General features: G+C 45.2%; 6 protein-coding genes and 1 long non-coding RNA gene across 16 annotated transcripts; 3 read left to right on the plus strand and 4 right to left on the minus strand.

The window, feature by feature from the left end:
- Positions 1-5335: 5335 nt before the first annotated feature.
- NDUFS8 (NADH:ubiquinone oxidoreductase core subunit S8) lies at positions 5336-17547 on the minus strand. 3 transcript variants are annotated; one of them, XM_072130433.1, is made up of 7 exons: positions 17396-17547; positions 15372-15425; positions 13362-13424; positions 10550-10639; positions 9912-10084; positions 8140-8268; positions 5336-6382 (listed from the first exon to the last, which is right to left on the minus strand). In XM_072130433.1, the coding sequence occupies exons 2-7, from the start codon at positions 15412-15414 to the stop codon at positions 6251-6253; spliced, it is 630 nt and encodes a 209-aa protein (XP_071986534.1). In that variant the 5' UTR covers positions 15415-15425; positions 17396-17547; the 3' UTR covers positions 5336-6250. The 3 variants fall into 3 exon arrangements, with proteins under 3 accessions (XP_071986534.1, XP_071986535.1, XP_071986536.1); XM_072130434.1 differs by lacking the exon at positions 17396-17547 and adding an exon at positions 17104-17335; XM_072130435.1 differs by lacking the exon at positions 17396-17547 and adding an exon at positions 16994-17016.
- A 5733-nt stretch (positions 17548-23280) lies between these two features.
- Positions 23281-45801, plus strand: UNC93B1 (unc-93 homolog B1, TLR signaling regulator). 2 transcript variants are annotated; one of them, XM_072130267.1, is made up of 13 exons: positions 23281-23396; positions 24091-24157; positions 24925-25029; positions 26951-27095; positions 28698-28851; positions 30326-30487; positions 33271-33400; positions 33480-33573; positions 35160-35287; positions 35794-35976; positions 38071-38344; positions 41433-41551; positions 43288-45801. In XM_072130267.1, the coding sequence occupies exons 3-13, from the start codon at positions 24940-24942 to the stop codon at positions 43594-43596; spliced, it is 1788 nt and encodes a 595-aa protein (XP_071986368.1). In that variant the 5' UTR covers positions 23281-23396; positions 24091-24157; positions 24925-24939; the 3' UTR covers positions 43597-45801. The 2 variants fall into 2 exon arrangements, with proteins under 2 accessions (XP_071986368.1, XP_071986369.1); XM_072130268.1 differs by lacking the exon at positions 23281-23396 and adding an exon at positions 23418-23542.
- A 2329-nt stretch (positions 45802-48130) lies between these two features.
- Positions 48131-71224, minus strand: ACY3 (aminoacylase 3). 5 transcript variants are annotated; one of them, XM_072130380.1, is made up of 7 exons: positions 71150-71224; positions 67571-67804; positions 62370-62565; positions 53424-53517; positions 51954-52061; positions 51142-51251; positions 48131-48512 (listed from the first exon to the last, which is right to left on the minus strand). In XM_072130380.1, the coding sequence occupies exons 1-7, from the start codon at positions 71179-71181 to the stop codon at positions 48303-48305; spliced, it is 984 nt and encodes a 327-aa protein (XP_071986481.1). In that variant the 5' UTR covers positions 71182-71224; the 3' UTR covers positions 48131-48302. The 5 variants fall into 5 exon arrangements, with proteins under 5 accessions (XP_071986481.1, XP_071986484.1, XP_071986480.1 ...); XM_072130383.1 differs by lacking the exon at positions 71150-71224 and adding an exon at positions 71060-71145; XM_072130379.1 differs by lacking the exon at positions 71150-71224 and adding an exon at positions 69028-70351.
- On the plus strand, positions 69849-76935 carry NUDT8 (nudix hydrolase 8). Of its 3 annotated transcripts, none has more exons than XM_072130395.1 (5): positions 69849-70161; positions 73853-74100; positions 74198-74330; positions 75432-75509; positions 76632-76935. In XM_072130395.1, exons 1-5 carry the CDS (start codon positions 69964-69966, stop codon positions 76851-76853), a joined length of 879 nt encoding a protein of 292 aa, XP_071986496.1. In that variant the 5' UTR covers positions 69849-69963; the 3' UTR covers positions 76854-76935. The 3 variants fall into 3 exon arrangements, with proteins under 3 accessions (XP_071986496.1, XP_071986497.1, XP_071986498.1); XM_072130396.1 differs by having other exon boundaries at positions 69851-70089; XM_072130397.1 differs by lacking the exon at positions 69849-70161 and adding an exon at positions 71314-71470.
- Positions 76936-76943: 8 nt separating this feature from the next.
- NDUFV1 (NADH:ubiquinone oxidoreductase core subunit V1) lies at positions 76944-86976 on the minus strand. Its single transcript, XM_072130338.1, has 11 exons — positions 86826-86976; positions 84892-85000; positions 84206-84285; positions 83957-84127; positions 83127-83310; positions 81729-81918; positions 80609-80821; positions 80370-80536; positions 80208-80289; positions 78111-78256; positions 76944-77139 (listed from the first exon to the last, which is right to left on the minus strand). The coding sequence occupies exons 2-11, from the start codon at positions 84985-84987 to the stop codon at positions 77056-77058; spliced, it is 1413 nt and encodes a 470-aa protein (XP_071986439.1). The 5' UTR covers positions 84988-85000; positions 86826-86976; the 3' UTR covers positions 76944-77055.
- A 9380-nt stretch (positions 86977-96356) lies between these two features.
- On the minus strand, positions 96357-105454 carry LOC140106177 (uncharacterized). Its single transcript, XR_011850713.1, has 3 exons — positions 105289-105454; positions 105075-105164; positions 96357-96458 (listed from the first exon to the last, which is right to left on the minus strand). It is a non-coding gene; the product is annotated as an uncharacterized lncRNA (long non-coding RNA).
- A 31-nt stretch (positions 105455-105485) lies between these two features.
- LOC140106127 (apelin receptor B-like) lies at positions 105486-107121 on the plus strand. The gene has a single exon (XM_072130377.1). The coding sequence runs from the start codon at positions 105767-105769 to the stop codon at positions 106925-106927; it is 1161 nt and encodes a 386-aa protein (XP_071986478.1). The 5' UTR covers positions 105486-105766; the 3' UTR covers positions 106928-107121.
- The last annotated feature ends 36060 nt before the right edge of the window (positions 107122-143181 follow it).

Below are 143181 nucleotides of genomic sequence, written 5' to 3' on the forward strand. Positions count from 1 at the left end.
CTGTAGAGCAACACGTGTGTGTTATTCTATTTAATAGCGTAATATGATTAAGCAACTACAGCACCAATTAAGTGCATTTAACTATTTTTAGCGTTACCGTATAGATATTCTATATATATATGTTTATATTTGGCGCAGGTATCTGAAATATAATTGTTTCTATTTTATTGTGGCTCCCTCTTGCTGTGGAAACCACTTGGTAGTTTTGGGTGCAGGCCACCTTACTAAAGATACCAGCGACATCAACCTTACTCATTTTAAGTTTCTAATCTAGTGCGCCAATCCAAAAAGATACATACTATTTATATATATCTTTGCTGTGTAAAGTACTGTATCGATTTCTGTTCCAATCCCTGGGTGTCCATTTTGGGGGAACTGTATACCCCAAATTTTTGTTGCTGAAGTTAATGGCAAGAAATTGGTGTGAAATCCACATAGTTGCTAGAGTGATTATTGCTCAAAGTGCAGGGTGTGGGAGCTGTATAGCCCAAATTTCAGTTCTTTTTGGGCATAATAAGACATAATATTTTCAGGGAAATTATAATGAATGATGCATGTGGCGTCTCTAATCTTCAAATTTAAATTAAAAATTTCAAACTTCAAATTCATTTACAAAATTCAAACTCTATCATTGTTCCACACTGTGGCCTACCAAGTTGTTGCCACCTCCAGAATTTGTCATTGTGCCACTCTCTGACCTCCTGCCACTGCCACCTCCACACTGTCATTGTGCCACTATGTGGCCTTCCAAGTTGCTGCCACCTCTAGAAAGTACCATTGTGCTACTCTCTGACCTCCTGCTGCTTCTGCCACCTCCACACTGTATCATTGGGCCACACTGTGGCCTACCATGTTGCTGCCACCTCCAGAATTTGTCATTGTGCCACACTGCGGCCTACTCATGCTGCTGCCAACTGACCGCTGTCTCCCTGGAACACGCTGTGATTTCCATAATGCTGTTTTCACCCTCCACCGCTCTATGACGTTGCCACTATGTTAGGTTTTCCCCTTCATTTCATCTGTCAGAAGGATGAAAAGCTTCAGGATTGATAGCCAAAAGCAGGAGTGGATACAGAACACACAGGACATGCAAGTATCCCATTTACTGCTCATCTCGGTTTTGGATCAAAGTTTTTGGCTTTAGCAATACTGATGGATCATGTCTGCACAGCGAAAGCTAGTGCCAACTGAGGTACTCAGGGAACATAAGTGAAATTGCCAGTCCTTACAATGTGTGGTGATGTAATGGTCTCTGATGTCCGAGGGATGTCCAAAGGAAGCAGTCATCCCTGTACATAGGGGGCAGTAGTACAGTAGTTATATCCCTGTACATAGGGGGCAGTAGTACAGTAGTTATATCCCTGTACATAGGGGGCAGTAGTACAGTAGTTATATCCCTGTACATAGGGGGCAGTAGTACAGTAGTTATATCCCTGTACATAGGGGGCAGTAGTATAGTAGTTATATCCCTGTACATAGGGGGCAGTAGTATAGTAGTTATATTCTTGTACATAGGGGACGGTTTTATAGTAGTTATATTCTTGTACATAGGGGACGGTATTATAGTAGTTATATTCTTGTACATAGGGGGCGGTATTATAGTAGTTATATTCTTGTACATAGGGGGCGGTATTATAGTAGTTATATTCTTGTACATCGGGGACAGTATTATAGTAGTTATATTCCTGTACATAGGGGGCAGTATTATAGTAGTTATATTCTTGTACATAGGGGGCAGTATTATAGTAGTTATATTCCTGTACATAGGGGGGCAGTATTATAGTAGTTATATTCTTGTACATCGGGGGCGGTATTATAGTAGTTATATTCTTGTACATAGGGGGCGGTATTATAGTAGTTATATTCTTGTACATAGGGGGCGGTATTATAGTAGTTATATTCTTGTACATAGGGGGCAGTATTATAGTAGTTATATTCTTGTACATAGGAGCAGTATTATAGTAGTTATATTCCTGTACATAGGGGGCAGTATTATAGTAGTTATATTCTTGTACATAGGGGGCAGTATTATAGTAGTTATATTCCTGTACATAGGGAGCAGTATTATAGTAGTTATATTCTTGTACATAGGGGGCAGTATTATAGTAGTTATATTCCTGTACATAGGGGGCAGTATTATAGTAGTTATATTCTTGTACATAGGGGGCAGTATTATAGTAGTTATATTCTTGTACATAGGGGGCAGTATTATAGTAGTTATATTCTTGTACATGGGGCATAAAAAGCCAAAAAAAGAGGGGATAGGGATCCCGCCAGTGGAGGTTGCTGATGGTCATTTCATTGAGAGGAGGCTGCCGCTGTACACTACGTATAGGTTGTATGAGTATGCTTCTGTGAGTATATATCGGTGTAGCATATAAATGTATTTCCAAGTATAATGGCCAAATTTACCAAGGACCCTGAGCCAGTTTTCTGTCCGACTTTGCACGTTCTTTTGTTAGCAATCTCCTCGCACAGGTATTTATACTCAAATTTCTGCACTGAAGGGGACGTTCCTACGCTCAGTCGGACTTTAACATGCAAAGTCTGACAGAATTGTGTCAATCTTTGTCTCATCAGACCAGAGAATCTTATTAAAAAGTAAAGCTTTACTCACCACCTCCGGCGCCCCAGGTGTCTTGCGCTGCGGTTTGGTTCCCAGGATACAGTGATGGGACATAGGGACAGATGGGCGAGCCAGGCAGACTTTGCCCAGGGAAAAAAAAACCCGGCATGGCTCAGACGGACACAGCCAGGGACCCTGGATGTGCTGGAGGAGACGACGAAATTTATCTATTTTTTTTTAGTTGACAACCCCTTTAATAGCTGTTACTAGATAAATATCCTGGTGCTCAGCTGAGTTTATACCTCTTAGTAGACTGTATCTAAAAGGGGTTGGACACTTAAAAAAAACACATGAGGTAATATGTGTAAGTAAGGGGCAGGATATGAGGTAAATTACCAATATACATCTAATAATAGTTCTGCTACACTTTCCTGATATGTAAAGTGACGCCTTTTACCTCATGATTTCCTGATATGTAAAGTGACGCCTTTTACCTCATGATTTCCTGATATGTAAAGTGACGCCTTTTACCTCATGATTTCCTGATATGTAAAGTGACGCCTTTTACCTCATGATTTCCTGATATGTAAAGTGACGCCTTTTACCTCATGATTTCCTGATATGTAAAGTGACGCCTCCTGTCATTTACCTCATCAGCCAGAGATTCCTGACCATAAAATGGCCGCAGATGGAGGGTCATGTGATTTTATTTGTCTATGAACAATCGCACCTGCCAGGACCTAAATTTTACATAGATGAATACTATCATAAGGTCCTGGCAGGGCGATTGTTCATGGACAGTTAGAGATCACATGACCCTCCTGCGGCCATTTTATAGTCAGGAATGTCTGGCCTACGAGGTAAAAGACAGGAGGCTTCACTATACAATATTATATAGCATAACAGAACTATTAATAGACGTACAGGCGGTCCCCTACTTAAGGACACCCGACTTACAGACGACCCCTAATAACAGACTGACCCCTCTGCCCACTGTGACCCCTCTGGATGTTACTATAGTCCCAGACTGCAATGATCAGCTGTAAGGTGTCTGTAATGAAGCTTTATTGATAATCCTTGGTCCCATTACAGCAAAAAAATTTTGAAACTCCAATTGTCACTGGGGCAAAAAATTTTTTGTCTGGATCTACAATTATAAAATATACAGTTCTGACTTGCGCAAAAATTCAACTTAAGAACAAACTTACGGAACCCATCATGCATGTAACCCGGAGAGGGCGAGAATATATATATATATATAAGCTAATATCCTGCCCCCCACACTTACATAAAACATGAGGTAACTGGCCAACCCCTTCAAATACACTCGTACTGTACTGACTGCTCACAATTGTGGAGATTCACCAAAAATGTGAGAGCAAAAAACTCAAGTTCCAAATTTCAACTAATCGGAGCTTAGCTTTTATATTCCCCACAGCAGTTTATAAAATGAAAGCCGTGCTCCGATAAGTTGTCACAAGTTTTTCTCTCAGACACTTCATAAATTTCTCCCAATGTGTTGGCCTTCAGGGCATTACATAGTATATGTCCATATAATTTTGGGTTATTGTCTGATGCTTTTTCCCTCTCCGGGATGACTCCCATGTAACTATTGTTATATTAAAATTTTACATTCTTAATGTTAAGATATTCATTTTCCATCCTGATAAACCAGGGACATTATTATAGATCCAGACCCTGTGATTGTGGTATCTTCTCATAGCTGTTATTCATTCATTCCAACATCAACTTTTATAATTCTTCTAATAAACCTCAAGGGCTCTAGTGGGTGTTGCAGATTCACAGGCTCTTACAATGAGCAGATCATGTCTCCACCTCCCTCTGTAATATAGGAGCAGGAGAAAGTACAGGGGGAGGGGGGCAGATCTGCTCTGCTCATTGTAACAATTTGTGAAACTACATCAGTGAAAGGCTCTGAAAACACCCCCAGGAGCCCTTCTGACTCATCGGCATAATTATAAAAGTTGATTTTTTGAAGGAAGGAGGCCATGGATAACACACATAAGTAGATTACCACAGTCACGGTGTCTGGATCTATGAGTTATGTCCCTTGTTTATCACGATGGATTGTGTTGGCAGCAATATGTTTTTTAATAGTGGTGCATTAAAGATTGACATTTTATATGTTCATTGGCTTATACAGGCGGTCCCCTACTTAAGGACACCCGACTTACAGACAACCCATAGTTACAGACAGACCCCTCTGACCTCCGGTGACCTCTCTGGATGCTTTACTATAGTCCCAGACTGCAATGATCAGCTGTAAGGTGTCTGTAATGAAGCTTTATTGATAATTCTTGGTCCAATTACACCAAAAATTTTGAAACTCCAATTGTCACTGGGGCAAAAGAAAAAAAATTGTCTAGAACTTCCATTATAAAATATACAGTTTCGACTTACATACAAATTCAACTTAAGAACAAACCTCCAGACCCTATCTTGTATGTAACCCGGGGACTGCCTGTATTTTGTTGTTCTATAGGTTTGCTATATTCCCATATTAGCCTATGCTGAGATAAGTATAGAGGGGTTAAAGTGAAATGCAAAATGGCCTTTTGCCGATGCGTCTCTCTTCCAGAGGTTGATCCATTGAGCTCTTTGTGCCATAACTGAAATATAGTATAGTATAGAGAGGGGCGCACTGTGTGGCCGGCTCCGCGCGCTGTGAGTTGCAGAACTAAGGGTGGACCATTAATACAAATTTCTGGACCACCCCTTTAAAACACACTTGCACAGCACATATCAAGGTTAAATTCAAACTAAATCAGATTTTATTAAGAAATAGGTTAAGTTAGCAGAGGCACAAATATGCAGTGCTGATGCCAGAAACCTACAAAGCTTTACTCCCAGAATTCCACAGATCCTATACATAACGGTACTGCGTTACAGCGTGTGGGTTATGACATCTTTAAGCCCATATTAAACGTTCAAGTCACACCATGTCATTTATACCAGCAGAATAATTTGCTTTGCATGTACTAAGGCTTCACAGCGCACACTAGGGGAACCACAACCCCTTTAAAAAAGACCATTTATGGCCTAACACATGTGGAGATGAACATAAATTCTGTAGGGGTCACTAGACAGATTCAGGGGGCACTTTGATTTTATTTTTCCCCTAACCCCCACGGTCACCGAAATATCAGTCCCGGTATCTGACCATTAAGATACTCTCTTCTGTCAGAGAGGAGGAGCTGGGAGGGGAGGAGATTATCATAACACATGCCCTCTTTCCCGCCCCAATTACTTCCTCTCTGACAGTAGTGAGGATTATAATGGTCAGATATCTCAACAACTGTGGGGGCTAGAAAGAAAATTCAAAGTGCGCCCGAATCGGTGTAGCAGCCCCTACATTAAGTGATGGCGAATGTCCTCTTTAAGAAGACCTCTTTTCAACTGGGATCACAAGAAATAGTTATAACAATGAAATAAGGAGGTAGAAGTAACTCGCTGGATAGTAGGAGGGGCTCACCAGCTTCTTTAAATATCAGAGAAAATTCTTAATGGGATCACCAGACGGCCAAGCCAAATCGCTGGAGGTCTTCTCGCCTTCCTCTGGACGGTGCTTTGTGAAGGGACTGAACTGTGGGGCATTTATGGACAGGAGGATTTCCCATGCAGAGAAAATGCTAGAAGTCAGCTTTGAGCCTCTGAAGCGAGTGCTTAGCGATAGAGAAAGTCAGCCTGGATATTGGCTCCAATCTCTACCTCCCACTTGTCCCCATTGTTTAAGAGCTTCTCTTTGTTGTACAGAAGTTCCTCGTGCGTTTCTGTGCTAAACTCAAAATTCGGACCCTGCAATGAAGAGATTCAATGAAACACGGAAATCAGTCACATCAACACAAACTATAACAAGAGGCGACTAACAAAAATATCCAGAAGCCCTCTAGTGGCCTCTCTACATGGTCAGGACACATACGTAAAGCCAAGTTCACACCTGTGCTCTGCAGGTTCAGTTTTAATTAGCAAAAGAACTATTTCAGCAGCCCAAAATTTTTTTTTACCCTCGATTAATTATGGATAAGAAGTGGAAGTCCATTAAAGTCTATGGGAATGGACGACCTTCTGTTCACCTTCAGGTTTTATTTTTCATTTCACCCTCCTTAAAAGGAACCTACCACCACGAATCTATCTATAAAGGTAGATCGGGTGGTAGGTGGATGATAGCCCTTTTTAGAGCTAATGCTCACGTCCCTGCTAGCGTTGCATAAACTTTATTGCCCTAATATGTAAATTTTCTTAAGCGGCTACTGGGGCGTGGAGTAGCCGGACGAGGCTACACGGTGCGGCTACTCCACGCCCCAGTAGTCGCTTTACCCCGCCTACCCTGTGATCTTCGGCGCGCAGCTCCAGGCAGCTGCGCGCCCTCGTCCGAGAAGCCGGAGTTCTGCGCATGCGCAGTAACTCCGGCCTCGTTCCCGATATCGCGCAGCCTATCCTCACGTCCCATACATCCACCTACCACCCGATCTACCTTTATAGGTAGATTCGTGGTGGTAGGTGCCCTTTAAATGGAGGAGTGAAAAGGGCCTGAGACCGCATGATTCTTGGAGGAGTAAAAAAAGGATTTTTTAGGATAAAACATATAATCTATGTAAAACAGAAACATGACCAACATGATTTATTGCATAACACAGTGGGGCTTATTCACTAAGGGTCCGTGGCCGCCCTTTCGTCGGATTTTTGGGATTTGCGCCGCTGTGACAAGTATTTAACAGGGGATTGTGTCGCACGCATGACGGAGTGTGCGCTGCTTTCATGCGACAGAAATCGGTGGGCGGGCCTCTGGACGATCCGACTGATTCAGACTGACCTAAGCGGGGAAACGACACAGTGCATTCCGGTCAGACAATGTGCCCCAGTTTACAAGGTTGATGAGAGGACAAAAGTCCATTGAATTCACCGTATAAATACTCAGTGTTGATCCAAAGAAAGGAATAAATCCCCTTAAGAATGGACACCAATAGTCCTCTATTTTGGAGAAACAAAATCCTGGATCGAACTTCCCAACTCCCATGGCTTGTAGCTTTTTGGGTTGGTAATACAGTCCCTTTAAAGGAAACCTATGATCAAAATCAGGCACCGTTCCTGTGGTAATCTTCTCATATCTGTTATACATGGCTTCCTTCTAAAATACAGTTTTATATTATTCTAATGACTCTGAAGGGCTCCTGGGGGTGTTACACAAGCCACTTCATGCTGCAGCTTCTTAGGCTGTTACACCATGTCACCCCCCATCCTCTGCCTGATGTAATCGGACTACAGCACAGGAAGTTTCAGCACACAGTGGGAGGGAAGTGTTCTGCACAGTGTAACAGCCTGTAAATCTGCAGCACTGAGGTAACACCCCCAGAGCCTTTGAGGCTCAATAGCATAATTAAAAAGTTGATTTTAGAAGGAAGGAGGCCAAATATAAGATTAAGTATAAATCCCAGTTTCCATGGTTTATCACGATGGATCCGGATGTTAGATTTCCTTTAAGTTCAACTTCTAAGCTCCAAACACCATGTTGTCTTTCATGCCCAAAATTCATGAAAATAAGTACTACCCACCTCCACTATGGCATCCACAGGACACGCCTCCTGACAGAACCCACAGTAGATACACTTGGTCATATCAATGTCATATCTTGTAGTCCGACGGCTTCCATCTGCACGAGGTTCAGCCTCGATAGTGATTGCCTTGAAGTATATATATTAAAAAAATGTTTACAGGTTGAAGAGGACAGGGATGAAGCTATATTGTATCATGTGAACCCCCCGTGGTCCAGACGACTGTCATATACTGGGCAGGGGGCTACCCACAAGGTGGTCATATATCTAAATTTGCATTTTACCACTTAAAGAGGACCGGTCAGGTCTATTTGGGACCCTAAACCAACTACAGATACTTATGGGCCTGTGGTTTAAAGAGGACTAAAGTAAGCAGGTCCTGGTGCTAGACCATTTTTAGCAGTGATAAACTGCTAGCTTTATCAGAACCCAGCAGACACTGCAGCACCATAGCCTCAGGACGCCGCACTGCGCTCAAAGCGGGGGAAGTCCCCGGACCACCCCTCCCACTTCATAGACGGGTGGTGACTGCCAGGCTTCATGCGGCAGACACCGCCTCCTAGTCCCCGCCACTTCAAGAATACGGTCGACCGCTTTGAGCGTGGTCCGGCATTCTGAGGCTATGGCGCTAACCCTAGAAGCTGCTTACTTTAGTAAGCAGCTCCTAGTGCGTTTTTTTTTTTTTTTTTATGGGTGACAAGGTCTCTCTAAGGTCCCAAATCGACCAATATGGGGTCTGTATGTGGACAAAATTCACAGCTTAACTGTACATGTACCGTACCACCGGCTTCACTTGCGAGGAGAGTAAAAAGTTTATTTTTTTTTTTTTAAATACTAGCAATTTTCCTTTAAAGGGAATCTACTTACAGAAGTAGATCCAGAAGTAGATTCCCCAGGGCAGTGTTTTCCCTAAACTGGTTTTTATATTTCCTTGTGTGATCAAAAAACACTATTTTATTAATATGCTAATGTGTTGCAGCGGCTACAGGGGTGTGTAATAGCCTCGCTGTGCTCCTAGGCTATAGCTCTCCAGAGACACCTACCTGCGCATCTGTGCCAACCATCAACCCAGCAGCACGGGCCCACACCCTAGTAGACAAAAGACTGCAGCCGGCCAAGCAAGAGCAGGTCCTATTCCTGCCCGTGATTGCGTACGACTATGTCCTCACAGGCCGCGAACAAATATTATGGGTCCGTTTGTGGTCCATTGTTACATATGATAGCGTGCAGGTAACCTTGAAGGGAACCCGACACCCAGTTTTCCCCGATTAAATTACAAGCCCCCTCACGCAGGAGAATGAAATGTCCTTTCAAGAGTTCTCTCTTATGTGAAATTTTATCTGTTTGTCTGAGAAATATGACTCGTCTCACCTAATTTTTTCATGAGATGAGGTTGCAGGGTTATTGTCACTTCAGAATCCCCCGTGTGTGGTTCCGCATTTCATATTAAAGTTAAGAATCTCATCTTAACATCAGGTCACATCCACATCAGCTTCAGGTTCTGTGAGCTACAGGACTGGACATACAGGCAGATTAAACAGCAGATAAAGATCCAGTTCCTGCCTATTTATGTCCAACTATGTGTCTTGCTGCCTGGTTCTGTAGCTCACCAAGCCTTAAGCCTGATGTGATGTTTAGTGGGGGGTAAAACCTGGAGATAGGTTCCCTTTAAGAAGAGAGGATGTAGAATGCCTGTAATGAGTCTTTGTTTCTCTGTTATTCAGAGTACAGATAGAACAGGTAAACTTGTCATCTCTGGATATGGTCTGTACCTGAGCAGGGCAGATGGCTTCACACAGCTTACACGCAATACATCGCTCCTCTCCAGATGGGTACCGGCGTAACGCATGCTCACCACGGAACCGCGGGCTCAACGGGCCCTTCTCAAAAGGGTAATTGATAGTGGCTGGCTCCCGAAACATGTAGCTCAAGGTCATCCCTAAGCCTGGAAGGAAAAGCAAGATCAGCACAAAAGTGGAGATCAGAATCGACTAGAGCAGTGGTGGCGAACCTATGGCACGGTTCCAGAGGTGGCACTCGGAGCCCTCTCTGTGGGCACACAGGCCATCACCAAGCACAAAGATCAACATTCATGAATACTACTGCAGTCACAGGCAGCCCAGAACTTGTCCTATTCAGCACTATTTTAAAGTGACTTGAAGTACAGGAGGAGCAAGGAGGAGTGGATAGAGCTGGATTATAATTGAAGCCCCTGCGATTTATCCTGTTAAAGGGACCTTAGAACGAAGCTACAATAATAATCCAAATTTCTCAATCTTGCTACTGTATTGGTGTATTCAGGATGCCAATATGTACGAAAATATGTGGCTTTCGGTTGTAGTTTGGGCACTCAGTCTCTAAAAGGTTCGCCATCACTGGACTAGAGTAATGTCGCTGCACCATGACCCACCTCTGATCAGCTCCGTCCACAGCAACGTTTGGGCCGCCCGGTCAGTCACAGACTTCAAGCTGGTTTCTTCTTCTCTGGCATTTACATACTCTATGAAGGAGAAGATAAAAAGACATAATTTACTGGCTTAAAGGACATCTATCACCAGATCAAGAATTGTAAACCAAGCACACTGACATACTGGTGTGTGCCCCCTCTGGCAAGATCAGCTCCTCTTTTAGCTTCTCATGCCATGGTTTTTACAAAAAAAAAAAAAAAAAAAAAAAGCTTTAGAAATTATGCAAATAAGGCTGAGGCGGTAATGGAGCCCCTCAGGCTCATTTGCATAATTGTTAAAGCCTTTTTTTTCCCTTAGAAACAAGGGCATGAAAAGCGAAGCACACCAGTATGTCAGTGTGCTTGGTTTACAATCCTTGATCTGGTGATAGAACATTGTTAATTAAACAGTTTCCTCCGACGCACTTTTCTGTTTTCATTGAGACATGGTGTTTGCTGCATATGACAGTAAACACCCATCGCTAACTGTAAGTGTTGATTGCCGCTGGCGGCATTTAAAAGCCGGCGTCGCTCCCCATGATGTCTTTATAAGGCCCATGGCTGCCTCCTTTCTGCGATTTGCACATTGCAATAGATAATGTGGAAAATTCACACACGCTGCTGTACTGTAGTATTGCAGGCTATGGTAGGATCAATCAGACAACCTAGGATTAAATGTACCCTTGAGGGCGTGAAAAAGAAAAAAATTCAAATCAATCAGAATGTCAGTTCTATCAAAATATAATAACGGTTATTCCCTGTATTTAACCCACGTTACTTTTTCGGCACTTTGCAACATAAAAAAAAAAAAATTGATCAAAAGGCCGTAACCTTTTCAAAATGAAAGCAATGAAAAAAAATCAGCTCGTCTAGCAAAAAATGACACCTTACACAATTCTACATACTGAAATATGAATAAAAGAATTATTCATTTTGCCATGTTGTGTCACCAATAACTTTTTCAGACCGTCACTTTTTGCAGGCTGTGATGTAGTTTACATGGATACCGGTTGTTGCACTGTATGAGTGGAGTTTCGGACATAATTATGGCAGCTTATGGGAATTTTGCACATGAACTGCTACAATGTGCCACCAGCAAATTGTAACAGATCTTAAGACATGACAAGTCCTTGAGTCAAGACGCATCGTTGCTCCCCGATTAAGTCATGGGGAGTGACTGTCACAGACAAGATCAGCGCCACAATCTGTGCCAGCTGGTGTCAACCAGTTTAATACAGTGTTCAAGACTTTCACCCATCAAACAGTTTAAGTGATAGAAGTGAGTGGAATTGCCAGCCAAAAGTTGTATATACAGACAGTAAACCTAATTTTAGTGACCAGTACCATGAAACTGCTAGAAGGGTAAAAAAAAATAAAAAAAAAAATAACAGGATGCATGAGACAGCCATATCTGAAGAGAGGAAGGAATATTTACCTAATATTGGAAATTTGGCATCAGCCTTATAGGGTTGCTTCTCTAGGTTTGAATTGATGGTCCAACATCTTTTTTCTTCTGCCATTTGCAGCATGTCATGACTAATGCAATTCTCAAGCGGTCACCTGAACCAGAGATTCTTACGTTCCGGTGAGCACATCCGGCAACCATGGAGATGCTGTTGAGAACTGCTCTGCAGCCTGCGACATCCTCCGGAATGGCGGTTTGGCAATGGGTCAGTAATGGTGTGAGGTGGCATTTCTTTGGAGGGGCGCATAGCCCTCCATGTGCTTGCCAGAGGTAGCCTGACTGCCATTAGGTACCGAGATGACATCCTCAGACTCCTTGTGAGACCATATGCTGGTGCGGTTGACCCTGGGTTCTTCCTAATGCAGGACAATACTAGACCAATGGCTGGAGTGAGGAGGTCTTGGACAGACCAGCACCCTCCCCAGACTTGAATCCAATCAAGCCCATCTGGGACATCATGTATCACTCCATCCACCAAAGCCACATTACACCACAGACTGTCCAGGAGTTGACTGATGTCAGTTCTGGTTGGAGACCCCTTTGGAGAACATCCACGCCTAATTGGAAGCATGTCCAGGCATTGTAGGGAGGTCACACACTACTGAGCCTCAGCAGGAACATGCCCAGGCATTGTAGGAAGGTCATAGAGGAACATAGAGGTCACACACGCTACTGAGCCACATCAGGAACATGCCGAGGCCTTGTAGGAAGGTCATATAGGCATGTGGAGGTCACACACTACTGAGCCTCATCAGGAGCATGCCAAGGCATTGTAGGGAGGTCATACAGGCACACAGAGGCCACACACACACAATACTGAGCCTCTACAGGAGCATACACAGGTGTTGTAGGAGGTCATACAGGCATGTGGAGGTCACACACACAATACCGAGTTCATCAAGAGCAAGCCGAGGCGTTGTAGGAGGTCATACAGGCACATAGAGGTCACACACACAATTATGAGCCTCATCAGAAGCATGCTAAGGCTTGTAGGGAGGTCTTACAGGCATGTGGAGGTCACACACACTACTGAGCCTCATTTCCTTGTCTTGAGACATTTCCATTGAAGTTGGATCAACCTAAAATTTGATTTTCCACCATGACTTTGAACTGCAGACTTCCACGGGATATTCATTTGGATTTTTTTTTTTTTTATTAATTTTTAGATTTCAACACATTCTGCTATGTAAAGAATAAAGAATTGCAGCTGGAATATTTCATTCACCGAGATTAAGGATGCGGTGTTCAGTGCCCCCTTTAAATTTTGTCTTTAGCAATGTATGTGTACAATAAATTATGTCAGTAACTTACTGAATGTGTGCATCTGTGGTGCCAGGCTAAAACTTCTGACCAGCGTTTGGGAACATGAGGGACCTGGAAAGAAAGCGGATATAAATCTTTAGAACCGATCGATGCAGCATGAGAAGCTATTAGACTTGGTTTACTAGGTTAGAAGGAATCTTGATACCCTTTAACCCTATATCCACTCCAATGGTCTTTATAACTCCCCTAAACTTCATAGTTACACAGCTACAAGGCATAACATTTCCTGGAGTCTGTAGTTTTCCAGGTTTCTGTGACAGTTCACAACAACATTACATATGTATCTCATGTAAAACATAAAGACAAGAAGCTATAAGGAATGGCCGTCTCTTTAAGGGACAATCACACAAAGTGACTGGCAGCTTGACGATTGTACTTGAGAGCCGCCATCTGGATTCATGGTGACGGGTCTCGGTGTTTATTATGATCTGCTCCACTTGTTGGGTGGCATGACCTGTGATGAAACATGGCAGCCATTTACAAGTTCAGCAGATAATTACTCCAAGCTGTGGCGGCGCCCCCTCTGTGTATTTATACTGTCTTGCTGGATTACCGTCCATTAGCCAATAATATGCTCCCGAGATGGTGTTACCTAATGTGCAGGGACATTACAAGTCTCCTCCATGACATGCACACAGCAAAATAAGTAGGTTGGTATTGTGCACCAGCTGCACAATACCAGTGTCACTATAGGAAACAAACCAACTAAAACTTACCGTATAGATTGTGCAAGGCCAGGCCACTCGTTTTACTGAACAGTGAAAGGGGTTGGATCTAAATTTTAAGGCAAAGAATCTAGGGAAGTAGAAGTTTCCATACTGGGCAGTGTCCTGGGCTCTCTAGACTGAATGACTCCTACAAGACCCACAGATGTAATGCAGGGTCTACTGCAGTGTTCCCCAACTACTGGGCCATGGCCCAATACTGGGCTGTAGAGCACTTGGTCCTGGGCCACGCCTGAGCTCTGTAAAAATTACAATACTCACCTTCGCAAAACCCCCACAGCAGCCTTCGCTTCCGTGTTAATACACGACTATAGTGCCGGCGCGCGTGATGATGTCACCGCATAGCGTCTGCTGACAATAGAGCCGCGCTTTAATGCCGAAGAGAAGGCAGCTGTGGAGATGGAGGAAGGCAAGTATTGGATTTTCGGGCTGGGAAAGGGAACATTGGAAGCAGGGATTCGGGCAGCTACAGTAGAAGGGACAATGGAAGCTAGGCACACAGGAAGTTACAGTGGGGTGTGCAAACATACAGCAGATCCACCGCTGTCATTTCCCTGGAGAAAGTTTATGCTCACAGCCAGTCCTTGCGCAAAAAAAATAAAAAATTTTGTGTTATAACTTACTCTTACTCCCTGACAAAATCCTGGGGTAGTCCCAGAGGCTGGACTTTGGTTTGGATGCATTTCAAAAAACAACATGTGGCTTGTCTGTGTTACTCACTCCTCAGATCTTAGCCCCCACCTTTGTGCTCCTGTACAGCTCCTCATCCAGGCTCCTTCTCAGAGGACACAGCTTGGCGAGTTGACATCAGTGGGGGAGGGACAGAGCTGTACAGGAGCACAAAGATGGAGGCAGCCTGCAGCTCAGCCAAGTCACATGTTTTTTTGAAATGCATCCAAACCAAAGCCCAGTCCCTGGGACTACCTCAGTATTTTGTCAAAATGCAAGAGTAAGTTATAACACACAATTATATTGTAATGCAAATGCTTAAAAAAGGCAGAGAGGCAGGTGTGCACTGCAGGTGTCATGGGCTTTTACAATCTGTCTTTAGTGAAAATTAGGTCCCTGGTGACAGGTTCCCTTTAAGTTTTCCCTGACTGCTCTCTTGCTATCCTATAGTGTTCTATAAGATCTCAGAAGTCTCCATCTCAGTTAATCCCATATAGTGTACTTGATTACACTGACAATTCAGTTAATAACACTTGTTCTTCTGCAGATAATTGCAAAGACAGAGCTGCCTGGTGCATAGTCTGCCCCATCTGACTTGACATACCTGCTCGCTTGGCAGCACAGTAGATGAGACGAGCTCCCAACATGCTCTCGGGTTCTACAAAAAATGGGAATGAATATAAATATTAAAAATCATTGTAATAGTCCCAAAACGTAGACCTTCTTGCTTGTAGTAAGAGTCAAGTTCACACTTCAGCTTTATCCATGTGTCCTGCAGACTGTATATGCATGAACTTTGCCCCAAGCACAGAAAATTGTAATGTTTTTGTAAAGACCCATCCGAATAATATTTAATAAAATTATTAAAAGGGGTTTTCCAGGCTTTAAATCAGATAATTGCCCTGCTCTGGATTGCTGGTTGCAGTCCCAAAACATCTATTTACAGCCCCAGTCGCTGGTGTTATCTCTTAGGACAGTCAGCAGTGACAGGAGGCTCAGCACTTTTGGTATAGACACAGGGGGCTGCAGCATGGAAATGGGGAGCCACAGCAGGTCACCTAGATTAAAATGGACACTCCAGTCACAGCTAATTCATTGAATAATACATGGTACAGGGCAGGACTCGTATTCCTAGAGTCCTGCTCCTTCCTTTAGGCCAGTGATGGCGAACCTTTTAGAGACCGAGTGCCCAAACTACAAACAAAGACCCGTTTATTTATCGCAAAGTGCCAACACAGAAATTTAATTTGTGATTTATATTCCCTTCTCTGTCACAGTTTTCATTGATACCAGCCCCCTGAGGACACCAATAAGCAGAAAATAGTCCCAGGTAGAGCTGTCACTTTAAAATAGCTCTGTGCACAGCAAGTCCTGGGCTGTCTGGGACTGCAGGAAGATACCTGGAGTCATCTCTGGTGATGGCCTGAGTGCCCACAGAAAGGGCTCCGAGTGCCACCTCTGGCACCAGTGCCATAGGTTAGCCATCACTGCTTTAGGCCCTACACAGCTATGACTAGAGTGTTCCTTTAAGACCCCAAACCAAATATTTACATACAAAAAGAACAGAAATTCACATGATGAGAGATGTACATTATTTGTGTTCCATCCAAGCATGAAGAATAATACCCAACTATATACACACACAATATGAATACATACATACAATTGTATTCTGTTATGTAATCATATAAGACCTCAGCTATATTTATCCTGTACTGTTAAAGGAAATATACCATCAACTTGATAAACCAAGGGCATTACTCATAGATCCAGGCACCAGGACTGTGGGAATCTTCTTATTTCAACTTTTATAATTATTTTTATTAATCCGAAGGAATCCTGGGGGTGTTACCAGATTCCTTCTGTGCTGTAGCTTCACAGGCTGTTACAATGAGAAGATTTTCCCTTCCCCTGTGTTTCCTGCTGCTGCTAGAATATACAGGCAGAGAGCAGGGGGAGACAGGTTCTAGTCATTGTAACAACCAGTAACTTTGCAGCACTGAGGGGCTCTGCCCACGCCCACCAGAGCCCTTGAGGCTCATTAGCATAATTATAAAAGTAGATTTTTGAGGGAAGGACAACATGGATAACAAATATAAGAAGATACCACAGTCCTGGAGCCTGGATGTAGGAGTAATATCCCTGGTTTATCAGGATGGGTGTATGATGGGGGAGTTACAGGGGCTTCAATGTATTATGGAGATATAGAATAGGGCTTGGCCTTACCGACTATGTTCTGCCCCACACGCCATTGTGCGCCTGGAGGGGGCACTATGGAGGGGACACTATGGAGGGCAGGTCAGAGGTCACACACAGGATTCTCATGTATAACATACCTAAACGCCAATACACTGACACTCACACGCTATCCCTGGTGCGCAGGCGCATTAGGCGAAATGGACCGACGACGCGTGCGCAGAAGGATCCCTAGCACGCAGAGCATGCGCAGTAGCGAGCCCCGTGCGTTCCACCGGGAACGTCTCACAAGTCATGACATTAAACTAGTGATAGGGGTGAGAGCAAATAGAATTCTGGGATATCCGCGGTAGCAGTGACCCATCCCGGCTCCCGCGCATCTCCGGTTGCGTGCGACCCCGTCTGTATCCCCAATAACGCTCCCTTACTCACTTGACAGCTGCCGCTGACCTTGCTGTAAGCGAGCGCCTGTGGCCGCTGGGAGTGCCGCTATTGGTAGAACCTACTGTCACTCAAACATTACTGCGGCTGTAATGGCTAACTCCCAGCTTCCCCATTGGCAATTTTTAACCCCGCCCTACTACAAGTGGGCAAGTGCAAAGTAGACACCGCCTCTAAAGATGAATGGACGAGATTTACTAACTCCTGGTTGGTCAGTAGAGCTGTCCGTCATAGATTTGTCCGTTCGTGACTGGTTACCTCGATAAAGGCGGGACACCGGAGGTATACATAATGGAAAGTCTGCATCGTGACCTCCACACACCAAGCATACTTCATAAATGTTCTGAATCATAATCGTAGTTGCAGTGATGACCCAGTAGACAGCGTGTGTTCACACATGGCGTTTGTGTTGTGTTGCTCTGATCTATTACCTCTGCTCTTACCTATTGAAGTAAGATTGTGTGTATTAAATATTTACTTTTACCCAGTCCTGTCGCGATCCAGCGACGGGTTCTCCGACGCTGGTTCGTGTCTTCCTGCAATTCACTAACGTAGTGAGCCCGATGTCCACCAGGTGTCGCTGTTGCGCTGAAGTCCGCCGAGGTCTGCCGGACTTCACCAAGCTAGGCTGGGTGCAGGTAAGTTCCTGTCAAACAACACATTTTTTTTTTTTTTTTTTTTTTAAATACGGCGGTTTTAACGAATCTGTTGGGTTTTCGGACGGCCACGCCCCCGATTTCCGTCGCGTGCATGCCGGGGCAATTCAGGGAAAAAACGGTAATATTCGGGAAACACGTCGGAAAAACACGATTAAATGACCCCCAATGTAAATGCAATCTTACTTCAAAAGGTGATTGCAACAGGAGTCTGTGCAACAAGCTTTGAAATGCAATGCAAATGCCACGTGTGAACGCAGCTTAATCATAATGATACCCCCAGTAGTCACAGTGATGTCACCAGCAGCCTGTAGTCACAGCGTTAGCCCCCAGTAATCAGTGATGTCACCAGCAGCCCGTAGTCGCAGTGCCTCCCTTAGTAGTCACAGCACTTGCCCCCAGTAATCCGTGATATCACCAGCGGGCTGTAGTTACAGTGATGCCCTCAGTAGTTTGAGGGCGCTTGGCCCCAGTAATTAGTTATGTCACAATGCTGCACCTGCAGCCTGTAGTCACAGTGCTGCCCCCAGTAGCCTGTTGTTACAGTGATGTCACCAGCAGTCTCAGTGCTGTCTTCATTACCCTGTATTAACAGTGATGTCACCAGCAGCCTGTAGTCACAGTGCTGCCCTCAATAGTCACAACGCTTGTCACCAGCAGCCTCTAGTCCCAGTGCTGCCCTCAGTAGTCACAGCACTTTCCCCCAGTAATCAGTGATGTCACCAGTAGCCTGTAGTCACAGTGCTGCCCTCCGTAGTCACAGCACTAGCCCCCAGTAATCAGTGATGTCACCAGTAGCCTGTAGTCACAGTGCTGCCCTCAGTAGTCAAAGCACTTTCCCCCAGTAATCAGTGATGTCACTAGCAGCCTGTAGTCACAGTGCTGCCCTCAGTAGTTACAGCGCTTGGCCCCAGTAATTAGTTATGTCACCAGAAGCCTTTAGTCACAATGCTGCCCCCTGCAGCCTGTAGTCACAGTGCTGCTCTTAGTAGTCACAGTGCTGCCCCCAGTAGCCTGTTGTTACAGTGATGTCACCAGCAGCCTGCAGTCTCAGTGCTGTCTTCAGTACCCTGTATTAACAGTGATGTCACCAGCAGCCTGTAGTCACAGTTATTATCACCAGGGAGGTAGAGCCAGACCCAAACTTCCAATGTAGTCCAGCGTCGGGCCCGGATCAGCTGAACCAGCAAAGTGTGATACGAACTCAAACTTTGCGTTCTGCTCCGCTCATTCCTACTCACTAAGGGTAATAATGTAGATTTCATACTTACGTATACAAACCAAATAGTTCTTAATTTTATGTCCAATTTAGTGAATGTACAAAGTTGGAGAATATTTCGGTTTTCGGCATTGAAAAATACACCCCCAACCCAAGAAGCACAGAAGCACAGACACCGAACATTGCATCTATGCTTGACGTCTACGCTGCAGGGACTTGCAGGAGCCTCGGCCCCCTACTTAAGGACACCCGACTTACAGACGACCCTTCGTTACAGACGGACCCCTCTGCCTCCTGTGACCTCTAGTGACCTCTCTGGATGTCACAGTGCTGCTCTCAGTAGTCACAGCGCTTGTCACCAGCAGCCTGTAGTCACAGTGATGTCACCAGCAGCCTGTAGTCACAGTGATGCCCCCAGTAGCCTGTTGTTACAGTGATGTTACCAGCAGCCTGCAGTCTCCCGGGGCAACTCAGGGAAAAACGGTGCAAATCGTTAAGGTTCAGAGTACAGCGAAGGTAAAAAACCAGGGAACATGGAGCAGAAACAGAGTTGGAGAATGAGCCAGGGTCACACACAGAAAGACAAATCAAGACAGGTACCATAGAGCGAGTCAGACAAACTAACAGACTTGCTCAAGCGCATGTAACAGGGCATGCCTGATACGTTGGAAAGCATAGCTGGGATACACCCTGCCGCTTTGAGAATAGGAGAGAGGCGCCGCCTGCGCCCTAAGGAAGCTAGAGCACGGCCGGGGGGAAGACAAGAGCTTACAGTCTATGAGGATGAGGGGGTGACACAAGACCTTACAGTCTATGAGGATGAGGGGGTGACACAAGAGCTTACAGTCTATGAGGATGAGGGGGTGACACAAGAGCTTACACTCTATGAGGATGAGGGGAGGACACAAGAGCTTACAGTCTATGAGGATGAGGGGGTGACACAAGAGCTTACAGTCTATGAGGATGAGGGGGTGACACAAGAGCTTACAGTCTATGAGGATGAGGGGGTGACACAAGAGCTTAAAGTCTATGAGGATGAGCAGGTGACACAAGAGCTTACAGTCTATGAGGATGAGGGGGTGACACAAGAGCTTACAGTCTATGAGGATGAGGTGGTGACACAAGAGCTTACAGTCTATGAGGATGAAGAGGTCACACAAGAGCTTAAAGTCTATGAGGATGAGGGGGTGACACGAGCTTACAGTCTATGAGGATGAGGGGGTGACACAAGAGCTTACAGTCTATGAGGATGAAGAGGTCACACAAGAGCTTAAAGTCTATGAGGATGAGGGGGTGACACAAGAGCTTACAGTCTATGAGAATGAGGGGGTAACACAAGAGCTTACAGTCTATGAGGATGAGGGGGTGACACAAGAGCTTACAGTCTATGAGGATGAGGGATGATACAAGAGCTTACAGTCTATGAGGATGAGGGGGTGACACAAGAGCTTACAGTCTATGAGGATGAGGGGGTGACACAAGAGCTTACAGTCTATGAGGATGAGGGATGACACAAGAGCTTACAGTCTATGATGATGAAGTGGTAACAAGAGCTTACAGTCTATGAGGATGAGGGGGTGACACAAGAGCTTACAGTCTATGAGGATGAAGTGGTAACACAAGAGCTTACAGTCTATGAGGATGAGGGATGACACAAGAGCTTACAGTCTATGAGGATGAGGGGGTGACAAGAGCTTACAGTCTATGAGGATGAGGGGGTGACACAAGAGCTTACAGTATGAGGATGAGGGGGTGACACAAGAGCTTACAGTATGAGGATGAAGGGGGAGACACAAGAGCTTACAGTCTATGAGGATGAGGGGGTGACAAGAGCTTACAGTCTATGAGGATGAGGGGGTGACACAAGAGCTTACAGTATGAGGATGAGGGGGTGACACAAGAGCTTACAGTATGAGGATGAAGGGGGTGACACAAGAGCTTACAGTCTATGAGGATGAGGGGTGACACAAGAGCTTACAGTCTATGAGGATGAGGGGGTGGCACAAGAGCTTACAGTCTATGAGGATGAGGGGTGGCACAAGAGCTTACAGTCTATGAGGATGAGGGGTGGCACAAGAGCTTACAGTCTATGAGGATGAGGGATGACACAAGAGTTTGCAGTCTATGAGGATGAGGGGTGGCACAAGAGCTTACAGTCTATGAGGATGAGGGGTGGCACAAGAGCTTACAGTCTATGAGGATGAGGGTTGACACAAGAGGTTACATTCTATGAGGATGAGGGGGACACAAGAGCTTACAGTCTATGAGGATGAGGGGGTGACACAAGAGCTTACAGTCTATGAGGATGAGAGGGTGACACAAGAGCTTACAGTCTATGAGGATGAGGGGGTGACACTAGAGCTTACAGTCTATGAGGATGAGGGGATGACACTAGAGCTTACAGTCTATGAGGATGAGGGGATGACACAAGAGCTTACAGTCTATGAGGATGAGGTGGTAACACAAGAGCTTACAGTCTATGAGGATGAGGGGGTGACACAAGAGCTTACAGTCTATGAGGATGAGGGGGTGACACAAGAGCTTACAGTCTATGAGGATGAGGGAGTGACACAAGAGCTTACAGTCTATGAGGATGAAGAGGTGACATAAGAGCTTACAGTCTATGAGGATGAGGGGGTGACACAAGAGCTTACAGTCTATGAGGATGAGGGGGTGACACAAGAGCTTACAGTCTATGAGGATGAGGGAGTGACACAAGAGCTTACAGTCTATGAGGATGAGGGGTGACACAAGAGCTTACAGTCTATGACAGTGATGGCAAAACTTTTATAGGCCGAGTGCCCAAACTACAACAAAGACCCGCTTATTTATCGCAAAGTGCCAACACAGAAATTTAATTTTGTGATTTTTACTCCCTTCTCTGTCACAGTTTTCATTGATACCAGCCCCTGAGGACACCAATAAAGCAGAAAATAGCCCCAGGTAGAGCTGTCACTTTAAAATAGCTCTGTGCACAGCAAGTCCTGGGCTGTCTGGGACTGCAGGAAGATACCTGGAGTCATCTCTGGTGATGGCCTGGGTGCCCACAGAAAGGGCTCCGAGTGCCACCTCTGGCACCAGTGCCATAGGTTAGCCATCACTGGTCTATGAGGATGAGGGGTGGCACAAGAGCTTACAGTCTATGAGGATGAGGGGGGGCACAAGAGCTTACAGTCTATGAGGATGAAGGGGGTGACACAAGAGCTTACGGTCTATGAGGATGAGGGGTGGCACAAGAGCTTACAGTCTATGAGGATGAGGGGGTGACACAAGAGCTTACAGTCTATGAGGATGAGGGGGTGACACAAGAGCTTACAGTCTATGAGGATGAGGGGGTGACACAAGAGCTTACAGTCTATGAGGATGAGGGGGTGACACAAGAGCTTACAGTCTATGAGGATGAGGGGGGGCACAAGAGCATACAGTCTATGAGGATGAAGGGGGTGACACAAGAGCTTACGGTCTATGAGGATGAGGGGTGGCACAAGAGCTTACAGTCTATGAGGATGAGGGATGACACAAGAGTTTGCAGTCTTTGAGGATGAGGGTTGACACAAGAGGTTACATTCTATGAGGATGAGGGGGACACAAGAGCTTACAGTCTATGAGGATGAGAGGGTGACACATGAGCTTACAGTCTATGAGGATGAGGGGATGACACTAGAGCTTACAGTCTGAGGATGAGGGGATGACACAAGAGCTTACAGTCTATGAGGATGAGAGGGTGACACAAGAGCTTACAGTCTATGAGGATGAGGGGGTGACACCAGAGCTTACAGTCTATGAGGATGAGGGGGTGACACAAGAGCTTACAGTCTATGAGGAAGAGGGGGTGACACAAGAGCTTACAGTCTATGAGGATGAGGGAGTGACACAATAATGAAAAATAATATAATAAGCATTATATAAATAAGTTCTTTACAGAAGAGGAACAGATACGAGGAAGTGAAAGCAGTGGTGTGACATGCAGGGCAGTCCTGTAAATATTCTCTTCCCCATCTGATAGTGTGGACAGGCCGTTCCCCTGTGTCGCTGCACCTCTCCCCTCCTCCAGCAGCGCACTCCCCCTGCATTGCCGCTTCCTCTTTCAGTACAAGAAGGAAGAGAAAAGAAACTGGTGAGTGAAAGACTATCCTGGGTATTGAAATGTGCTGATAATTGTAGTGATATGAAAGATGATGGTGGTGGTAGGTGCTGCTGGTCACTAAGCAGTCTTCATAGCTGCAGCTCGCAGGGGTCTTTTATGTGCATTAAGGATATTTAGTAAGTATTTTTGGGTTGTGTTGAATCTGACAATGATGTAAGTTAGTCTCAGGTTATATTTTTCTATGTTGTCGGAGCTTCAGACTTGCATAATTGTAAGGTCAGAACTGTTAGGGGCCAGGAGAGGGGATCACGTGTCCCAGAATTTAGGAGGAGTATTCAACCTACTTTTCTTCAAAGGAAATCTACCACCTCGACGAAGGATTGTAAACCAAGCACACTGGCATGCAGGTGCGTGCCCCCTCTGTGTCCGCTCTTCCCTGCATAATTTTAAAGCCTTTTTTTTATTAAAAGAAAGGTATAAGAAGCTAAAAGAAGAGCGGGTCCTACCAGAAGGGGCACACACCAGTATGTCAGTGTGCTTGGCTTACAATCTTTCATCCTGGTGGAAGGTGTCCTTAAGCACCTAAAGAATCTCCTTTAATTGATTACTATTTACAATCGTTACCGCTCCATCATTGTTGTGATGGACGTTAGTTCTTGTTAAGGGCTGACAATTTAGGTTTCCTTCATAAAATGGTACAATACACTTTACTGTTGTTTTTCAGTCCCTGTGTACAGCAAGCATTGGACTGTAAGTTGGAAGTCTTGGAACCTAAAACCTGGTTCTAACAGGTAAATCCCTCACTCTAGTTTTTGGAATTCTGGGAATACAAATTTTTTTGTCTCGACCTACAATTTTAAAATATACAGTTTCAACTTACATACAAATTCAACTTAAGAACAAACCTATGGACCCTATCTTGTATGTAACCTGGGGACTTCCTGTACTAGATCTAAACTGGATGAAGTTTCTTCTTGTCATCATCTTCTGATCCACTAGAAGGACTAGTTACACGGTCTTTAGTATGTAGATGCCTTATCCTAACTGTTGGTAGATTATTATGTGCAGAAACCTTTAAAGGGAACCTGTCACCAGATTTTCACAAATACAGCTAGTGGGAAGTTTCCATAGAGCCCTATTTACTAACTGGCAACCTTCTTGTTATCATAAATCATCTTTATAACCTTGCCTTGCATACAGCCTGAATCCTGCAATTTCTTCTCAGCATTCAGCAATATTGTCATGTGACCAGGGTGACATCATCTTTAGCCTCCTAACATTAGCAAACTGTATCCCATGCATATATCTGATCACATAAAATCACAGCAACCTCCATGTAGGATGTAGAAGTCCATGCAGGTCTGTGTATCTGCCCTGAGACCTCTTACACTAGATTAATTTTTTATAGAGAGGAGAAAGCTGCTTCCAAACACTACAGGCAGATCCAGGTCTCCTACCCAATGTAGACATAGACTTCTTTGGGTTGTACAAAAAAGAAACTGCAGTGTAGACTGATATTGCAATATGCACAGGTTTACTTTGCAATTTGTATTTTAAGGAACTTGCAGACATCATGGACCAATTTTATCATGATGCCTCCATCAATGGGGTGGCAGCTGATGTAGTAGTGGCACAAAATACTACTGATGACGCTAATGAACAGGTAAGTTGTATGTAAGTGCAATGTTAATTAAAGATGAGGTTTGCCATTTGTATTGCGCCAGGAGGTAGGTGAAGGTTCACCACCTCTTTGGACATATATGTGAACATACATACTGTACTGGTTGCTACACAGATTCAGGGGCACTTTTCTTACTAGCCGCCATGGGTGCTGAGATATCAGTCCAGGTATCTGAACATTATACTCCTCTCTACTGTCAGAGAGGAGGAGCTGGAGCAGAGATAGGGGCATGTGTTATGATAATCTTTTACTTGTCAGAGAAGATAAACATTAGACACGCCTCCTCCCAGAACCTCCTCTCTGACAGTAGAGAGGATGATAATGGTCAGATACTGTGACTGATATCTTAGCAACCTTGGGATCAAAAAAGAAAATTCAAAGTGCCCCCCCCAATCTGTGTAACAGCTCCTATATAACATTTTGCTCATCTTCATGTGTGTGAGGTGGTGAAATGTCCTCTTTAATGGGGTTTAGGACTGTGTGTGGGCCATTTCAACACATGAATGTACTTTCTTTTAAACCATTCTACTGTAGCGTTGGCAGCATGTATATAGGGTCGCTTTCCTTGTATTAGGTGAATCTAGGCCCCAGTCTGTTTTTGGTAGCCTCTAAGGTTTTTTTCCAGGATTACCCTGTATTTTGGTTTATCCATCTTCCCCTCAATTCAATGTTGTGTTCAGGGCGACGCGCACTGTTTTTGTCCTCCACATATAGCAATTTCCATTTAGGCCAAAAAGTTCGATCTTCTACTTATCTCTGCTATGACATGGGAAACTGGAAATGGGACTTATAGCAAGATTTATTTTTACCACAACTTTCCTCTTCTATGGAGGCCACATTTGTTGAGTACAGGATTAGTATAACTTTGTCCTTGTATCATGTACCCTATAAGGATTTAAAGGAGCAACATTTTTGAATATTTTTATATTTGCCATTACTCTGATTACTGTATATACTTGAGTACAAGCCGACCTGAGTGTAAGCCTAGGCCCCTAATTTTACCACCAAAAACTGGGAAAACCTATTGACTCGAGTATAACCCAACGGTGGGAAATGCATTGGTCACAACCTCCCAGTATATAGCCAGGAAGCCCCCAGTAGTATACAGCCTGCCCCCTGTAGTATATAGCCAGCCAGTCCCCTGTAGTGTATAGCCAACTCCCTTTAGTATATAGCCAGCCAGCCCCCTGTAGTGTATAGCCAACTGCCTTTAGTATATAGCCTGCCAGCCTCCTGTAGTATATAGCCTGCCAGCCCCCTGTAGTATATAGCCTGCCAGCCCCCTGTAGTATATAGTCACCCATTCCCCTGTAGTATATAGCCAGCCTCCTTTAGTATATAGCCAGCCCCTTTAGTATATAGCCAGCCAGCCCCAAGTTTGTCATGAACATAAAAAAATAAACTTACATACTCACCTTCTGGCGCCCCAGATGCTTGGCGCAGCTCCTCTTCTTTCTTAACTCTGCTGTACCAGCCATGCGCTCTGCAGGCCGGCACATCATGGTGCGCACCAGCCGTCAGAGCACATGGCCGCGCCTCTGCCAGCTAGTACAGCAGAGAGAAGAAAGAAGAGGAGCAGTACGGAGCATCGGGGATACCGGAAGGTGAGTATGTAAGTTTATTGTTTTATTGACTCGTGTATAATCGGAGGTGGGGTTTTTCAGCACATTTTTTTGTGCTGAAAAATTCGGCTTATAAACGAGTTTATACGATATGTATCTAGTAAGAAAATATATATGAGAGTTATGAATTGCATGTAGAACATTTCTAAAGGAGGAGATAAAGGTCGAGACTATAACTGACCAGAGTATTTCTCGTAGTGTCCAAGTCTCTGCTCATAACGCATAGATTTTATCTATGAGAATGTTATGATTGTTGTAATAACGTAGGCGTTGCTTTTTAGCCGTTGGAAGAGTTACTAGGTGACAATGCAGATTATGATGAAGAAGCGGAGGAGAAGAGGTACTACAGACGGAAGAGATTCCTTACAGTGAAAAGTGTTATATTTGCAAGTCTGGGAGCTGCTTTGACATACAGCGTTTATCTAGGTACGTAGAACACTTCCTACGATGTGAGAAGGAGATCCATCAGTCGTGGCCAGAAAAGTGGGACTAGATGTGACACGAAGGGATGGATTTTGAGGAATTCAGTCAGGTGTCTTAGCTGAAAAAAGAGGCATATCAACTAAATTCATGGTATTATATACAGGCAGTCCCCGGGTTACATACAAGATAGGGTCTGTAGGTTTGTTCTTAAGTTGAGTTTGTATGTAAGTCGGAACTGTATACTTTATCATTGTAATCCCAGGAAGAACTTTTTTGGTCTCTGTGACAATTGGATTTAAAAAATTTTGGGTTGTCATAAGAATCAATATTAACACTAAAGCTTCATTACAGACGCCTGTGATAACTGTTATAGCTGATTATTGTAGCCTAAGGCTAAAGTACAGTAAATTACTAATATCCAGTGGTCCGCTTGTAACTAGGGGTCGTATGTAAGTCGAGTGTTCTTAAGTAGGGGACCGCCTGTAATCCAAATCAGAACGATGATAACAACAAATGTATTAATACTAGTGCTTATAAATAGACAAAGAGACTATTTTAGGTGGGAAAGATTTGGCCACGACATGCTTATTAGATTATTATTAGTGCTATTAGAGCTTAAAGGGGACCTGTCACCTAAGGGCAATTTCAGTGGGACAGGTTCCCACTGAAACAGTATAATATAGCAACATCCACCACTGGGCCCTAGCCTTTTCTTGGGGCTTGGAGGCAGCCGGGGCCCAGAATACAAGAGTATATACAAGGCTAGAGCGGCCTTGGGCGCGCTGTGGTCACGGTGCTTGGTATGGGGACCGGAGGATGGGCCTACAGCCCAGGTAGTGTGTGCAAGAAATATGGCGGGAGAGGCTGATGTACTGGTTTCTCCCTGAGGCAACCCCTGAGTGTCTGTAGGATGAATCCCTGGGTGATGGATGGGGAAGCCTGTGGTGATGGAACAGCCGTATCCAGGGATCAGACGGAGGCAATGTTGTGCACCGTACCGTTCCGTAGTCATGAAAAGATAGGACACGTCCTATCTTCTCTCGTCAGACGACGCCGTGCCGTGTATTTCCGTGCCTTATGAGCCCGTATATACGTGACGTTTTTCATCCGTATGCAGCACGTATGTAACCCATATCTTATACGTCCCCATAGACTTCTATGGCATATGAAAACTGAAAAACTGGAGAAAATAGAACATGCTCTATATTTTTATAAGGCCAGAATACGGTGCGGTAGGGTACGGCGTTAACAACGGCAATATAAATGGTTGGACGTATTGTCCATTGAAATAAATGTGGCCGTATGTAACCCGTAAGCCTTTTTCATACGGTCGTGTGAATGCAGCCTAAATCAACCCTAAAACAACCCATTAATAAACTATTAATAAATGTGCCCCATTGTGCTTTGGTAGCAGCACCTCTCCAGGTATCTGATATTTGCTGCATCGGCCGGTCACTGACCATTAGGACCTAGAATTTTGTGACTTCTATATTTTGCTTGACTAGAAATATGAAGCTAGTATCTGCTTTCAGAAAAGTAAGCATTTTGGATAAGTCGGATTATGTGCTCACATCAGGTTATGATGCCGCCATTTCTTTATTTCAGGACTTCTTGAGATGCAGCTGATTTTACATTATGATGAAACTTACAGAGAAGTGAAATACGGCAATATGGGACTACAGGATATCGATAACAAGATGCTGATGGGTATAAACGTCACTCCAATTGTTGCCCTGCTCTATACGCCTGTACTCATCAGGTTTGTATGTACATGTGTGTTATATAGCATTCTGTGATACAAGGTACATGACTTATTGGGGGTCATTTACTAAGGGCCCGATTCGCGTTTTCCCGACGTGTTACCCGAATATTTCCGATTTGCACCGATTTTCCCTGTATTGCCCCGGGATTTTGGCACACGCGATCGGATTGTGTCGCATCGGCGACGGCATACACGCGACGGAAATCGGGGGGCGTGGCCAAGCGAAAACCAGACGGATTCGTCAAAACCGCCGCATTTAAAACAATAAAAGTGTCGCTTGGGACGTGCTTACCTTCACTTGGTCCGGCCCGGTGAACTCCAGCGCGTTCAGATGCTTTTCAGCGCAGCAGCGCCACCTGGTGGACAGCGGAGGAACAACCTTGATGAATCCCGGCCGGACCCGAATCCACCGCAGAGAACGCGCCGCTGGATCGCGAACGGACCGGGTAAGTAAATCTGCCCCATTGTTTTGGGATGAAATTCCTCTTTAAATAAAATATATTTAAAGCAGTGACTCCTGAAATACGTCTTTTGTGATAATAAAAGGCAAACAACCAAGTATTGTTTTGTATGAGGCCTTAGACTATAGATACTATAGTATATATGTATCAAGAAAAAGACAAAAAAAAATTTAAATAGTTAAAGGGGTTTACCAAGGAAAGAAAGTTCTCAAATTCTAATCTCTTAGTGATATTTACACAGTAAAGATGATTTTAACTGCTTACTTTACAATTTTACCCAGTTTTACTGCTGTTTTTGCTCCTACTAGTGATGGTCAGTGTAAGATTTAGTATTGTGGACAACACTAGCTGAGCAGACACTTCATGATCCCTCTGAGCTATGAGATGCTGTGTGCTGACAATGTGCTTAGATTATCAGTGCCCAGGGTTCAGCTACACTTTTATTTAGCTTCTGAAGATTCTACTAATATCAGACACAGATATGATAAACAATATAAAATGTATTTATCCCTTTAGCTTGAGTCTTGAGATGAATATAAGACACAATAACACACTCAGCTCTGTTACCTCACCTTTAAAACACAGTCAGCACTTCTATGCCCCCCTCCCTTCGGATTCAGAGCTCATCTTGTCTGTAGAGCTGTTACTGGACAGGAAGTGACTGTGTCTGTAGTGCTCTCTGCCTCCCCCTGCAGTACAGGAGAAGCTATTCATGCCACAGGAAACTGCCCGACCATAGTCAGGAGTTTATGGTCGTATCCAAGGACGACCAAAATACTGATAGAGACAGGTTGGAATTATATCTGTGCAATCCTGCATTCTTGTTAATAACAGTGAATTATCCTGCACATATATAAGAATCTTCTCTTTGTGGGAAAACCCCTTTAAACAACATAAATGAGGAAGGTAACTTAGGAACAATTTTTAATTTTTTTTTGCCAATAAACCACTCGATTGGTCCGTTCAGTGTCAGTATGTTCTAATCCTTATATCAGACAATTACTTTTCAGATACTTTGGTACAAAATGGATGTTGTTCCTGTCCTCTGGGATCTATGCTTTGTTTGTCTCCACCAACTACTGGGAAAGATACTACACACTTGTTCCTTCTGCTACAGTCATCGGAGCCATGATTGTGCCCTTCTGGGCATCTATAGGCAATTATATTACCAGGTAAGTAATTGTACCAGTGTTTTTGTAAACATGAACATAGGAAGGAGAGTCATCTCACCTGAGGGTCTTGCAGTATTAGTCCTGGTAGGCTGGGGGACGGATAAACTTTATTCCAAGTATACACAAAACGAGACAAAATCCAGCTCACAACACAATCCAGGTTGATCAAAAAAACGCGTAGATTTTCTTTCTTTCATCCTTTTAAAATCCATAGGGAAAGTACGACCACACCTCTCGGTCTACACGTTTTTTACTGATTAACCCCTTCCTGCCGCAGCCCTTTTGCGTTTTTGCGTTTTCATTTTTCACTCCCCACCTCCTTCAAACATCTATAACTTTTTTTATTTTTCTGTGTGACGGCTTGTTATTCTTTGGGTCAGTGCAATCACGGGGATAACAAATTTGTATAGATTTTATAATGTTTTCATACATTTACAAAAATTTAAATCTCCTGTACAAAAAAAAGTCCTGGTGAAATCATTTTTTGCGACTTTCGATGAAGTTTTCAATGCTACCATTATTAGGACTTTACGACCATTTGATCACTTTTTATATTTTTTAAAATGACTTTGGGGTTAAAAGCAATGAAAAATCGTTTTTATATTTTGATAGATCGGGCAATCTCGGACACCGCTTTACGGTGTTTTTACTGTTTATTTATATTTATATAAGTTCCCCCCCTTTAGTATACAGCCAGCCAGCACCATTTAGTATACAGCCAGGCAGCCCCCTGTAGTATACAGCCTGCCAGACTCATGTAGTATACAGCCAGCCAGCACCATGTAGTATACAGCCTGCCAGCCCCTTTAGTATACAGCCAGCCTCCTTTAGTATACAGCCAGTCCCCTGTAGTATACAGCCAGCCAGCCCCCTGTAGTATACAGCCAGCCAGCCCCCTGTAGTATACAGCCAGCCCCCTGTAGTATACAGCCAGCCTGCCCCCTATAGTATACAGCCAGCCAGCCCCCTGTAGTATACAGCCAGCCCCCTGCAATATACAGCCTGCCAGCCCCCATGTAGTATACAGCCAGCCCCCATGTAGTATACAGGCAGCCAGCCCCATGTAGTATACAGGCAGCCAGCCCCATGTAGTTTACAGCCAGCCTGCCCCCTGTAGTATACAGCCAGCCTGCCCCCTGTAGTATACAGCCAGCCTGCCCCCTGTAGTATACAGCCTGCCAGCCCCCTGTAGTATACAGCCTGCCAGCCCCCATGTAGTATAAAGCCAGCCCCCTGTCGTATACAGCCAGCCCCCAGTAGTATACAGCCTGCCAGCCCTCATGTAGTATACAGGCAGCCAGCCCCCTGTAATATACAGCCAGCCACCCACAGTAGTATACAGCCAGCCCCATATAGTATACAGCCAGCCAGCCCCCTGTAATATACAGCCAGCCACCCACAGTAGTATACAGCCAGCCCCATATAGTATACAGCCAGCCAGCCCCCTGTAGTATACAGCCAGCCAACCTCATGTAGTATAGAGCATGCCAGCCCCCTGTAGTATAAAGCCAGCCCCCTGTCGTATACAGCCAGCCCCCAGTAGTATACAGCCTGCCAGCCCTCATGTAGTATACAGGCAGCCAGCCCCCTGTAATATACAGCCAGCCACCCACAGTAGTATACAGCCAGCCCCATATAGTATACAGCCAGCCAGCCCCCTGTAATATACAGCCAGCCACCCACAGTAGTATACAGCCAGCCCCATATAGTATACAGCCAGCCAGCCCCCTGTAGTATACAGCCAGCCAACCTCATGTAGTATAGAGCATGCCAGCCCCCTGTAGTATACAGCCTGCCAGCCCCCAGTAGTATACAGCCTGCCAGCACCCATGTAGTATACAGGCAGCCAGCCCCATGTAGTATACAGCCAGCCACCCACAGTAGTATACAGCCAGCCCCATATAGTATACAGCCAGCCAGACCCCTGTATACCAAGCACATAAAAAAAAATAAACTTAATACTTACCCTCCGGTTATACTCACTCACCCCCGATGCTTGGCGCAGGCTCCCGATCCCTGGCGCGGCTCATCTTCTTTCTTCTCTTTGCTGTAATAGCCGGCAGGATCGCATCCATGCGATCTGCCGGCCAGCACACACTATGATGCAGCGTTATCGCCGCTGATGACGTCATCAGCGGCGACACCGCCGCATCATAGTGTGTGCTGGCCGGCAGATCGCATGGACGCGACTCTGCCGGCTATTACAGCAAAGAGAAGAAATAGAGAAGAGAGAAGAGGAGCCGCCGGGAGCCGTGCTGTGGATTGGGAGCCTCGCCAAGGATCCGGGCTGATCGCATATTGTAATGAAAGGGTTAAAACGAGACAGCCTTGGGTCTTCAGAAGACTGTCTGTCATGCCGACGGATCGCTGCTCCCCGATGACGTCATGGGGAGCGACGAACCATGCCAAGATGGCGGCGCCCATTCGCCACCATTTTTTTCAGCCGCCGGCAAAGGTGCACCGATCGTGGGTGTTAGCGGCTATGGAGAGGGTTCAGCCCGTGAGCCCTCTCCATGCACCCGCATCCGACATATGACGTACTATTACGGCACGTGTTGGTAAGGGGGTTAAGAAATTTTTCCGAAATGAGTAGACCGAGAGCTGTGGTTGTGCGTTCCCTATGTTTTGTCCACCATGGATTTTAAAAGGATGAAAGAAACACTTTTTTTATGGTCACCCTGGATTGTGTTGTGAGCTGGATTTTGTTTCATTTTGTGTTTTTTTTGTGGTACAAAATGATCAAAATGCAGCAGAATCTCTGAATACAAAATGTGTCATTTCAGAATGGCTCAGAGATATTATGAGTTTGTAAATTACAAAGAGGAGAACCTGCGAGAACAGCAGAAGCAGCCGCGAGGAGCCAGCCACAAGTACATCATCATATTTCAGAGCATTTTCTTCTCTATCTTCCATGTGGGTGACTCCCATTACAATGTTTGAACCGTCCGCCATTGACGTTCCTGTTGCTCATTTCTCTTTCTCGTCTTCGCAGTTGTGCTTTATCATATCCCAGTTTCCAGTTTACTTCTTCCTTAGCAAATTATTTTATGGATATAACCACACCTTATGCGATGTCAAGCAGTGTGGTAAGTAAGCAGCCGCCCTTCCAAGTTTCCAAAATGCAATGTATCCAATGTTGTACCCAATTTTGATCTTGCCCAAGCTGGAGGTAAAAGGCTTTTATTTTGTCACAAACCTGTGAATATGAATTTGTTGATCTTAAAAATGTCTTTGTCAGCATTCTGAATAATTTCAGTAGTTTATATAAGTTTAATTCACATTACCTGGCTCCCTGCCAGCAGCGTGTGGTATGTCCCGGAGAGGGGCAGCTCCAGCCTGTGTGTGCCAGTGTCAGACTCCTCTCCGCCACACTCATCCAGCTCCCTCCTCACTTCCTGTCGTGTGGATGAGTGTGGAGGAGAGTGCGAATGTATGAGAAATCACAGGCACACACAGGCTGCAGCTGCCTCTCTCCAGGACTCACTACATGCTGCTGGCAGGGAGCCAGGTGATGTGAATTAAACTTACATAAAGTACTGAAATGATTCAGAATGAGAAGTCAGCGCAATTGCGCCAAAATCCGATGGCGTGCGACCCAATCCCCTTCTAAATACCTGCCACAGCGGTGCAAATTCCGAAAATTCCTAAAAGCCGCCGAAAGTGCGATCCGCGGGACCCTTAGTAAATAAGCCCCGATATCTGCTCATTTTCACATGACTATGGGGGAGATTTTTTTATAGGAATATGGGGGAGATTTCCTATCAAAGATATCATTTTAGAATTGATATTTCATACCCCACATGAGGGGGCTAATAGTCTAGTAGGGTAAAGTTAGGTTCCTTTTATTTAGGTGCATCGCCTACGGCAGAAGCTCCAATCTATGGAACTTGCGTAGATTTGCCTAAATTCTTTGGGACCTGATGGTGTGAAGGATGCAGATTCATTAAAAGTTTAACATTTTTGTGTACAGCATTTTTGGCATAAAGTGTTTGATAAGTTGCCCTTTTTACCGGGGTTTCACATTGGTGTTTTTACTGAACCCATTCTGGCCTATGGACACATACAGACTGGTTTTCTCTTCCTGCTTCAGTGATTTGTCACTGATGTCTTTTTGAATGAGTCTTTTTAGTGATCTTTTTCACACTTCAGTTTTTATTTCCACTGATCCAATGTTGTCGGTAAACACAAAAATAACAGGTTCTAAACCGATCAATGAAACAAAAATGAAGTGTGAAAATCCCATTGAAATGAATGGGTCAGTAAGACATCAGTGAGAAATCACTGAAACCAGGAAGAGAAAACCAGTCTGTATGTGTCCATAAGCCAACATGGGGTCAAGGAAAAATCACTGGCAATGTGAGTCAACCCTAAACATGTTTCATATATGGCAGCACGGTGACTCAGTGGTTAGCATTACAGCCTTGCAGCGCGGGGGTCCTGGATTCAAGTCCCAAGGTCAACATCTGCAAAGAGTTTGTATGTTCTCTCCGTGTTCGTATGAGTTTCCTCCGGGTCCTCCGGTTTCTTCCCACACTCCAAAACATACTGGTAAGATGATTTGATTGTGAGCCCCATTGGGGACAGGGACTGATTTGGCAAGTTCTGTACAGCGCTGCGTAATCTGTGTGCGCTATATAAATAAAGAATAATTATTATTATATTATCCTTGCAGGTGCCTCCATCACACATGGACTTATTCCAGGGTTTAATGTGACCGTTTTACATACTCTGCCATCAAGTGTGAATCTGATCTACGTGGAAAGCGTGCTAATGCTCATAGCTCTGTTATCTATGTTACTGGTAAGAGAGGGGTCCCAGAGGAAGTGTGTGGGGAGGGGTGCTTGTCTCTTATCAGTACACATTGGGGCAAATTTACTTACCTGGTCCTGTCGCGATCCCCGATTCGGACGGTCCGACGAAGATGAAGTCCGGCGCAATTCACGTAGCTCGTGCGTCCGAGTTCCTGCATCCATCGCTTCCCTGACGAGGTCCGCCGGAGTTCACCTTCTTCTACCCGGTGCTTGTAAGTGCGACACAATTCGAAATGTTAAATCCCGCACGTAGTCCGAAACTGTCGGGTTGTCTGACGCCCCCCCCCCCCATTTGCGCCGCGTGCAAACCAGCGCCGATGCGCCAAAATCCGATCGCGTGCGCCAAAATCCCCTGCGGCGCAAAACTGAAATCTTTGGGAAACCCGACGAAAATGTGCTCCGCGGACCCTTAGTAAATGAGCCCCATTAAGCTACTATTTGGTTAGATGAGGTACAAGCTGTGAAAAATATGAACCTGTTGCTTCTTTTCTTTAGATCCTGATCCTGTGTGGTTCTGCATATCGGCCTACTGAAGAGATTGACCTCCGTAGTATAGGCTGGGGTAACATATTCCAGTTACCCTTCAAGCATGCCAGGGACTATCGCCTGCGCCTTATGACTCCTTACTTTCTTTACACTGGATTTGAGGTTCTGTTTGTCTGTACCGGTTTTGCACTGGTAAGTTATATTACCATTACAGTTGAATGGACCCATGATGGTCAAGTTCGGTTAGGTGACCGGGTTTGACCCGGGACCATTCAGGGCTATGGCCATGGCTAGGGGCATCAAAATGCAGAATTTTCAGTTGGGCCGCCATGTCAACTAATTTCTGTGATGACAACGATATAATGAGGATAAAGTTAGAGAAATAGTGGATCTAAGTCAAGAATTGGTGATGCATTATTTTCCACCAATATGATAACAATCATATGGGCATTTTTGGATGCTATGGGACTTGTCTGGAGTAACTACTCGGTTCTCTGCATCATATGTTTCTTAACCCCTTTACAACCGGTCAACATAAAATAACGTTGATTTGGCATGGAGGCGAGTATGGAGAAAGCTCACAGACTTAGCCCTCTCTCTACATGATGGTTGTCAGCTCTGATATCTGCCACTAACTGCTGCAATAGATGCTGGAAAACCGCAGCACACAATCAGACATTTTGGTGACCCCCCCCCACCACCCTGTGGTGTCATCCATTTCCATGACCATTGTAAACCATAGGCTCCCATAGCTGTACATTGGTATCTAGTTACAGTCTGTATATTCACTATATACTGGAATATAGTTGTATTGCAGTATGTTGTAATCTGACCCACTAGACCAGTGATGGGGAACCTTTTAGAGACCGAGTGCGCAAACTACAACCAAGACCCACTAATTTATCGCAAAGTGCCAACACAGAAATTTAATTAGTGATTTACGCTCCCTGCACAGATTTCATTGATACCAGCACCCTGAGGACACCAATAAAGCAGAAAATAAAAGAAATTTGGATGATCATTGTAGCTTCCCTCCAGGGTCCCATAAACAGGAAGAATTGTCAGGGCCAGAGCAGGAGCTACAATGATAATCCAGATCTGTCCACACCTTCCCACTCCTCCAGTAGTCTCAGGTAGCACTGTCACTATAAAATAGCTCTGTGCACAGCAAGTCCTGGGCTGTCTGGGACTGCAGGAAGATACCTGGAGTCCTCTCTGGTGATGGCCTGAGTGCCCACAGAAAGGGCTCCGAGTGCCACCTCTGGCACCCGTGCCATAGGTTCGCCACCACTGCACTAGGGTTCAAGTACCCTAGGGGGCATAGAATAAAAGTAAAACAATAAAAAAAAGTTTTTAAAAATAGGAAAAAATGCAAATCAACCCCCCTTTCCCTACAACATAAAAAACATAAACATAAACAAAGAAAAATGTCCGATCTATCAAAATAGAAACATTATTTGTTCCTGATGTGAACGCTGTAATGGAAAAAAGTGTCCAAATATAAACAAATAATCAAATAAAAATTAAGTAAAAAGTCATCAAATGGTCGTACCATTTGTATCAATGAAAACGGCTTCTTATCCAGCAAAAAATGCAAACTAGTCCGGGACCGTACACATATGTGTATAATAAAGTTATGTGTGTCACAATGTGAGAACACTAGAGTTTTAAATTTTTTTTAAATTATACGTAATTAAACAATATCAATTTGGTATCTCTGCGATAATACTAACCCAAATACTGGCGGTCCCCTACTTAAGAACACCCGACTTACAGATGACCCCTAGTTAAAAATGGACCTCTGGATATTGGTAATTTCATGTACTTTAGTCCTAGGCTACAATAATCAGCTATAACAGATATCACAGGTGTCTGCAATGAAGCTTTAGTGTTAATCCTGGTTCTTATGACAACCCAACATTTTTAAAATCCAATTGTCACAGAGACCAAAAAAGTTCTGGCTGGGATTACAATTATAAAATATACAGTTCCGACTTACATACAAATTCAACTTAAGAACAAACCTACAGAACCTCTCCTGTACGTAACCCGGGGTCTGCCTGTAATAAAGGGGAGATGTCCTCTGGACCTCACAGTGAAAGCCGTAAAAAACAAAACCCATCAGAAATACTTCCACTGGTCTTTTTTTTAGCAAATTCCTCCATAATTTGGAAATATTTTCCAGATTTCCAGTACATGGGACAGAATAATAATTATAAGGAATATATAGTGAGTATATTTCTCGAGCCTGTCTGTGTTGATTGCTGTTCTCTCTCTACCTGACAGGGATATGGGGTTTGCTCTACCGGACTGGAGAACCTTCAGTACCTCCTCACGGCCTATGGCCTATCAGCCTGCCTCTTCTCTCCTCTTGCACTTTCTTTACTCTGCCTTCCTCGACAAATCCCGTTGTTAGCCGGACCATTACTCCATTCCTGTATCCTGATTGGATTGTTTTTCTGGAGTCCCACCCCCAGGGACCTGTCGCAGGGTCCGCTGCTGTATTTGGTGGCTGTGCTTTGGGGTATTGGTAGTGCCCTGAATAAGACAAGTGTCAGCAGTGAGTATCAACTACTAGGAAGCGTTGCGATGTATATGTTGTTTCCACAGTTCTGATTTGGGTCATTGTTTGGACACTTTTTAAAGGAACCTGTCATCAGGAAGGTCATTTTTACATGATGACGGGTTCCAACAGCCTCGGGAATGTTGAATTGTCGTGCATCTAAATAATTCCACTGATTTTGAATTGTTCCTTTGACGGCTTAATGAGCGCACGCCACGTATTCACGCCCACGGTCTTTGAAGTCTGCCGTGTGATGCATTTACTGGGGCTCATTTACTAAGGGTCCGTCGGACGCATTTCCGCCGGGTTTCGCGAATTTTTCCGTTTTGCACCAAATTGCCCCAGGTTTTTGGCGCATGCGATCGGATTGTGGCGCATCAGTGCCGGCTTTCATATGACAGATATCGGGGGCGTGGCCATCGGACAACCTGACTGATTCGGACAAACCGTGGAATTTAAAAATCAAATTGTGTGGCAAGATCAGCACTCACATACACCAGGAAGAAGATGGTGAACTCCGGCGGACCTCAGCGGGGGAAGCAACACATGCAGGAAATTGGACGCACGATCTTAGTGAATCGCGGCAGCTCCGTATCCTCGTCGGACATTCCGGCAGCGACCCTCAGCTCTGTACACTGAAGTATGAAAAAGTTATTAGCGCCTGAAGATGGCAAAATAAAAAAACTATTTTGTACAGGAGGTTTAAATTTTTGTAAATGTATGAAAACATTATAAAACCTATACAAATTTGTTATCCCTGTAAGCGCACTGACCCAAAGAATAAAGTAGACATGACAATTTTGGCGCACAGTGAAAGCCGTAAAATCCAACCCCACAAGAAAACGGCGCAAATGCATTTTTTCACCAATTTCACAGCATTTGCAATTTTTTTCCTGCTTCCCAGTACATGGCATGGAATATTAAATATCATCACTAAGAAGGGCAATTTCAGAAAACAAGCCCTCACAGAGCTCTCTACACGGAAAAATTTTAAAAAGTTCTAGATTTTTAATGGTGGGGAGTGAAAAATGGAAATGCAAAAACAAAAAAGGGCCGGGTCGTTAAGGGGTTAATATTGTGGTGCTCAGCAGTATAGCAATAGGAATAAGTCATCTCATAAACATAAGCGTTTGAAGCGTGAAGAAAACTGATTAAAAGCCTCTAATCTTTGCTGAAGCTACAGTAGGTAACGCGCTTGTATAGTGGGAATCAGGCCGGTGCTCGTGGTGCTTCCCCCTGCTCTTACTCCACCTGATTGGCTGCTGTTTTTTTATGAGAGACTTTTGTTTTCTTCATGCTTAATACGCATACGGGTGTCCCCTACTTAAGGACACCCGATTTATAGACGACCCCTAGTTGCAGACGGACCCCTCTGCCCCCTCTGACCTCTGGTGACCTCTCTGGATATTACTATAGTCCCCGGCTGCAATGATCAGCTATAAGGTGTCTGTAATGAAGCTTTATTGATAATCCTTGGTCCAATTACAGAAAAAAAATTTGAAATTTCAATAGTCACTGGGGCAAAAAAATTTTTTGTCTGGATCTACAATTATAAAATATACAGTTTCGACTTACATACAAATTCAACTTAAGAACAAACCTATGGACCCTATCTTGTATGTAACCCGGGGGCCACCTGTATAACAATACATCACATGGCTATAGTAGAACACTCGGCCAGTTCTCCTCTGGTCTACTGGTCTGAACTGGAGTTTACACCAATATTTACTATGGAGCTGATCCCTCTTAGTGAATATTGGCGCAGGACCACCAGAGGGGGAATTTTAAGACTGTCTCTCTAAATGTCAATATTAATGAATCCCCCCCATAGTGTAGGAACAATCTACTCAGCGATATTAAACTTGCCACTTACTGAAGATGTTCCCAAAATGCTGGAAGACGAAAGAACCAAGCAGACAAAATTCAAGGGGGAAGTAGTGGCAGGCTGTATACTACAGGGGCTGGCAGGCTATATACTACAGGGGCTGGGCAGGCTGTATACTACAGGGGCTGGCAGGCTATATACTACAGGGGCTGGCAGGCTATATACTACAGGGGCTGGCAGGCTATATACTACAGGGGGCGGCCAGGCTATATACTACAGGGGGCTGGCAGGCTATATACTACAGGGGCTGGCAGGCTATATACTACAGGGGCTGGGCAGGCTGTATACTACAGGGGCTGGCAGGCTATATACTACAGGGGCTGGCAGGCTATATACTACAGGGGCTGGCAGGCTATATACTACAGGGGCTGGCAGGCTATATACTACAGGGGCTGGCAGGCTATATACTGAGGGGGGTGGCAGGCTATATACTAAAGGGGGCTGGCAGGTTATAAACTACAGGGGGCTGGCAGGCTATATACTACAGGGGCTGGCAGGCTATATACTGAGGGGGCTGGCAGGCTATACACTACAGGGGGCTGGCAGGCTATATACTACAGGGGCTGGCAGGCTATATACTGAGGGGGCTGGCAGGCTATACACTACAGGGGGCTGGCAGGCTATATACTACAGGGGCTGGCAGGCTATATACTGAGGGGGCTGGCAGGCTATATACTGGGGGGCAAGCAGGCTATATACAACAGGGGGCTGGCTGGCTATATACTACAGGGGGCTGGCTGGCTATATACTACAGGTGGCTGGCAGGCTATATACTACAGGGGTCTTTCAGGCTATATACTGAGGGGGCTGGCAGGCTCTATACTACAGGGGCTGGCAGGCTATATACTGGGGGGGCAGGCAGGCTATATACTACAGGTGGCTTGCAGACTATATACTACAGGGGGCTGGCTGGTTATATACTACAGGTGGCTGGCAGGCTATATACTACAGTGGGCTGGCAGGCTATATACTACAGGGGGCTGGCTGTATACAACCGGGGGCTTGCTGGCTATATACTGGGAGGGCCATGACCAATGTATTTCCCACCCTCGGCTTATACTCGAGTCAATAGATTTTCCCAGGTTTTTTTTTGTTAAAATTGGGTACCTCGGCTTATACTTGGGTCGGCTTATACTTGAGTATATACAGTAATAGTCATGTGACTGGGTGGCTTATTATTTCATTGTTTCTATTCTTCAGTTCTAATAGGTATGTTCTATGAGGACAAAGGACGACAAGACTTTGTGTTCACCATCTACCACTGGCTCCAGGCACTCGCTATATTTATTGTGTATCTCTGGTCTGAACTGCCCATGATGGTAAGAAAACCAAATATCTGACATTCGTAGCTTCATAGTAGAAAGACACAGGTCCTTCTAGTGCAACCTATTAGTCATACAGTGTTTAGCCAGAGGAAGGCAAAAAATAAAACCAAAAAAAGCCAATGCCAATTGCCCAAGAAATATTCTTGGCACATCCACGGCTTGCCCCGATACCTGTTAAGGCCGAGCACAACACTGTGGCCCAAATATATGAAAGTTTCCTCACTCATGTGCAGGTTGATCCAAAAGTGGCGCAGACTCTTAGTAAATCTGATCTGTTTTCAGGATGTGACACAGTTGCACCTTTTTTTTTAGGTGCACAGTTTTCCAAAGTGTCCGAAAAAGCACAAATAGGGCAAAAACACTACATAAATACATGTGCAAACTCCAAAAACACTTTTGCTGGTGCAATCTTAGACAAAAAACTGGCGCAGACAGAATGCTACATCCGGGCCATAGTGTAGAGCCGAATGATTTACACAGCACTTTACTGGGCGGTCGAGTGCATGGAGAGTCCCGGTAGCCTGTCCTGAGGATAGGCCATCAATACAAATTGTGGATAAGCCCTTTTAGGGGGTCATCAGTTTCACACAAACAGCCCATGTAAACATGGCGTCCGATGGCACGACCCCACGGGCTTCACACAGAGCACTGTAATAGTTAATACAGTTCTTGCGCAGCTGTTTGCCTGGCAGAGGGAACGTCCTTGCGATATATTTCTATATAATGAAGGGACTCCCGTTCTCTGCTCGGTGTACAGCCCGTGGGATAGTGACACCATGCAGCACATTTACATGGGCTGTACATGTTTATGTGCATGGGTCCTTAGACTACATTCACACGCACGTATGGGAGACATATACACGGCCGACGTATATACAGTGTATATATATATACCCCATAGACGGCAATGGCACACGTGCGGCACCGTACTGTTCCGTAGCCGGGAGAAAGACAAGACATGTCCTATCTTCTGCCAGAATACAGTGCCGTGCGCCATATATTACTAAGGAGAGGGGCGGGGTGAGTGGCGCTCGTCCCCTCCTCCTCGCCCCGACACCGCCGTTTGCCCGCCGTGCTACATCGTGTGAATGTACCCTTACTCTGTTTTCTCCTGGTGATCCAGCACTCCGGCTCCCGGTCTGTGGGGTTCTGCTGCCAGTATGTGACTGCTCATCCAGGCTGCAGTGAAACAATAACTCATATGACATGTGATTGCATCTTTTATGCTCCAACTAAATCAGTGTGGTTGTGAGCTCATCACAATGGGGCACATGTTGATTTGTTGTGCATCTGAATAATTCCTATGCTTTTTAATAATTTCTTTAACATTACCTGCTCCTTGCCAGCAGTGTGTGCTGAGTCCCGGGGGCAGTTCAAACAAGAATTGCTTGTGGCAGTGAGTTGATGTAAGTGGAGGGAGGGAGCAGGGGAAAGGCTGGGGGAGGGGGAGGAGATGTGGACAGGGATGGATTCATGTTGGAGCTCCTCTCCTGTGCCCGCATTGCCTCCTATTAAGGGGACCCTGAGGGGAGCTACAATGATAATCCGAATTTCTCCACCTTCTTTCAACTATATTGGTGTCTTCTGGATGCTGATATAATTCAAAGCTCTGATAGGACAGGGGACAACATGTCACGCTCAAAATGGCAATTTGAAAAAGTGGTAGTTTGGACACTCAGTCTCTAAATAATAATTAGTTTAATCTGTAGAATGATCTCTTGTCTTTCTAGGCCAAACTGGGATTAGTGCTAGCCTCTGCCTTGATATCTGTCCTCTCATACCTGTGGATGGAATATAAGATCAGTCACAAGATTCCACCACGGCTCCCTAAAATTCCTTCACCACGTCACAAAGTCAAAGGCTATCGCTACCTGGAAGAGGAGAATTCTGATGAGTCTGAATCTGAAAAAGAGGGAAATGACAGTGATGGAGACAAAGGTGAAATATCATCAGAAGAGGACTGTAGACATGAGCCCCTTCAGAGACGGAGAAGAAACAAACAGGGGAGCTGCTACGAGCAGGCGGTGGTGGAAGAGTGATGGACACTCAGCTTGTAGACGGATCATCCCACCACATCAGTTCATCCATGAGTTATTACATTTGTTCATGTTTCTCAGCTATGGCCTGTACAGATACAGTATTTAGAAGAATCAAAAGCTTAGTTGGGTTTATACCCATTGATTTTGTTTTGTTAAATGTTTTTATTTAAAAGGTTTTGACAGCAGAAACCTCAACGGAGGAAGGGAGGGTAGGGATCATCTGAAAGACAAAGAAAAGTCACTCCCTGAGGAGTCTTTGCAGTTCTTTTGTTTGGTTCGACATGTGTGCTGTGTGTCTGTAGGATTTAGTGGTCTAAAGGTAGAACTGGATTTCGTTGATCTGAATGTAGAAATGGATTTAGCGGTCTGAATGTAGAAATGGATTTAGCGGTCTGAATGTAGAAATGGATTTAGCGGTCTGAATGTAGAAATGGATTTAGCGGTCTGAATGTAGAAATGGATTTAGTTGATCTGAATGTAGAAATGGATTTAGTTGATCTGAATGTAGAAATGGATTTAGCGGTCTGAATGTAGAAATGGATTTAGTTGATCTGAATGTAGGAATGGATTTAGCGGTCTGAATGTAGGAATGGATTTAGTTGATCTGAATGTAGAAATGGATTTAGCGGTCTGAATGTAGAAATGGATTTAGCGGTCTGAATGTAGAAATGGATTTAGCGGTCTGAATGTAGAAATGGATTTAGTTGATCTGAATGTAGGAATGGATTTAGCGGTCTGAATGTAGAAATGGATTTAGCGGTCTGAATGTAGAAATGGGTTTAGTTGATCTGAATGTAGAAATGGATTTAGCGGTCTGAATGTAGAAATGGATTTAGCGGTCTGAATGTAGAAATGGGTTTAGCGGTCTGAATGTAGAAATGGGTTTAGCGGTCTGAAGGTAGAAATGGATTTAGCGGTCTGAATGTAGAAATGGATTTAGCGGTCTGAATGTAGAAATGGATTTAGTTGATCTGAATGTAGGAATGGATTTAGCGGTCTGAATGTAGGAATGGATTTAGTTGATCTGAATGTAGAAATGGATTTAGCGGTCTGAATGTAGAAATGGATTTAGCGGTCTGAATGTAGAAATGGATTTAGCGGTCTGAATGTAGAAATGGATTTAGTTGATCTGAATGTAGGAATGGATTTAGCGGTCTGAATGTAGAAATGGATTTAGCGGTCTGAATGTAGAAATGGGTTTAGTTGATCTGAATGTAGAAATGGATTTAGCGGTCTGAATGTAGAAATGGATTTAGCGGTCTGAATGTAGAAATGGGTTTAGCGGTCTGAATGTAGAAATGGGTTTAGCGGTCTGAAGGTAGAAATGGATTTAGCGGTCTGAATGTAGAAATGGATTTAGCGGTCTGAATGTAGAAATGGGTTTAGCGGTCTGAAGGTAGAAATGGATTTAGCGGTCTGAATGTAGAAATGGGTTTAGCGGTCTGAATGTAGAAATGGATTTAGTTGATCTGAATGTAGGAATGGATTTAGTTGATCTGAATGTAGAAATGGATTTAGCGGTCTGAATGTAGAAATGGATTTAGTTGATCTGAATGTAGGAATGGATTTAGTTGATCTGAATGTAGGAATGGATTTAGCGGTCTGAATGTAGAAATGGATTTAGCGGTCTGAATGTAGAAATGGATTTAGTTGATCTGAATGTAGAAATGGATTTAGCGGTCTGAATGTAGAAATGGATTTAGCGGTCTGAATGTAGAAATGGGTTTAGCGGTCTGAAGGTAGAACTGCTGAACTGAACTGACATGTGGAATTCAGTTTTGCAATCCTGTGTTTGGACGGCTAAATCCAAACAGAGGGGCATTTATTTTGGCGCAGGAAGGCGCTAGAAGCGTGCTATAATTTTCAGTGAAATGTAAATTGATGGTGCAAGGGATTAATGAATTGGCGCACAGACTAAAAGGTCTAGATCTCCTTAGACCAACTTTTAGCTCCTCTATTTTTGCGCCACAAAAAGCACCAAAAAACGTGTCCGAAAAATAGAAGCTCCAGAAAACTGGTGGATTCACAGCCGGCGACAAAACTTTGCAACCAAAAATAGAGCAAGTCGAGAATGTCGGAAAACACCAATATTATGGGGCCGACACTTCATAAATTCAGGTGCAAGAGGCGCAGAGAGGGAAAAAAAAAACACAGCCAGTTTTTCATTTGAAAGGCCATAATAAATACCCCCCAGAGCGCGTTGTTTGACCACATTTGCCCCTCTATAAGCGGTCAAGGTCTATGATTGGCTGAAGACGAATTATGTTGAGATTGTAAGATGTCAGGTCAGAAATAATCAGTATGGCGACGGATGCAATTTCTATCATAAGGAGATTTGTATGGTTTGGACTAGTTGAAGAAAGCCAGTGATATGGGTCCATGCTTGATAACATAGAAACAAAGCCGAACTTGCTACCACAGAGCCTATGTCCCTGCCTAAACTGGAGAGGTAAGATGGGGTTCAATGGGGTTGTCCGCTGGACAATTATTTCGCTCTTGGGACTCAGCATCCTTTGGGGGCAGCCACACTTTTGACTATATATCTGTCATTTGACTTACAGGTCAATCGGTCAATCAGATGATTGGCCTCTGATCTCATTTAGAGACATTGCGGCTCATTTACTAAGGGTTGCGCACACACTTTTGTCGTACTGTGCACCGTTTTCGGGGCTAAAACAGCTTGCACAGGTATTTAAGAAGTGTCTGCGGTGGGATTGTGGCGCACGCGATCGGATTTTGGCACAGCTGCACTGCTTCCATGCAACAGAAATTAGGGGGAGTGACGTCAGACAATCCGATTGATTCGGACTGAGGGTGGGATTTAACTTTCAAATTTTGTCGCAAGACAATGCACTTACATGCACCAGGGAGATGAACCCTGAGCGGGGAAGGGACACATGCAGGATGCATTATAGTCGGACAATGCACTTTCGGTGACCGGGTAAGTAAATGTGCCCCATTGAGTTTAGAGGCATCCGCTCTGTTAGCAGTGAATTGTGTGATAAAATGGGGAGGTGTCTCTATGTCTTCTTTATTCATCAAGAAGATACAATAAAAACATGAAAGAGATAGAAAAAGAGTCATGTGTAACCAATTAAATTACATTTTATTTCCCCATGTAGATGTTTACAGACCTTAGTAGTAACTGTGAGAATTGTAACATTTCCCAAAATTGTATAACATTTGGATCGATATTTTCATATGAGATTTTGATATAACGGTATAAATAAAACCTCTTTTTTACTGACTTATTTGAATCAATTATTTCTAATATTTATCATAAAAATAAGATGTAGAACTTTATACCATTGATATTGACCAAGGACATAGGGGGAGATTTCTCTGTGCTTTTATGCTACTTTTCTGCAAGAAATTGTGATTACTCCTGCGTCTGCGCCACCTGCGCGCCATGAGGACATTTAGGGGGGTGCGGATGCAGGTAGAGAGGGCCGGAGGAGGACATTCCTTTGTCGCAACTATGCACTTTCCTCAGGCCTGAATGTTCGCTGGTTTTTACACCAGGTTGGACCTAGAGTAGATTGGCCTCCAGCGCGGCCGGCAGATGCATCTAAGTCTATTGTGGGCTTCTCAGTAATCATGATAATGGGGCAAATTTACTTACCCGGTCCATTCGCGATCCAGCGGCGCGTTCTTTGCGCTGGATTCGGGTCCGGCCGGGATTTATTAAAGCAGTTCCTCCGACGACCACCAGGTGGCGCTGCTGCGCTGAAGTTCCCTGGAACGCACTGGAATACACCGAGCCGGGCTGAGTGAAGGTAAGTGCAAGCTCCGCGACCCATTTTTTACAAAAATGCGGCGGTTTTTCCGAATCCGTCGGGTTTTCGTTCGGCCATGCCCCCCAATTTCCGTCGCGTGCATGCTGGCCCCGATGCGCCACAATCCGATCACGTGCGCCAAAATCCCAGGGCAATACAGGGAAAATTGGCGCAAATCGGAAATATTCGGGTAACACGTCGGGAAAACGCAAATCGGGCCCTTAGTAAATGACCCCCAATTTCTCTAAGCTGGTAGAGAAGAGTAATCCATCGCCAGGCAATTTTACTAGGACACTTTACATGAGTGATCCAAATCCAGAAGTTAGCTCTTGGAAGGATTCAGATCCAGGGTTCTAGCACCACGAGAACATAATGCTAACCGGTAGGTCACTGAGCTGCTCACAAAGGCCCATGGTGGGAAAGAGCTGTGCTTCCTATCACAGAGCCATAGAAGTGTCTTCTCTTCTGATGCAGGTTTACCAATAAATTCTACACTGGATTTTATGTTTTATTCTAAAATTACACCTAGGAAGTCCACAAGACAACAACATAGAGCTTGTATGTTAGGTGATGGCCAAACTGCTTTCTGAAGCAAGGCCAAGTTTGCGGGATAGTGTACCCCGAGCGAAATACTACTGGACCTATTAGTATATCCGATGCTGAGCGCCAGCTCTGGATAAATTCCCCCTAGATGTCTAGGCTCTACTATTCCAAAGGCCAAGAGCAAATAAAGAAATTAACCAAATATTTGTTCGGTGTCTAAATTTTTTCTTTATTAAACAAGGACGTTGTAAATTATCTATTAGATACAAAGGCAAAGTTTTCTCAGGAGCGTCTTCTGTACATACTTGTGTCTAGTTATTGTTTTATCTTTGACATGATTCCCCAAGTCTGTCTCCAGTAAAGCCATTTGAGGTGCCTCCACATTGCTTATAAGGGCCCTTTTCCACCTCTAGAAGAAAGAGCAGGAACAGATACATTGACCTTCTCCGCCAGTATAAAAGCGACATTCTTCTCATAATAAGCGGCCTCATTAATAAACACAACGTAAACTGGTTTATCTCCAGTATAAGGGATTATCTTGTCATCCAAGGTTAGAAATACTGGGTCGCCAGGGTGCAGAAGGGAGAAATCTCCATCCTGTGAAAAGAATAAATGGATCAGATATCTCTCCTAGAGGTTCGGGCCAGGAAATACCACAAGCACACAGAGCAAATTTCTCGGACCCAACTCGCTTGTGGGCAAGCAGCAACCTTAGACAGAGTTATCTGTCGTAAAAAACTGGCATAATCCAACTAGTAGGAGGTGTAAAGTACCACTAGACAGTCTTAATGGACATCTACCACCAGGATGGCGGAATGTAAACCAAGCCATTCTGCTTTGGCAGAATCCAATTCAGTAATGAGACTGGGATCATGAGAACGGGGATCCAACAGGGTCCCAGGTACCTCCGCGGGCCCTTCGTCACTCCTAGAGATGAATGGAGCAGGCGGCCGCACCTGTCTCTCTATGGAGCTGGAGGAGATCACCGTGGTGGGGGCTTTTTAAGGGGGGGATAGATATTAATTGAACTAGGGGGTAGGCTGATGGGTTATATACTGTATTACTGTATACAGGCAGTCCCCGGGTTACATACAAGATAAGGTCTGTAGGTTTGTTCTTAAGTTGAGTTTGTATGTAAGTCGGAACTGTATACTTTATTATTGTAATCCCAGCCAGAACTTTTTTGGTCTCTGTGACAATTGGATTTTAAAAATGTTGGGTTGTCATAAGAACCAGGATTAACACTAAAGCTTCATTACAGACATCACTGATAACTGTTACAGCTGTTTATTGTAGCCTAGGACTAAAGTAGAGTAAATTACCAATTATCAGAGGTCCGTTTGTAACTAGGGGTCGTATGTAAGTCAGGTGTTCTTAAGTAGGGGACCACCTGTATAGCTTAACTGAAGGGAATTGTATATGGGGTCAGATCTTAAATAAAAGGGGGGGGGGGGGCATTTATGGGGAGGGCTGTTATGGGATACTGTATATAATTAAAGTGGAGGGTTCCATCTATGGGGACAGATTTTAATTACGGGGGGGGGGCTGTATATAATTTTTTGGGGGGCTGTATATATGTTTATTAGGGTGTCATTATTTATTAAATTAGGGGGCTGCATATTAAATTGTGTAGTTTAGGATATATACTACTAAGGAGCACAGTGATGTTATCCATGTGACATATTGTTAGAGATTGTTGTATTTCTACGGGCGCAGTGTGGACGGAGCTGAAGACATTCACCATTCAATAGTGATTGTCATGGAGAAATCATAATGAAGTCCTCTTCCAGATGTGCAACACCCCTTCCGATGCACAGGTAGGCTGGTAGTTGAGAATAGCGCCCTCTCCAGGTCTGGAGCTGTTAGGGGGAGTCATTAACCTCCTAGGAAGTTTCTAGAATCTAGGATATTGTGTAATTGCAGCTGTAGCTACTGCCTGGTCAAGCAACAGTTAATTGTGACATGTAATTATCCAATGATGTTTCTGTAATGCAAGCTGAAAGGTGATTGGAGTGGTGCTACCACCTGACCAGGGGAGTATATAAACCCCTGATGGGCGGAAGCACATGGTCAAAGAGAGAGACTCCATCTTGTAGTCAGTCTCTTGCTAGAGTCTGCAGGCAGCACCAGACCACAGGCCACTCTCCTAATTCCAGGAATTTCAGGTGCCTCAGGCTGCTGCCTAGCACACAGGGCAAGTCCAGAGACTTAAGCCCAGAAATTAGCTCCACCATCCGGACTCAGTTCCATCTGCACCAGCCCAGCCTGAACCTACTACCTGGCTGTGTGTAACTTTCCTGCGGACCACTCTCCAAGGCTCTTCCAGCTTGAGAATCGGTTGTTAACGTTTGGCCGTTGCCTGCTGTTCTATAAAGAACTGTAAGTTGATTTGCACAACATTGCCTCTGTCTGATCCCTGGATACAGCTGTTACCACCACGGGCTTCCCCTTCCATTACCAAGGGATTCATCCTACAGACACTTCAGGGGTTGCCCCAGGGAGAACCAGTACATCAGCCTCTCCCTCCATATTTCTTGCACACACCACCTGGTGGAGACCTGCCAGGCTGTAGGACAGTCCTCCGGTCCCCATACCAAGCACCGTGACATCAGCGTGCCTAGGCCGCAACCGCCAGCCACACCGGTATTATGGGCCCCGGCTGTCTCCAGGCCCTGGTGGGGGATGTTGCAGATGTCACTAATGTCTGTGTCACTGACTTATACCAGGGTGTGAGGCAGCGTCAGCGTGTACAGTGTCAGTCATTGGATGTCTGTTATCTTTGGTTCAGTGTGAGAATATAATTAGTTATGTTATTAGTTATTATGTTATCAGCATACTTTAATCCGATTTTAGATACTTTATAAAGATGTGTCTGTAAATTCAGTGGCCTGAATATAGGAGAAGATCAGGGGTAGGATTCTTTTTTTTTTTTTTTTTTTGGAGTTCACCATCTTCCTCCCGGTGCGTGTAAGTGCATTGGATGCAACGGCCGGACCCCCGATTTGTGTCGCGTGAAAGCCTGTGTGATTGTGACACAATCCGATCGTGTTCGACACAATCCCCAGCGTGATCCCCGAAAAGTCGGGAAACCCGACGAAAATGCGGCCGCGGGACCCTTAGTAAATAAGCCCCATTATGCCAGATGCCTGATGAAGAGACCTGAGTAGTCTCCAAAGATTGCAACTGTCTCCTCCTCCTATAATTCCCGTCAGCCGGTCATGTTTACCTGTAGTGAAGGATGTATGGCGGCAGATAATTCTCCATCAGGTGTCAGGGGAAAGTTTACGTGACCAACCCGCTGGTAAACATCTACTTCAAAGGCTGGAAACTCGATTCCTTGAAAATAGGTTAAAAAAAGTTAACAGCTGTTGTAGAAGTCATACTGCCATTAGGTTATCTCTGCCTTTCTATATTATGTGGCTCCTGTGCAGTAATAGTTGTAGCCGGATGTTGTGTCTCCCCCATTATCTAATAGTAGCCTCAGGTTCTCTCAAGTTATACCAGTTTTGCTTAATTTTTCCAGTAAATAGTTATTTAAAAGTTTTCACATAACAATTTTTTAAACAATCTTTCACATAACCATAAAAGCCCCTAAACCTAAAATAACAGTATACTATACAGGGGGCGTCCTCTACACCTAGAGGAGAGGAGCTTTTATCATCAACTTAAACAGGGATCCTATAATGTAATGTCTGCCGCAGGAGGTTGTTATGGTGGACTCTATGCACATGTTCAAGAGAGGCCTGGAGAGAAAAAATATCACGGGTTATGCGAAAAAAACATTATAGGTTGGACTTGATGGACCTGTGTTTTTTTCCCAAACTTATCTACTATGATTGGCTACTGCGGGGTCCTTGTGACTATATTAGCAACAGTAATAGTAATATTTGTGTGTAAATGGTGCCAAATCTATTGAGGCGAATCGTAACTGGAAGAAGCTGACATGGCGACCACGAAGAAGGAGAAAATGAAAGAAGCTCTCCTGATCAAAGATGTCATGCGTGTGGAATAGCACAACTGGCTTTCTGTACTTAGTACCTTGATTCAACAGGTTGATAAAGTCCAAAGTTACTTTAACAAGTGTCTTCATATTTTGCAGTGTGTCTCCTCGGACAACCCCATGAGGTTGGGGACCTAGTTCAAAACCTGAAAGGACAGAGACGGTGATCAGCATAACTAACCATATCCATAGTGTGAATGCTAGAGAGAGAAGACTAGCATGTCCTGATTATTTGGACCGGTCCAGGAAACCAATTCCATTGTATATTTGGATTTCAGTTTACTTAACATTGTAGATGAGACACGCACAGCCCATGCTCTCTGCTCCCTCTTCTTTCTTTAAGTAAGGTTTCATATATTGGGGGTCATTTACTAAGGGGCCGATTCACGTTTTCCCGACGTGTTACCCGATTATTTCCAATTTGCGCCGATTTCCTTAATTGCCCCGGGTTTTTGGTGCACGCGATCGGATTGTGGAGCATCGGCATGCACGTGACGGAAATCGGGGGACGTGGCCGAACGAAAACCCGAAGGATTTGGAGAAACCGCAACATTTTTTAAAAAAAAGTGTCGCTGGACACGCGCTTACCTTCACCAAGTATAGCATTGTGAACTCCGGCGGGCCTCGGCGGACTTCAGAGTCCCAAACCCGGGACTGTCCTGCCAAATACGGGATGGTTGGGAGGTATGTATGTGTCTATATGATTTATATATATTGTATGTGTGCATAAATGTATGAATGTGTACATACTATGTGTGTATATATAATGTATGAGGGGGGGGCTGGAGGATGTGTGTATGAGTGCGTAAATATATATATGATTACATAAATGAGTGTATACATGCATGTAAGAGTGTATAAATGTTGGTGCATGAGTGTACAACTTACGTACAATCCCTGCAGTTGGCCAGGAGTGGGCGCACAACTTTGCTTATCTGCCTAGGGCACCAGCCCTGCACTGCCTTATAGTGTATTCTGTGGCTATAGTCTGGCTTCCGATGGGAAATGGGATACTATTGGCTTCATTAGAATTATTGTAATGGACAAGTGAAAGAATAATGGGGCAGATTTACTTACCCGGCCCATTCGCGATCCAGCGGCGCGTTCTCTGCGGTGGATTCGGGTCTTCCGGCGGTAGTTCCTCGCTGCGCTGAAGTTCCCCGGCCTATTCCTGGTGAAGGTAAGCGCGAGTCCTGCAACACTTTTTTTTTTTTAAAATGCGGCGTTTTTCGTTCGGCCACGCCCCCCCGATTTCCGTCGCGTGCATGCCGGCGCCGATGCGCCACAATCCGATTGCATGCGCCAAAATCCCGGAGCAATACAGGGAAAATCGCCGCAAATCGGAAATATTCGGGTAACATGTCGGGAAAACAGGAATCAGGCCCTTAGTAAATGACCCCCATTATGCTTATATGTGTGATTCTCAAGCTGGACTTACAAAATAACCGGCATTCTTAGTCTGTTTTGCACAGCCCTCATACATTACAACGATGCTTCCTTGTACTCACCAATGCCTGCTTTACTAACAGAACATAAATCATACAGTTCACACCCAGGTTCCGCATACACGTATATTAGTGGATTTAAGCTGGGAAGATGAGTCTGAAAAAAAATTTGATATATTTATATACATATCAACAGGAAATTGATTACAATTTCTTCCAATCTACTTCTATCATATTAGACAAGTCTTAACACCATTGTGCAGGGAAAGTCAATTAACACACATGGAGCTATGTTCCCGTAGTAATATTATAAGAAATGATAAATCATCAATGTCCAATTTGCAGCCCCTTCTACATTTGGCAATTTGTCTTTGGAGCGTTCCCTAGCATTGGTCACCTATTCTCTGCTTTTTTGTATCTCATATGCTCGCTACTTGCCTCTCCTATCACACTGCATGTGTAATGGCCCGCAGGACAGGACATTACTAAAAAGTTAACTATAGTTATCTTCCTGGTTAGTCTGACTAGTTCTTCCACAATACTATTAGGAATCTTACCTCAGTAATACTGGACATGCCCCTAACTCATTTGTTATCCTTTGCTGCCAGCTACTGTCAGAAGTCAGTGTAACATCAGACTGGTGATTGGTGAATCAAAGTCGGCATGCTTTGCAGTGAGCTTATGCAAAAATTATTGTTCGAGTCAGTTCATCCAGCTCTTGTCAGGAGACAAGACTTAGGCAAGGCTTCAGAAGCAGCAGAGGCAATTCAGACTACTACTTGCCAGTCACTTGCTTCTGCAGCCCCTACTGCAGCATGAATTTCAGGATCAAGAAACAGCAGGCTATTTCAGGTGAATGACAGGAACCGACAGGAACCCAGCCCCTAATCAAGTAACTGTGTAACCGCCTGAAGTCCATTTACTATGTCATTATAAAAATATATCTATATGCAAGGAATATATCCGGTATTATTAAGGCTATACAATTGCTAGCGTCCTGTAATAGAAGATTTCGCAGTGGGTCCTCTACCCACTTTCTCTAGGGTAGAGGACCAAGAATATAGGGGCACATTTACTAAGGGTCCGCGGACCGCATTTCCGCCGGGTTTCCCGACTATTGCGCCGCATTTAACAGGGGTTTTTGGCCCACCCGATCGTATTTTGGATTTGCGCCGACTTTCATGCAACACAAATCGGGGGCGTGACCTTTGGACAAGATTCGGCCCGCCAGATTCGGACAACACGCAGGATTTAAAATACAAATTGTGTCGCAAGACATGCACTCACATACACCGGGAAGAAGAAGGTGAACTCCGGCGGACCTGAGCGGGGACACGACACATGCAGGATCTCGGGCGTGCGATCTCTGTGAATCGCGCCGGACTTCATCCTCGTCGGACAGTCCGGATCAGGGATCGCGACAGGATCGGGTAAGTAAATGTGCCCCATAGCGTCTAACATGTATTTTCGTGTTTCTGAAGTGATCCAGTGCTGCTATTGTCTCAAAGTGGAGTGTATTGAGAAGGATGTCTGGGCTACCAGCGAGGCTATCGTCCTCTCCACACTGCTGCCTGGTGTTCCATATGTATGTGTTTTAGTGCTACTGAGCACGGTATCTTAGAAGGGACTTACCGGGAGTGGCCCTATATCAGTGATGGCGAACCTTTTAGAGGCCGAGTGCCCAAACTACAACAAAGACCCACTTATTTATCGCAAAGTGCCAACACAGAAATGTAATTTGTGATTTATACTCGCTTCTCTGTCAGTTTTCATTGATACCAGCACCCGGAGGACACCAATACAGCAGAAAATAGTCCCAGGTAGAGCTGTCACTTTAAAAAACATCTGTGCACAGCAAGTCCTGGGCTGTCTGGGACTGCAGGAAGATACCTGGAGTCATCTCTGGTGATGGCCTGAGTGCCCACAGAAAGGGCTCCGAGTGCCACCTCTGGCACCAGTGCCATAGGTTAGCCATCACTGCCCTATATGGTTTCCCATAGCCCAGAAGGTTGGGGTGCATTTCCAACCTACGCTCCCAGATTTTCTTATAATTAGGATATGTTTGGTTTTTGAAGGCCCACATTTGCTCAAAATGACATGTTTGGTGTAAAGAAGGTATTACCTCCTCAAATTTGGGAGTATCTGTGGACTTCCAGTACCTCGTTATAATAAGTTTGGTGGATACAAAAACAAAATCTGTTAGCGTTCTGACCTCAGAGGGTATCTCTTCCATGTCTAGAAACAGAAGAGCCTGAGAGGGCGAGGGTCAGAAAGCGCTACCCACAAGGGAGCTCACTAGGTCGAAAGCTTGCTTCCAAATGTTGTGATTTTGGGACATAACCATAGCATGTAAGATAATGGATCTTTTTTAAATGCGTCCGTTTTTCTGAATTCATCAGGTTTTCGTTCGGCCACACCCCCCGATTTCCGTCGCGTGCATGCCGGCGCCAATGCGACACAATCCGATCGTGTGCGCCAAACACCCGGGGCATTCCAGGAAAAATCAGCGCAAATCGGAAATATTCGGGTAACACGTCGGGAAAACGCGAATTGGGCTCTTAGTAAATGACCCCCAATGTCCCCATCCCTCCACATTGTCTCCAGCACAAATGTGATGACCCAGGAAATATATCACGTAGCCTACCAGTCGTCAAGTACCATCTCAGTATGGTTTTTTATAGCAGCCTCAAAGAAGCTCATACATTTAAAAGTGCCTATTACTGCACGAAATGCTTGTGTCCATTGTGCACATGACATGCATATGTCTGTTTTAGTTCATGTTCTCAGGCCAGTAAGGGGGCCATTTTTACCAAGGTATCTTTAACTCCAGTGGCTCTGTATATGGGTCTTAGGCCTCTGGTCATAGTCTTCAAATTGGACCACATGGCCAAGATATCTTTGTTAGCTTTCGGAAGATGTGGTTGCATTGTCTGTAGGGTATGTCTTATGTGTAAGTATACAAAATGGTCTTTATTAGGGATATCAAATTTTCTAACAATGTCTGCGAACTGCAAAAAAATTCCCCACAACTCTAATACCTTTCCTTATCCAAGGATCTATTGGCAGGTCTGGAGAGTAGTATTTCAGCGTTTGTAACGGCATCACTTCTGCTATTGGTACAGAGTGAGTGAAATTTCTGCCATGCTGATATAGAGTTATGTATCAATGAATGTTGTGGGAGCGGTAGTGAAGTGAGGGAGCCCAGGAACAGGGCGTGAAGACTACCCCCCTTAATTGTAGAGCTTTCTATTTGGATCCAATGTTTGGATAGGTCCTCTTCCCACCACTCCTTTGTTGTTTGATGTGTGTAACTAGATAATAATCAGATAACTTGGGGACTCCCAAGCCTCCGTAGAGCCGGAGCTTATACATAATCGCACACGCAACACTTGACTTATGCTTTACCCAAATAAACTTCATCAGTATTGATTGGGCTGTCTGGAAGAATGAAAGAGGGATGTTAAGTGGTAAGGTGCGGAATAGGAAGAGGAATTTTGGCAAAGTCATCATTTGGAACTTGCAACCCGTCCCACCCAGTCTTAGCATAAGCTTGTAGCTCTCCCTATATCAGTGGTGGCGAACCTATGGCACGGGTGCCAGAGGTGGCACTCAGAGCCATTTCTGTGGGCACAAAGGCCATTGCCCCAGGACAGAGCTCACCAAACAGGACCAAATCCACCAAATCTTCCTGCAGTCCCACTTAACTTAAGAGATGCTGCTCTCCGCACTATTTTAAAGCAACAATTCATTGGCTGCCTGGAACTTCAGTTAAAATTAGAAGGTGTGGACAGAACTGCATTATCTTTGGAGGTCATCCTGCTGGACCCACCATTCTTCCTGTACAGAGAGACCCTGGAGAGAATCTACAATGATGTCTGAATTTGCCCTACTTCTTTCAACTGTATTGGTGGGTTCAGGTGGCCCGATACGACTGAAAGATGTGGAAGAACAGGTAGCAATAAGTTACTGCTTAAAATGCCATGTTGGCTTCACCTCACGGTATATAAGTGGATTTTGGTTGTAGTTTGGGCACTCGGTCTCTAAAAGGTTTGCCATCGCTGCCCTTTCTCACGATTACAGCAAGCCAAACTGAGCTATTGCTGCCAAAGTCTAAAGACCTCTTATGGTTAGACAGTATAAGGACTATGTCCAGGTGTTCCCTGCCTCCTATGTTTATGCCGGATACCTGTTCATTGCCTGTGAGGAGTTGGGCCAAGGGCTCAATGGACAGGATTAGAACAAACGGTGAGAGGGGGCACCTCTGCCTCGTGCCGTTAGAGAGGGTGAATTCATCTGACAGGGTCTTATTTGCTGGTACTCTTAGGGAAGGCATGGACTATAAGGCTCTGATAGCCTGTAGGATTGTTCCAGAGAAGCCCATTTTCTCCAGCACCGAGAAGGCGAACAGCAAGTTAATGTCACTACCATCACCTCCTCGCCCGATCTATTCAAGTGGTCTATTATATTTATCAGTCTCCAAGTGTTATCAGATAGTTGTGTGGCTTGAACAAAACCTGTTTGGTCTGAGGAGATGAGTGTGGGTATTACAGAGGCAAGTCGGAGGGCAAATAATTTGGCATATATCTTTAGGTGAATATTTAGAAGGGATATGGGCCTATATAGTTTTGGGGAATGGTAGAGGACTTTTCTGGCTTTGGAATTGTAACGATAGTGGGGGGTAGCATATCTCTACAGAGGAGCCTTTGAGAGACGCCTCTTGAAAAATCGCTGCTATATGGGGAATCAGAGTAGATTGGAAGGTTTTATAATAACAATTCGTAAAACCATTAGGACCTGGTGATTTTCTGGCCGGTAATGGAGTCATTATTTTCTGAATTTTTTCCTGGGTGGGCGAGGATTTTAAGAAGGTCATTTTGGCATCTGTTAGGGTAGGGAGGTTAACGGAGGTTAAGAAGCGGTTGATATCTGCTAGTGAGGGTTGAGGGGCTTGGGTACCACAGTCCAAGTAATATAAGGCACTGTAGTAATCCCTGAAGTGGTTAGCTACACCTTTAGGGTCTAGGATCTTTGAAGTGTTGTTTGTTGGATTGATTAAGTATGGGATTTTAGATTTGGATGCTAAGCGCTTCACTCTGTCTGCTAACAGTTTACCTGCTTTATTGCTTTGAGAACAGTAGGTCGCTTTGGTACGTTGCAGGTTTTTATTGTATTTGTAAAGTAGGGAGATGGTAAGTTCCTGCCTAAGGTCTTTTAGATTACTTGATTTGGCGGGAGTAGGGTTAGCCTTGTTTAAAGTGTTGAGTTTTTGGATCTTCTCCAGTAGCGCAGTAATTCGTTTTTCCCTTTCTCTTCTATTTCTACGGCCAGCCTGCACTAGCAGTCCTCTTATAAACACTTTGGGGCACATTTACTAAGGGTCCGCTGAACGCATTTCCGTCGGGTTTCCCGAATGTTTCCATTTTGCGCCAGATTTAACTTGGGTTTTTGGCGCACGAGATCGGATTTTGACGCATCGGCGCCGGCTTTCACACGACACAAATCGGGAGGTGGGCCGTCGGACGATCCGACGGATTCCGACAACACGCGGGATTTAACATCTCAAATTGTGTTGCAAAACATGCACTCACATACACCAGGAAGAAGAAGGTGAACTCTAGCGGACCTCAGCGGGGAAGCGACAAATGCAGGATCTCGGGCGCACGATCTTGGTGAATCGCGCCGGACTTCATCTTTGTCGGACAGTCCGGATCGGGGATCGCGACAGGACCGGGTAAGTAAATGTGCCCCTTTGTGACCATTCCAAATGGTGAATGGGTTTGTTTCTACCTTTAAGCTAAAATCTAAATATTCTTGTAGGGCTGGGAGAAGGAATTCCTTGACCTTGGGATCCGCCAATAAGTAATCATTGCATCTCCAGATTCAGTAACAGGGGACTCACTAAATTCTTCTAGCTCAAAGGTAATTTCCGCATGGTGAGACCATTTTATGACATCAATGTCACAGCTCTTAATTTGGTAAATGAGTGACCTGGATATGATAAAAAGGCCATTGCGGGAGTAGGAGCCATGTTTGTGAGAATGAAAGGGAAAGTCTCTTTCTGCTTTTGGTCTACCTGGCGTTTAGGAATCCACATGAATGTCTGTGACTGTATCAACCCCTTGACACTCTGTGCCGTAGCTGTACGGCGCAGAGGTGCGGGGGGTGTATGAAAAGGGCTCACGGGCTGAGCCCTCTTCATACACAGGTTGGGTTTGTTGCATATTGCTTGCACCGATCGCGGCTATTAACTCGCCTTAAAAGAAGGCGGCTTATTTGCCTTATTTGTCCCAGGGGTCTCACTTGATATACAGGCAGTCCCCGGGTTACATACAAGATAGGGTCTGGAGGTTTGTTCTTAAGTTGAATTTGTATGTAAGTCGAAACTGTATATTTTATAATGGAAGTTCTAGACAATTTTTTTTCTTTTGCCCGAGTGACAATTGGAGTTTCAAAATTTTTGGTGTAATTGGACCAAGAATGATCAATAAAGCTTCATTACAGACACCTTACAGCTGATCATTGCAGTCTGGGACTAAAGTAAAGCATTCAGAAAGCTTCACCAGAGGTCACAGTGGGCAGAGGGGTCCGTCTGTAACTATGGGTTGTCTGTAAGTCGGGTGTCCTTAAGTAGGGGACCGCCTGTATTTTATTATATCTATTTTAAGTTGTTGGTGAGTTTGGTCTTTAATTGAGAGTTTCCAAATATAGTGAGGGAAATAAGCATTTGATCCCAAACCGATTTAGCAAGTTTTCCCACCTACAAAGAATAGAGAGGTCTATAATTCTTATCGTAGGTCACTTCAGCTGTGAGAGACAGAATCTAAAAGAAAATCCCACAAATCACATTGTATGATTTTAAAATAATTACCGTATATACTCAAGTACAAGCCGAGGTACCTAATTTTACCACCAAAAACTGGGAAAACCTATTGACTTGAGTATAAGCCGAAGGTGGGAAATGCATTGGTCACAGCCTCCAGTATATAGCCAGCAAACCCCCTGTAGTATATAGCCAGCAAGCCCTCTGTAGTATAAAGCCAGCCAGCCCCTGTAGTACATAGCCTGTCAGCCCTCTGTAGTACATAGCCTGCCAGCCCCCTGTAGTACATAGCCTGCTAGCCCCCTGTAGTATATAGCCTGCTAGCCCTCTGTAGTATATAGCCTGCTAGCCCCCTGTAGTATATAGCCTGCCAGCCACCTGTAGTGTATAGCCTGCCAGCCACCTGTAGTGTATAGCCTGCCTGCCCCCAGTAGTATATAGCCAGCAAGCCCACAGCAGTATATAGCCAGCCAGCCCCCAGTAGTACACAGCCAGCCAGCACCATGTAGTATACAACCAGCCAGCCCCCTGTAGTATATAGCCTGCCAACCCCATGTAGTATACAGCCAGCCCCGATGCTCGGTGCGGCTCCTCTTCTTTCTTCTTTTTGCTGTAACAACCGGCAGAGAAGCGACTACACAATTTGCCGGCCCATGCACACTATGATGTCATCAGCGGCGACTCTGCCACATCATAGCTACTGCCTATTGTCCTGTAGACCATCCCAGCTTTGTGCAGGTCCACAATTCTGTCCCTGGTGACCGCTCTTGCCCATGGTGAGGAGGTTGGAGTGCGATTGATTGTATGGACTGGTGTCTTTTATCCAGGAAACAAGTTCAAACAGGTACAAAATATACAGGTAATAAGTGCAGAGAAGGAGGGGCTACAGGTAAAGAGTGAAGAGTAGGAGGAGCTGCAAGTAATGAGGGCAGAGTAGGAGGAGCTGCAGGTAAAGAGTGCAGAGTAGGAGGATCTGCAAGTAATGAGTGCAGAGTAGGAGGAGCTGCAGGTAAAGAGTGCAGAGTAGGAGAAGCTGCAGGTAAAGAGTGCAGAGTAGGAGGAGCTGCAAGTAATGAGGGCAGAGTAGGAGGAGCTGCAGGTAAAGAGTGCAGAGTAGGAGGTGCTGCAAGTAATGAGTGCAGAGTAGGAGGAGCTGCAGGTAAAGAGTGCAGAGTAGGAGGAGCTGCAAGTAATGAGGGCAGTTTAGGAGGAGTTTCTTAAAGAAAAACTAACAGCACTGAGAGAAACAGAATTCTTGCTTGTTGGTAGAGGATCCAATACTTATTTCATGCAATAACATGTTAATTAATTATTTCCAAATCATACAATGTCATTTTCTGAATTTTTTTTAGATTCTGTCTCTCACAGTTAAAGTGTATCTCAATAGTGAATTATTATATCGGCGGTTTGGACTATAGCCCGGGGCCCAAGCCTTCAAGTCCATGGCCACCCAAACCACCCACCAAATTTTATACTGAGAAGGACCTTCAGCCATGAAATACTGAAACATTGGTTACTTCTCTCAATACACATGTACACAAGCCATTTCAAGACCTTTGGAGGTCCTGAAAGCACAGATTAAAAGCAGCAGACGGGACACCTCCTTCATTCCCCAAAAAGCTTCTAGCACTAGATGTAGGAAGTGATTCCAGATTTGTAGGCGCTATAATATTCTCTACAAACCAGATTTTATTAGGTTTAAAAGCAGCATGATTGGAGGCGGGGTTTAAACTGAAAGGGGTGGGGTTAAGTGACTTTTTAATTTTTTATCCAGGACCACTTTATTTTTCCAGTCTGTCCAAAGCGGCTGTGAGGAGCAATACATTATAATTTACCATATCAGATTCATTGCCTAGATCAGTGATGGCGAACCTTTTAGAGCCCGAGTGCCCAAACTTCAAGCAAAAGCTACTTATTTATTGCAAAGTGCCAGCACGGCAATTTAAGCAGTAATGTATTTCTCCTTGTTCATTGACAACTTTAAATCCTTCAGCCTCCTAAAGACACCACTGCAGTTGAAAGGAGGAGGGAAAATTTGTAGGAAGATTCTTTGAGTACTGTCTGGTGAACTTCATGCTGGGGTTATGGCCTGGGTGCCCACAGAGAGGGCTCAGAGTGCCGCCTCTGGCACCAGTGCCATAGGTTCGCCACCACTGGCCTAGATGTATGTTCCTAGGGGCTGCTGTTACCTGTATATAGCGGCACGCGTGCATCTCCAAGGGCCTCTGAGCCTCACTGACGATCAGGCACGCACCCATATTAGATGTGGAGTTGTGCAGATCCAATATCACATCATATGCATTTATGCTTCCTCTCGGACCAAACACCTGGTTAATTTCTCGAGCCCTTTTCACTTCATATGGCTCATCCTGTGACTCTGAGGAACTAGTAGAAGAAGAATGAACATTGGCACCAAGTAGTGAAACATTATAAACATTTTCAGAAAAAGCTAAAGTTATTAAAGGAAACCTGTCAGGAGGTTTTAGGATGAGAAATCATTGCTGACGGTTTCGGTCAGGGCAGTTTCTAGGTAATTTACTTTGAAAACAGTTCCCCCTTCAATGGAAAACTATTAAATACAGTTAGAACATATAGGGGCAGATTTACTTACCCAGTTCTGTCGCGATCCAGCGGCGCGTTCTCTGTGGAGGATTCATGTCTTCCGGGGATTCACTAAGATAGTGCGCCCGATGTCCACCAGGTGTCGCTGCTGCGCTGAAGTCCGTCGGAGTTCCCCTTCCTATCGTGGGTGCAGGTAAGCGCGTGTCAAGCGACACTTTTTTTTTTTTTTAAATACCACGGTTTTTCTGAATCCATTGGGTTTTCCGACGGCCACGTCCCCTGAATTCCGTTGCATGCATGCCGGCGATCGCGTGCGCCAAAAACCCGGGGCAATTCAGGGAAAAACGTCACAAATCGGTAACATTCGGGAAATCCGACGAAAAATAGCTATTCAGGCCCCTAGTAAATGACCCCCATAGTGCCTCCCCTGCACTCATTTATCATATACAGTGACCCCATCTTTAATTAAAACATGTACAGTGTCCCTCAAATTATAATACACTGCCTGCCATGAATTTATATACAAAATGTACCCCCTATACTAAAATAATAAATGCAATAATGAATCCAGTACCCCTTATAATTGACAGTGTGCCTTGTAATAATATAAATATATTGTGCCCCCTGCAGCCACACACACACGTGCTGTGCCCCCTGCAGCCACACACACACATGATGTTCCCCCTGCAGCCACACACACACATGCTGTGCCCCCTGCAGCCACACACACACACATGCTGTGCCCCCTGCAGCCACACACACACACATGCTGTGCCCCCTGCAGCCACACATACACATGCTGTGCCCCCTGCAGCCACACATAGACACTTACTGTTTCCCCTGCAGCCACACATAGACACTTACTGTTTCCCCTGCAGCCACACACACACATGCTGTGCCCCCTGCAGCCACACATACACATGCTGTGCCCCCTGCAGCCACACATACACATGCTGTGCCCCCTGCAGCCACACACACACATGCTGTGCCCCCTGCAGCCACACATACACATGCTGTGCCCCCTGAAGCCACACACACATGCTGTGCCCCCTGCAGCCACACACACACATGCTGTGCCCCCTGCAGCCACACACACACACATGCTGTTTCCCCTGCAGCCACACATACACATGCTGTGCCCCCTGCAGACACACACACACATGCTGTTTCCCCTGCAGCCACACATACACATGCTGTGCCCCCTGCAGACACACACACACATGCTGTGCCCCCTGAAGCCACACACACACATGCTGTGCCCCCTGCAGCCACACACACACATGCTGTGCCCCCTGCAGCCACACACACACATGCTGTGCCCCCTGAAGCCACACACACATGCTGTGCCCCCTGCAGCCACACACACACATGCTGTGCCCCCTGCAGCCACACACACACATGCTGTTTCCCCTGCAGCCACACATACACATGCTGTGCCCCCTGCAGACACACACACACATGCTGTTTCCCCTGCAGCCACACATACACATGCTGTGCCCCCTGCAGACACACACACACATGCTGTGCCCCCTGAAGCCACACACACACATGCTGTGCCCCCTGCAGCCACACACACACATGCTGTGCCCCCTGCAGCCACACACACACATGCTGTGCCCCCTGCAGACACACACACACATGCTGTGCCCCCTGCAGACACACACACACATGCTGTGCCCCCTGCAGCCACACACACACATGCTGTTTCCCCTGCAGCCACACACACACATGCTGTGCCCCCTGCAGCCACACATACACATGCTGTGCCCCCTGAAGCCACACACACACATGCTGTGCCCCCTGAAGCCACACACACACATGCTGTGCCCCCTGAAGCCACACACACATGCTGTGTCCTATGCAGCCACACACACATGCTGTGTCCTCTGCAGCCACACACACACACGCTGTGCCCCCTGCAGCCACACACACACATGCTGTGCCCCCTGCAGCCACACACACACATGATGTGCCCCCTGAAGCCACAAACACACATGATGTGCCCCCTGAAGCCACACACACACATGCTGTGCCCCCTGAAGCCACACACACACATGCTGTGCCCCCTGAAGCCATACACACACATGCTGTGCCCCCTGCAGCCACACACACACATGCTGTGTCCCCTGCAGCCACACACACACATGCTGTGCCCCCTGCAGACACACACACACATGCTGTGTCCCCTGCAGCCACACACACACACATGCTGTGCCCCCTGCAGACACACACATACATGCTGTGCCCCCTGCAGCCAAACACACACATGCTGTGCCCCCTGCAGCCACACACACATGCTGTGTCCCCTGCAGCCACACACACATACATGCTGTGCCCCCTACAGCCACACACACACATGCTGTGCCCCCTGCAGCCACACACACACATGCTGTGCCCCCTGCAGCCACACACACACATGCTGTGCCCCCTGCAGCCACACACACACATGCTGTGCCCCCTGCAGCCACACATACACATGCTGTGCCCCCTGCAGCCACACACACATGCTGTGCCCCCTGCAGCCACACATACACATGCTGTGCCCCCTGCAGCCACACATACACATGCTGTGCCCCCTGAAGCCACACACACACATGCTGTGCCCCCTGAAGCCACACACACACATGCTGTGCCCCCTGAAGCCACACACACATGCTGTGCCCCCTGAAGCCACACACACATGCTGTGCCCCCTGAAGCCACACATACACATGCTGTGTCCTATGCAGCCACACACACATGCTGTGTCCTCTGCAGCGACACACACACATGATGTGCCCCCTGAAGCCACAAACACACATGCTGTGCCCCCTGAAGCCACACACACACATGCTGTGCCCCCTGAAGCCACACACACACATGCTGTGCCCCCTGAAGTCATACACACACATGCTGTGCCCCCTGCAGCCACACACACACATGCTGTGTCCCCTGCAGCCACACACACACATGCTGTGCCCCCTGCAGCCAAACACACACATGCTGTGCCCCCTGCAGCCACACACACATGCTGTGTCCCCTGCAGCCACACACACATACATGCTGTGCCCCCTGCAGCCACACACACACATGCTGTGCCCCCTGCAGCCACACACACACATGCTGTGCCCCCTGCAGCCACACACACATGCTGTGCCCCCTGCAGCCACACACACACATGCTGTGCCCCCTGCAGACACACACATGCTGTGCCCCCTGCAGCCACACACACACATGCTGTGCCCCCTGCAGACACACACATGCTGTGCCCCCTGCAGACACACACACACATGCTGTGCCCCCTGCAGCCACACATACACATGCTGTGCCCCCTGCAGCCACACACATACATGCTGTGCCCCCTGCAGCCACACACACACATGCTGTGCCCCCTGCAGCCACACATACACATGCTGTGCCCCCTGCAGCCACACACACATGCTGTGCCCCCTGCAGCCACACATACACATGCTGTGCCCCCTGCAGCCACACACACACATGCTGTGCCCCCTGCAGCCACACATACACATGCTGTGCCCCCTGCAGACACACACACATGCTGTGCCCCCTGCAGCCACACATACACATGCTGTGCCCCCTGCAGCCACACACACACATGCTGTGCCCCCTGCAGACACACACATGCTGTGCCCCCTGCAGACACACACACACATGCTGTGCCCCCTGCAGCCACACATACACATGCTGTGCCCCCTGCAGCCACACACATACATGCTGTGCCCCCTGCAGCCACACACACACATGCTGTGCCCCCTGCAGCCACACATACACATGCTGTGCCCCCTGCAGCCACACACACATGCTGTGCCCCCTGCAGCCACACATACACATGCTGTGCCCCCTGCAGCCACACACACACATGCTGTGCCCCCTGCAGCCACACATACACATGCTGTGCCCCCTGCAGACACACACACATGCTGTGCCCCCTGCAGCCACACATACACATGCTGTGCCCCCTGCAGACACACACATGCTGTGCCCCCTGCAGACACACACATGCTGTGCCCCCTGCAGCCACACACACACATGCTGTGCCCCCTGCAGCCACACATACACATGCTGTGCCCCCTGCAGCCACACACACATGCTGTGCCCCCTGCAGCCACACATATGATATTGAATATATAACTAGGAGAGCCAGGGACTCATAATAGACTTCTGAATTGGGCCCCTTGTTTATACTATCACAAACATTTATATACTTCTTTACACACTTATAGTTTTACACTCATACACATACATTTATACACTTACGTACCTACAGTATATACACATCAAATACACACACACACATATACACATCATATTGCACATTCAGTATATACACACCATATATACACACATGCAGTATATACACACAAACATACAGTACCATATACAGACATACAGTATATAAACAGACTCTTACATTATATACACACCTTACACCCTATACACATGTACTCACTGTCAGGCAGCCTTTTTTCTTTGGGGAGTGAGAGACCACGGATGTGACCTCATGCAGCCCATTTCATACTGACCACAAGGGGCAAGTAGACGCAGGCTGTAGTGATGAGAGATTCCTAGTCCTACCATCCTGTTGTCCCCTCCCCTGACACTGCAGACCCCATAGCAGCTGTTATTATTGCTACCCTGTAGTTACACCCCTGATTTATTGATATTTTAATCTGAGCAAACCCCTTTTAGTGATGTCATAGTGCCAGGCAGATTCTGATGATTCTGGGTAGTGGTTTCCTGGTTGCTATCAATCAAGTTAATGTTTTAAAGATGAAAAGCGTCACTATAAGAGTACGGCCCTCTATATGATAAAGTGTAAGAGGACTTACAATAGGATGTCCCGGGTGAAGCATCGGTTCAAGTCCCTTTGGTAGTATCTCACGCCTTTCTCGGTGGCTTTTGGGTTGGCCAGTAATGGGACGGCTGTGAAGGTGTCCCTCACCAGGGCAGAAGGGTCTTTGAGCCAGTATTTTACAAGTGCGACGCCCGACATCTCATTACCATGCGTGCCCCCCGCCACAGCGACAAGGTGGAGGGGGTCTATCGTAACTGCTCCGGGCATCCTAAGAAAAGAATATAATAATTGGTTTTTGGTTTTGGCAAAGTACAAGAAAGGAAGTAGTGAAGTCTGTCCATACTCTACCTGAGATCTTCTTCCAGCTCACTCTCACTTTATGGCGGATTGAGACCCAGTTTTTGTCTGTTAAATCCTCAGAACGTGTTAATGTCTTCTAGAGGTTACACGCACATTACCTATTAACCCCAGAATGCTGACATGGCCAAGGGTCGTATGTAAATGTACACCATAGCGCCCTTCTCAGATGATTAGAGCTCACAGCCCTCTGCACGCACATAGTCATGCTGTGACCTGACGTTACACTGTCCGACCCTTCACGTGCCAAACACTGTCACAGGCATCTGAGAGTGGGAACATGACGTGACTTTGTATTCACACAGTGTACAATGGGGCTCATTTGCTAAGCTCTGTGCGCCAGTTTTCTGTCGGACATTGCACGTTCTTTTAGGTGCAAACTCCTTGCACGGGTATGTAAAAAAGCGCCTGCACCACATTTGTGACGCAAGGAACCCTTTTGAGGTGCGGTCGCACTTGTCATCAAGCGACATAGATTAGGGGGTCGCTCCGGTGCTCAGTCGGACCGTGCGCCAAATTCAATATGCAAGGTCCAAGATTATGGTGTCACATGTCCCAAGTTAAAGGTGCACCAAAAAAGCAGTGCAGAGGGTCCCAGATTCATGCAGAACGTGCGACAGAAATTCCCGAATCTGGCGCCCCCTGCATTATACACAGGTATGCCACACTTAGTGCAGTTTGCCCTGTTCTTAGTAAATGTGCCCCAATATGCACAAATCTGCATTCACATTCCAAACTGATGGATCGTGTTTCCATTCCAAACAGTCAGAGTAGAACATGTTCAACACCCCTGCCAATGCATAGGCAAGGTGGTGATTGCGAATGGTGCCCTCTCCATGTCCGGAGCTGTTAGGGAGACGGATCACCTCTGTAGGAGGTCTCTAAGTACTGGAGAACTTAGTGGGGCACATTTACTAAGGGTCTGAACGCCGCATTTTTGTCGGGTTTTGCGATATTTTTTCAGATTTGCCCTGAATTGTACCGGGTTTTTTTGGCGCACGCGATCGGATTGTGCTGCATCGGCGCTGGCTTGCATGCGTCACAAACCAGGGGCCGTGGACGTCGGACAACCTTACTGATTCGCACAAACTGCGTAATTTAAAAACCAAATTGAGTCGCAAGATCAGCACTCACATGCACCGGGAGGAAGAAGGTGAACTCCGGCGGACCTCAGCAGGGGAAGTGACACACGCAGGAAATTGGACGCACAATCTCAGTGAATCGCGGCAGCTCCGAATCCTCGTCGGACATTCTGGATCGGCGGCGTCAACGGGATGGGTAAGTAAATGTGCCCCAGTGACTGCAGCTGTAGCCATTGCCTGGTAAGGCAGGAGTTAACAATGCAAATGTTATTGTCCAATGATATTCCTTGTGATATTGTGAGGCAAGCTGGAAGCTGATTGGAGAGTGCTACCACCTGACCAAGGGAGTATATAAACCCCTGGTGGGTGGGAGCACATGGTCTTGGAATTAGTAATGGGAATTCCGGCTCACTAAAAAGAGTCGGCTCTTCTGGCTCCTGAACGGCTCCCTATTATTTTGCACCTAAATTTGTGACTTTTTTTTTTTTTTTTAAATTGCGCTTCATAAATGTTTTTACCACATTTGTTTTACACATCTTGATAATTCCGGCGTAACCATTGTCGTAAACATTGTGAGACATTTATTTGCAAGAAAACTGACTCAAATACTATGATAAATTCGACCCCACACACTAGAATTCGGTGATTTCTGTCGGTAAATAATCGGCCTCTCTGAGGGGCGAGAGCAATCTCCGGTCGCCCAGACAATCTGTCATGGAGGCCACACAACTCATAGGAGAAGATTTATCAGAAGTGTCTGAGGTAAAACTGTTCTTGTTGCCAATGGAAACCAATCAGAGCTCAGCTTTCATTTTATAAACCGAGGTGGGAAAATTTAAGCTGAGCTCTGATTGGTTGTCGTGGGCTTCTGCTTTCAAACACTTTTGATAAATCTCACCTTTTGGTTTCCCCACTAGAAGGTTTATCATGACGCTTCACAGATTGTGACAGGAAACCTTGATCGGAGACTTCCATAGTCTTCTGCCACATGAACACGTATGGTCCATGTTTGCTGGAGCGAACACCGTGCAGTGGTCAGGAGTCCTTGTGGGTCTGTTTCCACGCCCCGGACACATTTGTGTGCAGCCATCATCCTGACAGTCCTGCGGCCAAGGTACAGGTCACGAGGACAGGGGAGGAGGGTCATAGGCGACCACCGTATTCCATCGCTTACCCGAGTTATCAGGTGTGTCAGACTTAACTCAACTTTTTTAACACCTTCAGGATCTTTTTCATGCTTTTCCTGCTCAAATTCTAAAAGATATCACTTTTTTATATCTAGGGAAACAATAAGAGGGGGAATTGCTTGGGAAGCACAGTAAGTGGGTTACAATAAGAGCAGGACTTACTGGAGGGAAGGGGCACAATATGAAGGGGCTGCTGGGGGGACACATTAAGTGGGGGCTTTTATATGAGGGGGGCTGGGGACACAATTTCAGGGGCTACAATTTGACAGGGAGATGAGGGGGACACAATAAGAGGGGGAGTTGCTTGGCGGGCACAGTAAGTGAAGAGCGGGAGATACTGGGGGGGCACGATAAGAGGGTGAGTGAGTTGCTTGTGGAGGTACAGTAAGAGAGGGGTACAATATAAGGGGTTATTACTGGGCTACACAATAAAAGGGGAGGGGGGCACATAAAGTGGTGGGTTTAATATGAGGGGGGCTGGTGACACAATATCAGGGGCTACAATGTGACAAGGAGAGAGGGGGACACAATGTGAGGGGGAGGTGGAGGGCATTAAGAGGGAAATTATATTATGTAGGGGTGGAGTAAGGGGTGGAGCAAAAGGTGTGGCTTAGGGCAAAACATATGACTTATGACTATAAGGATATTCAGATAGACATGGCTGCCGGTCCTTGAATCTCGGATAATGTTCTGGCTGGGAATTCCTGGAGTGAAATTCATGAAGGTAATGGGAGTCCGAGCATCATAACTATGTATGATATAAGGATTCCCTGCTTCCCCGTGGAACACCCGTGCCGAACTGTAATCATAATATGCGGGGAAGCAGGGAATCCTTGCATCATCATATCATTCTCCCATATAAAAAGAAAAAAGTCCAATACAAATGGCCCAAAATACCCTGGAGCTTGAGGGGTTAAAACAGTGGCCAATAGATATAAAGATGTGTAAATAAATCACGACTATCCAGCAGAGACTTTATCCCGGTACCGGATATTTTTAGCGTTTTGCGTATTGCACATGCGGATGGCGCCACCTAGCGATCATAACGCGCAGTCTGCGCATGCGTACGATGTCACTGTTGTGGTCTGTTTCTGTGTCACGCAGCGCCTCCTAGCGTTTGTATTAAATATTGAGTGACCTTATCTGTATTCCCGGAAGTTCTCCGTTGGTCGGGCGAAGCCGGCGGCGGCCATGTTTGATGCGGGCAATGTTACAGTATTACTTTCTTACAAGGACGGAGGTGAAGTGTCCCTGAGCGGGGCGGGTGTTATGTGGACTGGTCACAGCAGCTGACACTTGGAAGATCGGGTAACCATATTTGTATGGTAGAAGTGGGGTCGCAGGGTTCATTGATGATGGGCAATAAGTCATATTTTGTTTATGATTTAGATATTTTGTATGTTGTTGTGGTGGTGTCAGTGTCTTGGGTGCTGTGTCCAGGGTGCCGTGTCCAGGCTGCTGTGTCCAGGCTGCTGTGCTGTGTCCAGGGTGCTGTGTCCAGGCTGCTGTGCTGTGTCCAGGGCACTGTGCCGTGTCCAGGGTGCTGTGTCCAGGCTGCTGTGCCGTGTCCAGGGTGCTGTGTCCAGGCTGCTGTGCTGTGTCCAGGGCACTGTGCCGTGTCCAGGGTGCTGTGTCCAGGCTGCTGTGCCGTGTCCAGGGTGCTGTGTCCAGGCTGCTGTGCCGTGTCCAGGGTGCTGTGTCCAGGCTGCTGTGCCGTGTCCAGGGTGCTGTGTCCAGGCTGCTGTGCTGTGTCCAGGCTGCTGTGCCGTGTCCAGGGTGCTGTGTCCAGGCTGCTGTGCCGTGTCCAGGGTGCTGTGTCCAGGCTGCTGTGCCGTGTCCAGGGTGCTGTGTCCAGGCTGCTGTGCTGTGTCCAGGGCACTGTGCCGTGTCCAGGGTGCTGTGTCCAGGCTGCTGTGCCGTGTCCAGGGTGCTGTGTCCAGGCTGCTGTGCTGTGTCCAGGGTGCTGTGTCCAGGCTGCTGTGCTGTGTCCAGGGCACTGTGCCGTGTCCAGGGTGCTGTGTCCAGGCTGCTGTGCCGTGTCCAGGGTGCTGTGTCCAGGCTGCTGTGCTGTGTCCAGGGTGCTGTGTCGTGTCCAGGGTGCTGTGCCGTGACCAGGGTGCTGTGCCGTGTCCAGGGTGCTGTGCCGTGTCCAGGGTGCTGTGCCGTGTCCAGGCTGCTGTGCTGTGTCCAGGCTGCTGTGCTGTGTCCAGGGCACTGTGCCGTGTCCAGGGTGCTGTGTCCAGGCTGCTGTGCCGTGTCCAGGCTGCTGTGACGTGTCCAGGGTGCTGTGTCCAGGCTGCTGTGCCGTGTCCAGGGTGCTGTGTCCAGGCTGCTGTGCTGTGTCCAGGGCACTGTGCCGTGTCCAGGGTGCTGTGTCCAGGCTGCTGTGCCGTGTCCAGGGTGCTGTGTCCAGGCTGCTGTGCTGTGTCCAGGGTGCTGTGTCCAGGCTGCTGTGCTGTGTCCAGGGCACTGTGCCGTGTCCAGGGTGCTGTGTCCAGGCTGCTGTGCCGTGTCCAGGGTGCTGTGTCCAGGCTGCTGTGCTGTGTCCAGGGTGCTGTGTCGTGTCCAGGGTGCTGTGCCGTGTCCAGGGTGCTGTGCCGTGTCCAGGGTGCTGTGCCGTGTCCAGGCTGCTGTGCCGTGTCCAGGCTGCTGTGTCGTGTCCAGGGTGCTGTGTCGTGTCCAGGGTGCTGTGCCGTGTCCAGGGTGCTGTGCCGTGTCCAGGGTGCTGTGCCGTGTCCAGGGTGCTGTGCCGTGTCCAGGGTGCCGTGTCGTGTCTAGGGTGCCGTGTCCAGGGTGCTATGCCGTTTCCTGGGTGTGTGCCGTGTCCTAGATCCTCTGTCCTGGGTACTCTGTGGTGTCCTGGGTGCTGCGCTGTGTTCTGTCCTAGGTTCTATGTCCTGGATCCTCGGTATTGTGTCCTGAATACTGTGCCGTGTCCAGGATGTTGTGCTGTGTCCGAGGTGCCGTGTCCTGGGTGCTCTGTTCTGTCCTGTACTGGGTGCTGTGCAGTGTTCTGTCCTAGGTTCTGTGTCCTGGTAGCTGTGTCCTGGGTGCTGTGCTGTGTTCTGTACTAGGTTCTATGTCCTGGATCCTCGGTGCTGTGTCCTGGGTGCTCTGTTCTGTTCTGTCCTGTACTGGGTGCTGTGCTGTGTTCTGTCCTAGGTTCTATGCCCTGGATCCTCGGTGCTGTGTCCTGGGAGCTGTGTCGTGAGGGTGCTTTGTTCTGTCCTGGGTGCTGTGCAGTGTCCTGTCCTAGGTTCTGTGTACTGGGTGCTCTTTTCTGGGTGCTGTGTTACAAGTGAAGAGCCGTCTGCTATCAATGAGAATAGTTTCAGTATTCTAATAGCGATACAAAATATATTACAATATATACCCTGAGGCAGTGGCATCACTCCAAGCTGCCGGGCTCCCGACTATAATGTATGGTTTATAGCACTAGTCCTCTCATATGGGAAAGCTACACCATAAGGGCCCCCCAGGCCTCTTGGGTCCGGTTGTGACCGCACACTCTGCCCTGCCCTGAGGAGTTGTTCTCGCCTCGGCTTTCCATAGTTTATCTGGGAAAGTTTGGTGACATTGTCCTTACTGCACCACTTCACAGGAAGCGTCTGCTCTGCTACATAGGTATAGTAGAGGACGACTGTACAGGACGGAATGGATTGTTGCTAATTCACTCTCTTGTCCCTCCAGGAACCAATGCTTCTGCATGCAGCCCTCTTCCGGCGCGGTCTGACCACTAAGGATGTACAGAAATTTCCTACTGAACTACTGAGCAATGAGACGGAGCAGCGGTGCCGGCAGATCCTGGGCAAGAACTCTCTGCCCCCGAAGGTGTCTGCCGGTGTCCTGGTAACATTATGCACCTCTGGGGGGGCTCCAGCTTTTCTGTACACCCTCAGGTCCTCCACGCTCAAAGGGAGACATAAGGGAGATGTGAGGTAGGTGGCAGATGTTCTCATGACCTCTGACCTATTCTCTGCACCCCTACGGTGGAGGACACCCTGCAATCTCAATGTGGATTTTATGCTTTTCCAGCTTTCCAGGCGGCAAGTGCGATTCATCGGATCGAGATGTGATAGATACAGCACTAAGGGAAGCACAGGAGGAACTCGGGGTGACACTATCGCGCAGTACAATCTGGGGGCCAATGAAGCCCATCACAGACTGGGTAAGACCGGAGGAGGATACGAATCCTTGCGTGTGGTCAGTGCACATGGATCATAGCGTGTAGTCCAGGATGGCTAGATGGATGGATGGATTAAAATGCAAATCCACAGCAGATCTGATTGGTTCTCCAGGACCCCAAATATGTGATCTCCTTTCATTCCTTTTTTTACCAGCCTATACTTATTACAGGGGTTTTCTAGAATCGGAATTTTTAAGACGTTGCATCATGATGGGAAATTAATATCAGAAATTTAGGGGTTCAACAAGTAGGACCCCCCCACTGTCCGAGAATCCAAGTGGATACCAGCAGTGCAGGAACAGAACCAACCTGCAGAAGTCCAGAGACGCAGATTGTGGCTACTCCATCTACTTGCTGCATGAGAAGCCCGTAATACAATTTATATTGTGGATGCAGATTGCAATGAAAGGCCAAATATTACAGAAGAATTTGAGAAAGTTATAAGTGTCCTTTAAATGGACATTAAAAGTATTCAAGCGTGAACAACCATTATTGGTCTCAGGGACGCATTATCACACTGCTCAACTTTAAGGGACTGCACTAGTAACCAGCACGCCAGATTGGCAAACAACCACAGTACAGCACGCTGATGTATTGCTACGCAGTGAATACAGGAGCAGACAATAACAGTGGAGACCCCAGAGCAAACATGGCAATAATGGAGTGACCTCCGAGCACACAATACTATTACTACTCTCCTTTCTTGGCTCCTCTTCTGCTCCCTGCACCACACTGGTTCTATGCAGCGGAATCCGGACCCAGAGCAGAATGGCGCCAGGAGCAGGAGAGGACCCAGAGTAGTACAGTACTTCACTGCATAACGCTGAAATAGTACTATGCAGTGAATATAGGAGCCGCCAGGTGACCACCGGGTCTGTAGGGGTTAATCAGAGCTGCCAGCTCTTAGTAACTGGGGCTCTTATAAGGCAGGAGGCCATGGATAAGAAATATAAGATTCCCACAGTCTCGTTGCCTGGAGAAAGTGTCCCTGGTTTATCAGGATGGATGCATGACAGGAGAGTTGGGTTTGTGGTCATCTGTACTTGCCTCCTCTCTTACACGGCTCGTGTTCTGTCCTTACAGACCGGAATGGTTATAGTGCCAGTCCTAGCAAATATCGGATGTCTAGAAGATCTGTCAATGAAGCCCAATCGTGAAGAGGTAAGTACTGCACTATGAGAGCCCATTCAGATGGGTGCGTCCATTGCGTGACGTGTGATATCCACGTGCAGTCTGTGCTATATAAATAAAGAATTATTATTATTGTATCCACATCCTTTTTAATCACATCCTCAAAAACAGGAGGAGTTTCTTATTTACTTTCTGCCCGTCTGGTTGCCTAGAAACATTTGAGGAAAAAACAAAGCACATTTGGATGTCATCCATGTGCCGTCCGTTTTTTTGTCAGATCCATTGACTTCTATCTGAATTTGAGAAAAAAAAAAGTGGACTGACCCATAGACATCAACGCGTCATTATACAATCTGCAAAAAAAAAACAAAAAAACGGATAGCATGTGGATGTCAGAAACGTGTGAATGAGCCCCAATACAGATCTTATTAGTACTTTTTAAAATCCTCAGATGTACAGCAAGTCGTAACCTTGGGCAGGTTTTTCATTTGAGGTGTGCTAGAGGATTCAGTCCTACTTTCCATGCTCACGCACACGACAGCCGTGGGGGGGGGGGGTGATGCGGCCCCCATAGAGGTCTAAAGCACCCGGTCACGGTGGGGAGAGCGCACTTGGGGGTGGGGATTTATCATGGCTGAAAAGAGTCTACGTCGGGAATTGTGACTTCTCTGCGCCGGGCCATGCAGTGTTGTGCGCCAGGTCAGAGCTGGTGTAGGAGTGAACACTGGAGCCCCCTAATAGAGCCAGTGTATGATAAATGTGTCCCACCGCACCACAACCCAGCAGGGCGCTCACCCCTCTTACACCCAGCCGTGTGCTGGCTCGGCTCATGTACAACGCATTCCTGGGCCACTTGCGCGCCATTGTGAGCACGCATCCCTCGTCTGTGTGTATGAGCAGACTCCCTGAGCAGCAAACTCTAGAGCAGGTCCTATTCCTGCCGGGGTTTGCGGCTCGGGAGGTCCGGTGTCTGTTGTCCGATATTGCACACACATACAGGTCTGGTGCCGATACTCCTTCTGCTTTTTGATAACTGCTGCACTGGAGGAATCTGTTGTATTTTAGGTCCTAATATTTGGCAGCTCTGCGTAATCTGTGAGCGCTATATAATTATTATTACTAATAGTCCTATTCATGATCTCCTGCCTTTAGGTGGAGTCGCTCCTCACTCTCCCGCTGTCCCTGGCCTGTACAAGCTCCATTCGTGGTTACACCTGCTTCCGCCAGGGAGGGCGCTACGCCTACACTCTGCCAGTCTTCCGCCTCCCAGGACACAACGTGTGGGGGCTCACAGCCATGATGACAGACTCTGCCCTTTCCTTGTTATTCCCCGGCTCCTATCACAGTGTCCTTAGTGGCTCTCGCGCCCGGTGACCCTCTCCTTCATCTGGATAAACCTACGAGCTGTGATACAGGAAGTGGAAAAGTAAAATTAAAGATTTTCTTGTTTCCTTGAGACTGCAGTCGGCTTAGAAAGTTTGGATTTATTAGCAGGTACAGAGGTTCACACAGTATTTCCTCTTATAAATAAATCAGACGTCTCTCTGCAGTCCCTCAGCTGCCGGCTCGCTGTCCCTCAGTTGCCGGCTCGCTGTCTCTCCGCTTTATCAAACTGTTTCATGCGTTCCTCCAGCTCGGGCCGGAAGTGGCGGATCAAACCCTGCAAGGAAAAAAAAGGGATTGAGTGTCCAATCAGATCACTGCTTTTAAAGTGTTCCCCAAACTATTCCCTACCAGGTGTTTTTTTTAAATAAAACGTGACTCGTCACCGGGTTTTGCTCCACTAAACTACCAGCCCCTCAGGTAGGAGATAAAATGTCTGCAATTCCCTCTTTTATGTGAAATTCCATCCATATACTTATGAAAACCCTTTCCCAAAAGTGAGGCAAATATGACTCCTGTGAAAACGAGATGAGTCAAGTTTTGTGGTTGCAAGAGAAGTGTCACTAAGAAGCCCCTGGGATGAGAAGAGTCATATTTCCCTGACTTTAATAGGTAAACGGGCAAAATTTGACATAAAAAAGGGAATTCTAGAAAGGACATTTAATACCCAACATGACAGGACTAGTAGTTTAAGGAGAATCTGTCACAAGGTTTTATCCAACTAAAAGAAAATCTAACATCAAAATCCAACATGATAAACCAGGGACACTTACTCATAGATCCTGTGACTGTGGTAATCCTCTTATAGTTACTATAAGCCTCCTTCCTTCTAAAATCAACTTTTACTTAAAAATTTAATTATGCTAATGAGCCTAAGGAGCTCGAGGGGTGGGTGGTCCAGAGCCCTCAATGATGTCTCTACAGACAGGCCGTTACAATGAGCAGAGCAGGTCCTCCCTATACACTTACTGCTGCTGCACGATTACACAGGCAAAAGAACGAGGGAGAGACATATTCTGCTCATTGTAACAGCCTGTAAACCTGCAACACTGAGATGCTCTGGTAACACCCACTAGAGCCCCTTAGCCTTTTTGACATATCTATAAAGGCTCGTTTTAGAAGGAGGAGGCCATGGATAATGTCTCTGGTTTATCAGGATAGATTTTGATGGGAGATTTGCACATTTGTCAGTAAATTTGACCAAAACACTGCAATATTAGTATATACGACAGGTGTGTTGCATTTTACCTGCACGGGCCAAGCGGCTCCATCCCCTAGGGCGCAGATGGTGTGGCCTTCTATCTGCTTGCTGATCTCCCACAACATGTCGATCTCATCCGGACGGGCATTTCCCTGGCACATTCGCCACATCATTTTGTTCATCCAGTCAACACCTGGTAACAGTTCACACAAAGCAGCTCAGGTAACCACTAGCACGTTATGAAAAGTCCATTATAAAAGCCAAAATATTGGAAGGAGCTCTGTTTAACCCCTTCATGACCAGGTAAATTTTTGCGGTTCTGTTCTGTGCGTCTTTAACCGGTTCGCGACCGCCCGCCGTGTATTCACGGCGGCGGTCGCGTCGCGCAGCATGGAGAGGGCTCACGGGCTGAGCCCTCTTCATAGCCGGTAAGTCTTTGCTGCATATTGCTAGCACCGATCGCAGGTGTTTTTACAGCGTGGGCTGCCGGCAGCCTCAAACAGATAGCGGCGCATGGGCGCCGCCATCTTACCTGGGATCGCCGCTCCCCGTGACGTCATCGGGGGGCGGCGATCCGTCTCCATGGTAGCCTCGGGTCTTCCGAAGACCCGAGGCTATTTCGTTTTAACCCCTTCATTACAATGTGCTGATAGCACATTGTAATGAATGAGGAAGAAAATCCCCATATACTTTCATACTGTAGTGATGGTATGATAGGATCGATCAAACATCCTAGGGTTAAAGTACCCTAGGGAGTCTGAAAAATAGTATAAATAAAAATAAAAAAAAGAAAAAAAAAATTATAATAAAAAACCTAAAATTTAAAATCACCCCCCCCTTTCCCTAGAACTGACATAAATATAAATAAACAGTAAAAATCATAAACACATTAGGTATCGACGCGTCTGAAAATGCCCGATCTATCAAAATATGATAACGGTTTTTCAATGCGTTTAACCCCGTAACGGAAAATAGCACCCAAAGTCGAAAATGGCACTTTTTGCCATTTTGAAAAATCTAAAAAAATCTATAAAAAGTGATCAAAAGGTCGTACAGTCCTAAAATTTGGTATCCCCTTAATCGTACCGACCCAAAGAATAAAGTAGACATGTCATTTGGGGTGCTCAGTGAAAGACGTAATATCCAAGCCCACAAGAAAATGGCGCAAATGCGTTTTTTCACCATTTTCATTGCATTTGGAATTTTTTTCCCGCTTCCGAGTACATGGCATGGAATATTTAATACCATCATTATGAAGTGCAATTCGTTACGCAGAAAACAAGACGTCACACAGCTCTTTACGTGTAAAAATAAAAAAGTTATAGATTTTTGAAGGTGGGGAGTGAAAAATGGACATGAAAAAACAGGAAAGGGCCCGGTCCTTAACCGGTTAAATGACGAGATCTTTGGAAAAGCTTTACACATCGTGACAATTTTTACTCCGTTTTATTTTCCGTGACGTGAGACTTTCCTCCTCTGATCATGGGTGTTACAGATGGGTGTCCGCTGTAATATACAGTGGATGGACACCCACACCTTCTGGCACCATCTCCGATCAGGGTCCGGTAACAAAAGCTGGAGGTCGTGGATAACAGTGGATGTCTCTGGTTCTGTAAAGCCTCCATACACTGATACTATATTAAAGGGGACATGCTTCTGTTTAATATGACATCTATGTTGTGTTTCTAGGTGCCAGGGCTCAGTAGATCTATCTGTTTGAAGTTGGCCACTGTCATGACATCTATACACATGGAATCGGCATGGGGCGTGTGGTATCTTTAGACACCTGTCCCAATACCAGAGATGACCCTACATTATAACAATGGGCACTGAACTCACAGAGCTTTGAATAAACTTTGATTTGTAAAATCCCATCCACGGCCCTCGTATGCTGCAGTAAATGGGAAATATATATATATATATATATAATATTGGCTACTTCCTTCCAAAAATCGCGGTCTGTGCCGCGCATATGTAAGGAGATGAATAGAGCTTAGGGCAATGCCAGGCTCTATCCATTGTCACGGCTGTTTTTGGAAATGATCAGACCCCTTTTTAACCCTCTGGACAACCCCTTTAAGCTGCTGGATTTGACTGTATGCAGAAAGCACAAAAAATTTTGATAACATAAGTCCCAAACTTACCTTCCCTACAGGGGGTGCACTGACCACAACTTTCATGTTTATAGAACTCTATAAGACGAGCGATGGCGCGTACAATGTCGGTCTGTAACACAAGAGGCGACATCCTGCAGGTCAGTATCTCGCAGACGGGTCCATCGGACACTTGGGGTTTTGTACACTCACCGACTTATTCATCACGATGACGGCTGCCGTGCCCAGGCCGGTCTGTGCCTGTATCAGAGCATCAAAATCCATGAGCACGTCATCACACACTGAGCGGGGGATGAGGGGAGTGGACGAACCTCCGGGGATTATGGCCAACAGGTTGTCCCAGCCGCCGGTGACACCACCTACAGGCACCGGACAGGTCAGTAATGTGTACAATGTCCACACAGCTGCGTCTACCTACCACATTCACCTACCTGCATGTCTTTCTATCAGCTCTTTCAGTGGGATGGACATCTCCTCCTCAACGGTGCAAGGATTGTTGACATGTCCAGAGATATTGAAAAGTTTGGTTCCAGAATTTCTTTCCCGGCCAAAAGCAGCGAACCAGGATCCACCACGGCGGCAGATAGTAGGGGCCACGGACACAGTTTCCACATTAGCGACTGTTGTGGGGCAGCCAAAAACACCTACAAGAAAACAAGGTCATCACTGTCGGCATCAGGGAACCCCTTAAAGGGGTTTTCCCATGAACAAAAGTTAGGCCCTATCCATGGAACATTAACTTGCTGATCAGTGGGGGTCTCAATGCCGAGACCCCCACAGATCACGAAAATGATGGGTCCCTCCGTCAAACTAATGGAGCAGACAGCCGCGCATGACCGTTCTGCTCCATTCATCTCAATGGAGCTGACAGAAACTGCAGAGCGCTGCACTCACCCCTCTTTTTTTTTTGTGATCTGTGGGGTCTCATCAATGAGACCCCCACCGATCAGCAAGTTAGGCCCTATCGCGTCTATATCCGATCTATCAAGATATTATATCTGGATAGATGGGATATTTTGGGAGGCGGTGATTTTACGTTTATGATTTTACTTGTATATTTTTATATCAGTTCTAGGGAAAGGGGGAGGGGGGGTTTGAACTTTTCAAATTAGAATTTTTCAGACCCCCTAGGATACTTTGATCCTACTATATACTGCCATACTACAGTACAGCAGTATATGGGGATTTTCCACATCATCTATTACAGCATGCAAGTCAAACGTTGTAATAGATATGCTTAGAAGAGGACCTGTCACCCAAAGAAATGTTTTTGTGCAGGGTCCGACTGAGCAGTAACAGCCCCTTTAGGTGCACATGTTTTGTACAAGCAGTTTGCACGTTCTCTCTGGTGCAAAGTCAGACAGAAAACTGGCGCAGGGGCTTTAATAAATGTGTCCCATAATGTTTTATTTATTTCATGGACCTGTTACGCACCAGTCTTGGTTGTGTGTTAGTCCACAAAGGATTGGACATGCTGAAATCCAACAGTCCAGTCCTTTTCATCCTTCATATTTGCTTATTCTGTAAAGACTAATAACATAAGATTCCTACCAACGTCTGCGGGGAAAGGAGGCTTGAGCCGGGGCTTTCCTTGCTTTCCTTCGATACTCTCTATCAAGGCCGTCTCTTCACCACAGATATAGGCACCGGCTCCCCTGACCACGAACACATCAAAGTCATATCCCGAGCCGCAGGCGTTGCGTCCAATAAGACCGGCTGCATACGCTTCCTGGATCGCCACCTGTTACAAATCCAGCATCAAGAGCATTCAGGGAGGAGTATTTTCACCCTCAGGATATTAGAGCGACAATTCCAGGATTATTATTACATCTCTAATTTAAAAGTGTTCCAGGGCGTGAGTAATAAACAAAGAGAAAGAAAAGAAAGGGCCACGTTGGTGCATGGCGGCTTCCAGCAGATCCCGGATGATGGGAGCAGAGGTCACACCAACATTTTTCCAGTAGGGTAATAATACTCCTCTTACCAATTTTGATGAGTATTTTTTCCTTGGCATATGTAGGGTTAATAAATGCCTATTTATACAAGATGATGATTACAGCCAGTGGGTCCTGTGCTCCAATAGCCGACTACGGCAATTCTAATGATCTTACATCATACATTAGTCTGTGTTCACACATCGTAACCAGCACCCCACCCCAGACTATGGACGACCGCACTTACCCACAAAACTGGACTATTTAAAAGGAAACCTACCATCAGGATTGTATCTTTTAAGGTAGATGTAATGGAAAGTTCCCAGTAATATCCTAAACCCTAAACTATCTTTTCCTTATCCTATAACAAATTCTACCTGCGTGCGGCCAAGGTGAATCTGGCGCACTGTCAGCGGGAGGCAAGGAGGGATCACTGAGGCTACTGGGGTGGCGAGTAGCCTTCGCTCCCCGGAGAGGACACTTCACCCCCCAGTAGCCTCTGCAGAAAATTAACATATTAGTTAAATAAACTTACAATAAGGTTAGAAAGTGTCATAGAATTAGGAAAGGATAGTTTAGGGTTTAGGATGTTACTAGGAACCGACCATCACTTCTACCTATTAGGTACATTCTCTCACTCCCACAGTACAGGATTGGGCAGTCACATCATGCCGATGGTTCTGTGTGCACATGCAGGGCTCCTCCTGCGGATGTGTAAGGTCATGTGACCAGAACACTACTAGTCACATGACCTTAACATTGAGGTTGCAGCTGGGAACTAATGGCCTGCCTGAAGCGGAAAAGCCCCATGCGGGGTTATTTTAAGGGAGTAAAAGTGCCTGTGTAAGCGTCTATGAAACATATACAGGCGTTATCGCAACCGCTAGGTGAGGAATAAGAGGATACAACAGCTAAAGCCCACAAATCCCCATAAAAAAGAACTGTCTTGTACATACAAGTCCTCCTGGGATGCCATCACTCCACAGGTTCCCCCAGGTTCTGCCTGGACCAATACCTGTAGGTTTGAGGCTTCGTTGTAGAACTCTCCTCTGATGTATATGTAGGCGGCTCGGGCGCCCATGCTGCGGCCAGCCACCAGACATCCCTCCACCAGCTTGTGGGGATCATGTCTCATGATCTCACGATCCTTGCAGGTGCCGGGCTCTCCTTCATCTGCATTCACCACAAGATACTTGGGGCTGGAAAAACATCAAAAAGTAGAACTAAAAATATCAGTAGAAAGAAAACCAAAAGGGTAAAAACAGAATTTCTTGCTAAAGAGTCCATCCACAATCCGACTCTATCCCTACTTCATAAATGCACATGATAATGGGTGGGCAGTGACCTGTGGCTCCGCCAACAGTAGTAAAGTTGCCATCAAGGAAATTTACCGTCCGGACATTCCTCATAGATCCAGGCTCCGTGACTGTGGTATCTTCTTATATCTGTTATCCATGGCCTCCCTTCCTTCTAATATCAAACTTTTCTAATCATGCTAATGGGTCTGATGGGCTATGGGGGTGTTACCAGAGCCCCTCTGTGCATTTTACATAATAAGGTATAAATGGGATATCAGCTAGTTTAATGCCTTCATTCCCACACCCGAGATCCAGCACAAGTGCCGGGTATTACAGACATTTACGATACCGGAGCAGAGGGTCGGTACAGGGGAAGTAGCACAGACAAATCTAAACACTATGTAGCAGTATTGGGGTGTGACCTCCCCCTTACACAAGTGAATGACTGCAACAAGGTCAATCAAGAGGCAGATTGAACAATATATAAATTTACATATATCCCCCCCCCTCCAAGCGCCTTTCATTGGTTTGCTGAAGTGAAGCTCACCGTCCATCCGAGGGCTTATTCATGAAACTCCATTTCAATCCTGTTGGGAATCCGGCGCCTCCTCTTCCGCGCAGGCCTGAAGCTTTGATCTCCCCCAATATCCAATCCACTCCTTTTAGAAGAATTTCCTTGGTCTTGTACCAGTCTCCACGGCTCTGAGCTCCTTTTAGTCTGGAGAAAGAGGAAAGGAGGTCGGTGGTCAAAAAACGCTACAGCACCAGAACAACGCTGTAGAATATACCTACTTACCTCCAATCGTGACGGCCGTACAGATTCGTAAAAATTCGATCTTCATCACTTAGGGGCCCAAACTTTGTCTTTTTTGGTGCCTGGTAATAATGAATATAATGTTTGTTATAGGAAATCTTCCATCGAAATCCATCCTGATAAACCAGGGACATAACTCATAGATCCAGGCACCGTGACTGTGGTAATCTTCTTATATTTGTTATCCATGGCCGCCTTCCTTCTAACATCAACTTTTATGATTATTCTAATGAGTCTGGGGACTCTGGGAGGCGTTTCCAGAGCCTCTGAGTGCTGTAGCTTCACGAGCTGTTACAATGAGCAGAGCAATCTCTCCTCCCTCTGCCTACCTGCTCATTGTAACAGCCTGTAAAGCTACAGCACTGAAAGGCTCTGGAAACACCTCCCAGAGTCCCTCAGGCTCATTAGAATAATAGTTGATTTTAGAAGGAAGGGGGCCATGGGTAACAAATATAAGAAGATTACCACAGTCATAGTGCCCGGATCTATGAGTATCCAGGGACAACAAAAATTGTAAACACCAGGGCTGAGAGAGACAGGTTAGAATTATTAACTGAGAATTAGAGAATGTGTTATTTTGTTATCCTGAATACATTTAAGAATCCTGTCTCCATGGGAACAGTCCATACAGTAACATATGATTGTATTAGGATATGGGACAGACTTACCTGTTCAGGGGCAGTAGCATTAAATCGGACTAAAGAAACGGCAGGTGTGGAGGAGGGGATGGACGAGCGCAGGAGGTGTCGGAGTGACAGCATCATCCTGGCAGGAGGCCTAGAAGACAGAGGGCGATGTAAGAACTTCAGTGGAGCTTGGATTCTAGAGGAGGCTCTTCAGTAGCTGCTCCTCCAGCGATTCTGGCACAGTAGAGATTTCTCCTCTCTCGGGCCTACTGTTCTGGAGCGATCGGCGCCATCAGTCTCCCATCAGAATCCATCCTGATAAACCAGGGACATTGCTCATAGATCCAGGCACCGGGACTGTGATCCATGGATTCATTCCTTCTAACATCAACTCTTATAATCCTGCAAATGCACAAGTGCTGAGGGAGCAGGAGGGCGACACAGTGTAGCAGTCTGTAAAGCCAGATCACAGAGGGGCACTGGAAACACCCCCCCAGAGACTCTCAGACTCATCAGCATAATTATAATAGAAGGCAGGAGGCCATGGATAACGGATATGAGAAGACTCCACAGTCCTGGATCTAGGAGTAATGTCCCTGGTTTATCAGGATGGATTCTGATGGAAGATCCCTTTAAAGTAATACTGTCAGATTAGCAGTCCCATACAAGCGGCAGGACACACGCCTAACCTGCTGTTCCATCACTGGGTGATAACAGGACTCCCGTTCTCTGGGGGGGGGGGGTCCCCTCACTTATCACCATGTGAAAATAATCCTGTCCAATAATCTGCTCAAATAAATCGAATGCAAATTAACACTAATGGAAGAGAAACACGTCCCATCATTATAGGCCAAATAGTAACAAAGGTACGAACACAGGTGTGAACTGGGCCTAAGAGAAGATTCAATATTTTTTATGCAAAATAGGTTCTGGGGGCCTGTACCTGTTGGGGCATCTGCTGATTTTTTTTTTTTACGCTGCCCATTGCTACCCAGAATCGTCCCATTGTCATATCTCCCACTTGTCATCCCGGATCCAGTGGGACAGTCCAGGTACTTGGGCTGTGTCCCGTTGTCACAGAGCTGGTTACAGTGATAACGCAGAGAGCCGGCAGCTTTCTACACTATCACTGTGCATCTGCTTCTACCGTGTGTGATAGTGATGGGTTGTTCACGAACGAGCCGACACAACGAGCCAGCTCTTTCGCGAGAACGAGGGGAGTCAGCCGATGGCTCACCAAGCCCCCGGGTTAAAATTGGTGTGGAATGGGGTGATTGACTGGCCTGAGGCTCCCTATTGTATATGTAATAGGGAGGCGTTCAGGAGTCAGAAGAGCCGGCTCTTCATAGTGAGTGGAGCCTAATGAGCCAGATCATCAAGAAGAGCCGGACTTTCCATCACTAGTGTGTGGGGAGGCAGCAGACGCCATGTGATGTTGTCATTTGCCTGCCGGCTGCACCGCTACATACGGGAGGAGAGGGAAAGAGCTGCTGCAGGGGAACGGGGAAAGTTGTGTGTCTGTGTTTATTATAAGAAGGGAGCCACAATAAGAGGGGGAAGCTGCCGAGGGGGAACAGGGGGCACAATTGAGCTACAATGTGACAGAGCTGGGGGGACACAATATGAGGGAAAGATGGAGGGCATAGCATCCTGTGGTTATATAACCATGCACACAGGCACTGAAGTACAGTCCAGTTTATGGGCAGCATGATGCCAGGTAATGACGGTAAAGCGCACCTACACACTGTATATACAGCATACATCAGCATGCACCAGGATCACACACTCCTCACTGAGGTAAAGCCATCTCATCCCAAACCAGAAGTCATATCACACTGGCAGGGTTATGTAACCAGACACATTCCACAGCAGCCCCCTCCCTGCGGGCGCCGTACCGACCACCCACCTCTAATACACAGTATAACGCCAAACGACAACTTATACATAACGTAACATTTGTATTTATATAGTGTCACCTTCAGCAGCAGCGACCGACACCGGCTCCTCCTCTTCCGTCCGTGATTCCCAGCAGGCGCTAGAGGAGAAGTACTGGCGCGCACCGTGACGTCAGCAGCGCGGGAGCCGCCATCTTTACTGCTGGCACATTCCCTACGAATAATATTCTCCCAGCGTTTCTCGCTCTGATATTCTCGTGACATGTAGGTGATAGCTCGTCAATAAGCGCAGATAAACTTTCCTGCCCCAGGAGTTCAGAAACTGTCACGTTACAGGACACCTGTACAAGTGGGTCACACACCATAAGGAAGCATGTGTGCCCCGTTATTACACTATACATTGCTTATACACGTCTTCTATAATACTAGCCCTCATGATGAATAATATAACTACTATAATACTGCCCCCATGTAAAAGAATATAACTACTATAATACTGCCCCCTATGTACAAGAATATAACTACTATAACACTGCCCCCTATGTACAAGAATATAACTACTATAATACTGCCCCCTATGTACAGGAATATAACTACTATAATACTGCCCCCTATGTACAAGAATATAACTACTATAATACTGCCCCCATGTAAAAGAATATAACTACTATAATACTGCCCCCTATGTACAAGAATATAACTACTATAACACTGCCCCCTATGTACAAGAATATAACTACTATAATACTGCCCCCATGTAAAAGAATATAACTACTATAATACTGCCCCCTATGTACAAGAATATAACTACTATAACACTGCCCCCTATGTACAAGAACATAACTACTATAATACTGCCCCCTATGTACAAGAATATAACTACTATAATACTGCCCCCTATGTACAGGAATATAACTACTATAATACTGCCCCCTATGTACAAGAATATAACTACTATAATACTACCCAATATGTACAAGAATATAACTACTATAATACTGCTCCCTATGTACAGGAATATAACTACTATAATACTGCTCCCTATGTACAAGAATATAACTACTATAATACTGCCCCCTATGTACAAGAATATAACTACTATAATACTGCTCCCTATGTACAGGAATATAACTACTATAATACTACCCCCTATGTACAAGAATATAACTACTATAATACTGCCCCCTATGTACAAGAATATAACTACTATATTACTGCCCCCTATGTACAGGAATATAACTACTATAATACTGCCCCCTCTGTACAGGAATATAACTACTATAATACTGCCCCCTATGTACAAGAATATAACTACTATAATACTGCCCCCTATGTACAAGAATATAACTACTATAATACTGCCCCCTATGTACAGGAGTATAACTACTATAATACTGCCCCCTATATACAAGAAAATAACTACTATAATACTGCCCCCTATGTACAAGAATATAACTACTATAATACTGCCCCCTATGTACAAGAATATAACTACTATAATACTGCCACCTATGTACAGGAGTATAACTACTATAATACTGCCCCCTATATACAAGAATATAACTACTATAATACTGCCCCCTATTTACAGGAATATAACTACTATAATACTGCCCCCTATGTACAGGAATATAACTACTATAATACTGTCCCCTATGTACAGGAATATAACTACTATAATACTGCCCCCTATGTACAAGAATATAACTACTATAATACTGCCCCCTATATACAGGAATATAACTACTATAATACTGCCCCATATGTACAAGAATATAACTACTATAATACTGCCCCCTATGTACAAGAATATAACTGCTATAATACTGCCCCCTATGTACAGGAATATAACTGCTATAATACTGCCCCCTATGTACAAGAATATAACTACTATAACACTGCCCCCTATGTACAAGAATATAACTACTATAATACTGCCCCCTATGTACAGGAATATAACTACTATAATACTGCCCACTATGTACAAGAATATAATTACTATAATACTGCTCCCTATGTACAAGAATATAATTACTATAATACTGCCCCTATGTACAGGAATATAACTACTATAATATTGCTCCCTATGTACAAGAATATATCTACTATAATACTGCCCCCTATGTACAAGGATATAACTACTATAATACTGCCCCCTATGTACAAGAATATAACTACTATAATACTGCCCCCTATGTACAAGAATATAACTACTATAATACTGCCCCCTATGTACAAGAATATAACTAATATAATACTGCCCCCTATGTACAAGAATATAACTACTATAATACTGCCCCCTATGTACAAGAATATAACTACTATAATACTGCCCCCTATGTACAAGAACATAACTACTATAATACTGCCCCCTATGTACAAGAATATAACTACTATAATACTGCCCCCTATGTACAAGAATATAACTACTATAATACTGCCCCCTATGTACAAGAATATAACTTCTATAATACTGCCCCTATGTACAAGAATATAACTACTATAATACTGCCCCCTATATACAAGAATATAACTACTATAATACTACCCCCTATGTACAGGGATATAACTACTATAATACTGCCCCCTATGTACAGGAATATAACTACTATAATACTGCCCCCTATGTACAAGAATATAACTACTATAATACTGCCCTCTATGTACAAGCATATAACTATTATAATACTGCTCCCTATGTACAAGCATATAACTACTATAATACTGCCCCCTATGTACAAGAATATAACTACTATAATACTACCCCCTATGTACAAGAATATAACTACTATAATACTGCCCCCTATGTACAAGAATATAACTAATATAATACTGCCCCCTATGTACAAGAATATAACTACTATAATACTGCCCCCTATGTACAAGAATATAACTACTATAATACTGCCCCTATGTACAGGAATATAACTACTATAATACTGCCCCCTATGTACAAGAATATAACTACTATAATAATGCCCCCTATGTACAGGAATATAACTACTATAATACAGCCCCCTATGTACAAGAATATAACTACTATAATACTGCCCCCTATGTACAGGAATATAACTACTATAATACTGCCCCCTATGTACAAGAATATAACTACTATAATACTGCCCCCTATGTACAAGAATATAATTACTATAATACTGCCCCCTATGTACAGGAATATAACTACTATAATACTGCCCCCTATGTACAGGAATATAACTACTATAATACTGCCCCCTATGTACAAGAATATAACTACTATAATACTGCCCCCTATGTACAAGAATATAACTACTATAATACTGCCCCCTATGTACAAGAATATAATTACTATAATACTGCCCCCTATGTACAGGAATATAACTACTATAATACTGCCCCCTATGTACAGGAATATAACTACTATAATACTGCCCCCTATGTACAAGAATATAACTACTATAATACTGCCCCTATGTACAAGAATATAACTACTATAATACTGCCCCTATGTACAGGAATATAACTACTATAATACTGCCCCCTATGTACAAGAATATAACTACTATAATACTGCCCCCTATGTACAAGAATATAACTACTATAATACTGCCCCCTATGTACAAGAATATAACTACTATAATACTGCCCCTATGTACAGGAATATAACTACTATAATACTGCCCCCAATGTACAGGAATATAACTACTATAATACTACCCCCTATGTACAAGAATATAACTACTATAATACTGCTCCCTATGTACAGGAATATAACTACTATAATACTGTCCCCTATGTACAAGAATATAACTACTATAATACTGCCCCCTATGTACAGGAATATAACTACTATAATACTGCCCCCTATGTACAAGAATATAACTACTATAATACTGCCCCCTATGTACAAGAATATAACTACTATAATACTGTCCCCTATGTACAAGAATATAACTACTATAATACTGCCCCCTATGTACAAGAATATAACTACTATAATACTGTCCCCTATGTACAAGAATATAACTACTATAATACTGTCCCCTATGTACAAGAATATAACTACTATAATACTGCCCCTATGTACAAGAATATAACTACTATAATACTGCCCCTATGTACAGGAATATAACTACTATAATACTGCCCCCTATGTACAAGAATATAACTACTATAATACTGCCCCTATGTACAGGAATATAACTACTATAATACTGCCCCCAATGTACAGGAATATAACTACTATAATACTACCCCCTATGTACAAGAATATAACTACTATAATACTGCTCCCTATGTACAGGAATATAACTACTATAATACTGTCCCCTATGTACAAGAATATAACTACTATAATACTGCTCCCTATGTACAAGAATATAACTACTATAATACTGTCCCCTATGTACAAGAATATAACTACTATAAGGGCTCATTCACACGAGCGTTCATAGGGTCGTACATGCGGCCGCAAATTTGCGGGCGCATATACGTCCCCATAGATGGCAATGGCGGACCAGCAGCGGAACGGTGCAACACATGTGTGGAACCGATCCGCGTCGCACACCGCAAAAAGATAGAGCATGCTCCACTGTTTCCTATGGAGGGAGTAGGGGTCACCTCCTCCTCACCTCCAGCACATGGCGGTATACCTGCATAGGTCGCAACCATCCAGCTGCGCCCATATACTGTGAGCCCCTGGGGATGTTGGGAATGTGTGTGTGTGTGTGTGGGGCGTTACTAAGGCGGTACTTCCATGCTGCTGCTTCACTGGCTGTTACAACGAGCAGAGCACGTCTCACCCCTCCCCCTGCTCTGCTCTTTGTAACAGCCTGTAACAGGCTCTTCAATGTTTATAAAAGTTGATTTTAGAAGGAAGGAGGTCATGGATAACAAATATAAGAATAGCACAGTCACAGTGCCCGGATCTATAAATAATGTCCCTGGTTTATCAGGATGGATTTTGATGGGAAATTTCCTTTAACTACTATAAAACTGTCCCTAATAACGAGAAAACAGCTTCCTATACTACTGCCCTGTATGGACAAGAAGATGGACCTAAAGAAGAAGAAGTAGAGAGATGTTTCCTCTCACCCTCCTCTTTTCTATATTTTGGAGTAAATATTGATGCAGCTTTACATGACTCCGGGGACCTCGGCCTCCATTCACATCATTTCCAGGAAAGCTCAGTGACTCACACATGGGATCTTCATCAGACTATACACAGTACAGGAGCCCTGGCTGCACTGTGACCTTCCTGACCCCTGCACAATGGCAGGAGATAAAACTCTGACCAAGAACTTTATTAGGTGTTATTGTGGAGGAGACGCTAACCATTACTCCTTGGAAGGAATTCCCCACATTTTCATTCCGGTGGTTCATCCTTACTTGACAAGATCTGCTGAGGTCTGATACAGGGACAGCCAGATAAGCAAATAAGTGTCCATCCTTTTTGGAAAAAAAAGGATAATCCGATACTCACCTTTCCCTGTTCCCCCACAGCAGTCATCTTCTACAAGCTGGAAGCTGCACACTGCTGCGGCAGAGAAGAGGCCTGAATGCTGCAGAGGAACAGAGCACGGTGAATATCTGATTACTGATTTATTTCCCATAACTTCCACAACCAGGTGTTCCAGCTTCCTTTGTGGAGGTTTCTCACTCATGGAGATCCCCTTTCTCTTATGTCTAGTTCTCCCATCAGTTAAATGCAGTATCATGACATGCAGAGTGCGCATGCGCGGTAGACACCACTGGCTTGCCCCTGATCCACTTGAAGTTCCACCTTTGTGCACAGTGCAGCGCTCAGTCTCCGATGGCGTGGTCGATTTCTGGAATATGGATTAGCACTTTGGGTCTCTAAGTGGGGAATGGAGAGATCCAAAAGCACAGAGGGGCATGCGCTGTGTTCCTCGGCACCCTCCCTCTTGGCACTATTAGGCCTGGTCCCCCAGTGTGAATTTCATAACCCCTGAGGAAGCGTGGGTGAAAGGTGTGTTGAGTTGGCTGGAGCCTCTCCACACCTGGCCCTAATGGGTAAGACATAATGGCCCACATTTATTAAAGCCCCTGCGCCAGTTCTGTTGGACTATGCACATTTTTTTTTAGTGTAAACTGCTTTCACGGGTATTTATAAAGTGTTCTGCACTGAAATGGGTGTCGGACCATGCGCCACATTTAGAATGCAATATTAAGTTTTGAAAAGAAAAGCGGATGTCTAAGAAGGATATGATAATTACAATCGCTTTATTAAATCAAATAAGAAAGAGTAAAAACATTTAAAAAGCACATGCAAGTGCTACATAAATCCTAGTGTCCCCAGTGCAGTAATACATAATATAATCAAGGTGACGCAGGCTTGTAAAGCAATAGTCACGTTAGGTCAAATAATAATCTACACAAGTGTGGTATCAAAAGAAGCCATAGTAAAAGAAAAGTATAGTCACAGCCATATATTACCTGGGTGGGCACTTGATCGGAAGCCTTGAAATACAAAGGCTTCCTCAGGGGTAAAGGGGTAATAGACTAACCAGGACTATATATAGTATGCCCAGTCCTGAGAAACTCACCCACACCTGTCGCACGTGAGATCCGATGACGCAGTGTGCGCTCCGTGAACCGGAAGTTAGAAATTGTGTCACTTCCGGTGACGCGGCGGGTGAATAATATTGCGCATGCGCCAAAGAAGACCAGGGGCGATTGGTTAAAAAGTATATACAGCACACATTCATACAATATTTCATAGCTAGCGCAATTAAAATCTAAAAGCAGTTGAAAGTGCCAGTGCATGACGAATAAGGGAACAAAATATTATATTTTGATATGAATATTTATATTGAGTAGTGTATGTGAGCCCACCATAGTAGTTATATTCTTGTACATAGGGGGTAGTATTATAGTAGTTATATCCCTGTACATAGGGGGCAGTATTATAGTAGTTATATTCTTGTACATAGGGGGCAGTATTATAGTAGTTATATTCTTGTACATAGGGGCAGTATTATAGTAGTTATATTCCTGTACATAGGGGGCAGTATTATAGTAGTTATATTCTTGTACATAGGGGGCAGTATTATAGTAGTTATAGTCTTGTACATAGGGGGCAGTATTATAGTAGTTATATTCTTGTACATAGGGGGTAGTATTATAGTAGTTATAGTCTTGTACATAGGGGCAGTATTATAGTAGTTATATTCTTGTACATAGGGGGTAGTATTATAGTAGTTATAGTCTTGTACATAGGGGCAGTATTATAGTAGTTATATTCTTGTACATAGGGGGCAGTATTATAGTAGTTATATTCTTGTACATAGGGAGCAGTATTATAGTAGTAATATTCTTGTACATAGGGGGCAGTATTATAGTAGTTATATTCTTGTACATAGGAGGCAGTATTATAGTAGTTATAGTCTTGTACATAGGGGGCAGTATTATAGTAGTTATATTCTTGTACATAGGGGGTAGTATTATAGTAGTTATAGTCTTGTACATAGGGGGCAGTATTATAGTAGTTATATTCTTGTACATAGGGGGTAGTATTATAGTAGTTATAGTCTTGTACATAGGGGCAGTATTATAGTAGTTATATTCTTGTACATAGGGGGTAGTATTATAGTAGTTATAGTCTTGTACATAGGGGCAGTATTATAGTAGTTATATTCTTGTACATAGGGGGCAGTATTATAGTAGTTATATTCTTGTACATAGGGAGCAGTATTATAGTAGTAATATTCTTGTACATAGGGGGCAGTATTATAGTAGTTATATTCTTGTACATAGGAGGCAGTATTATAGTAGTTATATTCTTGTACATAGGAGGCAGTATTATAGTAGTTATATTCTTGTACATAGGGGGCAGTATTATAGTAGTTATATTCCTGTACATAGAGGGCAGTATTATAGTAGTTATATTCCTGTACATAGGGGGCAGTATTATAGTAGTTATATTCTTGTACATAGGGGGCAGTATTATAGTAGTTATATTCCTGTACATAGGGGGCAGTATTATAGTAGTTATATTCCTGTACATAGGGGGCAGTATTATAGTAGTTATATTCCTGTACATAGGGGGCAGTATTATAGTAGTTATATTCTTATACATAGGGGGCAGTATTATAGTAGTTATATTCTTGTACATAGGGGGCAGTATTATAGTAGTTATATTCTTATACATAGGGAGCAGTATTATAGTAATTATATTCTTGTACATAGGGGGCAGTATTATAGTAGTTATATTCCTGTACATAGGGGGCAGTATTATAGTAGTTATATTCCTGTACATAGGGGGCAGTATTATAGTAGTTATATTCCTGTACATAGGGGGCAGTATTATAGTAGTTATATTCTTATACATAGGGGGCAGTATTATAGTAGTTATATTCTTGTACATAGGGGGCAGTATTATAGTAGTTATATTCTTATACATAGGGAGCAGTATTATAGTAATTATATTCTTGTACATAGGGGGTAGTATTATAGTAGTTATATTCCTGTACATAGGGGGCGGTATTATAGTAGTTATATTCTTATACATAGGGAGCAGTATTATAGTAGTTATATTCTTGTACATAGGGGGCAGTATTATAGTAGTTATATTCCTGTACATAGGGGGCAGTATTATAGTAGTTATATTCTTGTACATAGGGGGCAGTATTATAGTAGTTATATTCCTGTACATAGGGGGAAGTATTATAGTAGTTATATTCTTGTACATAGGGGGCAGTGTTATAGTAGTTATATTCTTGTACATAGGGGGCAGTATTATAGTAGTTATATTCTTGTACATAGGGGGCAGTATTATAGTAGTTATATTCTTGTACATAGGGGGCAGTATTATAGTAGATATATATTCCTGTACATAGGGGGCAGTATTATAGTAGTTATATTCTTGTACATAGGGGGCAGTATTATAGTAGTTATATTCTTGTACATAGGGGGCAGTATTATAGTAGTTATATTCTTGTACATAGGGGGCAGTATTATAGTAGTTATATTCCTGTACATAGGGGGCAGTATTATAGTAGTTATATTCCTGTACATAGGGGGCAGTATTATAGTAGTTATATTCTTGTACATAGGGGGCAGTATTATAGTAGTTATATTCTTGTACATAGGGGGCAGTATTATAGTAGTTATATTCTTGTACATAGGGGGCAGTATTATAGTAGATATATATTCCTGTACATAGGGGGCAGTATTATAGTAGTTATATTCTTGTACATAGGGGGCAGTATTATAGTAGTTATATTCTTGTACATAGGGGGCAGTATTATAGTAGTTATATTCTTGTACATAGGGGGCAGTATTATAGTAGTTATATTCCTGTACATAGGGGGCAGTATTATAGTAGTTATATTCCTGTACATAGGGGGCAGTATTATAGTAGTTATATTCTTGTACATAGGGGGCAGTATTATAGTAGTTATATTCCTGTACATAGGGGGCAGTATTATAGTAGGACATTTATAATGCAGTGTCCAACAGAATTGTGTTGCAAAAAGTTGGTGCACTCTGTTGGAGCAGTGCAGGGGGCGCCAGATTCATGCAGAACCGCTCTGAAGGACACCATTGTACTGTTGAATAGTAAATAGTTCCCTACACTAATAATCCCTGTAAAGTGGAGATTACTCACTATTTTAACCATGAGTCGATGGGTGATGCCATCTACGCAGCCATCTGTGCCTCCCGTGAATAAATGGAAGGCAGAGTCTTTTTGCAGCATGTTCTCTGTAACTCCACCTTGGTAAAATTGCACAAAAAAATGTATGAAATGTGCACTTTTGCAGTGGGTTTGTGTAAATTTTTCAATACACTTGCCCATTTTTAATAAATTACAGCAACCAACAAAGCCAAAGGATGTCCAACTTGTAAAGGTGAATCAGAATAACGATCAGGTCCCAGCCAGGAGAAGGAAGAGGGTGATTATTTACTTTGCTAGGAGGGATGAATGCAGCGTTACCAGATCCGTGGATTAGAGCGTACACTCCACATTATAAATTAGTGGCTATGTAAAGCAAACTTATCATCTTATTGTGGGCGATTGATTTTTTGCTCTACTGAGTAAATCTGAAGTAAAAAAAAAAATCTGATACAGATATTTTGTGTTCTCTGGATTATTTACTTGATAGAATTAAAATTTCACTAAAAGGTTGAAGAAGGAAATTTTGTCACAGGTGCCCCCGCGATCCATGTCTTGCATCGCAGGCACACCCGTGCCCCTCTTTGTGGCGCAGATCCCCCCAGCCCAAACCTACCTCTCCACAATGTGAAAATTAAAGGGCCAGCGCACCACTCAACTAAAAACGGCCTAAAAACGCCACATGTGACACCACCCTTGGGTGCAGCCATATGTTCAGTTTTTCAGATGCAGTTTTTGAAGCTAAAAGCAGGTGTGGATCAGAATGGGAGAGAACTTATCATTTAGAAGTGGCTGCTCCTCCTCTAATTTCACTCCACTCCTGGTTTGGGCATCAAAAACTGCATCTGAAAAAGTGAACATACGGCTGCACCCGTAACTTTTCTTAGAAGTTCTGGGTTTGACTAAACGCCACGGCCATATAACCAATTAACCGGACAAGAATTTTAAGGGGTCCACTCATCACTGCTCCCAGGTCTTCCTAATCCGGCACAGCAGGTCTATGAATATTCGGGCAGGTCAGAGCTCTGCTCCTCTGTGTCCTCCCTGATGGAGGGTATCACCTTTCCTTTGCTGGCTTGGATCTGGCCCATTAGCAAAGTCATTAATATGTGAAGTTTTCACTGCATAATTAGGACAAATGGCTTATTGGTGGTGTAATTAGCGACTGTTTGTTAGCACAGAGCATGAAAGATCTTCAAAAGCTTCTCCAGCCGCAGACAGACAGATAATACACATTATCATAGACACACAAAGAAACACCCCAGGAAAACCCAAAGCCATAAGACAGGCCCGGGTGTAGGACAATACACAGAGCTCACGGCTTGGGGGGTAGTTGTTAGAAATGCTACAAACATCAGTATTAGGCCCTATTCACATGAAAGTGAAAAGACGCAAACAGATATTTCTGCACGTTCGTATTTATTCTGAATAGGGAAACTCCTAGTAACTTCCCGGTATCTCTAAGGGTGATGGCACACGTGGCGTTTTGAACCCGTTTTTGAAGAGTCAGTTGAAAAATGCATGCGTTTTTGACCAGTTTGAATTAAGATAATTGGTCAAACCTGTCAAAAACGGGATTCATAAGGTAGTGTGTCAGCTCATAAACGTTGGGCAGAGCTGTGTTCTAGCTCTCACCAGAAGGGGTGAGGGCGCAGACCTGTTGTAGTAGTATACAAGAGCAGAAAATCCCTTTTGGGCCGGCGGCACACGTGGCGTTTTGAATCGGTTTTTGTTCCGTTTTTAAGCAGTCCGTTAAAAACTGCATGCTTTATAAAACGCATGCGTTTTTGAAAAATGCATCTGTTTTTGACCAGTTTTACCAATTATCTTAATTAAAACGGGTCAAAAACTTATGCGTTTTTGAAAAATGTGGTTTTTAACAGACTACTTAAAAACTGACCAAAAACGGATTCAAAACACCATGCGTGGAGTCGGCCTTATTAAAGTTTTTTTTCTGTAGTGTTTCCAATCATGCAAAATGTGACAATGCATGATACAGGCAGTCCCCCGGGTTACATACAGGATAGGCTCTGCAGGTTTGTACTTAAGTCGATTTTGTATGTAAGTCGGAACTGTATATTTTATAATTGTAACCCCAACCAAAAAATGTTTTGGTCTCTGTGTGGATTATGACAACTTTTGGATTGTCATAAGAACCAGGATTAAGGGCGCATTCACACGATGCGATGCGTCGCGCGTCATGTTTTTGACGCATTCCACTGGTATCAGCCTTGATTACATGCTAAGGTTACATTGCGTTTTAGCAGATGCAGTGGAAACGCGATGTAACCTCAGCATGTAATCAAGGCTGAAACCAGTCAAAAACTCAACGCACAATGTGACGCAACGCATCACGTGAATGCGCCCTAACAATAAATCTTAATTGCAGACTCCTGATAACTCTTACTGATGATCAGTGTAGCCTGGGACTAAAATACTGTAAATTACCAACATCCAGAGGGCTGTCTGTAACTAGGAGTCGTCTGTAAGTCGGGTGTTCGTAAGTAGGGGACTGCCTGTATATCAAATCATACAATAGGAGCTTCTGTTTCTATTTCAAAATGCCCCCTCCCCCAATAAAAAAATGTGTAAGCGAATTGCAAAAGGGTAAACATATGCACCTCAAAAAAAAAAATGTGCGTTCTGCCTTCATACGCTGCTCAGTGATCCTAAAAATAAAGTTTATTTAGTAAACAAATCCTTTCCCATAAGGCCTGTCCCCACTTGCAATAGGTATAACAGATTTTGGAAGATTTACGTGTTTGTAAAACCTGACACCATTTTTAGCATCCTGGCCCTGTCACTGTGGTTTCGGAGGTTACATCACGTTTGTTTTTGTGGTAAAGGTCAAGTGATGGTTCTTTTCTCTGTCGTCCCGTATTCCATACAGAACATCATTGTATATTTCTAGTTGTAGTAGTTTTTTTTTCCGTAACGCGCAGCCTGTGATACGTCAGGATCGCACAGACAACACAATATAAACATCCAGTTAAGTAAAATCTCTCTTATCAGTGAGTGTGCTAGATAAGGACGGCCGCGCTCCTCAGACCCTACATAGAGACAGCTGGAATCTGGCACCAGGGCCACATCTGGAGAGCATCTGTCACGTGGCCACACACACTGCCCGGACACCATAAAACATACACAACAACAGGCAAACACACTCTATATTAACATCCAGACTGTGTATAATATCCTGGTAGTACAGTACAGGCAGCCCCCGACTTACACACAACCCCTAGTTACAGACTGACCTCTCTGCCCTAGGGTGAAGCTCCCTGGATGCTGGAAATTGACTTTACTTCAGTCCATGGCTCCAATGATTAACTGTGAGATGTCCGCAATGAAGCTTTATTGCTAATCCTTGTTCCCTTCCAACCCAAAATGTAAAAAAATAAATAAATAAATTTTTGGTGCAAATCGCACATTGTAAGCAATGGGTTAAAACAAGACAATCTCGGGGCTTCGGAAGACCCAAGGCTGTCATGGCTCCCAGCTGACGTCACGTGGAGCAACGATCGTCACCAAGATGGCGGCGCTCATCTGTTTGAAGCCGCCAGCAAAGCTGCACCGATGTTGGCACCGATCGCGGGTGTTACCGGTAAGTGTTTGCTGCAATATGCAGCAAAGATTTAGCGGCTATGGAGAGGGATCAGCCCGTGAGCCCTCTCCATGTACCTGCACCCGACGCGCGCCGAACTATAATTATAATAAAAAACATTTCATTAAAAAAAAAAAATTTAAAGCATTTTCGATGTCTCTAATCTACATTGAATAAGAAGTACAGTATCCAGCAATTCTCACTCCTGACTGGCGCTTGCTAATTCTGTAGGGCAGTCACCTCATTTACATCACAGACAGGATTACAATAAATGGTAACGACAAATGAAGTCACCTCTTAGCTACAGCACCTACGTGACATGAACATTCCTCCAACACCGAAGAGCTCAAAGAGCCGGCTCCGGCAGATCAATAAGTGCAGTGAATAGATATCAGCTACGATGGCGGCTTCTATAATATAAGCCCCTTATAAGAAGAAAAAACCTAAAACCAAGGTGGGAGATTTAGCAGAGCTTGTCCGACAATTTTCTATCACACAAACACGTCCACAAATTCTTTGATCAGAGCTCGACTCCTTAGGGTGATGCCACACATGGCGTTTTGAACCTGTTTTTGGTCCGTTTTTAAGCAGTCCGTTAAAAAATGCATGCATTAAAAAACGAATCCGTTTTTGACAGGTTTTACCAATTATCTTAATAAAAAATGGTAAAAAACGTATGCGTTTTTTATCGGACTGCTTAAAAACGGACCAAAAACATGTTCAAAACGCCACGTGTGGCATCACCCTTAGGTCTAAGGACACCTAAGACTAATAATCAGATTCCAAATGGATGAGTCCAATGATTCCCTTCCGCATTGAAAATGGAAAATACTGGAAAACGAGGATACATCTATATTAAATCCAGGGCCGCTGCTAGTGAGTATCCACAGCAAAAGCCCTGTCATAATAATAATAATAATAATAATAATTCCTTTATTTATATAGTGCACACAGATGCCAAATCAGTCCCTGTCCCCAACGGAGCTCACAATGTAATCAACCTACCAGTATGTTTTGGAGTGTTGGAGGAAACCAGAGGACCCGGAGGAAACCCACGCAAACACGGAGAGAACATACAAACTCTTTGCAGATCTTGACCCTGGGACTTGAACCCAGGACCCCAGCGCTGCAAGGCTGTAATCTTTCATACGGAAGGGAATCAGACTCATTTAACCGGTTAGCGCCTGCCCGCCGTGTATTCACGGCGGCGGTCGCGTTCCGATGCATGGAGAGGGCTCGCGGGCCGAGCCCTCTCCATAGCCGGTAAGTCTCTGCTGCATTTTGCAGCAAAGGCTTACCGGTAACACCCGCGATCGGTGCCGGCACCGATCGCGGGTGTTTTCTTGCTGATCGCTGCCGGCAAAGCTGCCCATGCGCCGCCATCTTTCCGAGGATCACCGCTCCCCGTGACGTCATCGGCTTGGTAGCTTCGGGTTTCACGAAGACCCGAAGCTACTTCGGGTTAACCCATTCATTACAATGTGCTATCAGCACATTGTAATGTATGAGGAGTAAAATCCCCATATACTGCCATACTGTAGTATGGCAGTATATGGTAGGATCGATCAGACAACCTAGGGTTAATGTACACTAGGGAGTCTGAAAAATAGTAAAAATAAAAAAAAGTAAAAAAAAAAAAATTATAATAAAAAAACCTAAAAATTCAAATCGCCCCCCTTTCCCTAGAACTGATATAAATATAAATAAACAGTAAAAATCATAAACACATCAGGTATCGCCGCGTCCGAAAATGTCCGATCTATCAAAATATAATAACGGTTTTTCACTGCGTTTAACCCCGTAATGGAAAATTGCGTCCAAAGTCAAAACTGGCACTTTTTTGCCATTTAAAAAAAAATTTAAAATTCTATAAAAAGTGATCAAAAGGTCGTACAGTCCTACAAATAATATCATTGAAAACATCATCAAAAGTCGCAAAAGATGACACCACCCTCAACTCCATACAACGAAGTATGGAAAAGTTATAAGCACAAAAAGACGGCAAAATAAAAAAAAAAATTTGTTCATGAGGTTTTAATTTTTGTAAATGTATGAAAACATTATAAAACCTATACAAATTTGTGGGGTTTGTTTTTGTACTAGGCGCTGCTTACTTTAGTTAGCAGCTTCTAGTGCCAAATTTCTGGTTGACAGGTCCTCTGGGTTTTCGAAGGGTGTACACCTGGGGGGACATTTATTATAAGTCTGGAAACGTGTGTTTAGTTTGGGGATTTTTTGTAAGGTTGCGTCCTGATTTATCTTAGTGGCAGGTGAGTCTGTTGGATTTTTGAGACTTTTGTCTTAAACAACCCCTTGCGCCTGCTCTGGACTGGAGGTTATTTGCATCTTTTCACCACGTTTGTGCCAAAATGTGCAACTTTCCCAGACGTCCACATTTGAATTTTTATTATAAATCAGGCGCTCCAATGAAAAAAAGCAACATGACGAACTTGTGAAACGCTAAAAAGTCACAAAAAAAGAAAGAAAACAGTTTGATAAATGCCCCTACCCCCCAGAACTTATGGAGCAGACTCAGCCCGTGAGCCCTCTCCATACACCCCTGTCAGGGGCGTAACTAGGAGAGGCAGGGCCCCATAGCAGATGTTTGAATGGCGCCCCGTACACCCTTAGAAAATATACACATTTGTATACTCAAACATTTATACGCTCTTACATACATTTATGCACTGATAAATATGCTGTACAATGTGCAGCATAATATGTATATAATGGTGCACATCTTCCATTCTTTAATGTGTCAGATCAGATACCGGGGCCCCCTGACACTGTGGGCCCCATGGCAGCTGCTATGGCTGCTACCGCTGTAGTTATGCCCCTGACCCCCGTGCAATGTATTATTATGTCGCTTTGCAGCAAGGTGTGAAGTACAAGCATGATTGGCTACGTGTTTCTGGCAGTTCCTTACATTACACAGAACAAACAGTCATATGGAACAATAGGAGTGAGGGCCCTCATCTCAAGAGCTTACAGTCTATGAGAATGAGGGGGTAACACAAGAGCTTACAGTCTATGAGAATGAGGGGGTAACACAAGAGCTTACAGTCTATGAGAATGAGGGGGTAACACAAGAGCTTACAGTCTATGAGGATGAGGGGGTGACACAAGAGCTTACAGTCTATGAGGATGAGGGGGTGACACAAGAGCTTACAGTCTATGAGGATGAGGGGGTGACACAAGAGCTTACAGTCTATGAGGATGAGGGGGTGACACAAGAGCTTACAGTCTATGAGGATGAGGGGGTGACACAAGAGCTTACAGTCTATGAGAATGAGGGGGTAACACAAGAGCTTACAGTCTATGAGGATGAGGGGGTGACACAAGAGCTTACAGTCTATGAGGATGAGGGGGTGACACAAGAGCTTACAGTCTATGAGGAAGAGGGGGTGACACAAGAGCTTACAGTCTATGAGGATGAGGGGTGACACAAGAGCTTACAGTCTATGAGGAAGAGGGGGTGACACAAGAGCTTACAGTCTATGAGGATGAGGGGGTGACACAAGAGCTTACAGTCTATGAGGATGAGGGGGAGACACAAGAGCTTACAGTCTATGAGGATGAGGGGGAGACACAAGAGCTTACAGTCTATGAGGATGAGGAGGTGACACTAGAGTTTACAGTCTATGAGGATGAGGGGGTGACACAAGAGCTTACAGTCTATGAGGATGAGGGGGTGACACAAGAGCTTACAGTCTATGAGGATGAGGGGGTGACACAAGAGCTTACAGTCTATGAGGATGAGGGGGTGACACAAGAGCTTACAGTCTATGAGGATGAGGGGGTGACACAAGAGCTTACAGTCTATGAGGATGAGTGGGTCACACAAGAGCTTACAGTTTATGAGGATGAGGGGGTGACACAAGAGCTTACAGTCTATGAGGATGAGGGGGTAACACAAGAGCTTACAGTCTATGAGGATGAGGGGGCGACACAAGAGGTAAAATAGCTTGTATAATGGTCGAGCCATTCTTTATAAGGGTTCTTTTTGTTTAATACCTAGGAACAGGGGAGGACAAGAGGCCACTTTATGAGAGGAAATCGAGGACAAGAGATTACTGGAGGAGAAGAGGCCACAGGAAGAGGTGACTGGAGGACAAGAGGCCACAGGAAGAGGTAGTTGGAGGACAGGAGACCACAGGAAGAGGAAGCTGGAGGACAGGAGACCACAGGAAGAGGTAGCAGGAGGACAGGAGACACAGGAAGAGGTAGCTGGAGGACAGGAGACCACAGGAAGAGGTAGCTGGAGGACAGGAGACCACAGGAAGAGGTAGCTGGAGGACAGGAGACCACAGGTATAGGAGACTGGAGGACAGGAAGCCACAGGTATAGGAGACTGGAGGACAGGAGGCCACAGGAAGAGGTAGTTGGAGGACAGGAGGCCACAGGAAAAGAAAGCTGGAGGACAGGAGACCACAGGTATAGGAGACTGGAGGACAGGAGGCCACAGGAAGAGAAAGCTGGGGGACAGGATGCCACAGGTAGAGGAAGCTGGAGGACAGGAGGCCACAGGTAGGGGAAGCTGGAGGACAGGAAGCCACAGGTAGAGGAGGCTGGAGGGCAGGAGACCACAGGAAGAGGAGGCTGAAGGACAGGAGGCCACAGGAATAGGTAGCTGGAGAATAGGAAGAGGATGGAGGACAGGAGCTGAAGTACAGGAGGAGGCTGGAGAGCAGGAGGCCACAGAAAGGGGAAGCTGAAGGATATGAGGCCACAGGTAGAGGAGGCTGGAGGACAGGAGGGGGCTGGAGGACAGAAGGGGGCTGGAGGACAGGGGGCCACAGGTAGACGAGGCTAGAGGACAGGTGGCCACAGGAAAAGAAGGCTAGAGAACAGGAGGCCACAGGTAGAGGATACTGGAGAACAGGAGGCCACAGGAAGTGGAAGATGGAGGACAGAAGGAGGCTGGATAGGACAGGAAGTCAGTAGTGCTTCTCTGGATTTTGTTTTTCTAGATAGATAGATATAAGATAGATGGATAGATAGGAGATAGATAGAAGATAGATGATATGTTCCGTTTATTTTAGTTTTTCAACCGTTTTATCTTTTTTAAAATAGATAAATAATGGAAATTCTGAGTGTGGTGTGAGCTTGGCCTTACCTGTACATTGGTATCAGGAGCTGAGGGATAACATAGACAGGAGTAATGAGTGGAGGTGTCAGTCGCTGCATGTTAGGGAATGTGATAGACCTGTAAATGGAAATATAAAATGAATGCAGGAAGTAAAAAAAAACGAAAACGGCTTGGTGCTGAATAGGTTAAAATGATGACTTTCACCACATATAGTAAACCAGTGAGACTTTAGGGCTCTTACACTGGGGTGTTGTGTATTTGCTTTGCCTTTTTTTGTTTATTCCCTTCTGCACACAGCAGCTGTTGCTAGACTTAAGGAATATGCAGGAAGGTCCAAAGAAGCCCAAATCCACAGATCATTCTGTCATCTTATCCTGTTTATAAAAGGGAAGGTCAGTGTACATTGATAACTGTGACCCTGTGAGCTTCATATGCAGGATGTCTGCTGAAGTCCCATCTGTCTCCGCTGCCCCCCCCCCCCCTCCCACTCCAGGATATAATGAGGGGGGGTGATAATTAAGTTACCATATCACTTGGAGAGGAGCACAAACAGGCAAAAGGCTTAAACATCCTCCTGACACATACCTAGCCTATTGAATAGAAGGGGGTGTTCTTGGATGGGAGGGGAAATCTTTGAATAAGATACAAGTGAAGACCTTCAGAAAGCACAAGGAAGATACCAGTAAAGACCTTCACAACTTTTGACCAAAGGCCGCAAGATGGACGAAGAGATTAATAACCTGACTAATCTGCTGGGGATGCTTGATTGTGAATATGACGAGTGGGAACCATCTGTCGGACTCATTCCAGCCACCTACCTCCTTATTTTTTTCTTGGGCATTACCGGCAATGGACTAGTGTTGTGGGCAAGCCACCGCCGTAGGGACCGGCCACGGGCTGCGGACTCCTTCATACTGCAGCTAGCACTCGCTGATTTGGCTTTTGTTGTGACTCTTCCTCTGTGGGCTGTCTACGCTTCTCTCGGATACCACTGGCCCTTTGGCAAATTTGCCTGCAAACTTAGTGGTTATCTAGTTTTGCTCAACATGTATGCCAGTGCCTTCTGCCTCACAGGTCTAAGCTTGGACAGATATATAGTTATTGTGCTCTCGCCTGGTCCTGGTCATCCACGTTCTCCTCTCTCCAGCTCACTGGCCACCATCATTATGTGGGCAAGTGCCGGGCTTCTTGCTCTTCCTGCCCTTATTTTCAGGAACACTGGACAGGCGGATGACCTTTGGGACAATAGAACATTGTGCTACATGGACTACTCAACGGTGGACGGCAGCAGTCAAACTCACCTGTGGGAAGCTGGTTTGGGATTTTCTTCTACTCTGTTGGCTTTTATAGCTCCATTCTGTGTTATCCTATTCTGCTACATAGGCATCGGTCGTAGAGTTTCAGGTCACTTCCATTTGCCATTGGTTGCCAGTCGAAAAAGGAGACTATTAGCTATCATGGTTGGACTGGTCGTCACATTTGGCGCGTGCTGGGCTCCTTTTCACTTGGTGAAGAGCATCTACGTCCTCATGAATGCAGAAGTTGTGCCTCTCAGTTGTGCTCTGCATGTTTTTCTCAACAACCTTCACCCTTATGTTACCTGTTTGGGCTACGCTAATAGCTGCATGAATCCGGTTCTTTATGCCTTCCTGGATCCTAGGTTCAGAGGTCATTGTCGCCGGTTGCTCGGATGTGGAAATTTATTTAAAGGGGATCGAGAACACGTGGAGGATAAAGAGAAGAAACCAGGAGCTGGCAGTTCCTCGACGGGAGTTGCTGCAGATGGAAACAAACCTACAAAAGTCTCCACAGAAGAAGAAGAGATGGCTTGCATGAAGGACTCAATGCAAGGAAAGTGTGTGAATGGAAGCGTATCATAAGAAAGAGCAAGATTTTTTTTATTATATGCTTTGTTTTTTACGAGTTCAAAACTTTTCTTCTTGTAGACAATTCTTCCTTGGAAAATAACGAGTGGAGTCCATATTGTAAGACCCCCAAAGACTACAGCACTTAATAGACTGCTTGGAGGGTGGGGGGTATTGTTTATGTGCAGTTCTGTACATACTTATTGCCTTTTACACATTTTTTTTTTTTTTACAATGTTAGCATTAAAAATTACAATGATTTTAAAGTGAACTTCTCTTACTGAGTGATAGTCATCCTGTCATATTTCTTATTGAATGTTGGATATTTAAGGGTTTGGCCACTTTACCTCATGTTTTCTGTAATATGTGAGGGGCAGGATATGAGGTAAATTACCAATATAGATCTAATAATAGTTCTGCTCCACTTTCCTGATATGTAAAGTGACGCCTTTTACCTCATGATTTCCTGATATGTAAAGTGACGCCTTTTACCTCATGATTTCCTGATATGTAAAGTGAAGCCTCCTGTCATTTACCTCATCAGCCAGACATTCCTGTCCATAAAATGGCCACAAGATGGAGGGTCATGTGATCTCTGACCATAAGAAAAGCGCCTTGCCAGGACCTTAATCTTATAGTCATGAATACTATCTTAAGGTCCTAGCAGGGATATTGTTTATTGTCAGAGACCATATAACCCTCCAGCTCGGACCATTTTATGGTCAGGAATCTCTGGCTGATGAGGTAAATGACAGGAGGCTTCACTTTACATATCAGGAAATCATGAGGTAAAAGGCGTCACTTTACATATCAGGAAATCATGAGGTAAAAGGCGTCGCTTTACATATCAGGAAAGTGGAGCAGAACTATTAATTGATGTATATTGGTAAATGACCTTATAACTTCCCCTACCACCACACTTACACTCACATCACAAAACCATGAGGTAAAGTGGCCAACCCCTTTAAGTGGTAAAACTGATTTTCTATTTAATAACCATTTACAACACAGTTTTCCCTTAACTCAAAGTGGACACAGATAGGATTCCTCATATGTCATATATTGCTTTGGTCTATCACATGTCTTTTTGATCTTTGAGCCCATGCTGTTTAAGCTCTTCACGCACCACGACATACTGTCACGTTGTGGTGCTGTGGTGGGTGTATGGAGAGAGTTCACCAAATGACCTCTTTCCATACACGGCAGGTGTCACCCCTCTAACTGCCGTGGATGGTGCTGTCACTGATCACGGCAGTTAACCTAACAGCGCTGCCGGTTGGTGCTGCCATCTTGGATAGCCAATTGACGCCCACCATGATATCAACGGACAGGGCCGGTCGGTTGCCACGGCTTGTAGTCCTGCCAAGGATAGTCATCCATGCTGGCATAGATATCGATGGCGTATGGGCGCAACCATTATGGCAGTGATCGTTGCTCCCTGTGACATCATGGGCGTAGCACAATATGTCGCCTTAACAGCCTGGGGTCTTTTCAGCAGATCTACTACAATATGCCAGTGGCACAATGTAACAGATCATGTGTGAAAACGCTCGATCTCTCATGGTTATTCCCGGCAGTCAACCCCGTAACAGAAAATAGCGCCCCCAAATGTCAGAAACGCCACTTTTTTGTTATTTTGCAAGACATAAAAAATTTAATAAAAAGTGATGAAAAGGTCATACAGGCACACACATGGTAGCACTGAAAATGTCATCATGTCCTGCAAAAAATTACACCTTACACAACTCTGCACACAGAAGTGCGAAAAGGTTATTAGCCTTAGAATAGGGTAAAAGGAAGACATTTTATTTTTTGTACAAAAGGTTTTAATTTTTTAAAACCTATTAAAACTGCAAAAGTAGAATTTTTTCCTGATTAACAACCTAGAGGTTTCTGCTGTGGCAGAACTAGATTTTACTAATATGTTAAATAAAACCACCATTAGGCCCCTTTCACATGGACATTTGGTGCAACAACAAAATTTTAATTTTTTTTCTAGCTTCTCAGTACATTGCATAGAATAAAAAATTACGGCGTTTAGAAGGTGAAGAGTAAAAAGTCTTGATTAAATGATAGATTGTTCTTGCATTAGAGGGAACAAGTCACCAGGTTTTACCCCACTAAATTACTGTCCATCTCAGGCAGGGGATGTCCTTTCTGTGAAATTTGAGCTGGGTACCTGTTACATAAATCTCCCCAAATTCTGGCAAATATGACTCTTTTCATCCCATTTTTGCTTGAGATGAGTGAAGTTTAGTGGTTGCCGGAGTAGAGTCAATTCAGAGGCCCCCATCTCCTGTTCTGTAGCACCTAGAAACGTGCTGCTGGTGTCATATTAAAGATAAGAATCTCATTATTCAGAACCCATTATGCAACTAAAGGGCATATTTATCAGGACCTCTGCACCACGTAGAGGCCCTGAAATAATTGCAAATGCTAGCTTATTGCTAGCACTTGCAATTATTTAGCCCCCACTGCCACTTTCACGCCAGTGGGGCGTGATGTGTGTGTGTGGGGGGGGGGGGGCGGCCGGCCATGAGCCAGCGTATGATAAATATCCCCCTATGTATTTAGCTATGGCTCACAAAGCAATAAGCCTCATGTGCTCTGAAAGACTTCCTAGCCCGCAGGCTGTTTAAGCCTGGGGACGGCAGGACTGGCAGTGTCCCCCCCCCCCCTTTTTTATGGTTTATTCCTTAGTTAAATTACCCCCCCCCTTTTTTGGCCGTCCCTTGCCAGGGTTTTTTTTTGTGCAGCCAATCAAGTGGCCAGGAAGTGCGCCTGGCCACTTGATGGCGCTAGTTCTGGGCTATTTAGCCTAGAGCGCGGAGCTAGTCCAGCCTCTTTTGGACTTGCTCCGCGCTCAAGAGATTCCCACCCGCCCACCCTTAAAGGGGTTGTCCGAGTTTTAAAAAAAAATTATATGTGGCCGGGAGCGGGCTGACTAAAACAATAAAGATGTACTTACCTCCCGGTGCCCTCCCGTATCCAGCGCTGCTGTCGCTCCGGTCCGGACGCCATGTAAACAAACATGGCCGCCGGAGCAGCGCTGGACTCAGTTCCGGCCGGACCCGACAACCTTCCGGCCCCCATACACAATGCTGTGTATAGGGACGGATAGGCGTACCCGGCCACGGCCGGCCGGAAGCTGAGTCCAGCGCTGCTCCGGCGGCCATGTTTGTTTACATGGCGCCCGGACCGGAGCGACAGCAGCGCTGGATACCGGAGGGCACTGGAGGTAAGTACAGCTTTATTGTTTTAGTCACCCCCCTCCCGGCCACATATATATATATTTTTTTTTTAACTCGGACAACCCCTTTAAATACTGTTTTTCATTTTTGTTAAGTATTTGCTAGGTGACATTTTTGTTAAGTATATTTTACCAGTTTGTTTTTGTACATTGTTGTGTTTTTTAATGTGTTTTTTCACTGTTGTTTGTTGGTAGTCACAGCTTGGCCTGTGTTCTGGACCCTCTCGGCTTACGTCGAAATCACCTGTCGGACCAACAAGGACATGCCCCCGCGTAGGCGGGGCCAGGCATGCGAGGTGAAAATGCGGCCGCGGGTAAATAAGCCCCTATATGTAGAGTCTGGGGCAAACAGGGCAACTATGGCAATGATTTTTATAGTGTAGTGGGGGATTTTTTTTCTTTTATTGGGGAATATAAATGTATTTTCACCTTTTTTCTGGTACTCACCTCATATTTCTGGTATTCACCTGGAACTGGAGCATCTGTAAAAGCCCCTGTAACAAACAACCCTGTGTGGGGGCAGATATTGGATTAGAGCTGGACTGGATCTGATCAGACCCAGCAGCTCTGATTAACCCCTACAGACCGCTAGTGGCGGCTCTGCTCCTTTCTGCATTGCATTAGTAATACACCGCTTCTCCCCTCCCTGCATCTCCCGGTGCTGCTCCCGAGATTAGTGCGGAAGCTGAAGAAAACTGCAGCAACGTCAATAGATGTCGCTACAGACTCAGGAACCGCGCCTGCTGATGTCTTTCGTCAGCGGAAGGTCAGGACGAGTTAATGGGGCTTATTTACTTGGGGTCCGTGGTTCGCATTTCCGTCGGACTTCCCAACATTTTCGGGATTTGCGCCGCTGGGACAGATATTTAGCAGGGGATTGTGTCGCACGCGATCGGATTGTGGAACAGCTGCGCTGCTTTCATGCGGCAGAAATGGGGGGGCGTGCCATCAGACAACCCGACTGATTCGGACTGGACGCGGGATTTAACATTCAAATTGTCGCAACCAATGCACTTACATGCACCAGGAAGAGAAAGGTGAACTCTGGCGGACCTGAGCAGGGAAGCGACACATGCAGGATATCGGGCGCACAATCATAGTGAATCGCGGCACAGTGCATTCTGGTTGGACAATGCACTTCGGGTGAACTCCGCAGGACCGGGTAAGTAAATGTGCCCCAATATGTCACAAAACTAGGAGTTATAGAACCATAGATAGAGGCTTCTGAAGTGACACAGACTGGGAGGTGGTAAACTGAACACCCAACTCACCTATAAGGCACTTCAAAAGACCTCCCCAAACCCGTATTTATAACAGACAAAGTTATAAACTAATAAAAAACTACCCAAAGAATAAAAGACAATGAGGCTTCCTGTTGGGTGAAAAAAGGTCACAGCTATTTATTAACTTGGTTTAACAATCTTCCAAAATTAAACAGCACTGTTAGCTCTTCTTTCTCTGTGCCAACCGCAACTGCCCGTAGCGGTTTGCTCGGCCGGACTCCTGGCCAACACTGCGACTTCCGGGCAAATCTCCATCATCTCTCCACAAATCTCCTTTCCTTCCGCCAGCTGTGACTTCATATTATGCAATAAAAAACAGTAACAGTAGGGAGGGAGGGACAGCTTCACCGGTGGCGCGGGCAAGAGGAAGTGCCTCTCCCCGGCGCCCATTATAAAATTTGGTGGATGATTAGAGGGATTGGGCCTCGGCTACCATCCAAACTACATATATTATAGTCCATTACTACATCAGGCTTATTAGCATAATTTTAGAAGTCATTTTAGAAGAAAGGAGGCCATAGATAACAAATATAAGATTACCACAGGGCCTAGATCTATGAGTGCCCCTTGTTTATCCATGCATGATTCCAGTTGTAGATTTCCAGGGTCGGCTCCAGGTGTCAGGAGGCCCCTGTGTGACAGAGCCATGGTGGGCCCCTTTGCAGTGAACTCACGTGGAGCATCATAAATTCAGAAAGTAAAACAGTTTCCTGTTCCCTAAAATATTTGTTAGTTTATCATCCAAAACAACTCCCTCATAGTTATATTATATAAAGCCCCAACATGATTATTTTTATGCACACCCATCATCCCCATGGATTCGGTATATCCACTTATGACTTGCAGTGCCCCTCACCACTCACCAAACATTGCAAGGCTGCGGGGGACTGAGATTCAGTTGTGTGGGCCCCCCAGCAGCTCTGGGCCCCAGCATTTGCCCAAGTGTGCCAGTGCTGGCGCCGGCCCTGTAGATTTCCTTTAATGCACAACCAATTGGGTTTAAGACTCAGATCAAAAAGTTATGATCGGACCTGCAGCTTTACGATGCTGCTGCACTTATGTCATGTACTAGGGAGAGGGGTTGAGGAAGCAATTCCTTCACGCAGTTTCCTCTTCCTGAACCACTATCCTGTATGTCAAAACTTTCCTCTCTCTTTTCCTCCAGTGTCAGAAGGTTTTGTGCCTTTTTCTCTAAGATTTTCAAGCAGCTGTCACTCACTTCCTGCAGTTTCTGACTGTATTTCACTGTCTACAGCAGAGAAATAAAAGGGTTAAGGCTGGATTCACACAGCCGTTGCCCGCCGTACCGAAAAACGGCGGGCACACTGCAGCGCGCGGGGAGAGCAGGAGGAGGTGAGTGCTGCCCCTCTCCATAGGGATACATGGCGCACGGTGCCGTATGCCATGAAAAGATAGAACACGTCCTATCTTTTCACGGGGTACGGAGCGGTACGGTAGGGAGCCGTAGGGAGCCGTGCACCCATTGCCGTCTATGGGGGACCTATATAGGCCGTATATATGTCCCCCATGCGGCAGTGTGAATGTAGCCTAATACTGTAAATTCCCATAATTCTACATGTAAACCCTAAGCCAGTGGTGGCGGAACTATGACACCGGTGCCAGAGGTGGTACTCAGAATTGTGGGCACAGCACAGAGTCCATCAGACAGGGCCTGCGGCCTCCTTCTCCTGCAGACACAAGCCTCGTTCAGTGCTATATTAAAGCCGCACATCATTGGTTGCTGTGGACTTCAGGAGGGGCAGGAGATGTTGACAGGGATGGGTTCTCTTGTGCCCGCATTTCCTCCTATTCAAGGGGTTTTCCCACGAACAAAAGTTAGGCCCTATTCACGGGATAGGGCTTAACTTGCTGATAAGTAGGGGACTTTGTGCTGAGACCCCCGAAGATCACAAAAACAAGGAGTCCCATGGGGTCCCACGTACCTGCATCGGACCCATTAATCTCCATGGGGCTGACGGCAATTGCCAAGTGCTGCGGTCACCAATCTCCATCATAGAGATAAATGGAACAGAACGGTCATGCGCGGCCGTCTGCTCTGGTAATCTGACGGAGCAATGTTTTCGCGATCTGTGGGTCTCAGCACTGAGACCCTCACTGATCAGCAAGTTAGGCCGTATCCCGTGGATATCCTTACTCTCTTAAAGTGGATGTACCAACTTAGGAATTTATGGTCTATCCGATAACAAGGGGATCGTTGAGGGTCCAACCCCTGGGATCTCACTAATTCGTTAAGCAGCAGGACGAGCATGTGTCCAGTACTACGGGAGCTGCTACCGAGAGGCGGAGAAAGAGGCGTGGCAATCTCATAGAGGTGAATGCAGCAGCAGGACAAATACTCGACTTACTAATTCACTAATTAGTGAGAATGGGATCTCTGTTCTCCAGATTTCTCGGGGTCCCATTATCAGGATTGGTGGGGGTCCTGCAGTCAGGCACTCACCGGTAAACTGTCCTATGGATGAGGGATAACTTCCTAAGTTGGTACAATCCCTTTAACCCTGCAAAACAAAGTTGTGGGACTAATAACCCTCCTCCCCCCCCCCCCCCCCCCGTTTACTAGAACATATTGGGGCTTATTTACCAAGGGTCCCGCAGCCACATTTCCATCGGGTTTTCTGATGTTTTCGGGGATCGCGCAGCTGGGACAGGGATTTAGAAGGGGATTGTGTCGCACGCGATTGCATTTTGGCGCATCAGTGCCGAATTTCATGCAACAGAAATCGGAGGGCGGCCAATGGACGATCCGACTCATTCGGACTGAGCGCGGGATTTAACTTTAAAATAGTGTCGGAAGTCATGCACTTACATGCATCAGGAAGAAGAAGGTCAACTCCGGCGGACCTCAGCAGGCAGCGACACATGCAGGAAATCCAGCGCACGATCGCGGCGGTCGGGGAACGCGCAGGACCGGGTAAGTAAATGTGCCCCATTATATTAGTGTTTATTACTATGATGATAGATTTAGATAAGTAAATGTGTGTAGTTGGAGATGTAATTATACCAGTCAATAAACATTCTGCTTAATGCTAGATATGGACAGGAAACAAGAATACAACAGGATGAGTCTTCTTCCGCTAAGATGTAGCTGCGCTGTAAATGCTGTTCCTTCCTTTCCTTGTGTCCTGTGCTTCCCGCTAGGAGACCATATGACTCTGGTACTTAGAGCAATTCAGCAACACACACTGACTTTAGTAACTACACTAATATAAGATTAATTCTCAAAGGGGGCAGGATTATAGTAGTTATATTCTCGACATAGGGGGCAGTAGTATAGTAGTTATATTCTCGACATAGGGGGCAGTATTATAGTAGTTATATTCCTGTACATACGGGGCAGTATTATAGTAGTTATATTCTTTTACATGGGGGCAGTATTATAGTAGTTATATTCTTTTACATGGGGGCAGTATTATAGTAGTTATATTCTTGTACATAGGGGGCAGTATTATAGTAGTTATATTCCAGTACATAGGAGGCAGTATTATAGTAGTTATATTCTTGTACATAGGGGGCAGTATTATAGTAGTTATATTCTTGTACATAGGGGGTAGTATTATAGTAGTTATATTCCTGTACATAGGGGGCAGTATTATAGTAGTTATATTCCTGTACATAGGGGGCAGTATTAAAGTAGTTATATTCTTGTACATAGGGGGCAGTATTATAGTAGTTATATTCTTGTACATAGGGGGCAGTATTATAGTAGTTATATTCTTGTACATAGGGGGCAGTATTATAGTAGTTATATTCTTGTACATAGGGGGCAGTATTATAGTAGTTATATTCTTATACATCGGGGGCAGTATTATAGTAGTTATATTCTTGTACAGAGGGGGCAGTATTATAGTAGTTATATTTTTGTACATAGGGGGCAGTATTATAGTAGTTGTATTCTTGTACATAGGAGGCAGTATTATAGTAGTTATATTCTTGTACATAGGGGGCAGTATTATAGTAGTTATATTCCTGTACATAGGGGGCAGTATTATAGTAGTTATATCTCTGTACATAGGGGGCAGTATTATAGTAGTTATATTCTTGTACATAGGGAGATGTATTATAGTAGTTATATTCCTGTACATATGGGGCAGTATTATAGTAGTTATAGTCTTGTACATAGGGGGCAGTATTATAGTAGTTATATTCCTGTACATAGGGGGCAGTATTATAGTAGTTATATTCTTGTACATAGGAAGCAGTATTATAGTAGTTATATTCTTGTACATAGGGGGCAGTATTATAGTAGTTATATTCTTGTACATAGGAGGCAGTATTATAGTAGTTATATTCTTGTACATAGGGGGCAGTATTATAGTAGTTATATTCTTGTACATAGGGGGCAGTATTATAGTAGTTATATTCTTGTACATAGGAGGCAGTATTATAGTAGTTATATTCTTGTACATAGGGGGCAGTATTATAGTAGTTATATTCCTGTACATAGGGGGCAGTATTATAGTAGTTATATCTCTGTACATAGGGGGCAGTATTATAGTAGTTATATTCTTGTACATAAGGAGATGTATTATAGTAGTTATATTCCTGTACATATGGGGCAGTATTATAGTAGTTATAGTCTTGTACATAGGGGGCAGTATTATAGTAGTTATAATCCTGTACATAGGGGGCAGTATTATAGTAGTTATATTCTTGTACATAGGAAGCAGTATTATAGTAGTTATATTCCTGTACATAGGAGCAGTATTATAGTAGTTATATTCTTGTACATAGGGGGCAGTATTATAGTAGTTATATTCCGGTACATAGGGGACAGTATTATAGTAGTAATATGCTTGTACATAGGGGGTAGTATTATAGTAGTTATATTCTTGTACATAGGGGGCAGTATTATAGTAGTTATATTCTTGTACATAGGGGGCAGTATTATAGTAGTTATATTCTTGTACATAGGGGGCAGTATTATAGTAGTTATATTCTTGTACATAGGAGGCAGTATTATAGTAGTAATATTCTTGTACATAGGGGGCAGTACTATAGTAGTTATATTCTTGTACATAGGGGGCAGTACTATAGTAGTTATATTCTTGTACATAGGGGGCAGTATTATAGTAGTTATATTCTTGTACATAGGGAGTAGTATTATAGTAGTTATATTCCTATACATAGGGGGCAGTATTATAGTAGTTATATTCTTGTACTTAGGGGACAGTATTATAGTAGTTATATTCTTGTACATAGGAGCAGTATTATAGTAGTTATATTCTTGTACATAGGGGGCAGTATTATAGTAGGTATATTCTTGTACATAGGGGGCAGTATTATAGTAGTTATATTCTTGTACATAGGGGGCAGTATTATAGTAGTTATATTCTTGTACATAGGGGGCAGTATTATAGTAGTTATATTCTTGTACATAGGGGGCAGTATTATAGTAGATATATTCTTGTACATAGGGGGCAGTATTATAGTAGATATATTCTTGTACATAGGGGGCAGTATTATAGTAGTTATATTCCAGTACATAGGGGGCAGTATTATAGTAGTTATATCTCTGTACATAGGGGGCAGTATTATAGTAGATATATTCCAGTACATAGGGGGAAGTATTATAGTAGTTATATTCCTGTACATAGGGGGCAGTATTATAGTAGATATATTCCTGTACATAGTGGCAGTATTAAAGTAGTTATATTCTTGTACATAGGGAACAGTATTATAGTAGTTATATTCCAGTACATAGGGGGCAGTATTACAGTAGTTATATTCTTGTACATAGGGGGCAGTATTATAGTAGTTATATTCCTGTACATAGGGGGCAGTATTATAGTAGATATATTCTTATACATAGGGGGCAGTATTATAGTAGATATATTCTTGTACATAGGGGGCAGTATTATAGTAGTTTTATTCCAGTACATAGGGGGCAGTATTATAGTAGTTATATCTCTGTACATAGGGGGCAGTATTATAGTAGATATATTCCAGTACATAGGGGGCAGTATTATAGTAGTTATATTCCTGTACATAGGGGGCAGTATTGTAGTAGATATATTCCTGTACATAGGGGGCAGTATTATAGTAGTTATATTCTTGTACATAGGGAGCAGTATTATAGTAGTTATATTCCAGTACATAGGGGGCAGTATTATAGTAGTTATATTCCTGTACATAGGGGGCAGTATTATAGTAGATATATTCCTGTACATAGGGGGCAGTATTATAGTAGATATATTCTTGTACATAGGGGGCAGTATTATAGTAGTTATATTCCAGTACATAGGGGGCAGTATTATAGTAGTTATATCTCTGTACATAGGGGGCAGTATTATAGTAGTTATATTCCTGTACATAGGGGGCAGTATTATAGTAGTTATATTCCTGTACATAGGGGGCAGTATTATAGTAGTTATATTCTTGTACATAGGAAGCAGTATTATAGTAGTTATATTCCTGTACATAGGAGCAGTATTATAGTAGTTATATTCTTGTACATAGGGGGCAGTATTATAGTAGTTATATTCCGGTACATAGGGGACAGTATTATAGTAGTAATATGCTTGTACATAGGGGGTAGTATTATAGTAGTTATATTCTTGTACATAGGGGGCAGTATTATAGTAGTTATATTCTTGTACATAGGGGGCAGTATTATAGTAGTTATATTCTTGTACATAGGGGGCAGTATTATAGTAGTTATATTCTTGTACATAGGAGGCAGTATTATAGTAGTAATATTCTTGTCCATAGGGGGCAGTACTATAGTAGTTATATTCTTGTACATAGGGGGCAGTATTATAGTAGTTATATTCTTGAACATAGGGAGTAGTATTATAGTAGTTATATTCCTATACATAGGGGGCAGTATTATAGTAGTTATATTCTTGTACTTAGGGGACAGTATTATAGTAGTTATATTCTTGTACATAGGGGGCAGTATTATAGTAGTTATATTCTTGTACATAGGGGGCAGTATTATAGTAGTTATATTCTTGTACATAGGGGGCAATATTATAGTAGATATATTCTTGTACATAGGGGGCAGTATTATAGTAGATATATTCTTGTACATAGGGGGCAGTATTATAGTAGTTATATTCCAGTACATAGGGGGCAGTATTATAGTAGTTATATCTCTGTACATAGGGGGCAGTATTATAGTAGATATATTCCAGTACATAGGGGGCAGTATTATAGTAGTTATATTCCAGTACATAGGGGGCAGTATTATAGTAGTTATATCTCTGTACATAGGGGGCAGTATTATAGTAGATATATTCCAGTACATAGGGGGCAGTATTATAGTAGTTATATTCCTGTACATAGGGGGCAGTATTATAGTAGATATATTCCTGTACATAGTGGCAGTATTATAGTAGTTATATTCTTGTACATAGGGAGCAGTATTATAGTAGTTATATTCCAGTACATAGGGGGCAGTATTACAGTAGTTATATTCTTGTACATAGGGGGCAGTATTATAGTAGTTATATTCCTGTACATGGGGGGCAGTATTATAGTAGATATTTTCTTGTACATAGGGGGCAGTATTATAGTAGTTATATTCCAGTACATAGGGGGCAGTATTATAGTAGTTATATTCCTGTACATAGGGGGCAGTATTATAGTAGATATATTCCTGTACATAGGGGGCAGTATTATAGTAGTTATATTCTTGTACATAGGGAGCAGTATTATAGTAGTTATATTCCAGTACATAGGGGGCAGTATTATAGTAGTTATATTCCTGTACATAGGGGGCAGTATTATAGTAGATATATTCCTGTACATAGGGGGCAGTATTATAGTAGATATATTCTTGTACATAGGGGGCAGTATTATAGTAGTTATATTCCAGTACATAGGGGGCAGTATTATAGTAGTTATATCTCTGTACATAGGGGGCAGTATTATAGTAGTTATATTCCTGTACATAGGGGCAGTATTATAGTAATTTATATTCTTGTACATAGGGGGCAGTATTATAGTAGTTATATCTCTGTACATAGGGGGCAGTATTATAGTAGTTATATTCCTGTACATAGGGGCAGTATTATAGTAATTTATATTCTTGTACATAGGGGGCAGTATTATAGTAGTTATATTCTTGTACATAGGGGGCAGTATTATAGTAGTTATATTCCTGTACATAGGGGACAGTATTATAGTAGTTATATTCCTGTACATAGGGGGCAGTATTATAGTAGTTATATTCCTGTATATAGGGGGCAGTATTATAGTAGTTATATTCCTGTACATAGAGGGCAGTATTATAGTAGTTATATTCTTGTACATAGGGGGCAGTATTATAGTAGTTATATTCTTGTACATAGGGGGCAGTATTATAGTAGTTATATTCCTGTACATAGGGGGCAGTATTATAGTAGTTATATTCCTGTACATAGGGGACAGTATTATAGTAGTTATATTCTTGTACATAGGGGGCAGTATTATAGTAGTTATATTCTTGTACATAGGGGGCAGTATTATAGTAGTTATATTCTTGTACATAGGGGGCAGTATTATAGTAGTTATATTCTTGTACATAGGGGGCAGTATTATAGTAGTTATATTCCTGTACATAGGGGGCAGTATTATAGTAGTTATATTCCTGTACATAGGGGGCAGTATTATAGTAGTTATATTCCTGTACATAGGGGGCAGTATTATAGTAGTTATATTCTTGTACATAGGGGGCAGTATTATAGTAGTTATATTCTTGTACATAGGGGGCAGTATTATAGTAGTTATATTCTTGTACATAGGGGGGCAGTATTATAGTAGTTATATTCTTGTACATAGGGGGCAGTATTATAGTAGTTATATTCTTGTACATAGGGTGCAGTATTATAGTAGTTATATTCTTGTACATAGGGGGCAGTATTATAGTAGTTATATTCTTGTACATAGGGGGCAGTATTATAGTAGTTATATTCCTGTACATAGGGGGCAGTATTATAGTAGTTATATTCCTGTACGTAGGGGGCAGTATTATAGTAGTTATATTCCTGTACATAGGGGACAGTATTATAGTAGTTATATTCTTGTACATAGGGGGCAGTATTATAGTAGTTATATTCCTGTACATAGGGGGCAGTATTATAGTAGTTATATTCCTGTACATAGGGGGCAGTATTATAGTAGTTATATTCTTGTACATAGGGGGCAGTATTATAGTAGTTATATTCCTGTACGTAGGGGGCAGTATTATAGTAGTTATATTCCTGTACGTAGGGGGCAGTATTATAGTAGTTATATTCCTGTACGTAGGGGACAGTATTATAGTAGTTATGTTCCTGTACATAGGGGGCAGTATTATAGTAGTTATATTCTTGTACATAGGGGGCAGTATTATAGTACTGGTCACACAGGTGCATGGCTCGTTATATCACATAGAGTAATCAGAGCTGTGTGATATAACGAGCCGTGCACCTGTGTGACCATGGTCAGATTTCTGTCCACTGGAGGTAAACACAGAGGCTTTCTATAGCATGACAGCAAGCAGAGAACTAGACAACTGTGAGGAATTGATACAGAAAGTATATTGGAAAGTTGTATAACTTTTTATAATACAGACAATAACATTAATTTGCTGAAATGGGAAAACCCCTTTAAGGCCACATATCCATGTGCTGATCGCCTAATAAATACTGATTATATTACCATATGTAAGAGGTGGAGCCCCACACTTTTCGCCCGTCTTGTGGGCTTCCTAATTTTGAAGTTTTTCTTGACAAGAAATGGATCCAAGTAAGATCTATGACGAGACGTCATTTGTCATTAGATTTTGAGACAAAACCACATTTTAATAGAAACCTTGACCGTGCAGATATGTTGGAACTCTCTCTAGAGTGTTTTTATCCCGAAATTCCTGAATCTGCATCCAAAAGTTTTTTGTTGTATCGGTTGATGAGGTATCTGTTTGGAGGAAGAGTTCTTCTATTGGCAATAGACACTACAGGGAAGATGGTTGATTAAGATGTATTATTAATTGCAAAATATTGTAACAAAATTAGTCTGGGACCTACATATTTTAATAAAGAGTGTTCTTTTATACACCTGGCGCTATATGAGGAGTAGGAGTGGGGTCATGTATATGTCCAGGCTCATCCATGATATCCTACTCCAAAGCTCCGCATTGCTAATTAAATATACAGGCAGTCCCTGGGTTACGTACAAGTTAGGGTCTGTAGGTTTGTTCTTAAGTTGAATTTGTATCTAAGTCGGAACTGTATATTTTATAACTGTAACCCCAGACAGAATTTTTCTGGCCTCTGTGACAATTGGATTTTAAAAATGTTGGATTAGGATTAACAATAAATCTGGATTACAGACACCTGTGATAACTGTTACAGCTGTTTATTGTAGCCTAAGGATAAAGTACATGAAATTACCAACATCCAGAGGTCCGTTTGTAACTGGGGGTCGTCTGTAAGTCGGGTGTTCTTAAGTAGGGGATCGACTGTATACTGAGGCTATAAGACTAAATCCCAGCAGTGTATCACTCCATCAGTTTTCATTTCATCCAATCTTGATTAGTAGTTAAAGAGGACTAAAATTTCTCCAACCTCTGGTAACGCTATCTAACACTGCAGCGGGGTACAATGTAATCGTCGTACCGGTCGCAAAGCGGTCCGATGTATTCATGAGGGGGCGGTCCGAGGCGCTGCCTCTTCCCCGGACCGCCTCGCTCGCTCCATAGGGGGCCGGTAACTGCCGCGCGTCATGCGGCAGTCACCGCCCCTAGCCATGCCCCAACCCCGCCCCCTCATGAATACGTCAGACAGCTTTGCAAGCGGTACGACGATTACATTGTACCCCGCTGCAGTCTTAGATAGCGTTATTGGAGGTTTCCGGTAACGCTATCACTCTAACACTGCGGTGTTTGTTCAAGCACTAAGAGCTGCTTACTTTAGTAATCAGCTCCTAGTGCCGAAATTATAATAGGAAGAGTCAGGGTCAGGATTACAGAAAGGGGTCAAGGTAAGGTTACCTGTTATTTGGTCAGTGATGTAAGTGGCTAAACTATAGGCTTCAGGTGACATGCTGCACCTTGTGAATGTATTCCGCCCCTTAAACTTTTCTACCTTTTGCCACATTTCTGGCTTCAAACATAAAGATGTAAAATTGTAATTTTTTTGGTGAAGAATCAACAACAAGTCGGACACAAGTGTGAAGTGGAACTAAATTTATTTGATAGTTGAAACATTTATAAAAAATAATAAACTGAAAATTGGGGTGTAATATTATTCGGCCCCTTTACTTTCCCTCCAGAAGTTCCGTCTCTGATCTCTGACTGATCCAATGTCGTCCTGAATGACTGATATGAATATAGTCCCCCTGTGTGTTACCAGGTCTCCATATAAATCCCCTGCTCTGTGATATCTCAGGTTCTGCATCATGAAGGAACACACCGGGCAGGTCCTGATACTCATGTGGAGAAGTATAAAGCCGGATTTGGATACAAAAAGATTTCACAAACTTTAAACCTCCCCGGGAGCCGAGTGCAAGTGTCATATTGTAATGGAAGGAGGATCAGACCCTCCAAATCTACCGAGACCTGGCCGTCCCTCTAACCTTCATCTCACACAAGGAGGAGACTAATCAGAGATGCCGCCAAGAGGCCCATGATCACTAGGGATGAGCTGCAGAGATCTACAGCTGAGGAGGGAGAGTCCGTCCATAGGACAACAAGCAGTCACTGCACAAATCTGCCCTTTATGGAAGAGGCAAGAAGAAGCCATTTCTCAAAGATATCCATAAAAAGTCTTGTTTATAGTTTGCCACAAGTCACCGGAGAGACACCAAACATGTGGGAGAAGGGGCTCTGGTCAGATGATACCAAAATCCAACTTATTGGCCACAATGCCGTATGATATGTTTGCTGTAAAAGCAACACAGCTCATCACCCTGCACACCTCATCCCCACTGTCACCCATGGTGGGGGCACCATCCTCACTGTCACACATGGTGGGGGCACCATCCCCGCTGTCACACATGGTGGGGGCCCCATCCCCGCTGTCACACATGGTGGGGGCCCCATCCCCACTGTCACACATGGTGGGGGCCCCATCCCCGCTGTCACACATGGTGGAGGCACCATCCCCACTGTCACACATGGTGGAGGCACCATCCCCACTGTCACACATGGCGGAGGCACCATCCCCACTGTCACACATGGTGGGAGCAGCATCATGGTTTGGGCTTTTCTTAAGCAGGGACAGAGGAGATAGCTAAAATTGATGGAATGATGGATGGAGCCAAATACAGGACCACCCTAGAAGAAAACCTGTTGGAGTCTGCAAAAGACCTGAGACTGGGAAGGAGATTTATCTTCCAACAAGATAATGATCCCAAACATAAAGCAAAATCTACAATGGAAGGTTCACAAATACTTTCGCAAGGCACTGTATATATTTCTTGCAACATGTTTTCTATGGATTTCAAGTCATTTTAAGCGGACTGGACATCCAGGAATAGGACAAGTCTCTTATCTAACATTGCGTGTGAACACAAAATAACCAGGGGGTATGAAAAACAGTCTTTTATGTGATGTCCTTGTCTAGGTCCAGAGTGTCAGTGTATGAGACCACAGAATCTAATCTGCATTAAATCTCCATCATGTATTACACACATGCGGTGGTGGTGGTGGGGGGGGGGGCTAACTGGGTCTACTTTTTGGATGGAAGAGAACTAATGTCCAGATCTTCTCCTATGTTATTTTTTCAATGGTTTTACCAACGCACAGTTTAGGACAAGAACAACATCCCCCATAGACAATGTAAATATAGTGTAAGTCTTTCTCTTCATCGGTGACTGGGTTGATGAATGACTTAGTGCTTGGCACGAAACAACAAAATGTAGGATTCCCACAGGGAGCAGAGCTCAGAGCTGTGAAGCTGGTGCTGTTATACTGTTATATACTACCAAGCCCACCTCCACATTTGGCAAGTGTTAGTCCAATTGGACAACCTTGTAACAGTCTTCTATGACTATGAACCTGGAGACAGAAGGCTGATGGCAAGAGAATCATGAACATGGCACATTCAAGGAAACCCGAATCCAAATGGGGATGTTCTGATGTTCATGTTCTGCATCCAAGAGAGCAGCGTCTCAACACATCAGTGTTCAACATGATACAAATGGGGATCACTTACCTTTGGGTGATGGCAACGAGCGAGAATGTGACCAACCTCCGCTCCTTGAACCATTTCAGCCAGACAATGGAGATCAATGGATATGCAATGTATGTAGTTAAAAACTGAATAAAAATACATATGCACTCGCTTAACCCCTTGCCTCAAATCAACATAATAGTACAGGCAAAGGGTGTATGGAGAGGGCTCACAGGCAGAGCCATCTCCATACAGACAGGGTGTTGGCTGCACATTACAGCAAACACCCAGCTTTAACATCTGCAATCGGTGCTGGCAGCAATCAGTGATGTTATCCCTTTACATACATGGGCGGCGCCATTGGCTTGAGAGTGATGATCCGTCACCATGACAGCCTCGGGTTTTTATAAGACCTGAGAACTTGTCATTTCTGAATATCTGTTACAATATGCTGATAGCACATTGTAACAAATCATGTACACAATCCCCATATACTATTATACTGTATATGGTAGGATTGATCAAACAACGTAAAGTTAAAGTACCCTAGGGGGTCTGAAAAATAATTAAATTTTTTTTTTTAAAGTTCAAAAACTTTAACTTTAAAATCATCCCACAAATGATATAATAAAATAATAATAATAATAATAATAATAATAAATAAATAAATAAACATGGTAGGTATTGCCATATCCCAAATGTCACGAACTATCAATGCATTTAAAAACGATTATTCTCGACAGTACATCGCGGAAAATAGCAGCCAAATGTTCAAATGTTTCTTTTGTACAGAAGGTTTACATTTTTAAAAACTCCTTTGCAACTGCTTCTACAGTTTTTCTTACACCTGATCAGGACTGGAGTTCACTTGTTACTTTTTTCAACCCCTATGGATTCATAACAAACAGCCTCACTAACCCCCATGGATTCCTTTTTACAGCCTTATGTGGGCCCCCCCCCCCCCAGCAGCCCAGTGCTGGCGTACCCAACCTTTTTGGAGTGAGGCGACGGCCCCTTTTACAGGCCACACCCCTTTGTCGAGCTAGTCATAGGAGAGACAGAAAACTGTCTATAACCCTTTATAAATGTGGTGCAGACAGTTTTTTAGTGCAAACTAAAATTATCAATAAAAACTATTAATAAATCTCCCCCACAGTGGGTACGGAAAGTATTTTTCACTTTTTTTTGTTTCACTCTTTGGGTCAAATGTATCACTGTTTTGCGCTTAAGTGTAGTTGTTGCATTGTTGTATCACAAGCTACTACCATCTGTGATGAGTTTAGTTCCTGTTAGAGATGAGCGAACATGCTCGTCCGAGCTTGATGCTCGTTCGAGCATTAGCGTACTCGAAACTGCTCGTTGCTCGGACGAATACTTCGCCCGCTCGAGAAAATGGCAGCTCCCGCCGTTTTGCTTTTTGGCGGCCAGAAACAGAGCCAATCACAAGCCAGGAGACTCTGCACTCCACCCAGCATGACGTGGTACCCTTACACGTCGATAGCAGTGGTTGGCTGGCCAGATCAGGTGACCCTGGGATAGACTAGCCGCTGCCCGCGCTGCTCGGATCATTCTGTGTCTGGATGCCGCTAGGGAGAGAGCTGCTGCTGGTCAGGGAAAGCGTTAGGCTGTTCTATTAGAATAGTGTTAGGCAGGAGTGATTCTCCAAGAACCCAACAGCCCTTCTTAGGGCTACAATAACGTTCTACTTTTTTTTTTTTTTATTTGCATCTAGTACCATTTTGTGAGGAATTAGCAGGGGGACTTGCTACCGTTGTGTTTAGCTCTTAGTGGCACACATATCCACCTCAAACACCAAAGTGGGAAAATTTAGTAGGGGTTGGATTTCAATTAGGCACAGTCTGCCATTTGTCCTTTTTTATTTTACGTTTATTTTGTTTAATAACTCAGCGTCATCTCATCTGGCATAGTAGTGTGCTTTCATACTTGGCTAGAAAATAGCCATAGGAGAATCCAAACGGCTTACTTACGCCTACAGTAGCGTTATATATTTGATTTCTGGTTGATCTGCTGGTGGCTGTACTTGCTGCAGTGCATCTACTAGCCAATTGTGAGCAATTTGTAGTGAGACTTGCGACCGCTGTGTTTTGCGCTTAGTGACGCACATATCCATTGCAAAGACCGAAGTGGGAAAATTTAGTAGGGGTTGGATTTCAATTAGGCACAGTCTGCCATTTGTCCTTTTTTATTTTACGTTTATTTTGTTTAATAACTCAGCGTCATCTCATCTGGCATAGTAGTGTGCTTTCATACTTGGCTAGAAAATAGCCATAGCAATAGGATAGCATCGTTTGGTTTTAAAAACTCAAAAACACAAAAAAAAAAAAAAAACACAAAAAAAAGTAAAAAAAAAATTAAAGCTATAACTCTCATTTTAAAAATGTTTAACCCGAGGGCTAGGGGTAGAGGACGAGGGCGGGGACGTGGGCGTCCAACTACTGCAGGGGTCAGAGGCCGTGGTCCTGGCCGGGGTGAGACACCACCTGCTTATGAGGGAGCAGGGGAACGCCGCAGAGCTACACTCCCTAGGTTCATGTCTGAAGTTACTGGGACTCGTGGTAGAGCACTGTTGAGGCCAGAACAGTGCGAACAGGTGATGTCGTGGATTGCTGACAATGCTTCGAGCAATTTGTCCACCAGTCAGTCTTCCACGCAGTCCACCCATGTCACCGAAATCGCCACTCCTCCAGCTCCTGCACCTCAGCCTCCTCCCCCCCAGTCTGCCCCCTCCCAGGAAAATTTGGCATTTGAACCGGCATACTCTGAGGAACTGTTTTCTGGACCCTTCCCACAGTCACAAACCACTTGTCCGGTTGCTGCTGAGCAATTTTCCGATGCCCAGGTTTTCCACCAGTCACAGTCTGTGGGTGATGATGACCTTCTTGACGTAGTGGAAGTGTGTAAAGAGGTGTCCGACGATGAGGAGACACGGTTGTCAGACAGTGGGGAAGTTGTTGTCAGGGCAGGAAGTCCGAGGGGGGAGCAGACTGAGGGATCGGAGGATGATGAGGTGACAGACCCAAGCTGGGTTGAGAGGCCGGGTGAACACAGTGCTTCTGAGACGGAGGAGAGTCCTCGACCAGAACAGGTTGGAAGAGGCAGTGGTGGGGCCAGACGGAGAGGCAGGGCCAGAGCTGGTGCATCAGCGCCAAATGTGTCAACTAGTGAAGCTCCCGTGGCGAGGGCTCTTGCGGCGAGGGCTAGATCTTCAGAAGTCTGGAGGTTCTTTAAGGAAACACCGGATGACCGACGGACTGTGGTGTGCAACATTTGCCAAACCAGGCTCAGCAGGGGTTCCACCACTACTAGCTTAACTACCACCAGTATGCGCAGGCATATGAATGCTAAACACCACACTCAGTGGCAACAAGCCCGTTCACCTCCGGCCGTGCACACCACTGCTCCTTCCCCTGTGTCAGCTGATAGTCAGCCCCCTGCCCAGGACCCTGCCACAAAAACCCCATCGTCGCCTCCACGATCCTCCACAGCATCCACCAGCGTTCAGCTCTCCATACCCCAGACGCTGGAGCGGAAACGCAAATATAGTGCAACCCACCCGCACGCCCAAGCCCTTAATGTGCACATCTCCAGATTGCTTAGCCTGGAGATGCTGCCCTATAGGCTAGTAGAGACCGAGGCCTTTCGCAACCTCATGGCGGCGGCCGCCCCTCGGTATTCGGTCCCCAGCCGCCACTACTTTTCCCGATGTGCCGTCCCAGCCCTGCACCAGCACTTGTCAGACAACATCATCCGTGCCCTGACCAACGCCGTTTCTGACAAGGTCCACCTGACCACGGACACGTGGACGAGTGCTGCCGGGCAGGGCCACTATATATCGCTGACGGAACATTGGGTTAACTTGGTGGAGGCTGGGAGCGAGTCTGACCCTGCGGCTGGTCATATACTGCCGACGCCGAGGATTGCGGGGCCTACCTCGGTCCAGGTGTTTCAGGCCTACTATGCCTCCTCCTCCTCCCACCCCTCCTCCACCTCCTCCTCCGAACTACCATCCGTGGGCACGGCGCCAACAGTCGCTAGCTCTAGGCACAGCAGCAGTGCCGTCGCTAAGCGACAGCAGGCGGTGCTCAAACTGCTGAGCCTAGGCGATAAAAGGCACACCGCCCAAGAGCTATTACAGGGCATCACGGCGCAGACTGATCTGTGGCTGGCACCGCTGAACCTGAAGCCAGGCATGGTTGTGTGTGACAACGGCCGTAACCTGGTGGCGGCTCTGCAACTCGGCAGACTGACACATGTGCCATGCCTGGCCCATGTGTTAAATCTGATAGTTCAGCGTTTCCTCAAGACATACCCCAATCTGTCTGATTTGCTCACGAAGGTGCGCCGCATCTGCGCATTTCAGGAAGTCCAGCACAGATGCTGCCACTCTCAGGGCAGCGCAGCGCCGCCTCCAACTGCCCGCTCACCGACTGTTGTGCGACGTGCCCACGAGGTGGAATTCAACACTGACCATGTTATCCAGAGTTTACCAGCAGCGCCGAGCCATTGTAGACTGCCAGATGTCAACTTCCACCAGAACTGGTAGTCAGGTCAGTCAGCTTCCTCAAGTCTACAATGAGGAGTGGACGTGGATGTCTGATATCTGTCAGGTGCTGAGTAACTTTGAGGAGTCAACACAGATGGTCAGTGGCGATGCCGCCATCATCAGCCTCACCATCCCGCTGCTTGGCCTGTTGAAAAACTCTCTGGTCAGCATGAAGTCGGAAGCTTTGCGCTCGTCACAAGAGACGGGGGAAGAAGATTCCCTTGTTGATAGCCAAAGCACCCTCAGGTCTGTTTCTCAGCGCATATCGGAGGAGGTGGAGGTGGAGGAGGATGAGGAGGAAGAGGAGGAGAATGTTGGCGAGACACAAGAGGGGACCATTGTTGAGTCCTTCACTGTTCAGCGTGTATGGGCAGAAGAAGAGGAGTTGGAGGAGTTGGAGGAGGAGGAAATGGACAGTCAGGCCAGTGAGGGGAGTGAATTCTTACGCGTTGGTACTCTGGCGCATATGGCAGATTTCATGCTAGGCTGCCTATCCCGTGACCCTCGCGTTCAAAGAATTTATTCCAGCACCGATTACTGGGTGTTCACTCTCCTGGACCCACGGTACAAGCAAAATCTTTCCACTCTCATCCCTGCAGAGGAAAGGAGTGTGAGAATGCATGAATACCAGCAGGCCCTGGTGCACAAGCTGAAACAGTATTTCCCTTCTGACAGCGCTAGCGGCAGAGTGCGTAGTTCTGCGGGACAAGTAGCGAGGGAGAGTAGGCGATCAGGCAGCTTGTCCAGCACTGGCAGGGGTACGCTTTACAAGGCTTTTGCCAGCTTTATGTCACCCCAGCAAGACACTGTCCCCAGTCTCGGCAGAGTAGGGCTGATCTTTACAGAAAGATGGTGAGGGAGTACGTAGCTGACCATACCATCGTCCTAAATGATCACACAGCTCCCTACAACTACTGTGTTTCAAAGCTGGACATGTGGCACGAACTGGCGCTGTACGCCTTGGAGGTTCTTGCCTGCCCTGCCGCTAGCGTCTTGTCCGAGCGGGTTTTCAGTGCAGCTGGTGGCATCATCACCGATAAGCGTACACGCCTGTCGACTGACAGCGCTGACAGGCTGACGCTTATTAAGATGAATAAAGCCTGGATTTCTCATAATTTCCAATCTCCACCAGGTGAAGGAAGCTCAACCTGAATAATTGATCCACTCCTCCTCCTCCTCATTTTCCTCCTTCTCCTCCTCTTTGTACAGTAAAGCAGAGGAAACTGGCTATTTTTTGACAGGGCCCACTGGCTCTAGCTATAGTACTTTATGCATTTAATTTTTCTGGAGGGCCACCTACCCGGTCCTCTGTTTTAAACAATTTTTGGGAGTGCCACATACAGGCACTCAATCTATTCAATTTTTCTGGAGGGCCACCTACCCGGTCCTCTGTTTTAAACAATTTTTGGGAGTGCCACATACAGGCACTCAATCTATTCAATTTTTCTGGAGGGCCACCTACCTGCTCCTCTGGTTTGAAAATTTTTTTGGACTGCCACATACAGGCACTCAATCTATTCCATTTTACTGGAGGGCCACCTACCTGCTCCTCTGGTTTGAAAAATTTTTGGGACTGCCACATACAGGCACTATCCAAATTAAATTGTCTCCATAGCAGCCTCCACACGTTGTCTCCATTGCTACCTCCAAAAGTCATCCATATAGCTGCCTCCATACATCGTCCCTTTATCAAACGAGGTGTGTCAGGCAGAAATTTGGGTTGTTTTCATGGATTCCACATCAAAGTTGTTAACTTTGTCGCCACCCTGCTGTGTTATCCACAAAATATACTGGCAAACTTTTATCATTTACCAATATTATTTCAGCGCTTCTTGCGCATCTGTTTACATTCCCCTCACTTGGCATATCCTAAACTTATAAGAACGCTACTACACTTGATCTTATACAAAAGGTTCTTAGAAGTGCTGTTTGGGGAGTAGCCTAGAGACAGGGGCTTGGATTGGCGAAAGCTCGCCTGGCAGCGGAGCGCCAGCTCCATGCGCATCAGCCGCTTCTTGGGCATCTGTTTACATTCCCCTCACCCGCCATATCCCAAACTTATAAGAACGCTACTACACTTAACTTGGTGCAGGCTGGGACCGAGTCTGACCCTGGGGCTGGTCATATACTGCCGACGCAGAGAATTGCGGGGCCTACCTCGGTCCAGGTCTCAAAGGCCTACTATACCTCCTCCCACCCCTCCTCCACCTCCGAATTACCATCCGTGGGCATGGCGCCATCAGTCGGTAGCTCTAGGCACAGCAGCAGTGCCGTCGCTAAGCGACAGCAGGCGGTGCTCAAACTGCTGAGCCTAGGCGATAAAAGGCACACCGCCCAAGAGCTATTACAGGGCATTCCACATCAAACTTGTTAACTTTGTCGCCACCCTGCTGTGTAATCCACAAAATATACTTGCAAACTTTTATCATTTACCGATATTATTTCAGCGCTTCTTGCGCATCTGTTTACATTCCCCTCACCCGGCATATCCTAAACTTATAAGAACGCTACTACACTTGATCTTATACAAAAGGTTCTTAGAAGTGCTGTTTGGGGAGTAGCCTAGAGACAGGGGCTTGGATTGGCGAAAGCTCGCCTGGCAGCGGAGCGCCAGCTCCATGCCAAGATCCAACTAACATAGTTTTAACTGTAGCACCTTTAATCTACTACTAGTTCACTGCCTCCATACATGGTCCCCTTATCAAACGAGCTGTGTCAGGCAGAAATTTGGGTTGTTTTCATGGCTTCCATGTTAACTTTGTCGCCACCCTGCTGTGTAATCCACAAAATATACTGGCAAACTTTTATCATGTACCGATATTATTTGAGCGCTTCTTGCTCACCTCCTTTGGTTCCTCTCTGCCACCCATTGGTTTGAAGCCTGAGTCCATTTAGGGTATGTCGCCATGCCACTCTCTAGCCTGCTGCCGCTGCCTCTGCATGCCGTCCCCTATAGTGTCAGGGTCAATTATTGCATGTTTTAGATGCTATCTAGCTTCATTCTGTCACTCTGTCATGGCCATGCTGTTGCCCATAATTTTGGCATAATGGTGCGATTATGCAGCCTCAGAGGCATCCATGCATGCTGCCCCTGCTGTTTCCTGTCCATTTCCGTGGTGTTTCCATCCTTTTCTGAGGTTCCCAGGTGTTTGGCCAAGCTTCCCTGTGCAGAGCCTTGGTCCCCTTGAAAAATGCTCGAGTCTCCCATTGACTTCAATGGGGTTCGTTATTCGAGACGAGCACTCGAGCATCGGGAAAAGTTCGTCTCGAATAACGAGTACCCGAGCATTTTAGTGCTCGCTCATCTCTAGTTCCTGTCTCATATTAATCACTTTACTTTAGGTGCAGTATAGGTGCAATGTTACATTGGGACACTTACATGTGATCCTCCGACAGGCTCCTTCTCTTTCTCTCCCGCACCCCAGCATGAGAATTACCCTCACAGCAGCACCCAGGTCTTTGACACCCTGTCCCCAGTGATCTCCACAGCAGGGGCTTCTCCTGGAGGGGATCCACCAGTGCTGATCTCTTGCTGCCCTCCTATAATTCTGGCCAGCATCCTCCTCAGACACTAGTGGGGTCATCCTGCTACACAGGGGACACTTCTCTGTACTGTCTGCAGCTCTCACTTCTCTTCTATCCTGCTACACGGGGCACTCTTCTCTGTCCTGTCTACAAAATCCTGCAAACTTCTCTTCTATCCTGCTACACGGGGACACTTCTCTGTCCTGTCTGCAGCTCTCACACACTTCTCTTCTATCCTGCTACATGGGAACACTTCTCTGTCCTGTCTGCAGCTCTCACACACTTCTCTTCTATCCTGCTACACGGGGACACTTCTCTGTCCTGTCTGCAGCTCTCACACACTTCTCTTCTATCCTGCTACACGGGGACACTTCTCTGTCCTGTCTGCAGCTCTCACACACTTCTTTTCTATCCTGCTACATGGGAACACTTCTCTGTCCTGTCTGCAGCTCTCACACACTTCTCTTCTATCCTGCTACACAGGGGAAACTTCTCTGTACTAACTGCAAAATCCTACATACTTCTCTCCTGCTCTGAGCTGAGGCTTCTGAAGATTGTTATGTAAATAGAAGGTGATGAACTGTAAACAGAGGCTGCAGGTAGTGTCTGTAGTGTCTGTACTAGAATCTGCTGAGCTCTGCTGCTGGGGATAAGCTGCTCTGCACAAGAGCTCAGTGTTGCTTCTCAGTCTACGCCACCGTCAGGCTGGAGTGTTTTTGCGCCTGAATGAAAAGATTCTAATGATGAATGATTATTGGGCGCAACACTGGCGCAAAAACAGTGTGACAATGAAAAGGTGCAAAAACAACAGAAAAAAAAACGAGTGATACATCTTGCCCTTTGTTTTTTTCCTCATTAATGTACACTCTGGGACAGATGTATCACTCATTTTCTCCTTTCAGATCCTCTCCAGTTCCTCAGGTTGGATGGTGAACGTTGGTGGAGGCCATTTTCGTGTGTCTCTCCAGAGATGCTCCATTGGGTTTAGGTCCGGGCTCTGGCTGGGCCGGTCAGGAATGGTCACAGAGATGTTCTGAAGCCTCTGCTGTGTTATTTAGCTGTGTGCTTATTGTCTTGTTGGAAGGTTTGGCCCAGTTTGAGGTCCAGAGCGTCTGGAAGAGGTTCTCATCCAGGAGATCTCTGTATTTGGCTGCATTTATTTTTCCTTCCATGGGTCATGTCCCCCCCCCCCCCCCCCCAATAACCTGATGCTGCCCCCACCATGTGTCACTGCTGGGATTGTATTTGGCAGGTGATGAGCAGTGTCTGGTTTTCTCAACCGCTTAGAATTAACACCAAAAAGTTCAATCTCCATCTCATCAGAGTAGAGAATCCTATTCCTCATAGTTTGGGATCCTTCCACACTGTTTTCATATGTCTTGCATGACTTTGTGGAACTATCTCCCACCTCCCTACTGCATCTCTGGTGCTCAGCCACAATGATCTTGACATTCTTCTTTACCTCTCTCACCAAGACTCTACTCCCACCATTGTTAAGTTTGGCTGCTAAAGTCGAGGAACAGTTGTGGATGTCCCAAACTTCTTCCATTTAAGCATTATGGAGGCCACTGTGCTCATAGAAACCTTGAGTGCTGATGATTTTGTAATTTCTTTTATAACCTTGGCCAGATCTGTGCTTCGCCACAATTCTGTCTCTGAGCTCCTTGGGCAGTTCCTTAGACCTCATGATTCTCATATACTGTGACATGTACTGTGAGCTGTTACGTCTGATATAGGCAGGTGTGTGTCTTTCCTAATCAAGTCCAATCAGTTTAATTAAACACAGCTGGGCTCCAAAGAAGGACTAGAACCATCTCAAGGAGGATCAGAAGGAAATGGACAGAATGTGAGTTAAATATGAGTGTCACAGCAAAGGGGCTGAATATTTATGACCATGTGATATTTCAGTTTTTGATCTTACCAATTGGCTGCAGAGTGAAAAATTTAAAGGGGTCTGAATATTTTCCGTACCCACTGTATATCAGACTGTATATAACAGTGACAATTCTTGTGTGGCCAACTTTGCTAGGCGAGTGAAAAAGTTGTAAATTTATGAAATGGATACAAATGTGCCCAAAAAGTTGCAAATATAAGAGAACTTACTAAGATGAATGGCCATAATGTATTATTGTAGTCTTATGAGTATTATATGATATGAATTATGGGTATTAGTTGGACAATATGATGTAGTTACCATACAGTATATACTAACATTTATGGAGCCATGATGTGTGGTCACTGAGTATGTGTGGGGGTCATTGTTATCTTGTTTGGATAGAAAACAGCCTTCAATCCTGTGCGGGACAGCTCAGCCTCCCCTGCTGAGATGCTTATTGCTTTCACACATCTCACAAACACAAACTTCCTTCCTCCGGCTGCATATAACTCATCCTGCTGGAGGGGAAGACAATATAGAAACACAACACTTTTTTTTTTTTTTTTTTTTGCCCCGTTTTTTCATGAGCTGAGCTCAAACATAGATCTAAGACTTTTTCTTTCAAATGTTGTTGTTCCCAAATTTGCATAAATCCGTGTTGGGGCTTGTTCACACTTCCATTTCTTTGCTTTCCGTGATTTTCATGAATAGCATACTGACCTTTTTTTCAGTATTTTCAACTGATTTTTTAACTGATCTGAAACTGAAAGAATTTTAGGACCTGTTTTTTTTATGTTTGCGGATCACGGTCAACAGTATAAGTCTATGGGGCAGATTTACTTACCCGTCCCGATCCCCGCCGTGCGCTGTCCGACGAGGATTCGGAGCTGGCGCGATTCACTAAGGTCATGCGTCCAATTTCCTGCATGTGTCGCTTCCCCCGCTGAGATCCGCCGGAGTTCACCTTCTTCTTCCCGGTGCATGTAAATGCTTGATCTTGCGACACAATTTGGTTTTTAAATTCTGCGGTTTGTCCGAATCAGTCGGGTTGTCCGATGGCCACGCCCCCGATTTGTGTCGCTAATGCGACACAATCCGAACACGTGCGCCAAAAACCCAGGACAATTCATGGCAAAAACGGAAAAGAATCGCAAACCCGACGAAAATGCGGCATTCGGACCCTTAGTAAATGTGCCCCGATAGGTCTACAAAAAAAAACGATTATTGAAATAAGGCTGAAGTTTAGCTATGCGCCTGTGAAAAAGTAGTATAAAAATTGGATATGACTGTAAGTTGTTCTTGCACCATGTATGTAATTAGTTAAAGGGGTTTTCCCACCAATAAAAGTTAGGTCCTATCCACATGATAGGGGGTCTCAGTGATGGGGTCCCACGTACCTCAGTCGGACCCCTTGTAGCTCCGTCAGAGTAATGGAGCAGAAAATCGCGCATGACCGTTCTCTGCTCTATTCATCTCTATGGAGCTGATGGAGATCGGTGAGCGCTGTGCTTGGCAATGTCCGTCAGCTCCATAGAGATGAATGGAGCAGAACAGTCATGCGCGTCAGTCTGCTCCATTACTCTGATGGAGCGACGATGTGTCCGACTGAGGTACGTGGGACCCCATCCAGGGCCCCCGCTCTGTAGCTAGGCACTTAGGGTAAGGTAGTCCAGTACTATAGGGAGTAATGGGGTCACTGAGGTCCCTTATTAGTCAAATGCTGCAATATATACCCATAATAATAATAATAATAATAATAATTCCTTTATGTATATAGAGCACACAGATTACGCAGCGCTGCACAGAGTTTACCAAATCAGTCCCTGCCAATGTGGCTCAGCCTACCAGCACCCATACACTTTTTCCCCTTCCCATTCCCTTCAGGTAATGACAGTGAATATACCTACAGACGATGTGGATAATGCGGAGATGAATGACAACCAAAGTAGAAAAGAAAAACATCCTCATCCGAGCCAAGTCAGATCCCCACTGGGGGCTTGGTTTATTTATCTTGGCTGCTTTTGTTGACTTGTCTGGATTTTGTCATGCACGTGCCCCTCAGGTGACCCCCTTCGACTATTTAATAGCAAACCAGAATTTGTGCTACAATATCCATAATGTTATTGTCACCATTGGCATAAAAGGACTCCAGGGTGCAAGTTGTGTGTAAACTTAGTGGGGCTCATTTACTAAGGATCCAATTCACGCATTTTCGTCGGGTTTACCAAATATTTCAGATTTGTGCCGAATTGCCCCGGGATTTTGGCGCACGCGATCGGATTGTGGTGCATCGGCACCGGAGAACGCGCCGCGGGATTGCGAATGGACCGGGTAAGTAAATCTGCCCCAGTGTGTAAACCATTTACTAAGGGTCTGCGGAGCACATTTTTTATCGGTTTTCCTGACGATTTCTGAGTTGCGCCGCATTTATCAGGGGATTTTGACGCATGCGATCGGGTTTTGGCGCATCTGCCCCGGCTTGCACGCGACAGAAATCGGGGTTTGCCGTCAGAGTGATTTAACATTTCAAATGGTGTCGCAGGACAATGCACTTACAAGCACCGGGAAGAAGAAGGTGAACTCCGGTGGACCTCGGCGGGGAAGCGACGGATGCAGGAACTCGGCCGCACGAGGTATTAGAATCGCACCGGACTTCATCTTTGCCGAACCGCCCGGATCGGGGATCGCGACAGGACCGGATAAGTCAATTTGCCCCAACATACATGAATTACATACCGGCATCGTATATATACTCTACACACACATCAAATTGTGTCACAAAGCAACTGACCGCAAAGCCTGTGCGCCACCAATAGACCCGGACCTTCTGCTGCCGCAACTCAAGAGAGGGCCTCAGGGGAGTGGTAAAAGAGAGTAAACTTGGCTTATACTCGAGTACATATGGTATATCAAAGGTACAATGTGCTTAGTTGTGGTGTGAGAGGTATATACAATATATGTTGGGAGACAGTGTCCATAGTTATGGTGTGGGGGGTATATATGACACATGTGAGGGTCCGGAGTGAGGGGTATACAACTGTCTGTATAAACCCGCGGAGATGAGTCATGAATGGAAGAAGTCTCCTGGAAGATCAGATAGAAGGGAAGAGACAACATCAGGGACGTCATTGGATCACACTGCAGCCACTGTGCAGGACTGGTATCTACTACTATATAGTTACTATATGCCGGTACATACTGGTCTGTGTATGAAGGTTATTTTCAGTCTTTTTGTCATGGTTTTGATGTAGCGTTATTATTAAGGCTTTGTACAGAGGCATTTTTTTGTTCATTATCAGCATATTGGTATTTGCCTACATGGAAATTGTAGCGCTAATGTTTGGAATATTGGTCTTATGGTAGTTTTATTTGGTAACAGTATGGTGGTATTATTATTATAATTGTTATTATTTGGTCATGGGCCAAAATTGGAATTGGTTTGGTAAAGGTACGATTTTAGGAACCCATTGGGGCACATTATGCTGCGATTCACTAAGATCGTGCGCCCGATATGCTGCATATGTCGCTTCCCCGCTCAGGTCCTCCGGAGTTCACCATCTTCTTCCTGGTGCATGTAAGTGCTTGACTTGCTACACAAGTTGAATTCCGCAGTTTGTCCGAATCCGTCGGATCGTCCGACAGGCCCACCCCCCGATTTCTGTCACGTGAAAGCTGGCGCCAAAATTTGATCGCGTGCGCCAAAAAACCCTTTTAAATCCCTGTCCCAGCGGCATAAAATCTGCGACGAAAGTCCACGGGGCCCTTAGTAAATGAGGCCCATTGTTTCTAATATCGCTATCGCTTAGGCCGATATTTGAAACAGGATATATAAGTGCTTGAACCTATGGCATGGGTGCCAGAGGCAGAACTTAGAGCCCTTGCTGTGGACACCCACTCCATTGCCATCACTGGTATATGTGGTACCTTTTAGACTTATTGGGGCTTATTTACTAAGGTTCATAGGACCGCACTTTCACGGATTTTAGAAATTTTCAGGATTTGCGCTGCTGTGACAGGTATTTAGCAGGGGATTGTGTTGCACGTGATTGGATTTTGCCGCAGTTGTGATTGATTCAATGCGACAGAGGGGGTTCGGTGCCGTCGGACGACCCGACTGATTCGGACTAAGCTCGGGATTTAACTTTAAAATTGTGTCGCAAGACAATGCACTCACATGCACCAGGAAAAAGAAGGTGAACTCCGGCGGACCTGAGCGGGGAAGCGACACATGCGGGAAACCGGGAGCACGATCTTTGTGAATCGCTGCAAAGTTCAGTCTCGTGTTTTCATTAACCCATTCCCTTCAACCCGTGAACCGTTCTGTGAATCCATTGCTTAAAATGTTATCCCCTATATTTTATACCCCATTTATTTTAGGATCCTGCATTACTGTTACCTGTGAGTGTATAATACAGAATCTTTCATCAGATAAAGGCACCGGTTCTTATGGATTCCGGCCACTAAAGCCACACAAGTGGCGTCCAGTCGCATCATCTTTGCGCAGACCGTAACACAGGATCCGATTACTCGCTGTCCATAGATGTCGCCGCTGTGGGCGTTTCCTCCTCTTGGTCGGATAATCCGGGCCATCTGCTTCTTGCCGTCCCTTCCGGAGTTTGTTTGGTAGTAGGGATTGTGGTTGGGCACTGAGGACATCTATAATCTCTTCTACAATCTTGATTCTTGGCGACTGTTTATAGTTTCTGCACGTGCTGACAGTATATAGGAAGCGCGCGGCTTACAGGATGCAGATTGTATAAACTACAGATGTAGAAAACCAAAGTGTTGTTAAAGTTTCTCCTTTCTATTTGTTTGTGAAGCTTTGTGCACCACAGCGCTGTAATAATAGTCCAGCACCCAATTACCGCAGTGAAGGGAAACAATCTACAAGGAGTTACACTAGGTAGATGACCCAATTGCATGTTTTGAGTATTGGGCCATTTAGTCTCTTGCGTGGGTAAGGTTTAGGCCAGTGGTGCACAATGGTCATACCATTTCACTTCAAGGGTCCACACCAGGATGTAGCACCCTAGATGCATCAGCTACTGAGCATGTACATAAAGTGCAGCTATAGTCATCTCAACTAAACTAAACGGGGATCAGGTAGCTTCTCCGACAGGCCACATTCAACCCGTCAAGCCATGAGTTGTGGTCCGCACCTTACTGACACAGTCAAACGAGGACTTCCATAACTGATGTGATATAACTGGTGCAGAAGGCTGGGTAGTGGTGAATGCAGCTGAGAAGTTCTCACTGCTCCTGGGTCCTCTCCTGCCGCTCCACTCTGTGTCCTGACACTGGTTGTATGCATAAAGATCCGGACTCAGAGCAGAGAATCCACAGGAGAGGACTCAGGAGTGGTAAATACTTGTCAGCTGTACTGTACTGCGGTGCAGAGAGGAGAGGAGAAGCTGCAGTGTACTGCGGTGAGGAGAGGAGAAGCTGTAGTGTACTGCGGTGCAGAGAGGAGAGGAAAAGCTGTAGTGTACTGCGGTGCAGAGAGGAGAGGAGAAGCTGCAGTGTGCGGTGCAGGGAGGAGAGGAGAAGCTGCAGTGTGCGGTGCAGAGAAGAGAGAAGAAGCTGCAGTGTGCGGTGCAGGGAGGAGAGGAGAAGCTGCAGTGTGCGGTGCAGGGAGGAGAGGAGAAGCTGCAGTGTGGTGCAGGGAGGAGAGAAGAAGCTGCAGTGTGCGGTGCAGGGAGGAGAGGAGAAGCTGCAGTGTGCGGTGCAGGGAGGAGAGGAGAAGCTGCAGTGTGCGGTGCAGGGAGGAGAGGAGAAGCTGCAGTGTGCGGTGCAGGGAGGAGAGGAGAAGCTGCAGTGTGCGGTGCAGGGAGGAGAGGAGAAGCTGCAGTGTGCGGTGCAGGGAGGAGAGGAGAAGCTGCAGTGTGCGGTGCAGGGAGGAGAGGAGAAGCTGCAGTGTGCGGTGCAGGGAGGAGAGGAGAAGCTGCAGTGTGCGGTGCAGGGAGGAGAGGAGAAGCTGCAGTGTGCGGTGCAGGAAGGAGAGGAGAAGCTGCAGTGTGCGGTGCAGGGAGGAGAGGAGAAGCTGCAGTGTGCGGTGCAGGGAGGAGAGGAGTAGCTGCAGTGTGCGGTGCAGGGAGGAGAGGAGAAGCTGCAGTGTGCGGTGCAGGGAGGAGAGGAGAAGCTGCAGTGTGCGGTGCAGGAAGGAGAGGAGAAGCTGCAGTGTGCGGTGCAGGGAGGAGAAGCTGCAGTGTGCGGTGCAGGGAGGAGAGGAGAAGCTGCAGTGTGCGGTGCAGAGAAGAGAGGAGAAGCTGCAGTGTGCGGTGCAGGGAGGAGAGGAGAAGCTGCAGTGTGCGGTGCAGGGAGGAGAAGCTGCAGTGTGTGGTGCAGGGAAGAGAAGCTGCAGTGTGGTGCAGGGAGGAGAGAAGAAGCTGCAGTGTGCGGTGCAGGGAGGAGAGGAGAAGCTGCAGTGTGCGGTGCAGGGAGGAGAGGAGAAGCTGCAGTGTGCGGTGCAGGGAGGAGAGGAGAAGCTGCAGTGTGCGGTGCAGGGAGGAGAGGAGAAGCTGCAGTGTGCGGTGCAGGGAGGAGAGGAGAAGCTGCAGTGTGCGGTGCAGGGAGGAGAGGAGAAGCTGCAGTGTGCGGTGCAGGGAGGAGAGGAGAAGCTGCAGTGTGCGGTGCAGGGAGGAGAGGAGAAGCTGCAGTGTGCGGTGCAGGGAGGAGAGGAGAAGCTGCAGCGTGCGGTGCAGGGAGGAGAGGAGAAGCTGCAGCGTGCGGTGCAGGGAGGAGAGGAGAAGCTGCAGCGTGCGGTGCAGGGAGGAGAGGAGAAGCTGCAGCGTGCGGTGCAGGGAGGAGAGGAGAAGCTGCAGCGTGCGGTGCAGGGAGGAGAGGAGAAGCTGCAGCGTGCGGTGCAGGGAGGAGAGGAGAAGCTGCAGCGTGCGGTGCAGGGAGGAGAGGAGAAGCTGCAGCGTGCGGTGCAGGGAGGAGAGGAGAAGCTGCAGCGTGCGGTGCAGGGAGGAGAGGAGAAGCTGCAGCGTGCGGTGCAGGGAGGAGAGGAGAAGCTGCAGCGTGCGGTGCAGGGAGGAGAGAAGAAGCTGCAGCGTGCGGTGCAGGGAGGAGAGGGGAAGCTGCAGCGTGCGGTGCAGGGAGGAGAGGCTGCTGTGTGACGGCTTGTTTTCTGCGTAAAAAATTGCACTTCATAGCAATGGTATTAAATATTCCATGCCATGTACTCGGAAGCGGGAAAAAAATTCCAAATGCAGTGAAAATGGTGAAAAAACTCATTTGCGCCATTTTCTAGTGGGCTTGGATATTACGTCTTTCACTGAGCGCCCCAAATGACATGTCTACTTTATTCTTTGGGTCGGTACGATTCAGGGGATACCAAATTTGTATACTGTAGGTTTTATAATGTTTTCATACATTTACAAAAATTAAAACCTCCTGTACACAAATTATTTTTTTTGATTTTGCCATCTTCTGGCGCTAATAACTTTTTTATACTTTGGTGTGCGGAGCTGTGGGTGGTGTCATTTTTTTGCGAAATTTGATAATATTTTCAATTATATCATTTTTAGGACTGTACGACCTTTTGATCACTTTTTATAGATTTTTTTATATTTTTCAAAATGGCAAAAAAGTGCCATTTTCGAATTTGGGCACTATTTTCTGTTACGGGGTTAAACGCATTGAAAAACCGTTATATTTTGATAGATCGGGCATTTTCGGAAGTGTCGATACCTAATGTGTTTATGATTTTTACTATTTATTTATATTTATGTCAGTTCTAGGGAAAGGGGGGCGATTTGAAATTTTAGGTTTTTTTATTATAATTTTTTTTTTTAAACTTGTTTAAAATTTTTCTTTTTACTATTTTTCATACTCCCTAGGGTACTTTAACCCTAGGTTGTCTGATCGATCCTATTATATACTGCCATACTACAGTATGAAAGTATATGGGGATTTTCCTCCTCATTCATTACAATGTGCTGTCAGCACATTGTAATGAAGGGGTTAAAACAAAATAGCCTCGGGTCTTCGGAAGACCCGAGGCTACCATGGAGACGGATCGCCGCTCCCCGAGACGTCACGGGGAGCGGCAATCCCATGTAAGATTGCGGCGCCCATGCGCCGCTATCTTTTTGAGGCTGCCGGCAGCCATCGCTGTGATAACACCCGCGATCGGTGTAGTACTGAAAACTGGTTTCCTGTAACTCTGGTTGTGGTGCATTAGTTTTCCTGGTTTGGTAACTTCTGTGTGTATGACTTATTATCCTACTCCTCTCATTAGGCCACCTAATGCTCTATTCCCTTCTGTCTAGTATTACCACCTGGGAGCCATGGGCCAGGGGATGTGCTGTGACAATGTAACACAATGTAATATATGTTCTGTTCTACCTACCTGCAGCATGGTGTCTGCTCTGACCTTATAAGAGGCGCCAGCAGCAGCCCTGGTGCTTTATAGGGGAAGCTGCAGAGAATTGTGGGAATTTTCCTTTGTATAAAAGGTGTCACTGAGCAGCAATCTGGGGGATTGTGATTGTGGAGATTTGTGTTTCGCCTCCTGCTGGTCTGTGGAGCTACAAGAGCCCAATGTCTACTGAACCTGTTATGTTATACAGGAAGTCCCCGGGTTACATACAAGATAGGGTCTGAAGGTTTGTTCTTAAGTTGAATTTGTATGTAAGTCGGAACTGTATATTTTATAATTGTAACCCCAGCCAGA

This window comes from Engystomops pustulosus, chromosome 11 (genome assembly GCF_040894005.1).
Source record: "Engystomops pustulosus chromosome 11, aEngPut4.maternal, whole genome shotgun sequence".
In the NCBI taxonomy this organism is placed as follows: domain Eukaryota; kingdom Metazoa; phylum Chordata; class Amphibia; order Anura; family Leptodactylidae; genus Engystomops; species Engystomops pustulosus.

Bases quoted from the DNA above. Each gene is read 5' to 3' on its own strand.
- NDUFS8 (XM_072130433.1), bottom strand. From the start codon at position 15,414: ATGTTGGGAGCTCGTCTCATCTACTGTGCTGCCAAGCGAGCAG. The intron at 10,085-10,549 runs GTGGGTCATGGT...TTTTCCTTCCAG, and splicing joins GTGGACGGAGCTGATCAGAG to GCTTAGGGATGACCTTGAGC. The intron at 8,269-9,911 runs GTACAGACCATA...ATATACTTCAAG, and splicing joins AAGCCATCTGCCCTGCTCAG to GCAATCACTATCGAGGCTGA.
- UNC93B1 (XM_072130267.1), top strand. From the start codon at position 24,940: ATGGACCAATTTTATCATGATGCCTCCATCAATGGGGTGGCAGCTGAT. The intron at 27,096-28,697 runs GTACGTAGAACA...TCTTTATTTCAG, and splicing joins GACATACAGCGTTTATCTAG to GACTTCTTGAGATGCAGCTG. The intron at 41,552-43,287 runs GTAAGAAAACCA...TTGTCTTTCTAG, and splicing joins GGTCTGAACTGCCCATGATG to GCCAAACTGGGATTAGTGCT.
- ACY3 (XM_072130379.1), bottom strand. From the start codon at position 69,209: ATGGCTACAGCTGCAGTCACTGGGGCACATTTACTTACCCATCCCGTT. The intron at 67,805-69,027 runs GTGAGTGCTGAT...TTCTTTTCTTAG, and splicing joins CCTTCTTCCTCCCGGTGCAT to GATGCCCGGAGCAGTTACGA. The intron at 52,062-53,423 runs GTGAGTACAAGG...CTGTCCTTTCAG, and splicing joins TGTTAGTAAAGCAGGCATTG to GTTTTGAACTAGGTCCCCAA.
- NUDT8 (XM_072130395.1), top strand. From the start codon at position 69,964: ATGAACACGTATGGTCCATGTTTGCTGGAGCGAACACCGTGCAGTGGT. The intron at 74,101-74,197 runs GTAGGTGGCAGA...ATGCTTTTCCAG, and splicing joins AGACATAAGGGAGATGTGAG to CTTTCCAGGCGGCAAGTGCG. The intron at 75,510-76,631 runs GTAAGTACTGCA...TCCTGCCTTTAG, and splicing joins TGAAGCCCAATCGTGAAGAG to GTGGAGTCGCTCCTCACTCT.
- NDUFV1 (XM_072130338.1), bottom strand. From the start codon at position 84,987: ATGATGCTGTCACTCCGACACCTCCTGCGCTCGTCCATCCCCTCCTCC. The intron at 84,128-84,205 runs GTAAGTAGGTAT...CTCTTTCTCCAG, and splicing joins TACGGCCGTCACGATTGGAG to ACTAAAAGGAGCTCAGAGCC. The intron at 81,919-83,126 runs GTATTGGTCCAG...GATTTGTAACAG, and splicing joins ACGAAGCCTCAAACCTACAG to GTGGCGATCCAGGAAGCGTA.
- LOC140106127 (XM_072130377.1), top strand. From the start codon at position 105,767: ATGGACGAAGAGATTAATAACCTGACTAATCTGCTGGGGATGCTTGAT.